At 41.7% G+C, this 121,896-nt stretch overlaps 7 protein-coding genes across 19 annotated transcripts; 3 read left to right on the top strand and 4 right to left on the bottom strand.

Annotated features, from left to right (window-relative positions):
- Positions 1-359: 359 nt before the first annotated feature.
- Positions 360-31,276, bottom strand: pdlim7 (PDZ and LIM domain 7). Of its 4 annotated transcripts, none has more exons than XM_040015388.1 (11): positions 31,091-31,276; positions 28,795-28,893; positions 20,576-20,727; positions 16,662-16,689; positions 13,506-13,522; positions 5,511-5,563; positions 5,081-5,324; positions 4,436-4,616; positions 4,224-4,344; positions 1,743-1,858; positions 360-1,400 (listed from the first exon to the last, which is right to left on the bottom strand). In XM_040015388.1, exons 1-11 carry the CDS (start codon positions 31,118-31,120, stop codon positions 1,314-1,316), a joined length of 1,128 nt encoding a protein of 375 aa, XP_039871322.1. In that variant the 5' UTR covers positions 31,121-31,276; the 3' UTR covers positions 360-1,313. The 4 variants fall into 4 exon arrangements, with proteins under 4 accessions (XP_039871322.1, XP_039871319.1, XP_039871320.1 ...); XM_040015385.1 differs by lacking the exon at positions 13,506-13,522 and adding an exon at positions 15,680-15,876 and having other exon boundaries at positions 31,091-31,275; XM_040015386.1 differs by lacking the exons at positions 13,506-13,522; positions 31,091-31,276 and adding exons at positions 15,680-15,876; positions 29,622-29,791.
- A 2,541-nt stretch (positions 31,277-33,817) lies between these two features.
- Positions 33,818-38,297, top strand: cltb (clathrin, light chain B). 2 transcript variants are annotated; one of them, XM_040015389.1, is made up of 6 exons: positions 33,818-34,252; positions 34,808-34,851; positions 35,016-35,133; positions 35,427-35,538; positions 36,409-36,462; positions 37,235-38,297. In XM_040015389.1, the coding sequence occupies exons 1-6, from the start codon at positions 34,099-34,101 to the stop codon at positions 37,404-37,406; spliced, it is 654 nt and encodes a 217-aa protein (XP_039871323.1). In that variant the 5' UTR covers positions 33,818-34,098; the 3' UTR covers positions 37,407-38,297. The 2 variants fall into 2 exon arrangements, with proteins under 2 accessions (XP_039871323.1, XP_039871324.1); XM_040015390.1 differs by lacking the exon at positions 36,409-36,462 and having other exon boundaries at positions 33,824-34,252.
- A 771-nt stretch (positions 38,298-39,068) lies between these two features.
- higd2a (HIG1 hypoxia inducible domain family, member 2A) lies at positions 39,069-40,766 on the bottom strand. Its single transcript, XM_040015391.1, has 2 exons — positions 40,542-40,766; positions 39,069-39,628 (listed from the first exon to the last, which is right to left on the bottom strand). The coding sequence occupies exons 1-2, from the start codon at positions 40,726-40,728 to the stop codon at positions 39,462-39,464; spliced, it is 354 nt and encodes a 117-aa protein (XP_039871325.1). The 5' UTR covers positions 40,729-40,766; the 3' UTR covers positions 39,069-39,461.
- A 1,188-nt stretch (positions 40,767-41,954) lies between these two features.
- ankhd1 (ankyrin repeat and KH domain containing 1) lies at positions 41,955-73,115 on the bottom strand. 6 transcript variants are annotated; one of them, XM_040015373.1, is made up of 39 exons: positions 72,657-73,115; positions 69,585-69,738; positions 57,334-57,490; positions 57,025-57,187; positions 56,750-56,897; positions 56,433-56,666; positions 55,958-56,052; positions 55,178-55,339; positions 54,775-54,856; positions 54,433-54,624; positions 54,224-54,333; positions 53,850-53,937; positions 53,330-53,457; positions 53,073-53,216; positions 52,841-52,943; positions 52,443-52,705; positions 52,000-52,281; positions 51,484-51,898; positions 51,224-51,363; positions 51,009-51,120; positions 50,745-50,890; positions 50,518-50,660; positions 50,222-50,435; positions 49,196-49,371; positions 48,786-48,948; positions 48,600-48,695; positions 48,395-48,511; positions 48,136-48,304; positions 47,818-48,017; positions 47,368-47,720; positions 47,080-47,232; positions 46,700-46,849; positions 44,370-45,927; positions 44,068-44,257; positions 43,743-43,865; positions 43,282-43,533; positions 42,987-43,171; positions 42,720-42,896; positions 41,955-42,605 (listed from the first exon to the last, which is right to left on the bottom strand). In XM_040015373.1, the coding sequence occupies exons 1-39, from the start codon at positions 72,933-72,935 to the stop codon at positions 42,546-42,548; spliced, it is 8,076 nt and encodes a 2,691-aa protein (XP_039871307.1). In that variant the 5' UTR covers positions 72,936-73,115; the 3' UTR covers positions 41,955-42,545. The 6 variants fall into 6 exon arrangements, with proteins under 6 accessions (XP_039871307.1, XP_039871309.1, XP_039871310.1 ...); XM_040015375.1 differs by having other exon boundaries at positions 55,178-55,333; XM_040015376.1 differs by having other exon boundaries at positions 57,025-57,172.
- A 2,258-nt stretch (positions 73,116-75,373) lies between these two features.
- On the top strand, positions 75,374-81,592 carry hnrnph1 (heterogeneous nuclear ribonucleoprotein H1). 3 transcript variants are annotated; one of them, XM_040015828.1, is made up of 11 exons: positions 75,374-75,502; positions 76,397-76,493; positions 76,578-76,733; positions 76,827-76,970; positions 78,104-78,242; positions 79,000-79,205; positions 79,359-79,471; positions 79,586-79,721; positions 79,808-79,891; positions 80,002-80,094; positions 80,801-81,592. In XM_040015828.1, the coding sequence occupies exons 2-11, from the start codon at positions 76,412-76,414 to the stop codon at positions 80,893-80,895; spliced, it is 1,248 nt and encodes a 415-aa protein (XP_039871762.1). In that variant the 5' UTR covers positions 75,374-75,502; positions 76,397-76,411; the 3' UTR covers positions 80,896-81,592. The 3 variants fall into 3 exon arrangements, with proteins under 3 accessions (XP_039871762.1, XP_039871765.1, XP_039871763.1); XM_040015831.1 differs by having other exon boundaries at positions 80,797-80,902; XM_040015829.1 differs by having other exon boundaries at positions 79,000-79,178; positions 80,801-80,895.
- A 350-nt stretch (positions 81,593-81,942) lies between these two features.
- rufy1 (RUN and FYVE domain containing 1) lies at positions 81,943-87,357 on the bottom strand. The gene is made up of 17 exons (XM_040015827.1): positions 86,991-87,357; positions 86,583-86,762; positions 86,377-86,494; positions 86,175-86,276; positions 85,973-86,096; positions 85,822-85,883; positions 85,527-85,662; positions 85,302-85,403; positions 85,092-85,208; positions 84,820-84,987; positions 84,579-84,676; positions 84,373-84,492; positions 84,036-84,165; positions 83,003-83,097; positions 82,864-82,912; positions 82,703-82,780; positions 81,943-82,597 (listed from the first exon to the last, which is right to left on the bottom strand). The coding sequence occupies exons 1-17, from the start codon at positions 87,322-87,324 to the stop codon at positions 82,454-82,456; spliced, it is 2,157 nt and encodes a 718-aa protein (XP_039871761.1). The 5' UTR covers positions 87,325-87,357; the 3' UTR covers positions 81,943-82,453.
- Positions 87,358-90,838: 3,481 nt separating this feature from the next.
- hbegfa (heparin-binding EGF-like growth factor a) lies at positions 90,839-94,243 on the top strand. 2 transcript variants are annotated; one of them, XM_040015832.1, is made up of 6 exons: positions 90,840-91,079; positions 91,802-92,044; positions 92,145-92,343; positions 92,435-92,587; positions 92,705-92,791; positions 92,903-94,243. In XM_040015832.1, exons 1-5 carry the CDS (start codon positions 91,037-91,039, stop codon positions 92,775-92,777), a joined length of 711 nt encoding a protein of 236 aa, XP_039871766.1. In that variant the 5' UTR covers positions 90,840-91,036; the 3' UTR covers positions 92,778-92,791; positions 92,903-94,243. The 2 variants fall into 2 exon arrangements, with proteins under 2 accessions (XP_039871767.1, XP_039871766.1); XM_040015833.1 differs by lacking the exon at positions 92,705-92,791 and having other exon boundaries at positions 90,839-91,079.
- Positions 94,244-121,896: the final 27,653 nt, after the last annotated feature.

The following is a 121,896-nucleotide window of genomic DNA, read 5'->3' as shown; positions in this document are numbered from 1 at the left end:
ACAAAACAAACAAAAACAAGAAACATCCATTTGTGAGCTTCAGTTTTTTGTTTTTTTAAACTCTGGACTGCAGGCTAGCTGCTGACTCACTGCTACCACTGCTGATGCTAAGCTTTTAAGAGGAGCTTCTCACCTAAACAAAAATGTAGCTATTCCAGCAAGAATGATGTTTTAAGCACCTGGCTACCTACCAGTTAAGATAAAATGCCACTTATTTCGGTATCACTTTGATTATATTTATAGGGAGCATACAAAGGCTTCAGCAGGGTTTTGGAAAAAAGAGCAAAGATGGCAATTGACAATTTTAAAAATGGTTACAGATGGGAGTGTTTCCAAGAGAAACGAAATGACCTGGCACATGGAATTACTAAATAATTTTATTTGAAACTTTCAGCTGCAATAAAAACAACACTTACAGGCCACTTTTGAAGCAATATAAATACAGATTCAGTGACTTGAAAGTACTCTAAGGAATAATATCACAGTGACATGGGGAACTTACTTTGTCTCACTTTAAAAAAAAAAAAGAAAAAGAAAAAAAGTCAAATCAAAGGAAAAGTTAAAAATCAATCTCCATCACCCGCGTGTATGACGATTAAAAATGGGTTAATTACTACATCATTCTAAATGACTCTTCAAGCTGGAGTATGCGCTCTGACTTGCCAGAGTCAAAGTAATAAGTAGTTAGTGATTCTGTGGAGGAGATCCAGTCAAGCAGAAATGGACACCTCCTTTTCTGCTTGACTGGCCCCCCATTACATTAAAGGGCGCTGCAGTGAGAGCCGATGAGTGGGCTGGGGTCCTGTATGGGGCCAGAACTTCACTACACTTAGTGCAAGAGAATTGCTTGATCATTACTGCAATATGAGAGATTATTAGAGGCTCAATGACTCCTTCAAGTTGGTGACTTGAATTAACAAGGACGAGGAGAACAGAGGCGGGAGATTACTCCGCTAACAACTACAAATCGACGTGACCTGCGGTGACATTTTTTTTCATGACCTAAAAACAACTTGGAAGTCAAAAAGTTACCGATGGCGTGACATAATTCCTCGACTCCTTCCAGTTATGCAACACAGCATTTGGCATTAGAGGCAGTGCCATCAGAAGTTTCCTAACAGCAGAGTAAAGTGACGGTACGTGCAGCCAGCATTAAGCCTTGAGAAAAAAAACAAAGTCTGCAGCACAGAGAGAAAGGACTTAGTTTAACAAGGTGTGTGGCAAGAAGGGATGTGGTGCGTCTACGGAAGTGTCAGGGGGTAAAGAGAAGGGAGAGAGCAGTGCTCCTTCTTCTGAAGATGCGCCTCGCTCTCTCACACTGGAGCAAAAGCATGGCCTTTGCACAGGGGCTTATCCTTCTTCGAGTAGAACGTCTTCCCCTCCAGGTTGATTTGGCAGAGCTTTAAAGATGAAAGGAGACACACAGAGTGAGAGAGACGGATTGGGAAACGAGGGCGGAGTAGATATCAGACTTCAACACTGCTGATGTGAATTTACACAGTTTCTAGTGGCCAGAGCAAGCTTTACTTGACTGCATTTGCTTTCAGTTTTCTTCACAGAATGAGAGAGATATATAGAGAGTGATAGACTGCAGGTGACAGGCTGAGAGAGAGAGAGGGAGAAAGCTTGAGGTCCAGACATGGAGGCAAATTTTTTTCTCCAGGTGCCATTGTACTGGGACAGCTGCGAGATACGGGGGCAAAGAGAGCCCACAAGGAGCTATATCCATCAAAATGACTTACAGCACAGACGAAGCACGTATCGTGCCAGCTGTAGCCCAAGGCCTCCAGAAACCGATCCCCGGCATCAATCTTGAAGTCACAGCCATGGCATTTGGTGCCAAACATCTTCTCATAGTCTGGAGAGGGGGTGGCGAGCAGAAGAAATGTAAGATAAAAATGTAATCTTATATTCACCTTAACTCAAAAGAGTTTTTATCGTTGCCCGCATCAGGCCAAGGAATCGCCCCGGCCTCCGCAATCGCCGTTTGTAAACATCGCTTAACCTTTACGGGATCCGCAGAGACTGAAATCCTTTTCCACATCTTTCATCTTTAAAAGAAGAAGTGGAGGCTGTTTGCCGCTCCGAGATGAGCAATCCTCACTACACGCTACACGCAACCACTTAAGGGACTGAACGGTGTAAAATAAAGACATATAGAGCTGCTTTGATGCCAAATGCCGGCTCCTCTTCTTATTGGCCATTTGATATCTATACAGTTTGTGTTATTATGTCCACCCACTGTACATTAGTGCCTTTCCAGAGAGTAGGGGTGGGATTAGGATGAGGTGGAAATTGCTCCAGATACTTGACTGGATTTGCCAGTCTCTTTCATCACAAGGACTCTGGGGGGGGGTGTCAGGTTATAATGCTGCTTCTCAAGAGTGAGTGGGTGAGAGCTGTACAATCCCTGAAAGATGCTGAGGCAGCAGAATGTTTATCAGAGCTTAAGGCATTATTCAGAATATGAGTACCCAGGTTCTGGCTTCGCCTCTGATAAAGCAGCAATCCACGTCAGATGCCCCGCTAAGTCATTTATATCATAATAGAAGAGCACGCACCATTCATAAAACCCAATAGAGGTATGTATGAAGTAAACTGGAGCTAAATAGATTACAGCAGATGAAAACATCACACTTTATGATTGACTGCGGCATGTGCCAGGAGACTCTCGATGTAGGTTTCTGCCAAACCCCACAGCAATACTACAATGTTTGACAAAACGTGTCAGAAATAGTTTGATTTTTACAAAGAAAATAATCACAATTATTTCAGATAGACTGGAGAGGATGCACTGTAGAGAGGAAACAATTTTATCACAAAATGCACGCTACACCTGATTCATGCACTGGCTGAATTTAAAGATTTTGTACCCCGACGTCTATGACGTGGGCCGAGCTGTAGCATCCATTTAAAACGTGCTTTGTGGGTGTCAGCTTGCTCTGTCTCATCTGTGGACTTGAGGTCAGTGCAGATTTATAATCGGGCTCGATCCATGTGTGAAGTCGCGGGGCGTCTTACATGAGTCGAGATGTTCTCAGTCGGCGCTGGAACTAATTGATCTGCACACTCGGATTTTCAGCACGCTCAGGCAAATGCTATCTGGCTTGGACTCGGGTTTAGAATTAAACTTTTTATTAGAGAACAGGTTTCTGTGGGTGCTTCCATCTGCTCAGCAGAACTGACTACTGTCATTGTTGCAGTTATTAGTAGTAGTTGTAGTAGTAGCAACTGTTCTTTAGAACGACATAAATGCGACTGCTTTTATTTCCAGCAGAGGATTTTTCACCATGGTGACACCTTTATGTTTTGTGAAGCCTTCAGTGTTGTATTGTTTGAATGAATGAACAGAGTCCTTGAGAGAAAACACAGTCGAACTACACATTTGGTCATGACTGAGGTCTTTAATATAAGTAAACTATCCTTTTCTCACCAGACACGCGAGTCTGGAACCAAACTGTCCTAAAGAGTGATGAAATCGTAAAAGAAAGGCGGACATTTACCATCTTTTGGAGCACAGTTGAAGCACAGACTGCATGTTATGGTTTTTGGATCAGACTCAAACTCAGGATACTGCACGCTCGTATGGTAGCGACTTGTTAATGGTGAAATAGTGATGCCCTAAAGCTTGCCCTGCTTTATCGTCTATTTTACTCTAAATGGAACCATAATTTACAAAGTGAACACTGAGCTGTATTAAATAAGACTTGAAACTAGCAATTCAGAAGAAAAACTCATTAGGAAAGTGGTTACAGAGTTCATTAATCAAGACAGAAGTACACTCATTTTTTTCCATGCACTTCTACAGAAACTGACTTCTTTGTCAAGCTGAGAGACGTCGCCCCCTGCTGGCCTATAGGGGAAATGGATGTGTAAAATCACACTAGCTTCAATTGGAATTCAGCTTTTTATACTAGGTGTGAGTTCATCCCATATTTTACACAACAGAGGACATCACAGCCATCACTACCAAGCAGAATAGTTGTATGTATCCTCCCCTGGCCCTTGGAAGACAATCAACTGTGTCACAGCATTGGTGTTGTTTCATGTAGGATGTGAAGCAGTAGCATCAGTTTGTGAATGTGGCTCCAAAAAGAGCCGTTTCGGTCTTTGTTTTTTGTACCTTTTCCAACTCTTACACAATAACCATTTGCATTTAGATTGCTCAGGTATGCAATATAGGAAGTATAGTACGTCTGGACTGCAATGGTTCAGTTACTCACCTCTCTCACAGTAGGGTTCACCCTCCTCCATGTAAAAGGCTTGATTCCTGATAGGATTCTTGCAGGCTGCACACTTGAAACACTGAACATGGTAAGTCATCTTCAGTGCATGCATGATTTCCTGATGGGGGGGGGGAAAGAAAAAGGTTAACTTTTTTTAAAAACTTTGAAACGGCTGTTTTGATTTTGCTGGATACGACAGAAGCTCGTACTCCTATGATCTTCTTTTTGCACTTGGCACAGTTCGGAGCGTATCGGTTATCGTGGCACTTGGTACAATAGACGGCTCCCCTTTCTTCAAAGAAGCCCCCCTCCTCCAGGACCGCCTTACACTGCGAGCATGTAAACTCTTCCGGGTGCCAAGACCGTCCCAGTGCCACCAGGTACCGTCCCCTGGAGAAAAGAAAAAGAAAAAAAAAAAAAAAAGACTTAGGGATTTTTTAAAAAAAAATATAAATTGGCTAAATAATCCAAAGCTTCAACAGAGGAGTGAAAAAAGATCCAAAGGCACTCAGCAAAAATACACTAGACTGTGTGAAATGTGAGCAAACGCTGAAGACAAATTTTAGGTTTTCCAGAATTTGAGTTTTCACTCAAAAATTAATGAATAAAAGCTCTTTGTTTGCAATGGTGACCAGAATATCAACCAGTTTCTTTGTTATTCTGAGTGATAACAAGATGTCTCCACACTCTGTGAAATATGCTGACTGGCTTAATTTGCTGCAGACAGGCAGTGTGTCGTGAATATTAAGAGTCTTAAATTGTCATCTCTAACAGGAGCCTCCAAGGAGCAAACACAGAGAGCCTCGCTCGAGTTAAAAAGAATCAGCCTGTGTGTAGCGGCGGTGCAGCCTCACCTGATGATTTTGTTGCAGGCACCACATATGGGGGTCCTCCCGCTGTCTTCCGGCGCCTGCTGTGCAGCCTGCAGGATGGAACTGCGGCTCTGCATAGGCGTGGGCTGGGCTGGCTTCTGGTGCTGGGTCACGACGGTGCTGACCTTGTCTGGGCGAAAGCGGTCGGCAAAATTGGGGTCCGCGACCCACGGCGGTCGGCAGGAAGGAGCAGAACTCTTTGGTGCGGCGGCGGCACTTGTCGATTCTGCACACCACAAAAAAAAAAAAAATCCCATAACAATCCACCCTTCAAACAGATGTCTGTGGTGACAGCTTTGAGTGTCGCGTTGTTGCTGCTGTATTGACACTTAAGACTTAGAATCTATTAGCGCAGCCTCTCCCGGAGGCTGCTGGGGCTCTTTTTAACGCATCAGCAGGAGAAGAAACTCACCATCTGGTTTATTTGCTGCTTGGGCCTTGGCAGGTGAGGGAGTTGGCTCAAGGCTGTGGGGAGAAAATGACTAATTAGAAAAGGTAGACACGCGCGCGCACACACACACACCTAGTAACTATAGTTACTTCTCAATGGATGCCATGTTTGGATATCTCCTGCCATGGCTGAGCTGTCACCATTATGCTGTGCCACGGATTACCTTGTGTGTGAATGATTCGAAGCACCATTATTAATATTAATTGGGATTAACAGGGTAGCGTGGTGCCCCCACCTGTTGTGATCACACATTCTGATTCAGTGTATTAGATTTAACTGAAAGCAGCACAATAATTGAAATTTCTCCAGTATCAAAGAGCAACAGTGAGCAGTTTCTATCATGACTCAAAAATCAATCAATCCGAACATGATTTCAGCGTCATCGCCCTGCTGTTCAAGAGCCGCAGCCTCTCATGAGAGCATAAGAAACACCAACATCTCCTCAGGCCGGCTGACGTCGCTCAAAGTTAGGCAAAAGTTAGACGACTGGAAACTCAGTCGCTTTCAGATTTGGGTGCGGAAGAGTTTCGCTTAGAGCTTGCATGTGCAGGAGTGTTGAAATAAAGCGTTTTCTACATTTCAAAGATCTGTTACCCGCAGCAAGCGTCACTATATTCAGAAAAAGCTTCAAATCTTGACGGAAGACAGAAAAACAACTTCTGAGCCAAGACGGTGAGCTCTGGAGACTTTTATCTTGAGAAAAAGAACCGGGCGGGGATTGTAACAGCACCTTAGGCATCTATCGTGTTTACATCATCAACTGTGCCATCTAAAACACACTAATGAAAGGAGATGAAATCCCCTTTCATTAGCGTAAAGAAAATGAAAGAGATTGTGAAATCAATTACCCTATACCAACCTCATCCCATAGTTGTGCCTTTATCAGGTTAAGTCTGTATATGAAAGAATGTTATTTATGTCGCAAAACATAAATACATGAGAAAAAAAAAAAAAAACTGTAGCTACAGAGGCAGAAGTTACAGCTGGGAGCAATCTAGCAAGAAAAAAAAAAAAAAAAGCATAAAAGCCGTCTGCTATTTCTGGAATAATAAAGAACATTAAATCCCTTTGCAATACCAAGAATCTGGCTTATAGGACTAGTGACAGTAAGGAAGCTAAATCTTTCTAAATTAAGGATCGCAAGACCTCCTACCGTGAGATTTTTGCAAAGAACCCGCAGAAAGAAAGAAAAATGCGTAAGAGGAAGTCAGAAGGCTGGATGAGCAGGATGTCTGCTGATGGAGTCAAACAAAGGACAGAGGCTGTTTCTGCCCGTGTGTGACTCACAGACCCTGGGTCAGCTGCCCTCCACCCCACAGACACACTGACAAGCCTCACATCTGGGACCTCACCTAACAACTGACAAAACAAACTCCTATTCAACACCGCTGCCCCGGCTACATTCCCTTGCCAGGCTGCCCGTACGTGTTGAAAGGCCGATGGCTCGGCTGTCTCGCAACCATGAGGTTTCTTTCTTCTCTCTGCTGCACCTCACTATGATGAATGTTGCAGGTGCAAATTGCACTACACCTCTATGTCGGCTTCTTCCCACCTGGAGCAGCCTAGATTGTGTTATCCTTGACATTTTCCCTGCTTTCAAACCCCCTCCTCCTCCTCCCTGCTCAGCAAGAGGCTTGATATGATGCAGGTGCACATTTTCTCTATCAGAGGCTGTGCAGACGGGATTTTTTATTTATTTATTTAGCTTTTGACTGGAGCATTTCCTTTCACTTTTCTTGTTCATCCTTTGCAGCTCTGATTTTAGATTCATCTGTACCGGTTTCTCTTTTTTCTCCCCCCTTTTTGGGTATCCACTCCTGTGGGATGCATCAACCTGAGCAACGAGGAAAGCAGAGAACTTTGCTGGCAGCTCAGCATCCAGCAAAGGAAATAGCAGGTTTTGATTTTTCATGGAGCAACAAGCCTCTGACATGTGTCACCCCTCCACCCAGTGAGGAGGTAAAGGTGACGCAGCTTTGCAAGAAGTCGAATGTGACTAAAAACCATGTGCGACAGTGGTGGCACATGCCTAGGAGGGCTGAATGAGAAACCTCATTCCTATTGGCTCTTCACATCTAAGCTTTGCACAAAGCTTTCTTCAGTATCTTCCTGCTTACTGTTATTTCTACAGATGTAAAGTAATATTTTTACACATTGATTTTTTTCCCCTCTGAAATCCTCTCTTACAGTTGAAATTTCTCTACAAGTTGATGCTTGACTCGATTAACTTGTCTAATTTAGCACATTGGTCTGGATACATTCCTACTCTAGCTAGTTTTCCACTAATTTTTCTTAATTAGTCACTTAGTAATACCTCCAACTTCACTATACATTAAAAACATTTGTCAGCCATTTCATTTGATACACCTGCTTCTCTTTAATCCAGATAACTAACCAGCCAATCACATGGAAGCACCGGAATGTATTTACCCTTGTAGACATGGTCAGGATGACCCGCTGAAGTTCAAACTGAGCATCGGAAAGAGAAAGAAAGGCAATTTAGATTTCTTTGAATTCATCATGGTCGTTTGTGCTAGACAGCACGGTCTGAGTATTTCAGATCTACCAGAATTTCCCACAAAACCATCTCTGAGGTTTACAGAAGATGGTCTGAAAGATAAAATATCCAGTAAGCAGCAGTTCTCTGCATCAAAAATGTTTTGTTGAAGGCAACAAGCAACTTAAACAGGCACTTTTACAAAAGTATGCATGTGTCACCAAAAATTGGAAACAAAAGACCGGTAAAATGTTGCCAGGACTGATCAGTCTCTGACTATGCTGCGACATGAAAACATGGATCCATCCAGTCTTGTATCAATGCTTCAGCCGGGTGCTGGCGTAACAGTGTGGAGGACATTTTCTTAGAGGCCTTTAGCACAGCCTACCTGATCATTGTTGCTGACCATGTCCTGTATGAACAAACTGTATTCATCTTCTGATGGTTCATATCCATCTCAAACTGCTTTCTCCTTGTACTCACACGGCCAGATCACCTGACCTCCAGATCTCAAACCAACAGAGCACCTTCGAGGTGCGATGAAACAGGAGATTCACGTCATAGATTTGCAGCCAAAAGAAAAATCTGCAGCAACTGTGTGATGCTGTCATGTCAGTATGGACCAAGATTTCCCAGGAATGTTTCCAGCACCTTGTTTAGTCTATAAGCACAAAGAAGTAAGGATCTGAAGGAAAACACTGGGTCCAATCAGGTACCAGGAAGGCATTTCCAGTGAGTGTGCTACAAGCTCATTACATAAATCTGCTCTCCTCACTACTGCTGCATTTGCTAAACGAATTATTTGCCAAATTATAAAAACTCTGTCAGTATGTGCTAATAATCTATCTTCGTCTTCCACCTGGGTCTGTGCGCCTCAGACCAATCAAGCTGAATTTCGATGTTTATCGACCAGCGTTGGTTAACCAACCATTTCCCCCTCATAAAGCAGCAGTTACAATGGTTCCCCTTACATGACATGAGATTTGTTTGGACAGCACGAGAAACAAAGTATAAGCATGAGTCAGATGTGTGAGAGTGAGCACAGCTAAAGGGTTTAAAGCTGTATCCTCAAGCTCTAAATCATCCCATCTGTGGACATTTTTAAATGGGATTTATAGACGTCCTTCACTATAGATGTTATGGATTTTATACATCCAGAAACATTACTACAAGAAATACTACTGATGAAAAGTCATTACCTACCAAACCTATTTGTTTTAGTCTGGTGTCAAAACCTATAGCGCTTCAGGATTAAACAATTTTTTCGCATTTCAGGAAAATGCAAATAACTCGAGACAGACTTTCCTCACCGTTCATCTCAGCACTTTATAAATGAGTATGCACATTTGTTGGGTTTTTTTATGCCCGAATGCACAACAATTTTCTCTCAGGGGCAATAAAAGTAAACCTTGAACCTGGCTCTTTAAGACATCCCATTAATTCCAACCTGCATAAATACTGAATAAAGCCTGGCTTCTATATAATCACTTTTTGTCCAGCACACTGTAAGTAAAGCAATTGTGACTTAGCAGCAGGGGAAAAAAGGAAAGAACTGTTAGAGAGATATGCCCTTGTAAGCTTAAAGTAAACAAGAAAAGAAACACAGAAGGACAGAGAACAAGAGTTGCTTTTTTTTTTTCCAGATGTTTTATATTTTATATATTTTTGATGACAGCAGGAAAAAAAAAAAAAAAAGTACAGTTTTTTTTTTCTTTAAATTGTGCGAGAAGCCTATTAGAAGAGGGGATCAAAACTGAGAACTCTAAAAGATGAAAACTCAATAAATGTAAACAGGCAGCAAAAGAGACAGACAGAGATCAAAAGGAGGGTCTGAACTTCACAATCAAAGAAGAAAGAACAGTGCTTCCCACCGCCGAGACCCCCTCCCCACCTTTCCACCAGTTTACTCCGGGTAACGCAGTGTGAAATGGAAAATAGGGCTACAGACACAATGGTCCACAGTGTTGTCAACAATCATCAAGTCAGAATTTCAGAGGGAGATCTTATGCTTAGGCTCAGTATGCAAGGTTCCACTTTAGGTTTTTGTCATCTAGGATACGTTTCTTATATTTTTGCTTTTCTTCGCTTCCCCAAATTTCTTTGTCAGTCCATCTGCATCTAAGGAGGTGAAATTGTTAACTGCCAGGAGACAGTCCACTATCTTCGTCGTCTTTATCACGTAGTCGTTGCAGTGTAGCTATCGCTAGCCGGCTCTGGCTGGGCTCTGCGTCCCAGGGCGTCTAGGATGTCGCTCAGGATTTAATATTGAGGGCGCGAGCAGACCTGTCGTGGTGCCAATCCCTCAGACGGGCATAGCGGGGACTCTGAATCTCAGTGAGGAACTTTTCCCTGACCGCAGGCAAAAACAGATATGAAAGAGAGATAGACAGGAAGGAAACAGATTGCAGGGGAGAGAATAAATGAGATGAGAGGGATGGAGCAGAAAAGGGAGTAAAGTGCACAAAGTGAAAAGTTGAAGAAGAAAAAAAGCAGAGGGATGTAGTAGTAACATTTATGACATTTAGTACTCTTAAATATAACGATTGGAAAAGTATGGAAACAGAAGGAACCTGCTAATCTACTAATTAAAATAAAAGGGGACTTTTGAGGAACATAGCATGCTGCTGCTGCATGCACCAAGGTAATTGGTCGATGGCTTCAGTTATGTAGAAATCAGAAATTAAAATACTATCAAATCTTCCCATCTGCATTTTAGCAACACAGCAAAAAAGCAAAAATGTTAATATGTTATGCTACTGAGCAGACTCAAAACAACAACAAAACCACACTATGAACAAAAACACACCAGGCATGCTGATGTTCAAAGCAGCAAAATTATGGTTGCTATATCTGTACAACACCACCATGGATCATACAGGATGTGCAGACTTTTAGCTTTAATTCAACGAGTTTAACAGACACTGATCAGAAACCTTTTTTCATTATTAATTATTGCTGTTGTGTTAATCTCGTTAAAATGACGTTAACGCCATAACCGCAGATCTCCGTTAGCAATTTAGCGGGAATCGCCCCGTGAGTGGGGCTGGACGGTGCTAACGAGCTAACCGCGCTAACGAGCTAACCGCGCTAACCCGTTGACACCTGGCTAACGGAGATTTGCGGCGTTAATGCGGTTGTGACGTTAACATCATTTTAACGAGATTAACGCTAAAATCACTAATATAAATATAATGCCTCAGTACCATCCCTTTACAGGCCCAATTTAGGTATGTGTACAAATTGGGAAGCATCATTTTTAAGGCAGGATCTGGAAACCATAAACATCCCCGAATGCCACGTTTCCGCCTTTGAGATGCTTTTCTGGGCCTTTACTACAACTGCCTTCAGTCGCTGCAGCTTTGTGGGGTTTTCTACTTTTAGTTTTGTCTATGTTTAGCTGAGGTCAGGTGACCTAACTTGGCCATTCATGAACAGTTATGCAGCATTTGACTGAATCTCAGCAGAAAACACAGCTCTGCGCACATAAATTGTATCCTGCTACTTTCTAATGAGTAAACTCACATTTATAATGATGATCCCATCTCACTGTAAACATTGCAAAAAGTCTAATTATTGAATGATCAGTGTAATAATTCTGTTAAACCAGTTTAAGTTGATCTTCAGGTCTACACTTAAATCAGATTGTGGTGGTACACAGAGGCAGAGCTGCACGATTTAAACTACACTGACAGGAGAGGTTTTTTTGTTCCTTTTCTTTTTTCAAAGTAACTGCCAAGCTGAGGCTTCCACATATGCAAGTGTACAAACACAAACACGTGACCGGTCACATTAATGACAATCCGTTTACCTGGACCTCTTCATGTTTTCATCATCTGGGTCCTGCACTGAGAGATCCAGGAGAGACACACATCAGAATGCCTCACTAATACAAATGTTGACACACACCTCAGAATAAGTAATGATATTCCTTATATTTAGCTATGCAGTTTCTTCCTTTGTCAGACTGGTTACAGTCAGGGTAGAAAAAAAACAAAAACAAAACAAAACAAAAAAAAAACAAAAACATGAAAACATGTCAGTGAAAACACCAGCCACCTCTCTTCAGCTGAAAAATGAAGAAACCCCTCATCCACCTTTTCTGTGTCACTCATTCTTGCTGTCACACTCAGTCCCAGAGATCAAATCACATCAACCGTTTAGTAACAGCCCCCCATCCTACACCTTATCTTGACTAACAGAGAGGCCCACCCCTCAAACCCATTACTCTCTGCTGTAACAGTCCATCACTTCTGTCTTAGGCCCTGACTTACTGAAGTCGGTGCCTGTGAGCTGAGCCAGGATGCGGAAGGAACGAGACTGGGTGGTGCCAGTGCGGGGCTGCCAGTCCTCAGTGTCCTCAATCAGCCTCTTCTTGCTGCGGTCGTTGGGAATAAAACAGGGGATGCTCTCCACCCTGAGGCCGTGCCTGCCGCGCACACACACCCAGCAGCAGGAGCAGGAGCACACAGCAGGTGTGGTTAACACAATCACATCCAGGGACTACCCACTCACACAAACGCATGGAGGAACGCTTAGTATCAGAGTCACGCAATAACAGCACTAATGGACACCCATTACTAAGATTTCTCATGGGGACACGGCAGAAGCTCATAAACGGAAGATACTCATAACTGTCATTAGAATCAGCGCAAGAAAAGCCACTTCACTTCAGTACCTGGCTTTATGTGAAGAGGAAAAAAAGAAAAGCTAAAAGGAGAGGCATTTATTTTTCATAAACAACTTAATCACTCAAATGAAATGCTTTTTAAGCTGCTCGTTTTAAGCACAGCTGTAGGTCAACTGCAGCATGCGTTCGTAAACAAGCGAGAGAAATATCAAAAGACACAGTCATTAATGAACTGCCATCCTCGCTCTGTAAACACAGTCACTCAGTCTAACAAAAGGGCATCAGCATTTTCTCTCTTTTACATAAACAGCCAGATTAGCCTACAAAGCCGACCGCACAGCCACCATGCAGCTGCCCCTTACTTGGACTGTTGGTAGATATCATCATAGTAAGTTGCTTCACCCCTGTGGATTAGACCAAAGAGCACGTAAACACTAGGCTCGTGAAGTTACCATAGGAACGAGAAGATGGAAAGCGATATTTGACAATATTTCTTATTTTGCACAGACTGCAATCTAATAAGAAATAGTTTAACTGAAGTAGGAGATAAACTGCAACTTCATTCTCCTTTTTGGGGTCTCTGACTTTAAGGCTAATTAAAAACGTGCACAATATTCGTCTCGCATTCTTCTTTTAAATTAAGTTATTCTAATGCAATAGTTTTGTGAAGTCACACCCAGTAAAGACATGCAACCGAACTACTATCAGGCTGTGCACAGCTTTGTCATGAGACTAAGTGTGAATGCCAATTTATAAAAGTGTATATATATACACACACACACACACACACACACACGACTGCAAATGAAAACAAGAAAAGAAACATACTAACTTGTAATGAGCTTCCATCTGTGGAGTTAAAAGAAGAAAAGAGTGGGAAAAAGGTTAGAGATAAGATTTCAGGGGGAGGAGAAACTGAGCACGTCTATACACGACAAAGGTTTCACACAACAGACGATCAAAAACATTGCAAAATGCAGAAACCATGCGAGAGGTGTGTAGAGATACGCTGCTATTGTCAGCAGGCTCTGTGAGAGGAGGAAGAAGGACGGCATTGTTTGACTGTCAAATCATCCATTGTCACCCTGACCCAAAAGGACTCAGCAGACTGGCACAAAACATTTGCTTTCCTGCTCCTCTCATCACCGTACACAAACGCCTCACAGAGGTACGTACACGGCTGTAGCCTTTTGAAAGGAAAATTAAACCTAATTTCTGTGCCATTGGGCTTCATTCACGGGCAACAGGAGCACAAGAGGGATCTGCTCATCATAAATGCTACAGCAGTGACGTATTACTGGTAACTCTGTCCAAACAACACAATGCTAAACCTGTTCTAACACGTCGGGCTTAGACAGCTTTTTGGATCCAACTATTAACTGTGGAGAATCAAAGAATGGATGACGTCCTCACCAGATTAACCTGGTGGTTTTGATTACGCTCAACTCTTTTCAAACATGACAAGAGGAATTAGTGTTGCAGAGTAACAAGAAAAGTTGATTTTACAAAGAAGAAGAAAAGCAGAGCAGGAAAAGCTTGGGAAACCAACAGAATGTATGAGGCTAAATACAGCAACAGACCACATCTCACCAGCGGCTGGAAACGGAGCGCTGCCATGACCCAAATTAAAAGGAACTGGACCGGCCTATCCTTACAGACCATTTCATGCCAAACTTCTACTTTCCGGATCATTTAAAACACATTTCTTGCAGGAATACTTGGAAAAAAAAATATATTAAAAACTCAGCGGGTTAAAGAAAGAAAAAAAAAAAAAAAAGAAGCAATGAACATTTCAAGGTCAAAGGCTCACTTTTACAGCAAACTACATCAAATTGTTTCTGGGAATCTGCGTCTCAGGCGGTACAGCAGATTATCCCGTAAATGCAGATGCCGGCGTTCATTCCCCGGCTATTCCACGTACCGAAGTGTCCTTGAGCAGGACTCGGTGACAGCTCGATCAGCATTAGCGTGTGAGATTTGTGCATCAGAATCATAATGTCAAGCGCCACACTGCATCTGTCAAACATTACTTATTTCATTCTGCTAACTGTAGATGCAAGAGACGAGTAATAATCACGCTCGATCAATAACCCATCTGCTGAAATGGAAAATCTGTTATAAGAAAAATGATTTTGCAAGAAATATTTCGCATCTTCTTTTCAGTTCCCACTATTAAAAACAACATCAATGCTTTTCTCTCCCACACATTACACCGACTTGCAATCATTTCCTAAAGACTCACCTCCACTGTCGCTTACTCATTCTAATCTATACTCGAATCCAGCCTTAAACAAAGTCTTTGTATAAATCTTAAAGATTTAAATCATGATGTTGGTTTTTTTCCACGTCCTAAGGTTAGAGAAGACGTAAAAAGGAAAGTGACTGAGTAAACAGATTAAGTTAAACACACAAAATGAGGACTGATGGGAACAAAGATTAAACAATGCAGAAAAAGAAAAAACCCGTGACAGCATCTACAGTGTCCAAAGAACACAGAGTTTAACATGGCTGTAAAACTGTGACTGATTGTTGGCACATATAACCAATCCCAATACTTCTCTGTCATCGTGATAGATTTCACTGCAGCTGTCTTTCATCCACAGCTGGAACTGCATATTTCAGCTAAACATTTCCTGCTATACAAACACCACCAGACTTAATCAGGACACAATCTACAACAGCAACTACTACTGCTGCTGTGTTTAGCATTAGCCTAGGTTTAGACAAATTATTGGCACAGTTAATAATTGGATTTCCACAGTGAGTCGGCTTGCATTTGCCCTCCTCTCTTTTCTCTAACGTGCCCTAAAAGAAAATGTAAAAAATGTGTGACTTCACTTTGGCACCACACCGCAGCACTGATTGGACTAAATTCTTTAAATTCCTAAAGGCATTATTTTCTTTTTAAGTTTAAAACAAGAATAATGAGACGTCAGAAAAATGCCATTAAAACCACATTAGTCACGTTGCGGTTCCAATGGTAATAGCGTTTATTCATCCACCTACCCATTCTGTGGCTGGGGTGTACTGGCATGCCCCTGTGAGCGCGGGGTGTTGAGTTTAGGAGAGTAGGCCACAGGTTTAATAGCAGGTCCTGAGTTGGCACTAGCACCACCTGCTGCAAATGGCCTCGCCATCTTGTTAATGGTCGTGCTCGGGGCAAAGGAGTACTTTGGCGGAACAGAAGCTGTAGCAAGCGAGTCCTGTGAGGGTGTGGGAGAAGGAGACAATGCAGCACAGTGCACGACATGCAGTTAGACGTTTGTGACACGCACAGAGAACTCCATCTGCCGTCGCACAAGCCCAAGCTTTTCCAGCGCAGTCCCAATATTTCATTATAGCAAAAAAGATTACTCTGTACTGCGACGGCGGCTCTGTCAAAAGCCTCCGGGCTTTTCTCTACACATGGAAAAAAAAATGCTTAAGAAGTGTGAACACAGATTTTATTTGTGTTGGCAGTCGGCCAATTGCTGGCCAATGTAATCTGCTACTGCTGCTAAAATGACAATGCTCAAACTGTCGTCTATAACTGACGTGTCTCACTAATGAGATTTCCTCTTTGAGTATTGTGCATGGACTGCAGCAAGAAAATAAACAACTATTAAAATAGAACAGTTTCATGTGCCGGCTGCTTTTCTAAAAACCGTTCAGTTTGATCAGCTGGCCGGGCGACTCCACAGACTTAAAGAGTCAGTATTTATCTGGTATCAGGGACTGTGCGGGAAATTCCAAATGCATCAGCGACAACTGCCCAGCAAACTGCTAATTTTGCAACCTGCTGATGCTTGGCTAATGCAGAGTGCATGGACTCTGTGAGAGCTTGACAAGGCAGGTGATTCAGATGAAATTGAAGAACACAAAGTGACACGAAAAACTGTGAGTAACAATTAAGTTTGAATTTAACTGTCACAGCACAGCACACCATGCCAAACCATCCAGAGTGTCCACGCTGAGGTGAGCTCGGCGAGTCAGATAAATGCAGGCTTACCTTCTGGTCTCCACCCGCTTTGGAGGGTCTAAAGAGAAAGAGGAAAAAATAAACACGTCAGGAAAAAAATGTGCTTATTGTTCATTATATTTCCACTAGTTTTACTTCACATTATCGTAAGAGGTAACTTGGAAAAATTTGTTTAATTTTTTACAGTTTGTGTGCTGTACTTTGTTTTAAGGTTCACAAAGAAAAAAAAGGATTTTCATTTTAATAAACTTATTAAGAGAGCTGAGAATACAGCGGGTCAATCAGTCCTGTTCAGGTCTTAAAGCTTCTCCCAGGATTAACATCCCTGCGGTGTCCCCCGCCCCCGACAGAGCACACGATTATTAGAATATATCTTTACGCATTAAACATGGAGGCGGCCAGCTTTACACTTCCGTTTCCTCCTGAAATAATTGAACATAAATCACCACCACCCTTTGACCAGCGCTTACACGCTGCACAAAGCTCAAATAGGGTTAAGCCAGAATGAATCCACCCTGCAGTTACTCATTGTTTGAGGCTATAATCACCAACAAAAACAATGGGCCGCGCTTCCTGTGACACAGAAAATAATAACCGCTCATGCTGTTGCCTGCTCAGCCGCTAATAGAGCAGTGTTTAAGACAGAATGACAACAGGGCTGAGCAGATAGACAGGGCAGCGAGGGGAAGGCATACTGACATGTCTGCTCATGTCACATTTCTGGAAGACAAATCGATGTGACACACCTTAGCTAGGCTGACAAGTTAATGAGACACATTTGAAATCTGGGACATGGGGAATTCGTGCCATGACCCTTTTGTTACCGCGTTTAATTTGGCACCATGGACTAAAATGAACAAATATGAAGATGATTTCATCTGTGTTTTTGGAAGAAATCAGTTTGCTTGTGCTGAAACCGAATACGCACGGTGTATGAGATCATTTCCCACCTCATTTCATGGGTCACTTATCTTAGCTGATGCACGTTTAGCTTTCAAGCTGATCTTAGATAAAGTTAGAAATAACAAAAACCTCCCATGATACTGTAATCAACTTTGCACACTTCACCAGCATTCTCCAAACACAAGCCTCCAGTCCAGCGGCCGGCTAAAATATGAGTCTAATGTGTCCCCGTGGATGCTGTGGGATGTTTTTCCTGTGAAGGTGAAACTCTACTGGACATATTTTTTGGAGGATTCCAGTCCCCATAAAAAGGCTCAGGATAAAGCTAAAACCTTTTCTATTAGACAAGATGATCATTGGTGTCGAACAAAATGAGACGCCAAACCAAACAATAGACCGTATCTCATCATCGCGCAGCTGTCCTCCTCTCTAGGCATGAAAAGAAACCGTGGATGGCAGCCAAGATACGAATAAATAAGACTGACAATAGCTCCTCTCTGAAAAGTGTTTCAGGAAAACAATATTTGCTTGTCTTACAATATAATAACAATCGGACGGGGTGAGATGAAGAGAGGAGACTGGGGAGTCATGGGAAGAAGAATGTGAAATGTTTACAAAAGCCGGACTCCACAAGGAGACGAGAAATGGAGGAGGAAAAAAACCACAGAGTGCAAGAAAAGTAAACACGCTGACCTGTTACTGTTCTGTCGAAATATTACACCATTTCCTGCGAAGCCCCATTTTTAATTAAACAGATATTTTTCAAATACAAAGCAACGTTATATTTTGACATCCATATCCAGAGTGCAATACTGCTTACATTCACCGGCCACTTTATTAGGTACACCTGTTCAACCGCACCATAATGCAAATATCTAATTAGCCAATCAGACGGCGACAACTTGGTACATTTGGGCATGTAGACACGGTCAAAACGACCTGTTGGAGTTAAAACCGAGCACCAAAAAGGTGATTTAAGTGACTTTGAAAGCAGAAAGAGAAAATATCCACTGAGCAGCAGTGTAGACATCGTGAATGTGCAGCCAACAAAAAAAAAAAAAAAAAAAAAAAAAAAAAAAGTATTCCAGAAACTGTGTGATGGCATCATGTCAATATGGAGCAAAATCTGAGGAATGTGTCCAGCACCTTGTTGAACCATGAACTATTGTTCAAGGCATATCTGGCCCAACCCAGTACGACCAAAGTATACCAAATAAAGTGCCAGGAGAATGTAATGTACACTATAATTTAATGAATGATAAGACTGATCTGATAACACATCAACAGGATGTAGCAAGTCTTTTTATTCCTGGACATTATACCCTGTTTTAATTGGTTGTCCAATTAAGGAAAGAGAGCTTAAAATGCTTAGAAATACAGGTTAATGTCCAGCAACACGCTGATCAACATTATAAAAAGGGAAACAAGAGCGGGAAAGCCAAGTACCCAAATCTATTATGTTGTACGAATGCAAGAAAACCTCGAATATTTGAAACAATATGCCGTAAACATATCTCCAAATCTCCCTTCTATTCATTCACGTAATGGCTCTGTCTTCTGAGCAGCCTGATAAATGACCTGTGGCTGCTCGGATTCAACTAAACGCACAAAGAAGATTTGTAAGAATTAAAGAGTCGAGTCTCTTGGTAGGAACAATAAAGTGAAGACGTTAACACAGCCATTTTCATATTACTTATGAGGATCACAAAATCAAAATGAGTCCCATGACAGCAGCCGGCCCATCTTTGTTACTTAACAAGTCAATACTTCTCATTTTCTGAAGGTTTTAGGTCCTTGAATGATTACGTTTGATCCTTCATTGGGAGGGATTTTTTTCCCCCCCCACCTTCCCCTCGCTCTCTTATAATTAAGCTCTTGATGAAACATTCTGGCTTCGACTCTACTGAGAGACTTTGTCAAGTATTTCTGGCAGGAAGTATGTGAGCAGGTATAAGTGCTGCCTATAGAAGGTTACGCAGTGCTAATTAAAAATTACTGAAGCAAAATAAAAAGATTTTCTTGGCGCGCATTTAACAGCAAAGTGTTGCATCTGAAAAAAATAAAAGTTTCTCTAATTTCATTATGGAACTGAGGCAAGTATGGTGCCCAAGGTTCCTCTGAAGATGGTGTATTTGAACAGAACAAAGGCCGGTACATCCACCCGACAGCAGTTGCGAGCATATCTGCTGCAAAGTGCGGCGCACTCATCGCTGCGTTTCCTTCTTTATGATGTGAAGGACAGAACATTACTGTTAGAAGTAAGCCAGGACTGATTCAGACAGGCTGTACCTCTGCCAAATCCACGACATTCTCTGCTTTAATAAGTGAGAATGGCGCACCTAGCATTACTATTAAAATACATGCAGTGAATAATTCATTTGTATCAAGTTTAATTTCAGACCGACAGGCACAAAGTTAGTCTTTTAAACTGCCTGCAAGCAAAAAGGCCATCATATTTTAATAGGGTGAAGTCAAGGCTGAAGTCTCTTATGAATGAGGCTGGTAATGAGGCCGTTTATTTCAAAAAAATAAAATAAAAAAAAGCTTCGAATTGAGCACCTGAATACTGCTTCCACAACCCCAATTCTGTGAATCCAAGGGCAGCAGAAATGTCATAGCATTTCAACTGAATGCACATGTGCAAAAAACAAAATGCCAGAATTCAATGTTGCTGAGAAGAAAGGAAGAAAAAAAAAAAAAAAAAAAAAAAAAAAGGATCAAATCCTTTATAAATGTGCCTGAAGGTTTTTTTTTGTTCGATGCTAATGAAATCTTCTGAATTATTCTCCAGATATCCTGTTAACTCCTCATTAATAACACCTTTCTGCCAATAAATATTTACTTTGCTTTATTTGAGCCGTGCCTGAATCTAAAAACCAATTTAAAATCCGTCACGTTGGATCAAGTTTCACTCAAAGTATGTCGTCCTATTTTGTCAAAGTAAGGATGAAATCGGGCATTTGTTTTGTGGGGATTTGTGCTTCTGTTTGAATGAGATAAGCGTATCATTTCGTTACATCGCGCGATGTCGGACGGCTAACCTGCTGAGGGTGAGGGTGAGGGAGCCTGACGCTTCTCTGATCTTGTTTTGTGCCTCCACATGGGTCATCTCCTCTGCGTTGGCGTCACTGATCGCCACCACCCAGTCTCCAACATCGATGGCAGCCTGAGCTGCCTTTCCGCCCGGCGTCAGCTGGAGGATAAGAAACAAATTCAGACAGGAGGTTAGACAGCTATGGTAATGTGAAGCGTACATGGTAACATCAAGGCAGAGAGGACTGTTTCTGTCCGTGTTCAGACAGCAGTACCTTGTGAATGCCTTGCGCTACCATGACACACCAAATATCCCTGTAAAGATCACCTTCTCTTTCTTCTGAAACCATTTGAGTTTCCCCATCTAGCACAAACGTTAATGGAGTTACAATCATTTAAAGGTGCTTGTAAAATGGGACCGCAAGTGGGCCCGTGGTAAACAAAGGGTTAATGTGAGAAACAGAAGTGCCGTTTAAAACCGTGTGTCTCAGTTTTTCTACATAACAAAGAAACACTGCTGTAATAAATGACAAAAATCTATCAGCATGACTCTCTGGGCTTAAACTGTAACAAATAAATGTGTAAAATTACTGAAGAAGGAAAAAACCTTTCATTTAAAACAGGGGAGCTTTTTCTCAGTAGGAAAAGCCCTCCTTCAGATTTTACAGGGACCATCTAGTGGGCCACATTGAAGTCTTTGCTGGGCCTATTCTGGCCCCTATGCCTTATGTTTGACACCCCTGCTTTAGAGAGCATTTTAAGTTTGCTTTTAGAGATAACGTCAAAGAAAGCTTAATAAATCCCCCTTTAAAGATCGAGCTGTGTGACTTCCATGTTCAGCTCAGCCCCCCTTCACACATGTCAAATAAAAATAACAAGCTAAACATAAAAAGTAATTAACAGGCTGCTTTAGTATGCCACTTTCTAGCCTTAACTCTGAACGCTTTACGTCGTGAGCCACATTCAGACACACACACACAGACTTAGACAGCGCTTTATGCATCTCACACATGCTGACGCATTGGGGGCAATTTGGTGTTCAGTATCTTGCCCCAGGACATCTCAACAAGCAGCTCAGAAAAACCCAGGAATCCAACCTTCAACTTGGTGATTAGTGACAACCCCCTACACCTCCTGAGCCAAAACTGATTTTGCTGTGTTGATCATTAAAACTCGATGATCCGCTCACAGAGTCTGCGCGTCTGGGTCCATTTCACCAGCAGAGACAGGCATTATGGGTCATCATGACGGTATCAGTCAGCAGCTTATGATTTACCGCAGACTGCCAGAGACATACTTGATAGCTGCAGACAAGGGCCGTGTGTTACCAATAGTCGCATCATTTACTGGAAAAAACCATCTACCTTTTCCCCACGCAGGCAGGTAAATCACTTACTGACAGGAGTATGACATCATCCTCTCGGGCTGTCACACAGAACGCGGGCTTATTGAGTCAGAGCTTGAGTCAAGGATATGGTCCTGTTACAACAGGAAAAACTTGACAGAGTTTAGAGAGGCAGTAATGGTATTCTACATGTGCACGGCGCGTCTGGCAACACCTCTACAGAAGAGAGATGACCCGCCGTGTTCAGTAAAGGCTTAGTCAGCTTTTCCAATGGACAGACGTGTCATATTCTAAATAAATGAAGAACCAAGTGTTCAGCGTTAGATAAGTGAGGGAGTGCCAAGATTTGTAACAAAGAGGCCCCACAAGGATTACTCTCTGATGTCATGGATCCCTGTAAATGTTAGCTCATCAAAAGCTCAGAGGAGTGGTGCAATCAATAGCTTTCTGGCATGTTCGGCTAAGCTGTTGCACTCGCCGCTTTGATTGCACGCTTTAAACATAAACAGCGATGTCGGTGGGGGTGGGGTGTAAATATGCATCATAAACAGATGACGGTTAAGGCTGAAAAATGACTGCGCCCCACAAAGACAACGCAAGTTAAAGCCAGTCTGGCATCAAAACACGGCAAAGCTAAAAATAGGAAGACATGCATTCCTAAGGGGCAATCCGAGTTACACTTATTTTACAGCCAAGTTCAAGCATCACGTTAATTGCCTTTGATTTTCACTCACTGGAAGCAATTAGAGGGGTTAAGAAAGATTTTTTCTTAGTTTAGAAAGAACTTCAAAAAGGCCTTTAACAGCTTACATTAGGGAAAAACAACTGTGACATGTGACGTGTTCGGGAAAAAAGGGCCACATCCTGGCATAATGCCATGGAGGTTCGCTACAGAGAGCTGCAGTCCTGCTTCCCTGCTACACTGCGTAGTAAAACTCCAGCATCTCGTCGCTGTGCCAGAGCAAAACAATTATTTGATTACTGTTAAACAGCATGTCCTTTTAGTTTTTGGCCACAGAAAAGCTGGCAAAGCCACTTGGGAGCTGTATCTTTAATCTCCCTTAAATCAAAAGGGGTTTTAAAATGTTAACCAACACAGTAAATACCCACGAACCATAGAATATGGACAGAAAACCCCAGGAATTTTGGAAGCTTTTAACAACGAAGCTCCTAACAAGGGGTACATTAAGAAATTAAAGAAGCCCATACAACGGAAAAGCCAGCAGCTTTCCCCAACCAACAACTACAAAGCAATAAATAGCCATCTTCTTTAACCCTAGAACTCTAAGGTTGGGGATTTTTACCCACGTGATTACACTCATGTGATTATCATGAAGCTCACTTAGTGGTAATTTCCAAGAGAATTCATATGATGGTCAGAGTTTAGGGTCATTTGGCCATTTCCCCTCTCAAATAAAAACAAAAATGAATCTATCTCCGACAATTGTCAGCGATGCAGGACGACTGTGCCTTGACTAGACGAGGCTCGCGTATCCCCAGGAATGGGTGGACCGACTTCCATTAAGTCCATAATTTGTCTCTAATTAGAGCCTTTTTATAGTGTCGCCACATAATACATTTTTTCCATTTTATAGGAGGAAATAAAACAAAAGTACTTCGATTCACCATGCTGATGTGAAAGATGTTTTATCGGGTAAAATATATTACTGACTTTAGTGATAGTGTTACAAAACTGCCTGCAGGTGTTCTAGGACAGCGGTCCCCAACCCCTGGGCCACGGACCGGAGTCGTTTGGTACTGGGCCGCAAGAGTTGAGGCTTTATGGTTTTCAGGGTTTTTATCGTTATTTTTTTAATGTTAACTCTGTTTCCCTGGGTCTTTTCCCATGTGTTATGAATAAATCTTCCTTTTTTTGGTACCTATACTGGTTTTATTTTGTTGTACTTATCCACGACACCTTAAAGGCCGGTCTGTGAAAATATGGTCGGACATAAACCGGTCCGTGGCGCAAAAAAGGTTGGGGACCGCTGTTCTAGGAGGAATAAAAGAACCAATGACATTGTTCGGGAGGGTCATGGTGCTCCTCCTGAACTGGTTTTGCTTTTAAAAAGATGATGTAGATAAAGTTCTAACGCTGTGGACTGCATTAGGTGAATATGTGTGTGTGAGAGAGAGTTGGTTATTGATGGACACGGACACCTGTGCTTCTGGCTCAGGTTCAGAGTGCAGCTGCTCCCTTACTTGAGAGGGCAGCAGTTAAAGTTGCTGTGCTCAGACCTTCGGTTGGTGGGGGGCAGACAGAAACCCTACACCCACCTCGTTCACTTTGCAGCAGTTTGTCAATACAGTTAACGTCAGTAGAAAACATGTTCTTGAAACGCACTCCACTGTTCCCCACAACAGCCCGGGCGCGGCACAAAGACGGCTGCGGGACAAGGCCAGCTCTTATCATATACGTTTATTTACGCTCTACGTGTTACACGTGATTTTGTGCAAATGCGATCATGCCAATGACACGACGTTTCTGCAGCTTCAAGTATTTGCAACTGCGAGGCTAGCCGAAGAGTTTGTAGCCAGTTTCAAGGCTTTTTGGCAGAGCAGCAAAGCTGTTTTGGAATGCTATTGAATTTCAAAGCATTCGCCAGCCTCTCAAAATGCAGCTTCTTAAATTCAACTTTGAAGTTCTTTCCTTGGGTAACCTCACAGGTGATCCAGGGCCCCCCACACTTGTTCTCAGCCTTTCTTTTTGGTTAAACTAATAATGCCCTCAAGTTTATCTGCAACTTCTGATATACTGACTGTGTAACTCTGCACCAGCTCACTTTTATTCTTTCCAGGGCTATTTGGAGGCCAAGAGACAGTCTGTCCTTACATCACTCACTCAAAAACACACACACACACAGAGCACAGCTGATGCCAAACCATAAATATCACTCTGAGAAATGGAAACTCAAACCTGTAAGTATGTGGTCACCCCCCCCCCTGCCCCCACCCAACATGACTGCAACTGAACACCTAGTACCAACTCACCTTAAAAACACTGCATCATAAGACATTTATTTATCCAACTAGGAGAAATGCCCCCTGCAGCCGATGTATCAGCAAGCTCTGAATTATTAAATCACCCCTCTAACAAGGCCTCTCTTCCCAGAGTTTGTGTGAGAAAGAAAGGAGTGTTTAAGAAGATACGAGAGATAAAGCAACAGATGGCCTACTAGTCAGCCTGGGACACAGAAACCGGAATATAAGAGCCGATGACTCATCCAGCTGTGGTGGTGGATGAGTGTTGGTGGTGGAGAGACGGTTACAAATCTCTCTACTTGCTTATTGACATGACATCATTAGTAATTTCCTATGAACATCTGATTTCAGTGGTATGGCATGTGTTTGTCAAAAGAAACCAGATGGCACTCAGAAGCCTCGGTTATGCTATCATAATGTTTCTGGAATCGCACTGACACGAGATCTGGGTCAGATATATGGACAAACTCCTCGGAAGAGTTGCGGGGCTGCACCAGAGCGCGTTGCAGTCGACATGGAAAGTGACAAAACTGCATTACCACAACATCTTGCTTCCTATATTTCATGCCTTTCCTGTTGAAACAGGATACTGGCGTCAATATGCGGAGCGAGATACAAGTTGAGTCAAGAAGACGGCCTACTTCAAGGTCATCACAATCTTACATTCAAAAAGCAAACAGAATTTTGCACACTACCACCATGGCCAAAGAATTATGCTAGTAAGTGAAGTTTGGCATTTTTCATCATAGACAAGCGTTTCCTTAAATACCAACATCCTCTGCAGCTTTAGGGGAATTCTTAGGAAACTTTAGTACGTCTGAGAAAATAATTCTGATGTTGTCACGGGGAGAGACTACATATTTATACAGGAAATTCTTCATTACAGTCTAGAGCTGTAAAGTATTAAAAAATGAACACACTACAAGGCAGGAAGGATGTAATAAAAGGAACCATCAAACAGATTTATGGAAAATTTAGGACTCAGTCTTTCTAGAGTTTGACTCATACTTGGGAGTAAAGGTGGAGGTCTCTGAGCCTTTGGTGCTTCAGCCGTCTCTTGTAAGTCCTTTAAGTTAATGGATATTAAACAAGAAATAGCTGTCCCTTTAAAACCCACTTAAACTCAAGTAACGCTCAGGTCTGAACCAAAAAAACCAAAGCCAAGCACCACTCAGATCCTAGTTGTTGAGAGGGCGAAGCAAAGTCCACTGGGCATGGCTGCGACTAGCATAATCTTGTCAGGTTTTATGGCTTATAATGACATGCTTTATAGATAATTCTTTAGCGGTATGGTGAAGAGTCACGCGAACTAATGATTTTACTAGCTAGAAATGCTTAAGCATCTATTACCACGAGGAAGAAAATTAGAACAGCTAGAAGAAAAATCAGCTGTGTCCCAAGAGCTGAACATTGATTGAGCAAAATAAAAGCCCTGCACATATTTCTTTCAGGATTAAATCAATGTGTACCTATTAATCCAAGGTGAAAAAGTTATTCTTCCTTTTCCCTTCACTGTGACTTAAAAGTAATGGCCATCATTCCTCTGATCTCACTGGGAAAGTATCCCTTTGAGACCGGAGGAGTCCATCACGTGAATGAGAAAAGTGAGTGTGCAAGACGTCTTAGACGCAGAAAGGAGACAACGGGATTGTCTGTTGGCAGCAACAGAGTGGATATGAGAAAAATCCCTGGAATGCTGAGAAAACATAGCCTTCCCCGCCTGCAGACAGAGGAAGGAAACAACCACATTTGTCTAGCATGGAAACCAATAAAACCGAGCGCCAAACACAGGGAGGTAGCAAGTCACAGAGCCGCACCTTTACAAATCGATAATTGGAATATCCACGTGCAGTACAAGAAACAATATCACTATCTGCCACAGCACGATCAAGCTCGAGTGACCTAAATAACCATCGGCTTCAACAAATCCACTCCCAAACAATGGCAACTGCCATCTGGTGTTTACCAAAAAAACAAAACAAAAACCACTTGGACACATGGATCCTTAGGGAGTTGCAATCTCATCACCTCACAGAGACTCTAAGAGCCTTTTGTTCCATCAATCTACACTCTTCATTTTGTAATCACTTAACCGTCCGTCTGGGTTCACATACTCATCAGCTACAAGCCAGCAAACACAGACCACCCACCACATCCATCTAATGCGAACCCAGTAAGTGTAGGTCTGACTTCTCTTCCTGTTACTAAGGGATACTGTAGATCATTGGGGTTTACGGCCCCTTGTTGGGCTGTTTTCAACTTCTGCGACTGTGGGACTCGCTGTCCCTACTTTTATGACAATGACGATGAGAGCAAACAGTCCCCGAGAGGTGAAAAGAAAGAAAAAAAGAGAGAAAACCTGTCACATCTTTATAACTTGTGAACCCCGAGGCCCAGTGCTGGAGCAAACAGAGATATTGGCCGCTGACCAGTCGTTACAGCTCCAAGCTTAGAGATACTAAGGGTTTTTTGTTCCTCGGCTAGGAGCGATTAGCTTAGACCAACCTGAGGGAAGGATATTGCTATACTATAAATCATAAACTATAAAATATCACACAAGTTTTTGTAGTAGGGAAAAATCACCAGCGTGTGATATGTACCTGGAATGCAGACAAACTGGGCTCTTGCGCCACTTCAGTAATCAGTCAACACATTTAGATGAGAACTCGTTTGATAGCCGTCTAGATCTACTGACTCACACATTGATATTCACCCTGCAGTACGCCCCGTCTGCCTGGACTGAAATTCCTCCAAGTTAACAGCTATGTCTCAGTTTGTTTGTGGCCGTACGTCAAAAGAGGTTTCTACATCTGTTCGGTCTTTTATGGGTACAAGTAAAATGCTTCTTGTCATAAATCCAAGGGGAACATTGTGTTTCTGACTGAAATGCCTGGCAGTAAGTAGAGCAAATACAAGACAAGTACTGACAGGGTTGGCGATAACGTTTGCCTTCGCCACAGGATTAGATGAGCTCTACATGCACCTCAGTGTGATGCTACTCACAATACCCTGCAGTTCATGGGAACCTGCATTTGTCTGTTTTAAGTATGCAATCTTTTTTTTTTTTTTGCACCTACAAAGACAAAGAAATGAAAGCTCAATTCAATAATTACACCAGGGTCCAAACCTATTAACTCCTAATCATCTCCGAAATAATAAACTGCAAATATTGAACATAACTACAGAATTAATACCTGTTAAGTCAGACTGACACTTACAGATCACCCGGTTTATTTGGATAGCAGTGCAATAATGCAATAAAACCAGCGAGCGCATAATAGAAAACTAGATCTGTGTGAGCAATAGCTGGCAGGAAAGCTGGAATGATTTTATGTGTGTGCAATGTGCAGGCGTCTGTGTGCGTAGCTGCAAGTGCGAGTCTGTATGTTTGTCAGGCAAAGCAGCTCTGCACTTATATGGGCTGGAAAGTGGTCGCCGCTCTCGTCAATAGCAACAGAAGTTTATAAAAGAGTATCTGAAAATTTGTCCAGGGAAGGAGGAGGGCAGCAAACACACAGAGTACAAAGCACACAGCAGGAGTGTCATGCAAAGAAACTGCATGTTAGAACAGATCGGGAAGGGTTACCAAAATGAGCCATAAAAACATTTGAATAGTATGGAAATGCTTCTGTAGACAAAACCCTTTACTATCTTACTATCCGTGCCTAATAAAAAAGAAAAAGAAAAAAAGTGATGTGACACATGCATATGCTGAGGCAGGGTAAGCCCTGATGACTGAGGTGGCCAAGCTGGTACTTAAAACCAACAGACTCTTGTTAACAGGCCGAGGCTTTCATAGAAGCTTAGAGGAAATCTCCGAGGAGAGTGCAAACACCTCAACTGCTGCTCTGCACAGATGCAAAAAAAGTACAAAAGCTGATTCCATGTGCACTTTCTTACCCTTGACACGGTGAGAGGCATGTTGAAGTCCTTGCCACCCTGCAGCCTGAAGCCCCAAGGCGGCGAGCCGCTGAGGGTTACAGAGTACGTATTCATACCCTTGAGGAAGGAAAAAAAAAAAGGGGAAAGGAAACATCTTAATTAGCCAGAAAGCCCGGAAAAGGTTCTCAAGGTCCTTTATTATTTTGCTTTATCTGAAACAGTCTATCTGCTGGCTCTCAGCACCACCAGCCCACAAGAGCACACACCATACAGAAAATAACACTCAAGTTGTTTTCTTTTACAGCAGATAATGTCACGTCTTAGTTTTAGGAATAACCACGTTACGGCACGTCAAAATTAGGCAATAAAGAGGGAGCGGTGCCGGTTGGATGTGCCATTTTTACACATTTCAAAACACACATAAATAGCCTGGTGTCATAATCTAAAGCTAAACTCTAAGGTGAAGTTAGAGTTTAATTCATTTCAGTCTACTGCAGCACCAATGTGCAGCATTTAGAAGATCTACTGCACAACAATAGCAGTAACAACTCCTCCTTCGGGGGGGATAGTGTGCCACTTGCTGTATTCAGCCAGGTAACAGGTATCGTGGCTTCACCGCAATTAATTACTGCCAGTCTGCGGCAAGGCACTAAATAACTAGGTAGTTTTAAGAACCAAAGGGCAACATGAGATGCAGCCCTGTGTTAGTGGCTTACACAGAGTTAGGGTTTGACCACTGACCTCTGTGCTCACACGGCTACTCTAGCCCTGCTCCTCCTCCACCTCCTCTTCCGCAAACCTACCAGGTGTCACAGGTCTCCGTGACACACAGCTATGCCACCTACCTTGTCCTCAAAGGTCAGCTGGTAGCCCAAACCTGGGAGAAAGCTAAAGAGTCAGTAAGCTGGAGCAAGCAGATTCCCTCTCTGTTGGCAAACCCTACCCCCTCGATCCTGACTGTGACACAGGCAAGCCGTAGCCTCTCCTCACTCCTCAGAGGCTATATAAGGAATGTAAAACTACACCAAACTATTTCAGCCCAACACCCACATGAGTCACAGGGAGAGAAGGAGGAGGAGGAGGGGGGCAGAGGAGGATGGAGAGAGGTAACGTCAACGACCCATGGATTCTGGCACGGGCCAGGAGATTTTTTTTTTTCTCCTCCTCTAAATTCATTGCACTTGGGAAACGGCAGACGGCCACAAATGAAGCAAAGCACACAACCCTCTACATTCTTTCTGTAGGGCATGAAACATAGTACAAGCAAGAAAAAAAAAAAAAAAAAAAAACCTCAGCAATTATACTTTAACATCAAGCTCTTAAAGCAACAGAGCCGCTCACACACACACACTGTAAAGGCTGGTGAGGCAGTGGTGTGCTCACAGATAAGGAAAATCTAGCCTTTACACACACAGCCTTTAATCCAGCCTAGCACCCCAAATAATCCCACTAAGAAAACCTGCAAATCTGCTAAAGTTAATGGAAATCCTTAAAATAAAAAAAGACTTGCATTCGCATTCATTTACTGTCAATGCAGCCTCTAGATCTGTACAAACCTGACTCTTTATTGGCAAAGCTTAAATTAGTTTTTCCTCAGAGCCAGGGAAATGAACTATGATACAGAGGAGCATAAGGCGACACAGAAAGACCTGCAGCAGGTAATGGAGGCTAGATTTCACTGGTGACAAACACCACACTGAAAGCTGATTACTCAAGACTGTATTAAAGCGGAGGAAGTTACAGCATTAATGTGACTGCACTCCACTTAATTAAACACCACCCTGTATGATAGGCAAGAGAATAAAAGCATCAATTTTAAGCCAATAAATGTGTGGCACTCATCCCCATGCTTATGGTGTTGCTATTTATAATCTTCTATATTATTGCTGCTGCATTAGTTCTATAGGAACTCGTGTTGCGTTTAATGAGAGCTCAAATACAGGGAATTTTTGGTTAACACGCTACGCAATTACGAGCTTACACGGGTTTCTTTTAAATAACTTCAATGCGTCTAGCACACTAATTTCCCAGCGGTAATTAAAGGCCACGCTGTGAACGCTGTACCCCGGTTAACACCGCCGCAGACAGCCAGGTTTCCACTCGCGACAACACGGGACACGAAAACCGGACAAAACTCTCGGCTCTGACAAAGTAGTTAGCACAGCTACAGAGCAGCAGGGGCTCGGGGAAGATGGCCAGAAGCATGAGCCTGCACAGTTTGGAGCACCAGCTTAACCCATACAAACCTCCTCTGTGGGGGGAAAAAAGTTGGTTTGAAGAAGTTACACAAACACACAAAGATGCATTAGCTTACCTCTTGTGTCTCTCTGTGCTCGCCGGACATCACGAGTGTACCGAATTAAAAAATATGATAATAAGTGGGTTGGCAAGCAGGCAACTTTTCAGACTTCCTTGAAGCAAACGTCAGGAAGCCGCCGTGGATCCCCCTGGTGAGCAGCAAACTCATTCCCTCAAATTCTTTTTAGCAGGACTCTGCTGAGACGTCAGAAGTCACATGGGCGGAGGCTTCATTTCACTCTGAGGCCGAGTTGCACTCATCAGCTGCTACTACTAAAGCCATTCATCATAGCCGCCCTGAAACCGCTTTTCTCAATCACTCCGTCGGTTTTAACTAAAGGAACATAAATAAATAAATAAGACTATGTCTCAGGGATAAACATGAACTAATCCAGGACACCGCCCCTGAAGAATAACTTTTTACACACGCTGTTTACTGTACTTACTATAGTAAGTACAGTAAATAATAATGGCTTAGCTATAGCTAAGCCATTATTATTTAATAGTAATAGGTAACTTAATTTGACATGACTTATCCTAGATGGAGAGAGAAACAGATATATACTTTACCAGCAAGTAAAACTAGTACCGTCTACAATAAACAACACAGTTAAAATGAAAGTTTCACTGGTGCCTGCATGGTAAGAGCCTTATACTATGAAATAGCGCAAGAGTCTGTAAAATAAAAAAGAAAAGTGAAGTTAGTTTTTTTTTTTTAAAAAAAAGCAGTATTTGCTTCTACTGCAAGTGCTACTATGTTTGGCTTTATATTTTCTTTGAAAATGCTTTTGTGAAACATTTTTGAGGGAAGCTCCTTGGTAGGAAAACAGATAAGTGGATAAACGTCTCACCAAAAAACAAAACGAAACAAAAAAAGTTAAGAAAGTGCGCAGATACGGTCAGCTGCAATCAACACTCTTTATTATCATGCGCATGTCATCAATCGCAGTCCCTGGAACAGAAGTGGAGCTCTCGCTCTTTTGTACCTTTGTACATTCCAAAGAAAGGGGAGGAAGTCACAAAACGATCATACACATCGCTCGCTGTGAAACCTAACGGAACTTCCACTACAATGGGTATGCTGTTTCGTGCCCTTGGCGCTATCAGCACCTGCAAATGGAGTTGTTTTCTTTTGCTTAACGTAACAGGCGTTACGTTAAAAAAAACAAAAAACAAAACGTAATTCTTTCTGTTCGCAAACAAAAACAGGTGTTAAAAAAGGATTCTTTTGAACAATTGAGGAGGGTAATATTTATTATTAACATTCATGTGACAGACACTATATCAGTTCTAGCCAGATTTATGCAATAATTAATGTGTATCTTCTTTTTTCAGCTGCTTCCTCTAGGGGTCGCTACAACTTTCGTCTCATCCTATCCCCAGCATCCTCCTCTGCCACACCAACCCTCTGCATGTTCTCCTTCACTACATCCATGAATCTCCTCTGTGGTCTTTTCCTCCTGTCTGGCAGCTCCATCTTCAATATCCTTTGTCCACTATATCTACAATCACTCCTCTGCATGTATCCAAACCATATCAGCCTCGTCTCTTTAACTTTGTCCCCAAACTGTTTATCCAGTGCTGTTTTTTCCAATTATGGATTTTTAAATGGTACAAAACTCCACTAACACTAACCACGTCAACCATTACTGAAAGGTCATTACTAATGATCATAAATGCAAAGCATAGGCCGTTAATAAGATCCGTAGCAGGAGTAAATAGCAAACAGGAGAAAATATAGAGTCAAGAGGGGTATATACAAAAATAAGAGAAAGGCTCACTTTAGAGAACAAGTTGCAAAGTGCTTGGAAGCAGTGCAAAGAAAATACATGGTCTGAATAGACAGTGTGTGAGTCACCTGAGTGATGAGGATTACTCAAACCATGGTGAGGTGAGTGGGCAGGTGTGGGGTGTGGGTGTTTGTTGAGTGTTTAACAGTCCGAATGGCCCAGGGGAAGAAGCTGTTTGTGAGTCTGGAGGTGTAGGACCTGACTGACCGGAGATCTTGACCTGGCCTCCAGGGTTGGCAGAGGACAGTCAATGTTTTTTTGGGCGATGTTAATTACATTTGCACAGCCTTCCTGCTCTCAGCTGTGGCCCCTGCGTACCCAACACCCAGGCAGTAGGAGAGCATGCTCCACTGTGGAGCAGTAGAAGGCCAGCGGAGGACAAGGTGAGCTCTTTTGTTTTAAGGACCTTCAGCTTTAGGTTATTTTCTGAGCACCAGTGTGACAAGTTTCTCTACCTCTGCCCTGTACGCCTCCATCAGAGATGAACCCAGTATGTCATCAGCATATTTGACGACTATGTTGGTTGGGTGGGTTGAGATCAGTGTAGAGGGCATACAATAGGGGGATCTGGTGCAGAGTGACAGCGAGTGGGGGGAGAGGTGGGGGCGGTTAGTGAGGAAATCTTTGATCCAGAAGCAGGTGGCAGGGAGGATCTGAAGGTGTTCCAGTTAAGTGGTGAGGATGTCTGCTGCGTCTCCCTTTTAATGATCCACTCATGTAGATTTTGCTGAGGATATTTATTTTCCTGCAGGGGGGGGTGGGGGGTGAATGCATAACCTTTATGCTTTTACGAACCATTTTCCATTTCTGTTTATAAATTGTGCTATATAAGGTTTGTATATATTTTTTATTACTGTCACTGCATTAGCACTACAACCCTTGGAGATGACAGTGCTGTGCTGCAGGTGGCCAGCAGATGACGACAAACTCCAACAAAATGTAAAGGTCCCCTCGGGGTGCTGCCCCTGCTCTATCATCATACACATACTGGTTGAACAAGTGAAGAAATAATGAATCATCAGTTACGGCCTTTAATCGACGCGTAGATTGTTTACTCCGTATGCTTTACTAGCTGACTCTATTTTTCCAAGCGATATTTAGAATAGATAACACTCTAATCGAATTTTTAAGTTGTTACTATTAACGTTGCAGAGCTCGGTGGCCTGATTTTTTGTGGCTTTAACGTTTAGCTAGCTAAGCAAGCTCAGTCAAACTTCTACACTTTTTGTGAAAGATGGCTGACAACGGAGCGCACCCGACTGAAGAGGACCCGGCCGCCGCTTTCCTGGCTCAACAGGAGAACGAGATAGCGGGGATAGAAAACGATGGCGACGCATTTGGGATCCTAGAAGGAGCCGGTGTTCAGCAGCCGCAGACCGACAACTATGGCAAGCTTGTCCCTGAGCTAACGAGCAAACAAAGCTAACTAGAGCTAGCTAATATTAATACAGGAACTTGCATCGGTAACTTGCTTAGTAGTTAGCCAACAAAGGCCCCACCGCCATATGTTAACAACACCGCTGTCCGATATAAGTGGTTAACACTCTTATTGCTTCCTATTTAGATTCAAACTAACAGTACGTTAGCCTTGTAGCTTAGCTAGCTGCGACAACGTAGGTTTTGTTTAACGCTATCCCACATAACATTAGCTATGTGACACTAGCACCTTAAAACTAAGCAAGCGAACAAGTGCTACTGGCCTTCTAACCGACAAAGCAGCCCAGACAATATTAAGCAGGTAACCAAACAGGTGTTGCTGCATTTCTGAAGTCTTATCCGTTTCGAGACCAAAAGTTACACCACGGTAGTAGTAGCAGCGAGCATAAGTCGCTCCAGATAGCAAGGAAGTATAAGCGGATAAACTCCAAGAAGTTCATCTTAACTTATATCTGTGTATTTTTTGTTTGTTTGTTTGTTTGTTTTTGTTTTTTTTAAAATGCTAGACGGGTTTGAAGAGCCTGCCACGTTGAATGGAGACCTGTTTCAGGTGAGCTTCAGTCTTGTCTGTCTCTTTACATAACCTATGTGTGGTTGAGTTTTATTCTGAACACCGTAATCATGTGATGAAGGAGTGGGTTTGCTGTGGCGTTCACGCATGAATGAACCGAATAGCTGCTTCTAATGGTGTACATGTTTTGCGTACCCCAACAGGAGTCCAATGGCCCAACAGACAGCTACGCAGCCATCGCCCAGGTGGATATTCAAAGGCAAGAACCTGAAAGTTTACGCAAATGGAGGGAGGAGCAGAAGGCACGCCTAGAAGCATTAGGTTGGTAACAATGTTTCCCTGCCGCTGACAGTGATTGTGTGTACTGCACTTAGTGCTGTGTAGCTCTTATGATTCTTCTTATTTTCCTTACAAGGTCCCTGGTTCATTTCACACCTATTTACTAACACTTCACTGTACTGCTTTTTGCCCTTCTGTTAGAGGCTAAACTGGCTTTCAACACACTGGTGATAAAGTTTAAACTAATCAGAAAAGATCTGTGTCACACATAGAAACAGAAGAAATTAAATGTAATACAACTGTGTGACATTTCTGCTTTCTTGCGTCCTAATAAGACTCGGCATCCAAGGCAGCGGAGGAAGAATGGAGAGTGAAAGCGAAGAAGGAGCTTGAAGACTGGCACGTACACCAAAATGAGCAGATGGAGAAGAATAAGACCAACAACAGGTTAGGATCTGACCTCCCCACCCCACCGCTAATGTGCAGAGAAGTAATCGATGATGGTGATGCTGTAATCACTCTACTACCTTTGTTTTGAATTTTGTATTGGTAGTTAGAGGTAGTTGTTCTTGGTAAAACAAACATTGTGGTTCAGTTAGCAAACATGCCTCGCTCTAAACTATAAACGTTCAGTGGAGGTCCTTATAGGTTCTTCCGAGGTGTGGGAAACTGTGCCTTTCTCTACAAGATTACATCCTAGACCTGTGTATGTTTTACAGCTGACTGATAAATTGTCACGGTTGTGGTATATGTGTTGAATTTACTGCACCAAGGTGATCACAACAGATTACAACACTATAATACTTAATACTTCATTTAGCCTGGTTCCCCTCAGTGTCATAAACTGTGCAGTCTCTCTTTTCTTGACCAAGCTAACCAGTTATTCTCTCACACTTCCCAACAGACTCTGTCCAAGTCTGGCACGGTATCGCTCTGCATCTGTAGCTCTTTTCTTTTTTTTTCTTCTATTTTTTCTAAAGGACTGAGAGGCAATACTCTGATGAGATATTAGTCTACAGCTGTGTGTCCAGTTCAAGTGCCCAGAAAGCAAAACAGGAAACTAGCTAGCTGAAAAGAATGCAGACAGCAGAAAGAAAATGCTGCAGTCGCTCCCTCCCCATGCTAGAGCAAAGACCATCCTAGATTGTTTATGACACTAGTGCAAGATGTTTAGTCACTGTTTCCACCTCATTAGAAATGTTTCTCAGTTGCTTACAATAACCCAGACTCTAACACTTTTATGCTTGTTGACTGACACTGAAACTGTTCTCCTCTCCTTCTTTTTTCCTGCTTTCTTGGCCTTGCCCTGCACGCTAGGATTGCTGATAAGGCTTTCTACAAACAGCCCAACTCTGATGTTATAGGCTTTGTGTACGTTTAGAATTCGTCTGCTTTCTAATATTGTATGATCTGCCCCCTGAATGACCTCTTTTGCCCACGATGCATGACCCAACACTGGAATTCTGTTTTTTTCTTTTTTGTCAAAGGCTTCATTTGGCATTATTTGTGTTCTTTTTGACTGATTTGTGCCCTGGATGTTTTTATATACCAAAAATAAATATTAAATATGTCAACAATGAAGTGTATGTTGGGTATAAAGTATAGACTGTATGAAAGATGGATGTAGCTACCCTTAAGTCCAATTATGCTTTTCCATGATTTGATATTGACATATTGTTAGCCAATGAGCTGCTTCAATCTGACCCTTAGAATAATCAGGGTGTTTTTTGGTTTGTTTATTTGTTTGTTTTTTAAATGGACCAAAAACTTCTGAGCCCATAAAGTCCTCGTGAAAAGTTCTACTGATGTCAAAGAGTGAGGCAGCCGAGGATCTTTTTCAGCCACGTCTATTTACTTTCAAGTCCTTTATTAGTCTGGGATGTCGCCCCCTGCTGGCCATTAAAACAAAAGCAGGATTAGGGTTTTAGATCTGGAAGCTACATCTATCTTCTACACCATCTGCGGCATAAAGACATGCATGAGGTATTTTTTGCTTTTACTATCTCGTGAACACGTGCTCTTGGTGTGATTGAACTTTGTGGTTGGGAACCGTGTTTGGCTCAGGCTGCGTTTGCTTTCGTGAAATCCCTCTGATAACCTCCAGCTCACCGACACCTTTCTGTGCTTCCCTTCACATCCACAGAGCATCTGAGGAGGCTTTCCTGGCAGAGACGGACAGCAACAGCCCCGGGTCTGAATGGGAGAGAGTAGCTCGTCTCTGTGACTTCAATCCAAAAACCAACAAGCAGGCGAAGGATGTTTCCCGAATGCGCTCTGTGCTGATCTCTCTCAAACAGACACCTCTAGTTCGCTAGAGCATGTCGCTGGGGGGAGCTAGAAACATTGCCTTTTAATCTCACTTTGCATCAGAAGGATTTGTATGCCCTTTTGTGTACGAAAAACACCCTGGTATGTTTATAACCTTTAAACACTTCCTGCCTTTAACGATGCCTGTTAGTCAAATAATATACTTAAACCTGTGAGAGGAGGAATTACTGTTACAACATCCTTTAGTTGGTCAGCTTCATCACTGCTATATTAAGAAAATATTGTTACTGTAAATTCAGTAATTTCCCTTTCTCCTTTAACTTATAAATTGTTACTAGGTCAACTTTATTGCATGCCTTCCTGATATTTTGGATGCACATTTTTAGTTGAATTTATAAATTAGCATTACGGTCAAACACTTAGCGATTAAGCACTGTTACAGATTAGATTGTAACCAGTTTTGCCTCTCATCAACTATAAACCATTAACCGAAGCACATTAATGTTCACTGTATTATATTATATCCCTAATTACTGTTTTTAAGTTAGCATATTTTTCACTATAACATACCCAAGCTCGTGGCCTTTTTTGATCGAACTCTTTCTACAATTTGAGCACTTAGCCGGATGAATTTCTCTTCAATTTGGCAAGATTTCAGCTAAATTAAGAAACATTGAACTACAACCAAAGATTTCATTGAAATTTTCAGAGTTCACACATTTGACGGCTTGTTTCTTATTTTGCTATATTATACCATTTTCTGTTACGCCAACAAATTTTAATTTTTTTTTTTTTTAAAGAAATGATGCACGGGGTCATTTACAACAGCGATGTCTTCACACTGTTTCACATGCTGCCTATTTGGACTTAAGGAATAGTGAAAAAGTGAATGTTAAAAGGGAACTGGAAAATAAAAACAGTGTAGTATGATCACTTCAGCCGATTTGTCTTCAATTCTTAGCTGTGACTGTTGACACCTTAATGCACTTGTGATAATTGCTTACTTATGCCCTTGTATTTTGACATACAAGCAACTTTGATAGGTGGTTCAAACAGAGCATCAGAATGGAGAAGAAAGGTGATTTAAGTGACTTTGAATGTGGCATGGTTGTTAGTGCTGGAGTGGCTGCTCTGGGTATTTCAGAAACTGCTGATCTACTGAGATTTCCCCACACAAACAACTCTGAGGTTTACAGAGAATGACCAGAGTAGTTCAAGCTGATTGGAAGGCAACAGTAACCTGAATAACTGTTTGGTACAACCAAGGTATGCAGAAGAGCATCTCTGAATGCAGATCAGAAGACCACACCTGCTCTAGTCTCTGAGGAATGTTTCCAGCACCATATGTGCAACAAATAATTAAGGTAGCTCTAAAGTCAGTGCTAATATTATGACCACGTTTGGGTTATTTACAGATATTTTAAATCTTTTAAGCATAATGTTTTATACATATCATGCTTAACTTGGCTAGCACAATTCTGAGCGGTGACTTTATAAAGTGTATAATTTACACTATTACACTACACATAACACCTGAAGGTCTTCTTAGGAGGATTTTATTCTGTTGAGTGTTTTAAGGTGGACTTGGGCCTAACTCAAGTCATTAACAAGGAATTTCCACACTGAGTTTGTCAATATAACCTTATAGGTTAGCACACCAGGAAACTCAAACACAAGATATGGTGCTTTATCTTAAATATGACACCAGGTTCAAATGTGACATTTTATTAGAATATAATAATAACAGTATGGGGGGTACATTTGAAGCCGAGCTCACCAAATGAGCAAGAAGCAAGAAAACAATTTACATTTATCAGCAATTTGCTTCAACACAATTTTAGTAGTGTTAAAGAAGTCCAGCCTGCTTACTGGTAACAAGCCGATTCAACTTTGCTGTTCCACACTGTCAGCAAGAAGCGAAAATATTCATTTTTTGTGAGTGATTCAGTTTTTAAACAGCAATAAATAATGCTGACATTCACATATGTGTCTGAAGAATGTTAAAGACCCAATACATTATCCAGTTCATTTAAAGAAGTCCGGAGTCTGCAGCGATTCCACACACTGAATGGACAATGGCAGAGATGTGGGATCGATCCATTTCACTGCTTGGGTTTCAGAGCCGTGGCAAAAACACCAACAATAATGGCAACTACAGTGAAGCCTTGAGCAAAGATGCGTCCCCTCATCAAGAGCTGGGACTGTCTGGTTTTCCCTTGATGGAAGGCACGGAGACCATAAATCAGCGCTCCCGCTGTTCCCAAACAACCTGGAAAATAAAGAAATTATAGCTTATAAACCCAGTTTATTAGGACAGTTAACTGGATCCACAGACAAGGAAAAACTCATGGCTGAATAGTGTAACTAATATCAAGTAGAATGGGGTGATGGAGATATAAAAGCTGCACTTTCCTTTGGCACAGACACTTTTTAGTTATCAGGGTGGCTGCAGTCAACGGTAAAATAACGGGAGAACTGCCACGAATTAGTTTTGTTCATTTCTAATGACAGCATTATTGCTACAGATGTCAACAACAGATGACCTCAGTGTAAACAGCTTCTAAATTAGAATCTTAAACGCTTCAGGGAACACAAAACAAGAATCAGCAATAATATCATAGGCATCAATGGACTATGTATGATTTTGGGAGTAACGATGAAAGAAAACAGCACAGGCTATTTTAATAAAGCACTCGTGAAGCAACAGTAAGTAGTATATCAGATACAGAATTACGTAAATAACTGTTGACAGATGAACAAGAATGTGAGATACAGTCCAATTATATCCCCAGCATGTTTGTCCGGTTTTACATTATCCACTTAAAACAGCTTTTAATACGCTTTGATGTATTGAAGGTTTTATTGTGCAGACCACGAGTTACAAAACATATGAAGAATGACCACAATGACCTCCGGGGGTTGAGAGGACGCTGCCGCACAGCTGGAGGAGCAGCTCCGGCAATATTTCCGGTACCGAAAGCAGATCGTTGGGAAATATGTCATAGGTTACGTTGATCTAGCCACACACCTCTGCTGTGTTATCAGCTGATGTCGTGCCCACCACTCACCCAAGCCTTTATGTTTTATATTTAAGCGCTAACATAGTTGTGTGAAGTAGAGGACATAGCAGACCGCAGTTGTGACTTTACGGTGCAGCGCTTTTCTCCGCTTGTGTAACTCACCTATCGGGACGAATGGGTTCTCCTTGGTTTTCCTCGCAAACTTTTCCTTGAAAGTCTCATCTTTGACTTTAGGCAAAGGGTTGAAGCCTTCGATGTTTGGAGCCTGGGATAAATCAAACGGCACAGCTCCCCGCGGAGCTGCTCCGGGTGTTTGCTCTGCAACTCCGGGTGTTGCTGCTGCCGCCATGCTTACCTTGGGTATGACAACCAGGAAATCCCAAGAACTACATTTCCGGTTAAAATTTTCCACGGCTTCACAATAAAGGTCCAAATATTTTAAATAAATAAATAAAAATGAAAAAAAGAATGTGAATGCTGGTTACCTGCTGGAAACCTTGGTTAGAGAGGAATGCCTTGGACAAATTCATCAATCTTTCACTTCAGAAATATAAAACTGAAATATAAATTAGACTAAACACTGACCACGGCCTCTTAGTGCAGATATTCAAGTATTTTAGTATACAAGTATTTAAAATCATACCCAGCTGCAGCAATGTTATGATATGTGTCTGCAATATTATGATCCAATATCTGATAGTGCGCAGTAAGTGCTTTTTCTTTAGATATAATTGCGCTTTTTCTTTTTACTTTAGAGTACACTTTATTGCAGCTTCTCAATGCACAACTTTCAACTCAAAGCTAAACTCTCCCCCCACCTATTTGCAGGTGTGTTAAATGTGCAGTTTTTAACTTGAACAGAAATTAAAAAGTCAGATTTGTTTTAGAATAAAGTTCAGCGGATGTTAAATTCAATTTAGGTCATTTACTGTCCAGTGATGTAACTGGATACTTACCACAAACAATCAAGATTGAGGTTCTGTATACACAGCAGGATGGTTCCATTTTAATAATAAAAATCTCATGACTTGTAATTACTTGAAATTGAATCCCATATTTAAAAAAAAAAAAAAAAGTGGCCTAATAAATATTTGTAGCAACTGCTGGACATTCTAATTTTCCTGAATGTGAGGTTTCACTTTCCAGTGGCACATTCCTTATGTGCTGTACAATGCATCAATGAAACAGCTACACATTAAATCTAAACGAATCTTCAGGTGCCACATTTTATTTTAAAATCACAAATTGTTTGCTATAGGGAGGAAAGCTACGCGGCATATTGGGAGTTTCACATAGCTCTCAATTTTTCACAAAATAAACCCCACTCTTACCACTGAGTGGCAGTATTGTACAACCTTCATTGATTCTCAAACATGAAATCACTTTCCCCCCCCCTCAGTGAAGCACTTAGAATGAAATACTTTAATATCTGCCTAAGAAATCATGCAGTCAGGAAGCTTGAGCCCAAAGAGGAATAAAAAATAAAAATCTAGTGGATAAAAACACCCCCCAAAACTTGACTGAAGACTCAGGAGTCATATACATCAAAGATAAACAAAAAAGCTTCAGCACAAATATTTTTCAATCTTTTTATTGAATATTAAGGTAAATATTTCACATTAATACAGGCTACATAAAGTAGAGCCACTATACGACATGAAATTTACTCTCATTTTAACCCTTTTTAGTATGTAAACAATTATACATGTATTTACCACTCTAAAAGGTTCTGATTTCGCTCTTCAGGTAATCATCATCTAGTTCTGGGCCAAGTTTAAATAGCTACTTCATGTTGAGCCCCCCACCCCCCCCACCCCGCAGCCCAAGAACGGTGTACGCGGGTTTAAAGTCAAAAATCGCTAAACTACGCAGAGAATGGATCCTGTTGAACAGGTGATCGCGCGTTTGTGTGTGTTTGCATCATTGGGACACTGATAACAGCTCTGGCCCAATTTCCTCTTTCCTCGTTAGATAGGCACATCAAAGAATGGCGTCAAAGAGAACTTCCAATTCTTCAACCTTTACTCTGCATTTCAGGTCTCTACTAAAGTTTAAAAGTTTACGCGTTAATTTTTTCGTCGTCTTATTCGGTCGTATCGGTCAGTTGGTATTACATGTTTGCACTGTGGGTCATGCTGTGTGTGTTTGATTGCTGTAGGATGCCGTCTAATTGACATGGTTCAGGTGCACATTGCCCACATGAGGTGCCCAGGTACCGGTCCACACCTGAAGGAGAGAGGAGAAAGGTCAGGGGGGTTATTAGTCAAATGCTGCTCCTTATAAAACTGCATAAATCTGCACAAGTGTCGCAAGTCTGATTTTAATAAAGGCCAACTTTACCTGCTGTTGTGGGTCAGAGTTATCTGCATTGTTTGGGACCACTTTAATGATGGGGCTCCATGCAGGGTCACCAGCGTGACCAGCGTGCAAACCATTGTACATCGGCCCCCCTGGGCCTTCTGCCATGGTAGGATGAGGGGGCAGCATGGTTCCTCCATACATAGACATTGGCATCCCCTGGACAAAATGGACACAGATAGCCGGTAAAACACAAGTAGACAGACAAATGGGCATTGAAAGTCCGTCAGAGCTGTTACTCCGAGTTACCTTTGGGAAATCCATGTAACTGTTGGGCAAATGCTGCGGCTGGTGGTAGTTGTTAGCAGGGTTTGCGATGCCCGTGTCGTCCTGCTCCATGGGCTGGTGCTGAGAGAAGGCCGATTGCTCCGCGTGCATCTGCGGGTGCATCATGTGGCTGTTCATCAAGGGCTGGGACCAACCAGACATGGCCTCTGTACAAAAACAACACAAGGCGGTTTTATCGCTGGACGCCAAAGTTACTGAGAACCCATTTCTGTATATGGCTGTGTTCAACTCTCACACGGGCCCAATTTGCTCTTACCTGAACCACTGCCAACCCCGAATGACCAAATGCCTCCCTGTCCAACTGATGCCGTGTAGCTGGTTGTGAGCAGAGGTGGGTTTACAGACCCCGTCTGTCTGATCCTGGCCAACCGCTCTGTGCCGATGGGTGGGGGAACCTTCCGGTCCTGTTGCGAGGAGCTGCCTGGCTTAGGCTGAGGAGGTGAAGCAACCGCTGAGGTGGAAAGGGCAGAGGAGGACACCGTGGAGGGAGGTGGGACAGGAGATTCACCTGGTGGGAAAAGACAAAGCCTAGGTTAGAGCACTTCCAAACAATTTTTAAGAGACTGATTTTTTATTTTTTTTTAAACAAGCATGGATAAATGCTATTAAACTCTCTAATATTAAATTAATGTTAAAGGGATTATAAAAGGGGTCAGGGGTACATTTAAGGCCTAAAATGTAAAATAATTAAAGAGAAGCAGTCTGTGAGCCTGGTACCTGATGTGGATGCACTCCATGGGTGGGGGGAAAAGTGCTGTCTGCTGAATGAGGGTGTGCCAGCTGTATGACCAGGTAGAAAAACAGCACTGCCAGAGATCCCGGTGGCAAAGTTAGGCAACGCTAAGGACACAGACAATAGAAGGAGACTGTCAGCTTTACAGTACTAAATATAAATAAGACCTTACATGTCAACATAGATTCACCACATCCGGTTGCATGTGTACTGTAATCACCACCTTCTTTATTTCTCCTGAAATTATTCTGATAATTATTTTGATTATTAAACCCAAAGAACAGGAATTAAATAAAAATGCAGCCATACCGATGGGGCTGTTGACCATCCTCTGGGTGGTGGAACGGTAGCCAGGGGCTTTTGAGCTGTCTGGAGGAGGTGGGGGCATCATATTCTCCATCTGGCCCATGCTCATGTACGCTTGCTGAGCCGAGAAAGACTGCTCTGGGGGTGATCGAGTAGGCAAATGGCATGCACCCCACACTGGATTGTTTCCCACCTGCAAAGGCAAGCACAACTGATTACTATCACAATCCAGCTGAATGGTGCCCTTACCAAAGTAAATGCACGGTCAAGTAAAGTTGTAGTTGTGAAGATTTATTTACGCGTACCTGGTTGCTGTTATCAAAGATGCTGCTGAAACTGAAGAGACCTGTATGACTGAGGTTGGCGTGCATCTGCTGAGGCTTGCCTGCACTGGCGACATGCTGCATTTGAGAACCGTTCATCATTCCAAGATTACCAGAGACCTGAAGGGAGCCTGGGATCTGGGCTTGAGCTTGGGTCTGAGCTTGTGGAGGCAAACTTGTTGGCTGGGAAGTTGGGTTTTGGGTTTGTTTTGGGACTTCTTGGTGAGTGCTGAAGGGTACAAACACAGACTGTTGTTGCTGCTGTGTTTGCTGCTGCTGCTCAGAAAGGGAATAATAAGGCCCTGGTGGCTGCATACGATGGGAGACTCTGGGCGCAGGTGCTGAGAAGTGGGGTACTGTGTTGTTGGGGTGCGCGACGTTGTGCGAGAAAACAGCAGCAGGTGCTGTGGGTAGGTGAGAACTGGGCTGTGGGTTGAGGTGAGGCTGTGGAACATCTGTGGATGGTACAGAGGAGGGAGGGGGAGGTAACTGCTGGCGGGGTTCTGGCTTTGGAGCTAAGGACATGGCAGGGGCCACGAAACTCACAGAGTTGCCGCTCTCGCTGACAGCAGCGGGCTGGCTCTCTACGGGCAGAGATGACTTGTCTTTTCCAGCAGGGGGAGCAGCACTGGGCTCTGTTTTAACTGGCTGGATGGGGGGCTGTGAAATGGGTCCCACTGGCTGCTGAGGAGCATTTGCCGTAGTTGTAGTGGAACTGTGATGTGCGGGAGAGCCGGTGCCTCGTACTGTACTACTGCCACTGGAAGGCAACGAAACAGAAACAGGTGTGACACCGGCAGGCTTGGGGTCTGGGGCAAAGAGCTGTTTTCTGACAGAGGAAGGCGTAGCGACACTCTGTTGGGGATTATATGGAGTAGGGTTAGGCGTAAGAGGTGTAGCTATAGCAGCGGATGTGTTGGGAGCACTGGTGGTGGCGGTATTGGTGGTCGTGACTGGGACTCCTGAGCTTGCGGTGCTGCTGTGTTCACTGTGATTCGAGTTGGGTCTGGCCTGTGGTCCTGTGTTACTGGATCCTCCGCTGTGTTTGGGGGAGCTGTTAGCACTGCCGGGACTCACAGGGCGCACGGGGAAGGGTCCCCAGGTGCTAGCAGCAGGAGAGAAGGTGCCACCAAACTGCGCCATGGGTAGACGAGGGTGCCTGATCTGGTGCATGGTCTGAGCAGCCAGGAGCGCCAGCTGAGGGTGGGTGTATGCCAGGGACAGGGACACTGGGAAAGGCTGCCTGACGTTTGACGACAGCCCTTTCCCGATCTTTCCCCCAGCCTGAGAAGAGGATGAAGACGAGGATGAGGGAGGCTGGAACGAGACGCCCGTTGACGTGGGCAATGAGCTTAGAGCCTTTGGCCCAGTGGTTGAACCACTGGTGGCCCCCGTGGTACTGGGGAAGGAAGCTGAGGTCGTTTTCGAGCCCGGTGCTCTGATGTGAATCCGGGGAATCAGATCCTCAAGCTCTTTGGCCGGGTCCTGGATCAGAGCATTGATCAGCTGGACTGCATGCCTTGTAGACTCCGTGCCTCCTCTGAAACCAAACACCAGAATATGCTTATTCAAAAATATGTCCTTAAAAAAAAAAAAAAAAAAAAAAAAAAAAAGGCAAAAAAGGTTCTAAAAATATGTCATTTATTATTTTGCCAAATAACTGCCCACCAACTGTAGCTCTAGGTTCTGCACCTCATACAAAACACCAAACCCAGAAAAGCTCAATACACAACATTAAGCTGCAAAACTACACCAAAGAGGAAGTAAAGTTTCTAGATGTGCTCATTTTCCCTCTACACACTGAATATAGTATAGCTCGCCGCAATTTCGTAAGTCATTTTAATCACTCATTTTCATTTCAGCCTTAAGCATCCATGATTTGAATAAAGAGCAGTAAATCTATTAAAGAGGCTGACCCATACTTTCAAAATAACATGGATGTTCATATGTAGCAATAGAGGCAAAGCTGTTTTGCAGGCTATGTAGAGGTATACAGGCAAGCTTTGCATACGTTCAATCCCAAAATATGCTTCTTGCCTTTATTCTGAAAAAACGCAATGTCTTGCAAAGACTCCTTATATGATATCTCACTCTTCCACCTCCGCTTTGTGAACTGGGAGTATTTTGAGGAAAATACTAGCAAAAGAAAATCTGCATATTTCGCACATTAAATGTCAGATCTGTATTTTGTCATCACCCCCCCCCCCGCCAAAATAAAAAGAAAAAAAAAAAAAGCAGGCTTCATATACCAGTCCATCTGATATAATTTAGCTGTAATGGCTTTGTAGTCCAGCAGAGAGTGCTGCTTTTACCTTATAGTGATCATCCTCTCTCCATTCTTGTCCTTCTGCTTGTCCACGTCAATGTGAGCTCCTGTCACATCCTGGATGGCTGTTATGTTGCAGCCTCCTCGACCCATGATCCGAGACACAACGGACGCTGGTACAGAAAGCTTCTTTGATCTTCAAAAGAACACGTGAAATGATGATATTAATGTTTGTACTATAGCTGTCTCTTAATTCAATCAAAAAACATGCAATCATTGGCTTTGTGTGCAAGCAATGCCTTGCCTTAAGATGTATACATAATAATATAATTTAAAAAAAAAAGTAAAATTTGACAGTGGGGAGAACAAAAAAGTAAGTATTGCTGTTGATAATTTGCACACGTCGAGTCAAACTCATAAACTGACCTTCTGACGACCTCCTTCCAACCTTCTTCTCTTTTCTGGCCTCTCTTTGGACTCGTGAGGCTGAGCTTACTGTTGGGTGAGGTGACAGGAAGAGCCATGGTCTTGAACGGGGAGGGCAGGGAGTTGGTGGTGGAGTCGCTTGCATCTGCAGCTCTGGAACCAGACAGACTGTTTGCTTACAGACATGATAGGACGCAACAAAGTAGTAGTTGTTATGTCTAAAGATCCAAAGTTACACACAAAAGTACATGTCAAACAACAAACGTGCCCGCTCGATCAGAGACTCACTTTTGCGTTGGTTTTGAGATGGAGACTGTGACTTTGTTTTCCACTTTGCCGTCACTCTGCGTCTGGGAACTGTGTCTCTTCTCTGGGCCGGACAGGAGGGCCTGGACTGCTCCTGAGGAGGGGGCAGAGGAAGAAGAGGACGACGAGGAAGAGGAGGAGGAGGTGCCGGAGGAGGTGAGGTCAGGGAGGTAGTTGAGCTCCTGACTCTTGCTCCCACTGCTGCTGCTCTCACTGGCACAGTCTGTGCTATCCAAGGGGTCAGAATCACTGTTGCCGCCTGTCACTCCCCCACCCCCACCCCGTGGCTCGCCGTGGATCTTGTTCTTGTCAGCTTTGTGCTGTGCTAGTGCAACCTGTTAAGAAATGCATACATTTTGTCATTTCCCCCTCTTCAATCTTTAGGATAAGCTGGAGATGAAAACAGGGCAGATTAAAAAGAGTAGTGCTCACCTGCGGATCTTGCAATATGATGGGTTCATTGGGCACCGAATCCTTGGTCTTGTTCTTTTTGTTCTTCCGATTGGTGCTTGGGGTAGTGGCCACACTCGCTCGCTTCTTACTAAAAGCTGTAGTGAAAGTGGTGGAGGTGGCAGATATACCAATGGTGGTGGTGGTAGTTGCACTTGGAGGTTCAATTGGAACCTCTGCTTCTGAGGAAGGCGAGGGGTAAAATTCAGGCATTAGGAAGAATCGGGCCACAAGATTCTAGTTAAAATGTATCCAAGTCATGAAAATACTTCTGAGTTAAAAGTTTCAATGAAACAATACCTTCAGCCGAATCCTCCTTCTGCTCCTGCATCTCAAATGTCTCCTCCTTGGTTTTCTGCCCCTCCTCTTCCTCCTGTTTCCTCTTCTGCTCCTCCTTCTTCTTCTTGCGTTTCTCCTTCCTCTTCTCACGCTTGGCAGCCAGAGCCTGCTTCTTGCTCTCCTCTCGAGACTGCAAGAGTCATAAAATCTCTTTTTATCTATGCCTTTTATTCAAAATGCTTTTACTTCCTAAAACACTATCACATGTGACTGAAATTACCTTCTCCAAGTCTAACTCCTTGAGGAGAATCGTAGCGTTCTTGTTGGCCTCGGCGGCCTGCTGGTCTTTAGCTTTGACAATGGTCTCCATGCACTGGTGACACTTCTTCAGCAGCTCCTGCAGGGTCACATTTGGAGTTTTAGCTCTGCATATTCCTCTAAAGGTTCTGTAGGTGACTACTGACTGAAATGCAAACAATACCTACCTTGTCAGCAATGGTGGCGATATATCTCATGCACTCAATATCTGACGGGAACTGGTTGACCTCCTTCACAAGATACTGCACCACCTTCACGTGACCCTGAAATTTTAAGTAAAGAATTAGTAACTGCAGTCGTCCTAAAGTTCAGCAGAACAAAGCAACGTTCTTAGGTCTTCTTCAACTGCGCACCTTACGAAAAGCAGCCATGAGCGGGGTGATCTTTCGGTTGTCAGCAGCATCTACATCAGCACTGGCGTGCACCAGGAGCTGGACCACGTCAAAATGACCACCGTTCGCTGCCAGCCAGAGGGGCGTGTTCCCTTTCTTGTTTCGTACGTCAATATGCGCACCTCTGAAATAAGACAGAATTGTTGCCTTCATCAGTTAATGAAAGCCACCTTGCTAATGAGGTTAGAAGACGGAACACAATTTATGGCAAGCATCTGGTTTTTAAAAGCAAAAAAAAAACAAAAAAAAAAAAAAACAACCCAGAAAGAGTGTGGCTTAAAACATCTGCTTCACTAAGAAATAAACTTGCATTCAACCCAATTCCCTTAAATGATGAATCACAGTGAGATTTAACTCAAAACAGTCCTCACCTGTTGATGAGCAGCTCACAGAACTTGTAGTGGCCCTTGTCGGCAGCAATGGTGAGAGCAGTGTCTCTGGATGAAGGAACAGGGGGAGCGTTGACGTCCGCGCCTTTGTCCAGCAGCACTCGGCCCACCTCTGCATAACCTCCTGATGCTGCCTCCATCAGCGGGGTAAGACCAGTCTGTTTAAACCGATCACTTAGTCATTAAGAAGGCCAAGAGGGTAACCCGAAAGGATAAAAATTGTGTTTGTATCGTCCAATAATTCATACATGACACAGAGTCAGTGGGAGAAGTTAGGGGGCTTAAGGTTGTATAATAAACAGGTTGTGTAGTCAGCACACACCATTATGTCAAGCTCTGTAAAAGGATGGATATAAGTGTAGTAAGTAAATCCTAGCTCAACCATGGTGAAGATAATTAGTGGGTCAACCAGTCCCAAAAAATTACTTCCCACCTTCTTTTGTAATTATTTTTTACTATTTTACAAACATCATAGAATAAGGAAAAGAAAAATTTAAGGATTTAGCAAAAGAAACGTGTAGTGGTGCCGGGACTGAGTCTGCTATGATGAAACTCAGGTCCTGAAATGGGACCAAAAAGTCATCCCAAATAGTTTAATCAGTCTATTCTTATTGGATTGTTTAATCCATTTTACATACAAAGAAAAATGTCACTTCATTGCTCAGATTTTAAACAAACAGGAACATAAATGGTGAAATGCTTGTGATGGTTGATTTTTGTTCCATCTACTCCTAGTTCCTCAACTCTGCCTTTAGATCATCTGTAAATGAAGTAAAATAGATGATTTCTTTTGTCTCATTTCCATTCTTAAACCATGTTCATTTTGCTAAAGAAGGCAATGAAGGAAGCACTAAATAACTTCCCTTATTATTAAGCTAATTCAACCAGCTCTTATTAAGGTGTCCCTGCAGATACGTCACAGTGCACTCGACTCAGAAACCTCCCTGAGATATTTGACTTTCTGAATGTGGCAGCAGAGTCCTGCTATATGTGATCACGAGTCTTCACCTTAGCACGATGCTCTACGTTGGCCTTGCGATCTAGCAGCAGACTGACGACCTCAGCCCGCCCCTGAAAGCAGGCTAGGGTCAGAGCTGTGTTTCTGTTGGTCTCAATCTGGGCATTGATGTCTGAACCCATATCCAGCAACAGCTTCACTGCTGGCACATGACCGTTCATAGCTGCCAGCATCAAAGGAGAGATTCCCAGCTTACTGCCAGTCCTGAAAAGAGTGAAATAGAGTCTTTAGAAAAGACGCGTAAAACAGAGAAAATGCTACATGTATGGTATCAGTTGTTGCTCACCTGGAGTTAATCTCGGCACCAGCATTGAGGAGTATTTTGATGATGTTGACATAACCCCCAGAGGCAGCCAGGCTGAGAGGCGTGTAGTCTGAGACATTGCGGTGTTCCTTATTGGCTCCCCGCAGCAGCAGCAACTCAACAACCTTACCAACATGGATGATAATGGTGTTAGCGGCAGGAGTATAGGAATGTCATGACTGTGAGAGTAAACTGAAACAGTTTTATACCTCCTGGCGTCCCCCAGAGCAGGCCAGGGAGAGGGGTGTGTCTTTGGTTCTCTCTGATTGAGCCTCAATATCACCCCCTTTGTCCAGGAGTACCTCAACCACGCCTACATGGCCAGCAGTGGCAGCCAGGATCAGCGGCGTAAAGCCTGTAGAGAACAGAAATAATGAGTCCTTTGTTAAATGAAACTATTTTGAATTAAAATTAAACTCTAACCCTCCAGACTGCCATACTATCAGAAGACTGTAATCATCTTTCTAAGATACCTTTTTTATCCCGGTGCTCAATGTTGGCTCCCCGTGAAATGAGGACAGACACAAGCTCCTCGTGTCCTCCTGCACACGCCAGCGTCAGGGCCGTATCATGATTACTCTCCGTCTGTGAAGAAAACACTCTCTCTTAACAGGGCATATTACTTTTTACATAAATGTATTAACTTGGATTATCAGAATATGTATACTGTCATGTCAAACTGGCTTACATGTGCGTCTATGTCAACAGAAGGGTAAAGGGGTAGGACTGAAGGGGGAGAGGCGATGTTTGCGGGCGTCTGTGTGGGCGGCTGGGAAAGGGGTGTGGGTGAAGATGTAGTGTTCAGCATGGGCACGCGGCTGCTCACAGCTGCAAGAAAGAAACAAAAACAAATGTAAGCACCACCCCCAAAAAAAGGAAAAAAAAAAAAAACTTTGTAGAGTACAGTCTCGCATCTCACACCCAACAGTTAAACTTCTGAGTACTTGCCTGCCATGATGTCGTCCAGTGTGTCTGTGAGCGTCTGTGCAGGTGTAGCTACCAAGAGCCCATCTGGAGCCTGTTGAGGTATCATTCCTGGGCTTAACCCAGCCAGCTGCTGACCCTGCTGCTGCCCCAACATCTGCTGCCCTACTAGTACCCTCTGCAGCTCTGGACTAGTACTTCCTGGGTAGTCTGCAGGGTTGTAGTCTGGCAGAGGTTGGATAGGAACGAAGGCTGCCTGAAGAGGGGGAGGAGGCGGCTGGGGCTGGGTCTGTGGCGAAGGGGGAAGAGGCGGCTGCTGTCGTGACTGCGACACATCCCTGTGACCCATGATTGTGTCCACCTGAGGAAGCTTGGGGTAATCATCCTCTTCTCCATCTGGTTCTTCCTCTGAGCCCTCTTCATCATCATCTTCCTCTTCCTGAAAGAATACAGAGAGCATATTAAGTCTCTCGGATCTGTTAGGACAGTGCTAGGGAACAAACATTATTCAAACAAAGAAAACAAGTACAAAAAATTCACCTCTTCGACGTCATCCTCCGGCTCTTCCTGTTCCCCATCTTTGCTTGTCTCCTCGTCCTTGTCAGAGCCACTGTGTACTTGTGCACCCGGTGTGGTGAGAAGAGGCACTGGAACAGACGATGCACATCCAGGCCCCGGGCCTGGACCCTGGCTCTGTCCAGCCTCCTGCTGCTCTAAGCCCTTTGCCTCCATGTACTCTTTGGTGAACTGTTGCTGTGTTTTCAGCTGCAGCTGACGCTCCACCTTCTGCAGCTCCTTCAAGATTTTCTTTTTCTTCTGAACCTAAGGAAGAGTCACATCCTTGTTTGACTAACTTGTGATATGTTGCTATGCATACGGGGGGGGGGGGGGAGAGCACTGAAGGGTCAATTAGCTTACAAGTTAAAGGCTACCTAACTTAAGATCAAAATGAGACCAGATCTTAAGTGGATGATGGATTATACCTGCTCCTCTCGGCTCTTCTTCAGCTCCTCAATCTTGTCTTTGGTGAGCGGCTCCCCCTGAATGAGTTCTAGCGACTCTAGCTGGGCTTTCTCAATAGCGCTAATTCTCTGGCCCAGTTCATTCAGCTTTCCCTCCGTCTCCTCCACAATGCACTCTAGGGGCTGGCACAAGTGGAAGGGTGGCAGAGGCTCTGCTTCAGGTCCCCGGCCAACAGAGCTGGGGACACCGGGCTGAAGGGCTGCTTGTCTCTGTTTGGACACGCCTGAATTTGAACAAAACACATCAAAGATGTTGAGATTTAAAGATGGCAAAATAAATATATCTACAGCTCAGTGAAGTGTGCACTTTGTAAGTAGAACCTTTTAAGTATACCGAGCGGGCCCCTAGCACAGTTTACCTTTACTAGAGACAGGAGGGGGCGTAGCGATGTTTGATGGGGTTCTGTCTGGCTCCTGAGGGGGCACTACCATGGCGAGAGCTTGGAATGGGACACGAGGAACCTGTTATGACAGAGGATATGTTGTGTTAAAGCAATGGAAAAAAGAAAGAAAACAGCCATGCTTGCAAGAATGTTAGTTAAAAAAGAAAAAAAAAAAGGGGGGGGGGGGTATCATGTTGCTGCAATATACCTGAGAGGCATCTTGCGATGGGGGAGTGAGTTGGGAGAGGTCCGGGGCTGGGACAGACAGGATGTTGTTGGGGTAATCCAACAGGTAGGAAACCACATTGGTGTGGCCACCCTTAGCAGCTTCTATCAACATGGTTGAGCCATCCTACAAAGACAAAACATGGCATGTTTTTCTCTATCAGCATTATCATTAAACACATGCAAATGAGCATAATCGTTATTAAAGCAGCTGGTGTTAATCCAGACTGGGTGCATTACTTTGAGTCTGTGAGTAGGATCCGCCCCATGCGCCAGCAGCAGCTCCACCACAGCCAAATGTCCTCCAGCACAGGCCAGAGAAACCACCGTGTGATCATTATTGGCAGTGGCTCTGTTCACATTAGCACCTAACACAGACAAAGACAAATGCATATATTATAAGAGTAATGATAATGCATATCTACAGCCAGATATTCAATAATGTGGTTCATCATTAACCTGGACACAATAACAAATGCTGGTCTTCCACTTTAAGCGTAATGGTGGAAAAAACAATTTTCAGGTGAAATTTCAAACTTCTCATCCCTTCATGCAATGAAATAATTTATTCACTTCAATTAATCATAGTTTAAGTGACAGATGTGCAGAAAAAAAAACAAACAAACAAAACAAAACCCTCCCATATAAACGATCTACTTCCCCTTTCAAGAGAGGCAATTCTCTGACTCTACAGGTTAGATATGCATTTTTTCCCCCTCAAATACCTGTATTTAAATCCAAGAGCTACTCAGTTACGCACCTTTGCTGATAAGAAACTGCACTGTACAGAGATGCCCTGCCCTCGCTGCCTTCATTAAGGGCGTCCGTCCCCCTTCAGACTCATGCTCCTAAAGGAAAAAGATGAAGTGGATTTGTTGAGTTCAACACAGAAGTTAAACAAAATGGCTATAATCTGTATTCATCTTGAAAACTGCTGCTGCAGGTGCAGGTTCTACAAGGTAAAGGTCTTGCTTCACACAATAGAAGATGCTCAGTTCAATCAATATACATTTACACACAAAAAACTTTTACACATCTTTTCTTGCCCCGCTGTCACTTGAACCAATGTAAATACATTTTTTTTAAAGCAGGGCAAATCATAAGTGACTAAGAGGATTTAAGAGTATGGCGTACCAAATTGGCTCCAGCCTGCAGTAGCACGTCTGCCACATCAGTGTGTCCGTTCTCACACGCATACGTCAGTGCTGTATCGCCAGTTGCCGTCGTGGCATGAACGTTTGCTCCTGAACGAGAAAAAGTTACAGGAGTGTGAGCTCAAGAGTCTAAGACATTTTTGATGTGTCTTTTCTTTCTACCATTGCTGCATCTTCTTCCTTGCCCACCTGCAGCCAGTAGGTACTTCACCAATTCCAGATGGCCTTCTTGTGCAGCTTCCATTAGCGGGGTAGAGCAGCCCAGCTCAATGTCTGCCCCTGCCTTAATGAGGAAGTCAGCCACTTCTAAAAAGCCTCCACAACATGCTAGGGTCAAAGCGGTCTCCTGGGTTTCCTCTGTCTGGGCATTGATGTTAGCACCTAGACGACAGAGCAAGAGCAGTTTTGTTATATTCAGCTACTAAAATGGGAAAACATAATGATAACGGACTGTGATCATGTCAAAATTGTTAGTTGTTTTTTTTTTTTTAATTTATGGTGTTTCAGAGATGCAAGAACAAATGCTGCTACCTTGAGCCAGCAGCAGTGCTACCATCTCCTCATGGCCTTCTCTGGCTGCCTCCATCAGGGGAGTGTAGCCCTCATCATTAACCTGGACACAAACAGAAGCATCATCAGATAAGAAAACATAAGGGTGAAAATGACTCGCAGGTTACACGGACACAACCCTGACTTGTGTTTATGTGGATAGAAATTGTCATCCAACTGCATTTAGCCAGTTACATCAATGTTGTCATTTACATTTTAAATAACAGTGAAAAATTAGCCGTTTTCCAATTTTGGAAGCAAACACTTTTGTTTAAAAGGACTGACACTTTTTGGTTTGGAGCATTTATAGTATATCTTCACAGCAAATGTATCTACAGCTATACAATTTTTTTCCATTTTGTTTTTAAAGTGTCTCTTTGCATACCTCCTCCAAGTTGGCTCCTCTCTCTATAAGCAAGGCTGCCAGCTCCACATGTCCTCCACAAGCTGCCAGGGTAAGGGGCGACTCAAAGGAATCAGCTGGCATGTTGACTTGCGCGCCGCTGTCCAACAGCAGCCGTGCCACCTCCACATGGCCATCCTGGGACAGCGAGACACACAGAGAATATAGAGATAAGCACCTGAATAAATACACGTATCAATTTCTAGTCAAGCTACATGAATTTAAACCATCAATTTGAAAAAGTGTTTAAAACGAGAAAGAAGTGACATTTTAGCAGACTGATGGAAGAGGCATCTAAAACATTGCTGTACATTTCCATCGACAATAGCACAATTAATGTTTACAGAAAACTGCACACCCCTTCCACAATTATTTAGCACGACTGATCTGCAAACAAGATAAAAACCAATTAGCACAGGGGAGATGGTGTAAATTATTACAATCTTCTTTCAGTCCACTTTTCTCCCACTTAACCATGCGAGTACCCAACCATTAGCAGAACTCTGTTGGGTTTGGACACTGAATAAGACCCGCTGTTATGTTTCTGATTTTTTTTTTTTTTTTTTTAATTTAATATTAAAGTTTATTTTGTTTGAGCTGTACTGAGACACAAAAGGGAGTCTAAGATATATAAAGCAATTCATTCTTGACCATGCCGATTACTTCAACGTATGCACTGTCTGCTTATAGTTACAAATACAAAGTCATAACAAGTGGTTTGGGGTGTGAAATGTGAAGTGAGGTTTTAGGTCAGATGCTTACCATGCAGGCCTCCATCAGTGCCGTGTGCATCTCATCCGTTTTGTGTTCCTGGTCTGCTCCGGCCTCCAAGAGAAAACGCACCATATCCAAGTGACCTGCAGAGGACAAACAAAATCAATGTAATTAATCTTTTACAGGCCTTTGGACAAGGTTATGGGAGTAGCCTGCCACTGGGGGAAAGTAACAAGTTAGATCAGTTCAGAGTCGACTGCAAGTACGCCAATTTTACTGATCTTAGGATGTAGACTTCTTTTAAAAAAAACATTTCATTAAAATGAAAAATAAAATAACCAGCTGAATTTATAGAGTAGCTTTATTTTACAACAGTATTAGCCCAAGTCTTTGTAAAGAGGGCGCTAAATTGCATAACAACTAAAAAAAAGTAAAAGGACAATGCGCATTTATTCCTTTCTAAAAATAAACCCTCAACATAAAAACTAACCTAGGGATACAAGTTCCATACTTAAGTACTGACCTTTGTAGCACGCAAGTGTGAGAGCACTCTCCTTGAACTCATTGGAGTGTGTGTTGATGCCAGCGCCATACTCCAATAGTACCCTGGCCACTTCTACGTGGCCAGCACTGGCTGCCTCCATGAGAGGTGTGTGTCCGTTCTCGTTGTGGTCCTCAATGTTAGCACCCTCTTTGAGCAGCACCTTCACCACATCCACGAAGCCACCGGCACATGCATACGTCAAAGCTGTGTTGCCTGAAAGACAGAAGTGAGATTATACCGTGTGTTTTGAAGTCACATTAAATGGTTTATAAATAGAGAAGTTAAAGTAGTCTTACCAGTAGAGGACTGGGCATTGACATCTGCCCCATGGACAAGTAGTAGTTTGACAATGTCCACATAACCTCCACTGGCAGCAGCCATGAGTGGTGTTATATCCCCCTTGATGCCCCTGTCCTCCACATTGGCATGCATAGCCAACAAAACCTAAGAATAGAAAACAGAAGAAGAAAAAAAAAACGTAAATATATATTCATAGGCTTGTCAAAGGAATACAGCCCCTTAAGTATTTAGCAGGAACTTAATCTGGACACCAATCTAACCTCTTCCATACCTGTGCAAGTTCATAATAGCCAGCCGAGCAGGCGAGACACAGCAAGCTCTCCCCTTCCTCCGTGTGCTCATTGACGCTCCGGCCCTCATCCAGCAATTTGCGCACGGCGTTGACATCCCCATCCGAACACGCCTCTGCTAAACTACGGCTGAAAATAACCAGACTGCTACAATTACTGCCACTGTGGCAGGTGAACACACGCACCCCTCACAACAACACAATTACTTCCAGGCAGCAAAGAGACACACACGCATGCTCATAGGTATTGTTTATGAAGCAGTGAGTTGATGGTGTGAGCGAGATACATACTTGTCTGCTTGGCCGGCATTGAGTGTGTTTTCAGCTCTCATCCGGGTGAGGGCGGCTGCGGCCTCGTCCAGGGCACAACTCACAGATGACGTCAGTCGCCGTAGCACCTCGGGGTCTGCAAAAGCTTTACCATCGGCAGTGGACAGTTTACCGATGCCTGCCGAACACCAAAAGGGCAGAGGTGCATAGGGCAATGCAAACCACAGGGGAGCACAACCACACCAGACCAGATGAAGAAGCAAGTCCAGTCCAGCAAATCCAATCCAGGGTTAGTAGCAGCAAACACAAAGAGGAAAAAAAATCAATAAAAAAATAAAATAAAATAAAAATTTAAAAATTAATAGAAAAAGAAAAAAAAAAAAAAAAAATCACACAGAAAACACAAGCATTTGTTAATGTGGCTTAATATATCTTTTTTCAATAAACCACCTAAGAGTCGCAATTTCTTTATCAAATAGTAAGGTACACAATAAAAGGGGAATAATGGGAGTATCTACTGTGCTGTGCAAAAGTCTCAAGTCAGTCTTCATTTCTTTATGTTGGGCTAGGAAAACGGGAAAAAGGTGCAGCGATTTATTGAGATGTACAAACATAACAAATAGTTTTGTACAAATCTAACTAGTTTTTAAGTCAGTATTTGCCATTTTTCCCCAAACACAGCCGGAACCCTTAGTCAGGCTTTCCGTAAGTAGTCTTCATTAATAGTTCTTGAAGGACATTCAAATCTCTTCTTTGGAGGAAAACAAATCCTCTGTAAAACAATCAGATACAAGTACTGGCCAATGTCAAACGGAGCCATTTAGAAAGCCTGGAGACCTATTGCTCAAGATTATTTAAAAATAAAATATATTTAAAAAAAAACAAAACAAAAATGACAAGACACTTTGGCTCATTGGAAACAAAATAAAAATAAATGAGTTGAGACGTTTGCACAGTACTTCAGTAGTTCAGAACAATAATACCAGTGAAATGAAGCTGTTGTATACACCAAGGCTCAAAGGTTTGGAGTCAAAATTTTGCAGTTTTCCTTAAGTCATTAAATGAACTGCAATGTGACACTGCTGAGAAATTCTGATATTTACTGAATATAATTTTGCCGTAAAGACAAGCTTCTTGAAAATGACTTCAAGTTAAATTAGTTTAATATTAATGTGCACTTCCTGTATGTTACAGTCTAGCGTCCTACAATAGGACTGACAATTAGCATTACTTTGGTGGTGATTTCATTATAACAATACCAGCAAACTGGTGTTTTATTAAAACAAGTAGTTTGGAAATAAAACTTTTCTTGTTCAAATCTCACACTTTCCTAGACACATTTCCTCTACCTTGACTGACAGATGGACCGATCTCACAATTGATGTGCTTCAATACTTCAAGGTTAAATAATGAACATGAAAATAAGATCCTTTCTCTTCCCTTCATGCTTATTTAAATATTTTAGCACGTTCAGATTCGTTCCAAACTTTTGATCAGTAGTGTATACGAACCAATGTAGATTCAAGCTGTTAATGTTCGAAGAGAAAACTGTCTCATCCTGTGTGAATTATAGATGGGTAAAAAGCAGTGACCATGAGAGAAAATGATGCGTTAGGAACAGTGGCCAGCAAGCAAGAGAAGAACTGAAGAAAACAATGCAATATGACAGGAAAAAAACAAAAACAAAAACAAACGTCTGTGTGTCTATTTTGTCATGAAAAAGAAGAAAAGTCAATGACCAGAGTGCAAGGCAAGCAGCAGCAAAATGAAAACAACTGCTTTTGCTAATGACCTACAGAGGAAGATCTCTCAAGGGAAAACAATGAACATTTCCAAACCAGCAAACCACTTGTGAGAGGAGTAACAGTGTGCACTTTACAGACGTGTGTAAAAATGAAGAAAAAAAAAAAAGAAAAAAGGGAAAAAATAAATAAAGTTGGCTTTAAACCTTTCGGCCTCAACTTCAACCCATCCATTAACCAGGCACAAGACAGCTTCAGTCCTTAAGGTTGTGTTTTCTCACCACTGACTCGGGCTAAACTTAGCACCGCTCTCAGGCAAAGATTTCACAACAGTCTCATATGCACAAGGAAAGAGGTCAAGGAAGTTGATCATTAATTTTTTACTTTATCGTGTTTTTCCTCAGAGAACACATGCACTTCATTCACTAAACAGGAATAAATAGGTTAGATATCAGCCGTCACCAAATCCCCTCTCCTGTGTATAATCCTCTACATATAACTACTAAACAGAGCAGGAAGTAGTGAATGAGTCAAGAATTTCAGTCACAACATCAATTTAAAGGACCTTCACTGTGTTTACACATAAGCACTTGTTCCTGCTCAGCTCCACCTACAACGCTGCCATGTTTACACGTACAACACCATCTATCTTTTATCGTGTTAAACTAAAATAAAATTTATCAGGACAAGTGTGTATACACCAAATGCCTACTGAAAACATAACTGGCACCGACACCAGTCTAACAGTAATCATTCTTGAAGCATTTACGTTCAATGAAATGAACAACTAGATCAAAATGTAAGCTATCCTAACAATACGTCAGACGAAACCATTAGTACCATTTCAGAGAAAATGAGTTGCCTTCTAGGTAAAACCAACCAATAATACTGCTGGTAAGCGCTGGCTAATAACTTAGTGTGATATTTTGTGGCCATTAATTACATCTGAGCAACCCGCCCTTCGCCTCATTTAAGAGGTCTTAATGTAGAATTAAACTAGCTAGAGAGAGCCAGAGATCTTAAAAGTCTCAGAATGGGATGAGCATGAGCTCATCTTAATGTTGTTAAACTAAGCAGACACTCTAGTTTAGACCACTTATTTCTTTGTGTGTTTAGGTACGTAAACTTTAAGTCAACTTACTTCAAATGAACATTTAATTGCATGTCATTCGTTATTTCATGAACTTTCATTTGCAGTACCAGTAAAGTCTCTGGTGTCTGGGTAATGTGGAATAAGAGCAGCCACTAATCTATTAAAACCAGTTTTTCAGTATAATGTTTGAGTGCAAAATCATGGTGGCTCTCGTGTAGGAGGGGGGAAAAAAAGGATCAAGTAACTGCCAAGACATGACAAAGGGGCAGGAACTGAATCTGAGGATGTAACTGTAATAAACTAGGCTTTGTATTTGCAACAGCATCATGAAAGCAAGCTCTTTTGATATAATTTTCCCCACACAGAGCAACAAGGAAACCCCAGACAGAAAATGAAAGGGTTTCAACTCTTAAAAAGTACACAACGGGATAATTGCTAGAAACAATTATGTTTTGATAAACTGGTGATCCCAAAAGTGCTGCTGCTGCAATCCTGAGACTTTCCAACAGGAGCGCTCTGGAAAAAAAAGGTCTACACACATTTCGTTCTAAGGAATAATTTAATTTAAAATCTAACTTGATTATAAAAGAATTTGATAAACAGTTTTAAATGATTCTTATGTGATATGTGTATCATGTATAATATTTATTGTAACCTTTTGCCCACTAGACAACTTTCACCATTCACCAACTGACCTTCCCCCCCTCTACAATGGATTAAAAAAAAAAGAAGAAAAAAAAAGAAAGAAAAAAAAAAGGTGCATTCCTACATGGTCACTTCACTTTCATTTGCTAAGCTCAACCACTGCCACCACTCATGAAATAGTAGGTGTGCAAGTCAATTTTTGATAAAAATACTGACACTTAGGACTAGGGCTGTTCGATATAACGATATATATCGGATGACGATATAAAAACGTCTATCGTTTCATTTTACGCTATGGTTTGTTTCGTGGTGTCGCAAAATAAACTGTTTACGGCAATATTTTTTCATCATTTTGATGGTCACTGTAGTGGCTATATTAATTTCTCTCTTTAAGTTCTCTTTCTCTTGTATTTAATATAACCACACTAAGGACAGACAAGGGCCTGTTTTTATGGGTTGTCATTAGCAACAACGACGGTAAAACCATTGCATGTCCGCTTGTTTATTTTCCCCATAAACCTTTCACAATAAAGCTCAAGATCCTGTTGACACTTTTCAAAATAAATGGAATCACGTGAAAAAGTATTGACGGATGAAAAGCCAAAAAAAGAGCCGTCAGGTGCTAAAAAACAAACCTTAGACTCAAACGTTAGAACAGGCTTTTCCCTGGAGCACACAGTTTAATAAATACTCAAAGAAAACGGGGACGTTACAACCTATGTCTAAAAATGTGTAGTTTCATGCATCGGTTAAAACACTCGACTCCAGGTACATGACGCCCAGCTGGAAACACTTCACCTACCCGAGATTCACAGAATTTACAGAAAATATAATATTTGTGATTTATATCGTTATCAGACGATAGAGGTTTTATATCTGGATATGAGATTTTGGTCATATCGCACAGCCCTACTTAGGACTTGCATAATTCACAATATACGTAGTTCGCATATTCATGGTCTGTGTTTGAGGGCACAGTGTGAGGTGGAGAAGATTTGAGGATTATGCACTTTTGCAGACAAAGACAACTGGAGAGCCAACATTCCTGTTATACTTCTTCAAAGTCTGCCGCCTGAGGTGCATGCGCAGTCGTTGCATTGTAATGTAAATTCAACAAGTTGCCGTAATCACAAAAACCTCAGGTAGGCACATAGATGTTTAGATAGACCCTCATGCAACTTACTCATGGCAAAGTTTATGACACTGGGACCTGGGTGGACCCCAGAGTATCAAAATAAAAGTATCATCTCTGCTTTAATCTATGTAGATCCAGAGTTCCATAACAACCTGGTCTTTTTAACAATCATCATCCGTCATTTTGTAGGAATGGGACAGTCACAGATGTTGATATATTCTATACATGTATACTGCATGTGAAAAGACAGACTGAGAATCCTGGCTGCCAACACAGCCAAAAACGCACCATTCCAATATTTCCAGTTTTTGTTGTCTCATCTGTCTGCAAATCTCAAAACTGTCTGAAAAATTGTGGCTTATTGAACAGTTTCGAATGCTTAAGTTGCCAATATTAACTGACAACATTGCCCCCAAACCCTCTCCCAGTAACCCTCTGTGCCACAACTGAAAACTAGAAAAACTAAACACAACTAAACTGTTCTGCACAGACACACAGCACCAGAGTACCCTCCACACTGCTGCAACATTCTATATTTCCTTTATTTATTTTTATTTATTTACACTTGCCAGAAAGCACAGGAAGCTGCTGCAGTATTCTCCTGAACAACAGGTGTCACCACCAGAACAGCACCAATGTAGGAGGAGAAGAGGTCAAAGCCAAAAGCAAAGACATTTTTTTTTTTTTTTTTTTTGGGGGGGGGGGGGGGGAATCTTGGCAGAGTCTGTCAACCGACAGAGATACAACATGCCAAGCTACAAAAATTGAGGGGTGCACGACCAGCTGACCTGATACAAAAACAGTGGCAGACACCAGAGGATATGACATCATTTTTCAATGACACCCCCATGCAACAGGGGTAAGCATAAAGTGGTATACATCTGGGCAGCCTGCTAGAATAAAAGTTTGCCCCTTTAGTGATGCTGGCTAAAGGGCAGAAATAGCACTGTGTAGACTGTGATGGTTAACAGTTTCTTGTAATCCTAATCAAGTTTTTAAATGATATTTTAAATCACTTATGTAGATGCTACAATGACTAAGTATCGTTACTAAATCATCACCTCAAGTTAAAAATTGAAAATAAACAAAAGAAATAAAATCAGCTTTTGTGGGCTAATCTAGAAGTTTTGAAAGTTTTAGGAAAATGGCAAAAAAATAAAAAATAAAATAAAAAATTGGACTTGTGTCCAAATACACTTAGCAGTCAAAGATCACATTAATCCCACAGCATATTAGCTATTATTCCAATACCTGGTGCGTGCATGCATGCATAGACGCAACCCTCTAGACCTGTGGCTACTAACTGTGATAGGCAGAACCTACCTCTGATTTTAGACCAAGTGTGCACTCAGCAAGGTAATTCATAATGTGCCTGAGCACATTTTACCCCTTGATTCCAGTTCATTTGTCTAGTGTGCCTGCTGTGTAGTGGGCTGACTCAAGGTGTACATGTAGTAACCAAGCCCAAACTTGGAGCACCAACACGCTCCTCAACAACAGCTGCCTCCATGTAAAATCAGTTCTATTAAATCTAAAAGTTCTATAAGAGAACAGCAGTCCAAAAGAAAATGCCCCACTTTAGCCCTGAAATACATTCCTTAGTTGCCATCTTTGTGCTTTGCAGCAGTGTTTCTTTTAGGCTGTGTGCATAAAAGAAGAAATGCAAGAGGTGGGAACTGAAATGCTGAGAAAAAGTGAAGTGTACTTGGGACCCAGATTGTTAAACACTGTGTGAGGGCAGGCCTGTAGGGGGGTTGGGAGGGGTTGACAATCTTGTCCTGGCACAGTACAAGAAAACCACAACTGGTGTAAGTAAACCCTGTTTAATCTAGCCTGACTCATAACTAGCAACTCCTATTTAAACTCTGGACCCAACTACAGTGATGACTTTACAGAGGCTGTGGCTTCATGCGGTTAAAGGTACTTCTGACACAGACATTTCCACATTAAGGGGCCACAAGGCCATCTTCTTAAAGGAAAAGGCTGAGCTGGTAGCATGAATCACTGTCACCACACACATTCAGAGGCCACAATTTCTACTGCACATCATGTTTGTTACTTTTACACCAAGCTTTGTTCAAGTTTTCAACATACAGTGTGTTACCTTGACTCACTGAAGGATACAGGAACAATTTTTCCTACCCATATAAGACAGCCAAAGTTACATTTTTGCAGCAGTACTGATGGTTATCAAAGCCCAGCACAGCCAGTGCATGCAAGCGTGCATGACTGCTGAATGCTTATTAGCGCACTTCAATCAAGGCTTGAGCATCCGTTTTCCCTCACTGGATCCAGCTTATGCTATACTGAATTCGCATCAAATTCAAAATAAAGGTATCCATCATTATTTCGTCATATATAACAGATAGGCCTTAGTCTAACAATGCGCCTCATTCAGTTTAATACACTGTAAAATTACAGTCAATAGATTTGCATCTTTAAAAAAAAAAAAAAAAAAAAAAACAAGAGACGACAAATAAAGCAGCTCATTATCTTGCTGCTTAAACAGAAGTCAGCCTAAGCACTTCAAACTTGGGCATCGCTGTAAACAAACTCAAGGTAACCTTCACACATTGCAGGCCGTCCCATGTTCCAAATGGTTTTCCACATAATCCACATGTTTTGCATAGCCTTTCCAGAGAACTCCGGATGTGACATAACTACAACGCCACAGGATGAACTGATCTTGATCCCATCCTGAGTCAAACAGCTGGATCAGGTATCTGTGTCAGCAGGTAAATAAATGTGGACGATTTATTAAGTTCAGCTATATGCTCTGTTTACTATGTCACGGGTCAGAAGCAGTGTATGGGGCGCTAGCAAGAGAGCTAACATAGCATAGAAGAAGCCAAGAACAAAGCTTTAGGATTTTGGAGGCATTTCACAACAGCTACCTCTACAGATTTCCTCTGTTTATTAGTAACAGACTTTGAATTAACCACAAACTGGAGTCAAGACCTACATCCAACAGTAACAATACGTTCCCTGCCACTCACCTGTTCTCACTCTTAGTGTCTAAATGTTCAGTTTAACATTTGCTAATAAGGTTTTATTGGCTATAATGCTGGGTGGCATGATAAATTTTTTTTTTTTTTTTTTTTTTTTTTTTTTAAAAAGGCACAATGGTTATTTAAGAGTCTGGCAGTTTCACAGTAACCTGGTATCATTGTTATTAAATATTTCTGCGCAAGTAGATATTAATAGTTTTTATATATAATAAGATATATAATAAACAAAATAACATTAAAAACTTTAATGCCATAACAGCCGAATTAAACAGAACAGGAATATCAAACCTTTTATTCCTGGCTTTAGAGTCAGTTATATGTACGGACACTTTTGTTGCCTCCGTTTCTAAACAAAGCCGACACATGCCTCCTTAGCATTCACTTCCACTGCAACACCAAAGTGTAGCTTTGAAACAATTACCATGTGAACTTATACTTCCAGATTTTGTTGCACAAACTATTCGATTGTTTGGGAAGAAAAAAAAAAAAAACACCCGTTAGGTTCATGTAATGTGTTATCTTTACCTCACCTAGTACCCTGTTGCTGTGACAGTGAGATCAAAAACGTAGCAAATTTTTTTTCTTTATTACTGAAAAAGTCTGAGTGTTGTGGGGGGTTTTTTTTTTTAAACTTCACTTGCAGTCCCTCTTCTTCATCTGCCGTTACTTTTCTAAAAAGAGCAAACCTTTAAACTGCTAGCAAACTGTGACGCTACCTAGCATGTTACTTGTGCAGTTCTTCAAATTATGTTACCAAATTGTTGTACTGGCTGCCCTGTTAAAGATTCTGCCACCCAGTAGTTATTATTTGAACAATTTCTTACATCATGTGACTCAAAGAGTGAGAAACAAGGGTGAATTTTAAATTTTATGCAGACAAGAAGAAAAGCTGGGGAAAGGTGAGTTGGGCTTCAAAAACACTTTTTTTCTTTTTTTACATCTAGTATTAAGATCAACTTGCAAAAGGTCAGTGAGCTGATTTGGTAGAAAACAAACAATAGCATGCCACTGAGACTTAACTTTGCAGGAATAAAAATTCTGGTTAGCTAAAAATTCAAAATAAAATAAAAAATAAATAAAATAAAGTATTTGAAATGACTCAACATTCACTGGAAACTAAAGAAATATCTTACTTTGACAATTTATCAGTTAGGTTTGTCATGTACAACTGCTATGAATTTAGGGGATTTTATGACATGTAGTACAGAAATGTTTCTTTGAGTTGTGCAAAGACTGAAAAAAACAAAAACAAACAAACAAAACTACTGAACATTACAAAACATGAAACAACATTGTTGTAGAAATCATTACTTGGGTTTAGGAAAACTTCAGAAAATGTGTCACTATGAACTCAGTTCAGTTCATTGCAAATTTGAATTAAAGCACTATTGTGCTTCTATTCATTTAAGATGGACTATATCAAGGAAGTGAATATCAAGGAATCTGCCCCACAGTCTGCAAAATCAAAGTGTGGAAATAGAGGACATATCACTTGGGCTGAAGACAAGAGGGTCTCTAAGGTTGCAGTAGTGCCCATCTGTAAACATCCTGCTTCCCTAACTACGACTCTGTTTTCTCAGGTTACAATTGTTTGGTTGTTGTTGTTTATTTTTTCACTACATCTACATTAAGAAGTAAAGAGAAAGGGAGATATTACGCAAGTACATACAAGTATGGCTACTGGTAACAGTAGCCTTCATTTATAATCCATGTGCGACTTGTCTTACACCATGCATTTCTTGTAATTAAGTCTGAGCATTTACAGTCTCTATAAAACATAACACAAAACAAGGAACATTTAATTAAAACTACAGAAACAATTGTTAATGTAGTTATTAAAATAATCTGAATTTGCCACTGGCATATTTAACCTGATCAAACACTTATTTCATGTTTGCATATGACATCCCTGCAGGACTCAACCATGTATGCTTAGTATAAATTATTACTATGTCACAACTAGTAAAGCTAGTTCAATTTACTTAGGAGGGGTGTAAAATTCTCCTGATCAACAGCTCGGTTCAACTCATTTTTAGGCTATGGTTTGGTTTACAGTTTGCTAAACGTTAGAAAAGTGGGTAATATTTTAACTGCTGAACGATAACAGAAGTCATATGTCCAGTTCACTCTTTAACTGTTTACATTTACTACAACGTTTTAACAGCTCCAAAAGGCCAACTTGCATACCATTATACTGTGGACACTTTTGAAGCCATTTCTCATATGCAATCACTAATTTACCAAACCACAAAAATCCTTTATTAAAAAAAAACAAAAACAAAAAAAAACCTGCTGTCATTAATTCAGCAGGTAGAAAACCGTGGGTCACGGATGGAATATTGAGCCTTGACAGAGCTAATTAAGGACACATGCAGAATTTGGGTTGCTGAATGTGCAGAGCATTTTTGCAGAGTGTGGAGAACTAATCTGAGCAAATAAAGAGCAGCTAAATTAGATGGGTTTCAATTCTGGAGCGCAGAGCTGAGGATGTAAGGAGATCCAGACTAACGCAGAGCAGTGTGAACAGTGAATGAGAGAAAGGCTGGAGGCAGATGTTTGACATAATGGGAAAAAATACAACAACAACTTGACCCACACACACCTCCTAAAATAGAATTAAAAATTGCAAAAAAAAAAAAAAAAAAAAAAAAAAAAAAAAAAAAAGACAGTATGATGACCGCCATATTTTTTGATGGCAAGGTAGACTGTCACTGTTTGTCTGCTTAAAACACTTTTCTTCGTCTCAATTTAAGCAAGCAGAACTGATAACATTTGCTGCCTAGCTCCAACACTGACATTATTGTTTTATAATTAACCATAGCCAGTCTTAATGACAACAGATGGCTAAGGTGACTATCAGAAAATACCTAACAGTTTAACGTTAAAGTGTGAGCTGACCAGGTTAACATTTATGGCAACTGTTTCATACGTCAATGTTAATGAAATGGGAGCTTTATTGACCTCTCAAAATTCCTCCAAAAGAATTGGGAACATCCACTATTTCCGCTACTTGTGATAAGAGGTCCTGTGTGCAGGTGTCAACAAGAGGTGGCAAAGATGGCACTGTAGACAGCGATGCTTTCGCAACTAAGTATCAATTCTGACAGCTTTGTTTAGTCTCCATCCAGATGGCTACAGCGATGAAACAAAGTTTGGCATTTTTTTTAAAATGTTATATCAATCCCTTTGTTAGTAACGTAATAAAACCTTGACAACGGCAGCAGTAGTTTTAGGCACAACACCAGGGCTATTTTTTTAGGTTTTGCTCTACATGGCATAATTTATATACCTGAAATCTTTGGTACCAGATTTGTTGAAAAAGTTATACCAGACTGTTTGGGCACATTACAAAAAAACAAGCTAAGGAAGATAAGGTCATATCTATTAAATAATTTAATTTGGTATCACAATCCACAGCAATGGACTGGAAAATAAGAAGATTAATTCCCATATATCAGACTTAGTTTCAAAGTGCATATATCTTTATCAAACACTGTGCAAACTGCTGCTCTTTTCTCCCCATTTAGGGCATTTCAGACTACATCCAAACAAATGTATTTTCAATTTAAAACTTAGCAGCTGTCAGTGAACACCGTTGTGTTTGCGGTATCCTATCTTGTTTACACTTGGAAGAGCTTTCCAAAAATTCCACTTCTAGTGAGCCGAGTTTCCGTGTGAATGACAGCAAAATGCATTGAAAATGCTACATATACCTTCCTATGTGTGGACAACGTGTAAAACAAATAGGAAAAAATCCAAATAAGCCCAAATAATAAATCCATACCAACATATTTAGATACATTTTGCAATAAACAACAGCCCAAGTCAATATTCCACCAATCTCACCAGACACTTGGCATCTTTGTGGATGGTCTTGACAGGTTTGGTATTAGGCTAGTTTGCTCATGCAGGGAATGAAAGGAGGCTGTACAGATCTTTATGCCACAATCATTTCACATAAACGCTACTCCTCTCAGCTAATTTTATATAAAAACAATACAAATAAGCTAACAAATCAATGAAAACATAAATAAACAACTTATTTTTCATTATTGTACATGGTTGTAGAGATCTCAAGTAAACCAGTAACGCGAGTTACTAGCTGTACTGTTTAGACCGGCCAGAGAGAAAGGGGAATAGAATGAGATTAGCCATTAGCCGTTCAACACAAGCTCTGTGCATGCTGTGGAGGCTCAAGCGTGTTCCAGCGTTAATCTGCATGGTAATGTTCACGTGCCCAAACGAGGCCAGGACACCCAGCCCTAATGGATTAATCTACACAGACCTTCTTACTCTGAGATTACAAGTTCTAATTGAACTAATTTATCCAAATCACTTTCAAACTATCTGCTGATATGACACTTACAGAACCGACAGTTTCTCCTTATTACAATTTCAGGCCTTAAAAAACAAACAAACAAACAAACAAAAAAACATTTAAAAAACATAAGGCCTCCACTTTTAAATGCCTGGGAATGGATTATGGAAAAAGACTGAGGTAGAAAGGTGTGGTTTGCTGGTTCTGTATGTTGAAGCACAAATTAAAACAGGCTGTATAAAAATGGGTGTGGTTAATGACATACTGATTGATTACATATTAATATTTGTCAAGAATTATGGCGAGCTGAGTTCAGACAATGCAGTCATACCTGCAGCTTCCAGTAAAGCTTCAAGTCTGGCCTGTGTCTCTGGATCAACTGTTCTCAAATCTACTCCATCTGTAGCGCTGGACAAAAGTAACTCTGACGCTGTCTTCATAATGGGGTTATCCAGGTCCTCCTGGTCCAGAATGAATGACTCCACCTGGGAGAGACAGGTAAGGGTCAGCAACAAAATATTTTCCCCACTGAGAGCTAGTTTATGATACCATTTGGATTGCAGGCCATTAATTAAAGAGTATCAAATCTATACTAGGTTAGTATTTATAAAAATACAAAAAGGCAAAAGGGAAATAAGAAATTACACTACTGAAAACAGTATTTGCATTACTCTGTATAAAAAGTGGCCGTACGCATACAAATGCACCACCTATAAAAAGACCAGGCATGTGGCTCTTGTTTATTTATGGTTTCTCTCAACAGAGGGAAAGCAAAAAGGAGCACAAGGATAAGAGTCAAAGCACAGGAAGTGCTACGGCCGGGAATTACAGCCCCTAAACACACACACGGATTCAGCTGAGAGTCAGCTGCCCAAGCAGAGCTCTACAACCTCATACCTGAGCTTTGGCTCTCAGATATCATAGTCTGTACTACAGAGTTTCTTTCACAAAATAAAAAAAGTTTTTGTTTTAAAAAAAGAAGGGGGTCAATGAAATATTTTTGTAAATGTGACTACAGCACAAGGCTAAATTGGATCTACAGTCACATATATTACTGAAAAAACAGAAATTAAAGGTCAAAATGAAAAAAGACTGTTTTTCATCTGCTCACATTTGAAAATGTATACTCCTCTATCCATAACCATTAATGAGTATGACAAATCACAGATAAACAAATAACCTATACAAATAACTAAGAAAAAATAATAAGGTGTCTTTTTTTAAGTCAGACTTTGACAGCTGGATGTTTAATTCTGTTTGCATCTTCAAAGTAACATCTTAACTGTATCCAGATAGCTGTGGAAATGATTTTGTTAAAAAGCAGGTGAAGTAAACAAAACTGTCTGAACACCAACATGGGATATATAAATAATCTGTGGAGGGCTTCATGCAAGGGGATTCATTGCATTTGATCAAGTATTTATGGTACAGTAGGTCTGGTATACAGATTACCTACTGACCAATATAAATACCACAAACATTACCTCAGACAGAGAGACTACCAGGAAAGGTATGATTCTAAATATGATCTTGAATAAATTACTGGTCATTTTCAAACAACCCCCAGCAAAACCTGAGAAAGAACCAATATCTCTATGTCCACACACACAAGCTGCAGCAGACTTTCGGGGTCTGGTCCAGAGAGAAACTGTTGTGAGGGAGTCAGCATTCAGCAATGTGGAGGAATTCAGCTATATGAAAGGAGTGCAGTGCACAACAGTCCATGGGGGATGTAGTTCTACAGAGGCCTTTATCATCAACAATGGGTATCACTCTTCAGTATTAATGAACTACAGTTCCCAGTGTTGGTATCCACAGAGCTGGAAAGGCCTAGAATGGCATCTACTTAATCCTGGGGCTCAGATTTTTGCTACTACCCAGTGCAGCGTGTTCTCCACAGGAGTGAAACACCACAACAAATGCTCCCTTTCAGCCTTATAAAGTAGACTGGGTGAGCAAGAAAACATGATTGCAATGACATGCCTTTGCAATTTGAGGCAAGTGACAAATTAGATATTTTCTTCTGCCGCTGGTACACAGCTGAGCTAATGCTCAGGCAAAAACAGCAGGATATATTGACAGCTGGATGAGCTAACACCCTCACTTGTCTATCAAAGGTGTAGCAGTGTGTCTTAGACAGAGAATCCACTGGTCACATACTAGCCATCCATAAACAAGACAGCTCCACGGGTCAGGTCCAGCGCTCCTTGGTGCAGGTTCATTGAACACCAAGAACTTTTCAATGGAAGCGTTTTTTTTAATAGTACAAACTACACTAACCCTCAAGTTGCCTTGAAAAAAGTCACATGGACATCTGACAAGTTTGTGCAAATCAAGCAGTCTAACAACTTCCATTTCAGTGTCTGCTGCTGTCATACGATATGGTAAACTCAATTATATGGGAACAGTAAAGCTGCAAAGTCTCATAACGTTCAAACGGACGCTGTAAAAAAAATATAAATAAAAATAGCGAGGCATTTGATGAGTGACTATAGCTCTGAAGATTTTGACAAAAATCCCCTAAGATGTGGCTCTGCCACACGTGCATTTGAAATGCATATATGACAGGGTGACTGAGGGTTTTTACACACAATTTAAACTATGTCATCCCAGATGACAAAACATGTCTAAAGTGCGTTTAGCTGACGGGATGCAGTCACACCTGTCCGCCGTGTGTGACATTGAAAGTTGGACACCTCTCAACGTGAACTCAAATCGCCCTCAAAATGTGACAACGCAAATAAAGCTGACAGTCACCGTGGCCATCTGAACGACCTAGGTGAACGGCTGGAAGACCAGTTAGCTAATTAGTCGACACCGACTGTGGAAATACGAGCAGAAAAATAATTATATTTTTAAAAATCCGAATCTAAACCTATCGAAAAGTTAGCCTAAGGGACAATCGGTGTTGATTTACATGGTGTGGTGGGAAAAGTGACGTAATTGCACCACAACTATGAAATGGTAGATATTTAGCTGGCCGTGTACGTCCGTGGGTTTGTGGGCATCATCCATTTGCCGTGGCTGGAAAGCTGCTGGATAGCTTGCAAACTTGTGATGGGTGTTGCGAGACGACAGCTCCAAACGAGGCCGTCGTCGCTTACACCCGAACTAGGCCGTGGCCACAGCCTGCGCTGCATAAATAAAACATTTCAGCCGGTTGGCGTGAACAACTGCTCCTGTCTCACCAAACATGATCGACAGTAAACTGTCCATAAGCGTCTCAACTGACGAGGGGTGTTATTCTGTTGACGGGTTGGTTAATTTTACGTAATTTTAGCGGCCTGGGAGGGGGTGGCTGCCAACTGCGAGCTAATGTGCTAGCTAGGAGCCAGCTCGCGCTAGGAGAGGAATGTTGCCTAGCTCTATGGTTAGGCTTAGCTAACTAGCTTAGCGTAGCTACCTCTGAAACCTCGTCTTCGTCGCTGCCGGATCCTGGACCCGAAGAGAGGACGGCTGCGGCCGCTAGTTTGAAATCCAGTCTTTCGGCAGCAGGCCCGCCTGGCTCGCCGTACAAACGTACTTTCTTTCCACCTACACCAATCCCAATGCCCCCTAGTCCGACTCCTCCTGGTGTCGCTCCTACCCCCATCCCTGCCACTGGGGAGCGAGGAGTCACCGAGTCAATCTCGTCCTCGAAGCCGTCCGTCAGCATTGCCGTCCCGGCTACTGCATCCTGCATACTTGTGTTCACGATACGTGCGTTAACGTGCTAGTTGTTGACTTAAATGTCTGTCCAGGCGCGTTCTTGTGGAATATTCGCGTGATTTTACTTCAGGGAATCCAGAAACTCTCCCGAAGCGAGGGTTGAGGAGGATCTCTTTCCCCCAGCCATTAACTTTCTAACAACCTAACCCGATACGCACAGTTTCTGAGAAACGCCGCCCTTGTGGAAAATCCTCTCGACCGTATTGGTTCATCAGGAGAGACGTGTCTCTTCTATTGGTTAAAGCTGATGTTTGTCAAAATGAGCCCGCGACGTCATGTTAGGTTTACCAATATCACGAGGCAGTAGAACGAACGTCAAGACATGACATGGTAGGCCAACTTAACTAGTTGCTAGTTTTACTAGTTGATGTAAACTCATGTTGGGATACCGTTTGCACATAAGGACTACTTCGAAAGTGTACTGACACTCTTTGTAAATTATAATGAATCATTTAGTGTGATTTTTTTTTAATGTAAAATAACGGCTGTCAAGTCATTATTGAGTGCTTCCAATTAAATATAATGCAATTAAATAATTTATTAGTAATCATACATAATAATTTAAAGAAATAAACAAATATTTTTTTTAGCAAAAATACACACACAAAAACAACAAAAATTAACAAACAATGCTGTATGATGAACAAACTTTTCATTCACAGATAAGTTAACAATTAAATTGATGCTCTGAAACTATAACCTCCAAAATGAGTGGTTCTCATTGTGGGATTTTATGGAGGGGGGGGACATTTTGCTGGTCCACTTATTTAATTTGGGTAAATTGTCTGCACAAATACATGTAAAGTAGTTCTGAGTGGTCATCTGACGGGAATGATGTCTTCCAGAGAAGAGATCTGAGAATCTGTTCTGTTTTCAGTGTGTCCCGATAAGTCCTGAAAGTGAAACACCACGCATGAAAACAGTACCTTCCCTCCCGTGAGAGAAATGCAGCCAACATTAATACACCTGTATACCACTATACCCTAACAAGTCCAAATGTCTACTGTGAAAGAAAGTCCATTTGTCACAAGATATCCTTGAGGCTTATTGAACTGTGCGTGCTTTGGCGACTTTTGTACAAGATACACAATACACAATGGTGACTTCAGTGATGAATAAATACTTCACTTGGACTGCCCTCTAGTCCAAAAGATCACTGTAATGTACTCGTAAAGTCAAAAGCCTACCTGGAGTCTTGTTTGTGTTTGATGTAATCTTACAGAACTACCAGTGAATTCAGGATTGTCACCACCATGAACCAAGACATCTGAACTACACAAAGGTCCTAGATTGTGTTTACACCTTACCTTATAGATCACATTTGATTCAGTAAGGACTGAGTGTGGTTAAAAACAGTGTATTTCATTCCCTTTGGTTAAACCCCATGTGACTGTGTTTGATTATTGTGTGACTATTCATACATTTTTTGAAAGCATTTATTTCCAGAATTGTGTGCTTTATATGTTTTAACTAGCAGTGTGCACCAATACTAGATGAGTGTAACCTTGAATAAGTAGCATTACTGAAATAATGATAATAAGTTAAAAAACAAAAAACAAAACACTCTTCATTTACTCCACATATTTTTTTAATGGTGTCACTGATTTGCAACCAACTCCCTGCTGCAGGTCTGGGTCACTTGTGGTCTATATCTGGATTACTTGGGGCTGCTGGCCCCGTGGCTAATTTCCCAGACTTGGATTAAGCCTAGTCCTATTTTAAAAGAAAACTCTGACAATGCTTATAATTGGGGAAAAAAAGTTTTTACTTCAGGGATAAACTCAATCCAAGTCTGGGAAACAGTCCCTATTGTATATAAACATGGTCTTTCAGGCATAGTAGTCACCAAAACCAGCAACTGAGACTTGTATTATCATTTAGTTCCAATAATCAAAATAAGCCTCATCGAACTAGGTTACTATTACAAACTACCCTAGCACGAAATTAATATCTGTTGAGGCTTGTAGCTAAATGGGTTGTTTTTAGTGATGTAGTGTGGTACTTTGAGCTGGCATTGATAAACATGAACTCTTTGGCCTTGCCATAAAAAGTAGCTCATTCATATACACTAACTCAAAAAAGAAAAGAAAAAAGCTGAAAAGGATTACTGACGAATGTAAACAGGGTTACTTGGATTTGTAGGCCAGGAGAAGTCGCCAGGACCTCAAGCAGGAACGTCATCGGTTTTGGGCGTGGACACAGGCCAGTTGGAGGCGTTTGGTTATTTCGTCAGGATTGCCAGGTGTGTTTAAAAATCCACCCTTTCTGTCACGTTATTTATTACACACCCTTTCACAAACTATACATTCTTTGGTTTTTATACAATTAAAAACACAAATAAATATTAAAATTTGTTATAAACGTATTTTATTTGCGTCATTGTTTGGCCTTTTGAAGCAGATGCCATTATGAGGCGCGCCGTTTTGGTGTTCCGGAAGGGGGGATGGTTGGAGAATTCTGGCAACCCAGTGGAGAGTTTCAGCCGCACCACGCAGGTCTGATTACACACACTCCGGCGTGTTGCATCTGCGTTTGTATCAGGTATATTGATAAATGTATCTCTCGTTTTACTTGGTTATATCATGGTTTGAACAACTTTTCTCATAATGTGCACAGGTACAGGTTTGTATGTGTGAATCAGCTTTAATACAGGTAGCTTAGTTAACGGTACTAGCTTAAGAGCTAACTGCCGATGCTAATAACATGGCGCAGGCCAAGAGGGCCGCTTTTGTTCTCTTGTGTGGGTGCGGTAGTTGATATGCTAAGGGCCGTGCACTGCGTCTAAAGTAAGTGAGATATTTCGTAACAAATCAACAACATGGCTCTTTTGAACTTTTAAGTAGTTGAAGAAAGCCAACAATCGCGGAAATATTGTCGAATGAAAGTGGCTGGCTACTGATTTTGTGCTGCTAGCGGGCACCGACTCGGAGCTCCCGCTTTTTGTTACGTGGATGCCGGTAGTTCGCTAGCGAGTACTGATAGATAAGGAAATTGTGACGACTGCTCTGGACTTACGTTTGGACAGCAACAACCTTTGTTCCGCGGAAGAGTATGAGCAGTAAAGCAATTTTTCTTAAATATCTGTCGAAACTGTCTCAAGATGGCGCTGCTACATAGGCCCCTTTTTCTTGAAATAACTCAGAGTAAATCAAGGGAAGCTTTTATGGCGTATTGTAGTCAATGTATATATATAAACCAGCCAGTCGGATTTTTTTTTAAATGCAGTTGTATTCAGAATTAGTCGTGTCCCCATTAGAGAGACAGTGTGTTTTTAAATCAATGTGCAGCACGGGGGAAAGAGTTCTTGTGAAGAGGGGATCAACGAAAATAAAAAGAGTAAACGAAGCACCAGGGTATTGACTAATGTATTATTGTATCTTTGTTAGTTTGTATTGGTTAATCACATTAAAAGAAGCGTTTATTCATAATCTTCAGGGATCGTGACCAGTCATGGCTGATGAGGGATATGTAGTGCGAATCCGGGGACTTCCTTGGTCCTGTTCAGTGGATGAAGTTCAGAGGTTTTTCTCAGGTATTTATGCATTATTGTTTTTCAAAAGAATACTTCAGCACGTAACACAGTTAGAAATGATCTGATAATGCATTTTGATTGCAGAGTGCAAAATCCTAAACAATGGAAGTGGCATCCATTTCACCTACACAAGAGAGGGGCGTCCCAGCGGAGAGGCATTCGTTGAATTTGAGACAGAAGAAGACCTGAAGATTGCAGTGAAAAAGGACAGAGAAACGATGGGTCACAGATATGTAGAAGGTGCGTATAACAGCATACAGCTGAGTTAATGTCTGATAAATGCTATATAAGTTACCAGTTTGAGCGAAGTAATTTCTCTCTTCTCTGATATAGTGTTTAAATCAAACAATGTGGAAATGGACTGGGTCATGAAGCACACTGGCCCAAACTGTCCAGAGACAGCTGGGGACGGGCTTGTGCGGCTTCGGGGCCTTCCCTTCGGGTGCAGCAAGGAGGAGATTGTGCAGTTTTTCTCAGGTAACAACAAACCTTGTTCGCTGGTTAAATATAAACCCCCTTAATGCTGGTAATTTAAACTTCTCCCCTCCGATCTTCCTTTTCTTGTTTCTGGTTACAGACACCAAAACTTGTTGCATCTAATTTACGAAGAAGTCAGTATGCCATTGTAAATGACAATCTAATGTTGTTACACTTAAAAACAATGAATGAAGGAAATGATGCTGGAAAAGGAAGCCAGTTGAAGTTTAAATAGAGAATTTATTTGAAGACCTGATGTTTTGTACAAGGGCAGGAATCTGTTATGCAAACACCCTTTCCTATCTTTGCCCCTCATTTTCATCTTCAGCCTTCATTCTTCACATTTTCCCCCCATTATGTGGAAACATTTTAAAATAGTCTCAGCCTCAGCCTAATGGTAATACACTAGTTATTGAGTGGGTCCCGCTCATCACTGATATAGCCTCTGTCTTCAGTTTTTTTTAATTTTCTTTTTTTTTTTTTCCCCCCCCCACCATGTATTAATAATTTTATCTTTAAAAGTTGTTTTTTAAAAACCCAGTATATCCTCCTGAGCACCAGCCTATTCACTCATGCCCTCTGGTCTATATCTTTGACTTATTTGAGCTATCATACTAAGTCCTGATGTACTTAATAGAGGACATTGTGGGCTTTCCATTGATATCCCATGTGTTTGGGTGGCCTCTTTCAGCTCCAAAGAGGAAGGAAATCACCAAAAAAGTTCAATGGGAAGATTCCTGTTTCCTCAGTTCTCAGGAGGATATGCCAATTCTTAGATTTAACGAAAGAGCAACCATGAATTTTACTCATGTCACCCACCTAGACCCTCCTCATCAGCACATTAATACTAGCCCGATATCCCCCACACAGTGCCCTTCTTCATAGTCTTCCTCTATCCTGCCATTTCTGTCTTATCCCCTAGAATACAGTAAATGTAACTAAATTAATTGGAAAGTCACTGGTTTAAAAAAAGAAAAAGAAAAAAGACAAAAAAAAGGAATGAATTGGTATGTGTGATGATGTATAGAGTTTTCCATAAGTCTAATATCTCTCTCTTTAGAGAAAGTTCTCTCTGTGATTGGGCATGTGATTTAATATGTCCCCTGCTGGGGTTATCTGTCCTTGGGTTGAAGGGTTGGAAATCGTGCCAAATGGGATAACATTGCCGGTGGACATCCAGGGGAGGAGTACGGGGGAGGCCTTCGTGCAGTTTGCTTCACAGGATATAGCTGAAAAGGCTCTAAAGAAACACAAGGAAAGAATAGGGCACAGGTGGGGATGGTTGGTTGGTTGGCTGGATAAGTTGCTTTTCTTATGGTGTGCACCTTCAACATCTGAACCAAATGCAAAACTGACACATTTATCTTGGCTACTTGAAGCATATTTGTCATATTTACCACGCACACACATACACACAAGTTGCTATCTTAGATCCACGTTTTTAAAAAATATATATATTCACAATGTTCAGGGGGAAGATTAGTGCTTGGTCACCATTCAAAAATATGAGGCGAATCCTGAAATGGAGTGCATTCCCGATTTGGAAAACAAATGGTGTCTCAGCACTAAAAATGAGTCCAGGTTGATAAATGGTAAGGAGTCTCCCTGCTAGTAAAAATCAGAGGGCCACTGTACACAAGGATCTGGAGCCCACTGTCACAGGTAATGCTTAGTGGGTTGCAGAAGGGCTGGAGCTCTCTCTGTGCCTCTAAAACCAGGACAAAAGCTGTCATGGCAACGACACATACCACTATTGAAACACTGAAACAGATCTGAGTCGCTTCAGGTAACCATAAGAAAAGTGTAAAACTCACTGAGGCCCTTATCAATTTGGACAACTTCCTTATTGATCAGTAAATAAGTTATTTTTAATCTTCTTTATTAACGACTAGCAATAAGTACTTAAATCTATTACTACCTATGGACTACACCATGACAGCATCTGCATAGCCCAGTTTCACCAGTATTAAGCAAATGCAGTTTCTCACCCATTCTCCATGCCCTCACTGTGGTATCTGTATGCTCTCAGGTACATTGAGATCTTCAAGAGTAGCCGTGCTGAGGTGCGGACCCATTACGAACCCCAGAGGAAGCCTATGGGCATGCAGAGACCCGGCCCCTATGACCGGCCCTCTGGTGGACGCGGCTACAACATGATGGGCCGAGGGGGGTCCTATGACAGAATGCGCAGAGGAGGCTACGGAGGAGGTGGGTCCAAGTGGGACTGGAGAGCAGGTGAAATCAGATTTACTGGTCTTTACCCATGAAGTTTCTTTTAAATAAACACCCCCTCATGTCTCTTCATGCTTAACAATTCATATAACAATTAATAAGATTAGGATAAAATCCTCATAAGACCTTGTGTTAATTCCGTTTATGTATGTTCAGGTGTATCGGATGGACGGTATGGCGATGGCGGCTCTTCCTTTCAGAGCACAACAGGCCACTGTGTACATATGAGGGGCCTGCCATACAGAGCCACAGAAACAGACATCTACAATGTAAGTTGTTGAGAGATCACTGACAATCCTTTGTTATCTTTTGTGTCGCCGCAGAGGCTTAAAAGCAGACAACACTTGTGATTTGTGCATTTATTTATTTTTCGTCTTTTTTAGTTCTTTTCACCTTTGAATCCGGTGCGGGTCCATATTGAGATCGGCCCAGATGGCAGAGTTACCGGGGAGGCAGATGTAGAGTTTGCAACACACGAAGATGCTGTAGCAGCCATGTCCAAAGATAAAGCTAACATGCGTGAGTTTGCTTTAAAAAATAACTTGAGCACCCCACCCTTTTAAAGCTGCGTGTTAATTCTTATGATTTTTGTTCCTGTTCTGCAGAGCACCGCTACGTGGAGCTGTTTTTGAACTCAACAGCAGGTGGCAGTAATGGAGCATACAGCAGCCAGATGATGGGGGGCATGGGTGAGTCAAAGTTTTAGAGATATTGAAAATAGGGCCCTGTGTTATTTCCCTTAAAATGCTTGTGTATCTGTTGGTTTACTCATACAGCCCAATGGGATTTGTTTCCACAGGGAGCCAGTCATCCTATAGTGGAGGCCAGCTGAGCTCAGGGTACTCTGGTGGATACAGCAGCCAAGGAAACATGGGTGGCTACAGTGACTATAGTGAGTGTCAGCTCTGTTGTATTTCCTAAAATATATTTCTTTACAGAACCTTTAAAGGTTTGAGCAAAGACTTATAGTCTAACCGTTTTCTCTGATAAGTGAAATTGAAGTTGTCCTAGGTGAAGGTGCCATAAAACCTTATTTGTGTATTGTGACTGTTTTGTTTATTTTTAAACTCGTGACAGCTGTAAGTATTTGCTGTCTGGCACCAAATGAGATGCTACTAAGTTGTTTTTTGTTTTGTTTTTTTTAAGTCATAAATATTCAGTAACACCTTAAACTGGCCTTGTAAAACACCTTTCTTTTATTAGCTGGCTAATTCTGAAGCACACTTTGAAATAAATAATAGTTATATTGTTACTTAACATACGGTAGTAACAGTAAAGAAAAATCTGCAGCTAAAAAGTGTCCTAAAGTTGGGTTGTTACAGTGTTGCAAAGGGTGAAAACAGTGGTTAATTACCAGAGGAGTGCTGTTATTCCCCATCATTTACAAAAAAAAAAAAAAAATTGAAGCAGCTGCTTCGAAAACTGCTGTGTAATGTATTTAATGACACTGGGTTCTAAGGAAGAAGGTGCTGTGTAGGTCTATCATCTTGGATCCAGGCTAATTGAGCCCTTTAAACTTGGAAAGCTTTTGTCGTTCTATGCGTGACTCCTTGATGAACTCCTCGGTCCTATAGTGTGTATTTTCTCTCTCTTGTTAGGTAACCAGGGCGGAATGGGAAGCAGTTACTATGGCGGCGGTGGAGGAGGAAGCAGAGGTTCAATGAATGGACTGGGTGGGGGATGGGGAATGTAGTTTTTTCTTTTCGCCTTTAGTTTTTTTTTTTTTTTCTTTTTTAATTCAGCATTTTGCTGAAAGGACTGGAAATGCAAGTCTCTCGTAATAATTCAGATAGGGTCTGGTGGGGTTGTTTTGGGGGAAAACAAAGGGTAGGGTTTGTATTATTATTGTTTTGTTTTTTTTAAGTGGGTGATCTTCAGAGAGCAGTGAGATCATATGTTCGTCACAATAAATGTGTCAAAGTGATGTTTGTCTTCCCCATTCCTCACAGATTTACAAATAACATAAACCGTGCTTTAAGTTTATCTTTCCCTGGAAGCGTGCCGTTTTGTGTTACCGTTCTTTAAGCACGGTTAACTGATCCTGTGCTGGTGGATTTAACAAAACGTTTTAGTGTCCGAGTGCATGAACAGAAACTGAAAATGTCCGGTATCTCCTAATGTTTGGACCTTCTTTCACCTTTTACATAGTGTTCAGCTTCATTTTAAATTCCTGTACAAAATGTTAATCTGGGTTTGGGACTTAACATGGTCAAAGCATGTTTTGTTTTCTTATGGTGTGACTGTTAGTGCTCTTTTTCTGTTCCTGGATGAGGGCTATACAGAGAGCAAGTTCATTTCAAATCTGCTACCATGAAGGTTTTTACTGCTTCAGATGCTGTTTGTATTTCTTGTGCACAAAGTGAATAAACTAGTCTGGAATATCTAATTGACACAAGTGGTGGAAAAACAGGAGGCTTTATTCATTTATCAAATATCTAAAGTTTAAAAAAAAAAAAAAAGTCAAATTAAGAAAATGGCGTTGTAGCAGTTGACGTGATCCATAAAACCCTGATAAATACATTCTAAAATAGTTTTGCTGTTGCCAACATTCTACAGTCATTTACACAATTCTGCTTGCATCCAGCAGTGGGGTTAGAGCTGATAATAAAAAGGGGGAGGGGGAAAAGTGCATAACAAGGCTGAATACCAAAGTCACTTCCAGAATTAAAAATGCACCCCTCTAATTCAGGATTTTCAAAGGTTTAAATATAATCTTTTAAGACAAAGCAAAATATTCAGGTTATTTCTGTTAAATTTATTTTGAAAACCATCCTAAATAAAGAAAGCAGTGTGCCTTTACATTCTGTGAGTACACAAACCTGCAAACAGCAGAGATTCTCAGCTCAAGCTGAAATCCCAACAGTACATCCACAGTTTGAATTAGAAAAACTGCACATATCAAAAGGCCAGTTTACCAAGAGATTACCAAATTTGTTAAACTCTGTTAATCCAACCCAGGGAAACACTGGTGGCAGATACTCAAGCCTTTCCATGTCTATGCAAAGTCTCGTTAGCATAAAGTCCGCATAAACTACTTTTTATTAAAATCCATCCTGTTAAAGGCGACCATTGTCAGTACAAATAAAATGCCTGAATTTCAGGTAACTGCATCAATGGAACACCAAATCACATTCCCACTTTTTTTTTTTTTTTTTTTTCCTTTTCATAACGCGAGTATTTAAATTCATATTAAATGAGTATATTCAGTGTTGGAGCGTGTGGAGAAAACATTAAAGCCTGTGGGTATGTCGTCAGGAACCTGTGGAGGAGCTTCTCTGCAGCAGCAGGGAGTGGCACACGTCGCACACTCGCACAGGCCGTGGATACGAAGGCAAGGCCAGCTCGTTACTGGAGCAGCTGTTGCAGTAGATGTCTCCGCAGTTTCTGCAGTGGTGCTGCGCATGCAAAACATACAGCGTGACGTGGCAACATTTATGTGACTGTGGACGTTAACAGAAGCGGCTCTCAAATGAAATGTAATGGGGGTGGGCGGAACGTACCTTTCTGCGTGAGATGGAGAACTCCTTCTGGCATTGTTTGCACTGAGTGGCTTCATCATCTTTCAGCCAAGCGTGGCCCTGAGAAGAGCAATGGTTTCTCATTCCAAGTCTTACAGCGTCAACAATAAAAGTAAACCACCTTCGACTCTTTCACATTTTACCTTCAGGGCCTTGTTGACCTCCTTGAAATCTTCCATCTTCAGTTTAGACCTTTGAGAAAGATGAAAGTGGCATAAATTCTCCTACGTGAAATGGCATTCCTTAGTAAGAAAAAGAAAGAAAAACATCGCAGTTACTGACTGGCTGAGATGCAGTCCCATTTCTTGTAGAGCCTGTTCCTGCTGCTCGCACTTCTGCTGCAGTTGCTGCTTCTCCTGCTTCAACTCCTGCAGCTCCTGCAAAGTCGATCCATAAGAAGAAAAAGAAAAAAGGTCACAACATCCCATTTATGTTCAAGAATTTGTAATATGCTGTTACACCGCTTACAAGAGGATGAAACAGGAGGGAGGCTTTGTTAAAGCTGTCATACAAATAATATTTTTGTAAAATAAACTATTTCTTTAAGGTAATGTCATCTGGCATAAATACATAATTCGCTGGTGATGAAGCTGAAAGGTACAGTTTCTAAATTCCTGTGTTTAAAATATGAAACGTTACCAGCAGAATTGAAGAAATAACCAACAACAAACCCCATAACTTTTAATCTAAAACATCTATGTACTGTGTTGATGACATTCAGTGAAGTTGGATTGGGGCTGCACAGTACTTTCTTGTAATACCACCTTGTACCACAAGATGGTACATCAAGCCAATTGAATTAATAACCAGGTAAGTCAGGATGAGCATGTTCTCTTTTACAAAAGGAAAAGCTTCTTAAGAACCTTGGACACAAAGGAGTATCTAAAGTTAAAAGAATAGCACCACACATTCAAAAACATCTCAACACACCCACTGGTAAAACACTGCTCCCTGGTGGTGAAAGACGTTGCTGCATTTTGAAGGCCATAATTACAAAAGGTACTTTTTAATGAACATAAGAATAAAAAAAAAAAGCTCTTATTCTGACTTGTAGCCAATTCAGCTTCATTGCTAGAGTCTGGCTTTGTAGAGACTGCTTCTAATCACACATTTTAAATGTTGGCATTGGATTACAGTATTTTATGCCTGTGTGTAGGAGTAATCTTAGCTGCAGCTGTAGGTTGCCTTTCACTTTTGACAAATGAAGTTTTATTTTCAGAGCGTACACATTTTTTTCCATCACTATAATTCGCCTATTTAGATCCGAGCAAGTGTAACCTGACACAGGTTGTGTGTGTGTTTGAGAGATGCTGACCGAGTGCAGGCCCTGGAGCTGCTGCAGCTGTGTGCGCAGTTCGGTGCTGTTGTCCTGCTCCCTCTGGAGAGCTTTTTGCAAGTTCTGTCTCTGTTCCCTCTCACTGCGCAGCTCGTTCTCCAACCCCAGCCTGTGCTCCGAAAACACAAAAACGTGACTCTCAAGTCATCAAACTGCAAACTACTGCATGGACTCGATCTACACAATGTTTGAAAAGTTTGAGAACAAACATTTTAGGTGAATCACATTTGCAACTTTGCCCTTTTATGAACCTTTTCTCTACATACTGCTTAATACCACACTCAACCCCCCGCCGCCCACAATTGTATTTCTTCACCTTAGCGTATCGAGATCTGTTAGCTGTTTCTGCAGAGCATCGACTTTTCCCTGCAGCTCCGCCTTCATGTCTTCGTCCGACTGGTCGTTCTGCTTGCGCTCCTGCTCCGATATCTGTAGTCTATGAGTCACAAAATATGAAGAGGAGCATCAATTTAAAGGAATGTAAACGCGAAACTGAATCTCAACCTAGGCAAGCACGCATACCTCTGCTCAAGTTCCTTCATGGTGTTCTCCATTTCATTCATCCTCTGCTCAAGCTGCACGGCCTCTGCCTGCTTTTTTTCTGCTTGGCGGTCCGAGTCCTGAGAAACCACACGATTTGGACAAATGCGCAATCTGTGTGTGTGTGTGTGTGTGTGTGTGTGTGTGTGTGTGTGTGTGTGTGTGTGTGTGTGTGTGTGTAAGTGCGAAAGACAAAGTTATAATCATGCTCATCTATTTATACCTGAGCTTTGTGGAACATCTGCACATTGAGAGTCTTGACTTGGTCAAGCTGGAGCCGTAGGGCTGCCAGCGTGTCCTGTTTCTCATGCGTATCCTTCTCCAGCAGTTTCATGGCCACCTCCATCTCCTGCTTCATCCCCACCTGCAGCTCCAGTTCACGCTCCAGCTCCTAATACACAAGGGAGTCAAATTCAGTTAGAGTTGAGTCAAAACCCAAAAACACCAGGTGTGGAGTGTTGGTTCAGTCTGTCCTGGAGGTCACTGATACTTGACCTGGCGAATGCGCTTTTCCTCCTTGTACTGCTTCCACACCACATTGTACATCTCATCCAGGCCTTGTCTAGTCTGTTTGTATGTCTCCAGCTCTGCCTGGCTGTCCTGAAGCACTGCCTGAAAAATAAAAACATGGCATTTTTCATTCCTTCTTAAAATCTGGAGGGGCTTCAGCTGCAGTTAGTCCTAGACACTTTTTCCCCCCCACACCTCCTCTTTTCTCTGGCTGGACTGCAAGATCGTCTCGTTCTCCTTTTTCAGCTGTTCCTGTTCTTCCCGTAGAGAGTTGATTCTGTCTGTGGCGGCTGTCAGCTGAAGAAGAGGAGAAAAAAAAACACACACACACACACACACACACACACACACACTGATGTTAAAGAGGATCAATCCAGTGCGAACACAGTCCCACAGCTGCACACACAAAGCACGCCTAACCTCCTCTACAAGCTTGCTATTAGTCTTCTCTAGAGAGTCCATCTTAGCCTGAAGGTCAGTGACGGTGCCGCTTAGGTGACGATTTAGCTCCTCAATGTAGTGCTTCTGATCCAATATGGCTGTCATCTTCGAATCACTAAGGAAGGGAGCGATACAATTACCATCTTATAGTTGTGAGACATATCTAACCAAAGTTTAGTAAGGATTTTTTAATATGGGGTCATGCTTTAAACAGTAATAACAATATAGAACAGTCCAGATTAAAAAAATAATGTAAAGCAGTGTAGATGCTTACTCTTTTGGAGTCTCATTGCTAGCAGAGTCTTTCAGATAAAGTGAGAAGTCGATGACTGCTACCTAAACGGGAAAGAAGAGCAGATCACTCTGTATCTCGATCCAACTCTTCCTCAGAGTGAAACTGATTCTTACAAAACAGCATCACTAACCTGTGAATCAAGATCCTCCCCTTTAATGCAAAGGTTAGCATCAATTACATTGAGGCCCACCAGCAGCCCCACCATTACCGACCCTTCGTCTTCCAACATCAGTGCTCCAGAGTCATAAAACTCACTAAGGGATTCAAAAGGTAAAGTGGATGCTAGGAAGAAACCCATGTTTATAATGCACTATAAAACAAGTGTAACTGACCTCAGGAGGTCTTTGTGGTCCAGCAGGGCCTTCATATAGTCGGCTACTTTCTTCTGCATAAGCGCCAAATGCAGCCAAGCCCTTCCTCTCCCCAAACCAGTCCTAAGAAAAACAAAAAACAAAAACAAGAATGACAGTATAAGTACAATTAAACTCAGTTGTGATGCAGTTTTATTATAGAAATATGTTTTTAATGGCATACTTAATGCCAGGCATGTCTCTGGCACTGGTGGCGATGTTGACAGACTCCGGGCATAACTTTTCTACCAGCTCCAGTGGTCCCCATATAGACTTGTTGTAACCAATGAAGGATTTCTTGGCTGAATCAGACAACATGCAGAATTAACTTCAGCATGCAGGCAGCTAAATATAGCACAACAGCAAAAGTCAGATTTATTTACGTCTAACCTTTAAGGCCGTGTTTGAGGCAGTGCTCCAGGACAACAAAAAACTGCTGCAGAGGAGGGTACTCCGAGTCAAGCGTCCTGCCCAGACTCATAGAAGACTGAATCAACACTCTGATGCTGAGCTTCAGCATGCTGAGCAGGTTGGATCTTTCTATTGCCATTGAGTCTTTGGGGGGAACAACTGTACAGAAAGCATGAAAAAAAAGGAGAAGCTCTGAGGTTAATTCTGTCAGATGACATAGCCAGAAAAGGAGCACTTCACTAACCAAAAAAAACCAAGAGTCTGATCTTGGAGTCATGTGATGTGACAGCTGACACTTATACAGTGTTTCAAGTGCCTGTGACAGCTGCAATGGTTCGATCTTAAAGTGCATTAACTAGCAGGCATAAAAAAAAAATCAAAGTCTACCTGGAAGCTTTTTCGCTGAGTTACTGAGTTCACTTTCGGCCTCATTCTCGGTCGGGGAGCTCGCCGCGGATCCCTGTGAGGGCTTTCTCTGGATAGCAGCGTAGCTGATCCCGCTGCTAATCGTCTCCGTGGCCTTACGAGCCAGAGACAGGAGAGGAGCCGACCAGCTGTTCTCCTCTGCGACCTGGGGAGCCTGCCTCTCGGTCCAGTCCTGCTCGCTGCCCCCATCCGGTTCGCCATTAGTCGTTGGTCGTAAAACTTTGGGCTCATCTTGTTCTTGGTTTTCGTCGCGCTCTGTAACAGCTGTGTTTACTTCCCCTGCTTCGTCAGCCATGTTTGCCCTCCCCCCGTGCCCCTTTCTCGCGTATAATTCACGTGATCGCCTTAAACCAATAAGCGACGCTTGTGAGGCCTGACGTTCTTTTACTTTTGATTCATTGGCGGTTAGCAAAACACACTGGAGTTAAATCACTGCCACCTGTTGGACTTGGCTGGAGAGTGGCGGACTGACAAATATCTAATAACTAAAGATCGCGTTTTTATTTATTCACAGTCAATGAAATTTTAGTTTTGCCTTTCAGGTTAGTGTGTTGGGTTCGTGTGGTTCACAGGACAGGAGCCAGAACTAAAGATAAAGATTTTCATTGGGAGTGACCAGTAGGGACAAACAATTACTTTCGAGGGACACCTTGAGTTGAGAGGTTTGAAGACAGAGTTAGAGAGGCAGGCTGAGATGGTTTGGAGAAGGGATAGTGGACATATGGGACAAAGGATGCTAAATGCAGCTGCCAGGCAGGAAAGAATAAAAGAGAAACGAGGAAGACCTTAGAGGAGGTTCGTGGATGTAGTGAAGGAGGAGATGCAGAGGAGGATGGTAAGGATGGAGTGAGATGGGTGCAGATCATTTGCTGTGGAAGCGGAAGGAAGCAGATGAGAGAAGAAGAGGGAGAAGAAGAAAAAGTCATGTTACTTAAGATTGAATGTTCATGTCACACAGTGGAAATTTGTATTTATCTTTTATATTGGTTTTATTCTGTTTTTTAGTCTTTATTTGTGAGTTTAGTTTTTATTTGCATGATTTTATTCTGTTTGTATTGCATGGTTTTTAGTGGCTTATTTGACATTGTTTTAATCCACTGTGGACTGGCTGGGCATGGGACAAATTAGCTGATAGTGATTACCTGAGACATGGGTGTGTCCAGAGGTGGCCTATCAGCTGTTTAAGGGACCCTTTAAAAGGAAGCTGACTGGGGCTTGGGATGACAGAGGCACAAGATATGAAAAGGAACGCTAGAAGGCCAGGTAATAAATAAATAAAGGGAATCACTGCCTGATCGCGGGGGTGCGACGCCTCATCTGGAGACGGACAGGTGAGCGTGACGTAGCGACGCAGTCCCGACAGCAGGAACGGCGACAATAGGAGACAACGCCTGTGATTGACAGCATTTGTGAGTAGCGTCTCCACTGTTGTTCACCGGGTGCAGCCGTGTTGGGAGAGGGTCGCCATGGCTATAAGCCAGGGCAGCTTCCAGGACGATGGTTGTGTCCCCCATTTGTTTACTTACAGGGCGATGACGCGAGGGGAGGCGATCGAGCAACGGACTCAGTGCAGAATGCGAGCTGAGCTGGGATGTGATGGGCCCAGTAAAGGGACGAGAAGGGGATAGCAGGCTCATCCTCGTCTGCCTGGGACGAGGCTGCCATGCACGCAGCTCCGCAAGAGGAATTTCTGGCCTGTGAACCCATAACGAACATTCGTCCTGGGTTGTGGGACTGGGTGGGATTTTTAGTGCATACAGAAAATTGCATTTTTACCAGTTTTAGAATTGTTTTTATCTAGGCTCGGTGGTAATTTTATTATGTTTTAAGAATTGTTTCTCATTCTTGCTCCCTGGCCCTGGAAATAAACTGTTTCTGATCAGACTTGCATCATCACTGTGCGTGTATTTAAAAGAATCTCATTAGTATGACATTCTGGCGCACCAGATTTATTGTCTACGGTCACATCAGAGTTAGTCTATGCCTAAGAGTACAAAGGGCAGACATATTCATTACCCCATACGTGGTGAGCAGCCGATATGTGACCTCAACACACACTACAACGTAGTTAAGCTTTAGCCAAAGAGGCTTTACTGTGACGGGAATCGTAAGAATATGCACTTAGTAGTAAAGCCCATAAATCTCTAGAAAACCAGCAGTAGTAATAACATCAAAAGCTGTGATACTAATGTATTGTGTATCTATTTTATCTTTATTTGATCCGTTTTGTGTTGCTTTAAATTGACTCCAACTTTAATTATTAATTCTAAGAATGTTGTTAACACAGCCATCCATGAAGTCAGACTATACTTTAATCCAGTTGAAGCACTTGTGCTATTAACCTATTGATGGTATTTTTTGCACTTGAGAGCTGAAGGGAGAATTTCACATTGCAATCAAAAGATAATTTTCTTGTGAATAATTGTTGTTACCTCAGAACTGCATGACACCAGTAGTAATAAGATCAACTGGCAGTGAATAAACGTATTAGGAGCTTGCCGTCCTTCCTTTTGCACTTAGAAAATCTACCATTACTCCTCTATGTAATGTAATGCACTTGCATTTATACAACACTTTTCTAGACTCACTGACCATTCAAAGCAATTTGAAACATACATTTATGCAGCACTATGCTATACACTTACATCCATGGTCGATTTAGAATCATCAATTAACCCTAAATTGCACATCTGTGGACTGCGGAAGAAGCTGGAGTACATGGAGAGAAGTAAGACAGACAAGAAGCCCTGGGAACCAAGAACCTTCACGTTGTGAGTTGACAGTTTTAACCACCTCATCACCTCGCTTCTCAAATTACCCAAGTCTGTGTGGAAAAACATTGTAGTTGATTGCAGTTACCTGAAATAAAAAAAACAAGAGGGGAAGGCAGGGAGATAACTGAAAAGAACGTGTGTTATCACAAAACTAAGTGAAAATAGAAACGCACAGGAAAGGCCTTAAGTTTTAGTAACCTTTGGCATCACAGTGGCCTGATGATGCTTTGTAGCCTTTCTTTATTTAGATTTGGGAGGTCTACATTAAACCAGCTGCCCTTCAAGAAGTGGTGTTTGTATTGAAATGTCTGTTGTGAATTTTTGAAAACATGACTAACTGTAAAGCTGATAAAAAAAAAAAAGTAAATCAAAGTTAAACATTTTTCAAATAAATAGTTAATTTCGCTTGTTTCTAACTCTGGAAACTACCTGAACCTAAACAGTAAAACAGTGTAGTGTAATTCTTGACCACGTGGTGGCGCTCACATTTCGTACCCGTTAAAGGCGCTTTTAATACTTGGAGGCAAAGTGAAGCCCATCATCTGATCTCCAGTTTTTACTGCAGAGTTGTATATTTTGTCATGTATTACTACGTTTCCTGTCCTCCTCTTCAACAGCTTCGCTGTTGAATTATCTTGCTTAAATGTAAGTATGGACTGTTAATGTATCTTACTTAATATTTGGACTTCTGATTCTGTGACACGCATACTTTAAATCTGTGACTGCTTTAACCACCGGATTTACCTGGATTAAACACAACCAAACCCTATGACGGCACTCAGACAGAAAGAATGAGTCAATATGTACAAAAGGAACCAAGGATTAGTTTGTTTGTTTTTTAAAATTAATTTCAGTTTCCTGTTTCTTTTAATTTCCCGACAGTTTTTGCATTTTATTTTCTATCTTTGGGAGTACCAAGTAACATGATGGATAATTTGAGTTAAAATACGAATTAATTGGCGCAACATGCTCTTGTGGTTATTGGTAACACCCAGGAGGCGGGGATATCTATCTAGGCTAAAAGGCTCGTGAGCTTCAGTCGCCAGTCTTTCTCGAGAGAAGACAGCGGCAGCAGGGGCGCGAGGAGAAGAGAGGAGTTCTATTAACAAAAAAGAAAAAGCATATAAAAAAAAGGGAAGGAATACTGAGAGGTGGACGGAATATAACTTTTAGATTTTTTGATATTTTTTTTGTTAATTTAAATAATTTTTCTACTTAAAGCTACTGGAAGCCATGAGGATTTTCGCTGTTGCGCTGTTGCTGGCTCACGCGTTGGGTACGTTTCATGTGCCTGTGCAACTTAACCAGTGTTTCTTCTGTGTTCATTAATGGATCACTTAGCGTGTGTGTGTGTGTGTGTGTGTGTGTGTGTGTGTCTCTCTCTTTCTTGGCTGTCAGTGTAATCCTCTCTATAATAACCGAGCTATAACATGTCGTGTAAACTTAATCTTTTAGGCAACAGTTTTCATGATGCCAGCCTATTCAGGAGCTAATGGGGTCATCTCTCTTATTTTAGAGCATGCTTTATGTAACTGGATACATTTATTTTTAACCCATATTCTTGCCTGACATTAGCTAACTGTCTGCCCATGCATTTTGTGCGTGTGTTATGAGAGACAGAGGGGGGAAGGCTGTGTGCCAGGCCGATATCTCAATGTCCACGAATTTGAGGACATGGTTTTGGCGTCCTTTTGAGTGCATCCTGTGCTGGGCATTGACTCAATCAATCCCTAAGGACAATGTCTGATCCGGTGTATTTCCTAAGAGAGAACAGCAGGGTAATTACTGCATCCCTAAAAAATCCTGCTTGAAGCTTCTTCCTGTACAACATGTTTCAACTTGCCCAAGAAGGCTCACCCAGCTTGGTGCACTAACCTGTCTGCTGGTTGTCCCCTAGAGGAAGAGTTTTCTGATTGTGATTTTTGTTGTTTGTTTTTGTGGTGTATATATGTTCAAAGCAGACCTCATTCATAACATTTGATTTTCCTGCTCCTTCAGTGATGTCCAGACTGGCCAGCGGTGCTGCAGTAGACAGTTACCAGAGCAACAAGCAGCGGCACACCTCTGTTATCAGCCTCCTGGACACAACCAGAGACAGGAGAGCAGAGGAGGAGGAGAACCGGGGCGTGAGGGCGACAACAGCAGATTACAGCAAGGATGGTGAGGCGGAGGAGTACGATGATGACTACTACTATTATGAAGATGGCACATCTGGAGACTATGAACTGCAACTGCCAAGAGGTAAGGCACTTAAAAAATGTCTTAAATTGGTGCTTTTAAGTGGCTTTTAACAAAGACAGTACATGTAATTGTTGGTCTTGTTTTTTTTTTCTCACTTTAGTTGCCATGTCAAGCAAACCCAAAGATCCTTCTACCATCCTGGAAGCTGAAAACACTGAGGGAAAAACAACGAGAGGAAAGGGAAAGAAGAGGGGAAAAGGAAAGGGAAGGAAGAGGAATCCTTGCCTGAAGAAGTACAAAGATTACTGCATTCACGGGACCTGCACTTACCTGAAAGACCTCCGTGAACCATCATGCGTGTGAGTATTTAGCTCTCTGTTTACCTGCACATCATGCGCACCTCAAGTCGATCAATTATTAACCGTTTTCCCTTCACCGTCCTCTTCGCAGGTGCCACCATAATTACTCCGGCGATAGGTGTCAGTTTATCCTGCTGCCATCGCAGTCCCGAGAGGGCTACGACCGCACCACAGCTCTGGCGGTGGTGGCGGTGGTGCTGTCGTCTCTGTGCCTCACCATCATCGGACTTTTGTTAATGCTCAGGTGAGCGAAACACACGCCCGGCACGCACTCGCAGCCATGCACAGGTTAGGATCTTAGCTAATAACGAGGCGATACGTAGAAGACTGAACGAGCTTCCTTTCCTTTCGTTTATTCCAGGTTTCACAAGCGGGGAGAGTATGATGTAGAGAATGAGGAGAAGGTGAAGCTAGGGTCAGCATCCAACCACTGAAGCAACAAAGAGAGGTGAGTGGTTAGGGAAAGGGCTAAAAACACGTACACCGACTGACATCAGCCGCTATCAAGTGCGACTAGATTTCACTCATTCTCCCCCCCCTTTTTTTTTTAAAATTTTAGGCAAAGATGTAGAAATTCTACCTCAGCTGAAAATGAAAAGTGAACAGCAACAGGAGGTCCCGGAGGAAAAGAAAAGGAAAATAAATTGAACGTACGCAAAGAAGAGAACAGAAGGACGTCTGCCCAATGTTCTGCTGGCCGTTCAAATAAAGAGTGGGCACGTGAATGTATTCCTGATGGCTTCAGAAGAAGAAACTCCCGATCTGGAACTGGAATATTAAACCGCTCAGAGGAGGTGTGTCGAGAATCAGGCGACGAGGAACGGGAAGAAGGAGGAATGCGTCTTGACTCTGTCTCTGAAATTATTTGAGATTTTTAACAACAATCAGAGCTCAATCTGGATTCTCTTTCTCTCAAAAGACAACATTTTGTATTTTCCTGCTCAATGCCGTCATGTGTTTTTTTTGTTTGTTTGTTTTTTTTTTGTTGTTTTGTTTTTTCCTTGTGTGTGTACAGTAAACGGTATATTTATAATTTTAATTTATTTATTTAAGCTAACTGTATTTATGGAGATTTTTAACCACCTTTTAGCAGTTTTTAAAATAAAACAAAAAAAAGTGTTTTTATATTTCTTATTCGAGGCTATTTATTTATGAAACAGAAGCAAACGAAGCAAAAGCTCAGTATTTCATGAAAAATATGGCATAAACTTTAATTCTGGCACTCACTAGATGATCAATAGCACTGTGGTTAATAAATTGATCATTGAATACGCGAGATTTTATTTTATTTGATATTATTTTTAATGATCCAATGGTTCAGATGATTTCCAACACTGACCACACTCACGATTACTCATAGTCACACCTGGAAACTGCCCCTGGGGCAACCAGTCTCTTCTGTCAGCCACTAAGTGGCTCCAATGTGGGTTCAGTGAATTGCTCAAAGGCACATCAGTATTGGTAATGAGGGAGGGCAAAGCCCTACTCTCTCCCATCCCCCCCACCCGGCTTTATCCTGCAGGTTCGGGGACCGTTACTTCACGTTAGGTTTCAGTTTCAGAGGTAACGCTGATCATTAGGCACACTGCTATGTACTAATTATAAGCACCACAAGAACTGTGCTCTCAACATCTGTATTTCTTTTTTTTTTTTTTTTTTTTTTTTTTTTTTAGAAGGGAGTCACATATGAAATGCACTGTAGAAAGAATTGGGTATAAATATGTTGTGTTTATGTCTTATCATTGTTAGAGGAGAAACTGTTAAGCTGTCAAGAAAAAAGGAAAAACAATGTGAATTCAAGTGCTTTATCCATTCAAATCCTGCAATTTTGAAGTGATTTATATTTGTGATTTTCTTTTCAGAGCAGAATAAAAAATAAATAAATAAACAAACATCTCAATATGTGAGTTCTGGAGTTTCTCTGTTATTTCTCAATCCATCCATCCATCCACCCGCTTTCTTATCCGATTCAGGATCATGGTGGGGCTGGAGCCAATCCCAGATGTCACAGGGCAAGAGGCGGGTACACCCTGGACAGATAGCTAGTCTATCGCAGGGTTAAATCTTTATTATTCCAAACTTATAGTCATTCATTTGCTTCCTGAGTTGGACCGTGCATTAATGCCTGTCTTAATAACGATAACACCGCTGTTGCTCTTCTAGCTCGTTCAGGATCTGCAATTAAAGCAAACATCATGTTTTTATTTCCTGTCTCTGGCGTGTGAGCAGTTGCTTTAAACTGAGACACCTGTATCCTGCACATTGGTGCTGTTATTATTTTTAGCCAGTGCTCATAGATCTTAAATCAAAAATCCTTCCTCAGTTATTATATGTAATTGGGGTTATCTGTGCGTGCCACTGTTTACAATTCAACAAATAACTGATGCCAGACTGTCTAAGCGAGCCGTGAGGAAAGTGAAGACGTTAGTCGTTTTTTTTATGTGATGACAACAGCATCGTCAGACTCACTGACAGATCAATCATGATACATACAGGACTCATTCCAGCTGTGGGGGGGAGGAGAAAGGCAACAGATCTGAGATGTGCAAGACGGCAAACACCTGATGTTTAGCCACTGCCTCACACACCATTACTCATGCAGCTGAAACAGATGTCGCACTCAAAGACACGCGATTGAGCACAACATCTGAGGCCTCGACCAGCCCCCGAATACCACAGTATTCAGAGAGACCACATACAGCAAATAGCAGGATGCAGCAATGCTGTCATGTATGCCGCACACAGGTTTAATGGAGGTAAGGACGGTCAAAAGACCCAGCTGGACTCAAAGGCAGGTTGAGGCCCCGCCAAATGTTAGTCACTCCCTTGAAGTCACCTCCTACACAGATGTTGTTACACTGGCAGTGTGTGTGTCTGTGTAAGTGGGAATGTGGTACAGTCATGCTTCAGAGCTGACTCTGAGTGGGTTGAAGGGTTAACCGAACCATTACCAAGAAAAGAATCCACAGCAAAACATGCATGTTTGTTATGTGATCTTTTTCAGCACTGTTTGTGGGTCTGATTCCCATACGTTCCATATAGACTGCATAAGCAGCATACTGTGGGGAGCTCATGTTCGCTCAAGGGGGTGGTGGGGAGGTGGTGGTGGTGGCTGACAGATGTTCAACTGAACCACCGAGGGCGTGGTACCCGATTCAGAATGCAACTTTCTTCATACCGCTTGTTGAGAAACTGAAAAACAGCACTTCAGCTTTCATCATCCTCACGTGGCGTTTACAGGAAGGTGAAAATGTGCAGAAAACTCCAGTTTCTCAGTCACATTTTTTTATGTTCAGGGGGATTCATATGTGTATTTACAAAGCACACACATGTGTTTGTGTGCGTGTGTGAGTGACGGGAGCTATTCATTTACAGTAGTGGGGGGCCACCTAATCCCGGCCTCTCAATGTCAAGTAGCAGAGCGCACAGAAATAGTGTCGTGCAGTCATGCTCACATAGCTGCTATTCCCGGGCCTGATCGCAGGCGGGAGAGCCAGAATGCTGAGAGAGAAGAAGAAGGGAGTTCACTGCGTTCTGTTTCTCGGTGGCCTCGTGGACCCCAGCCAGGAAATAATGGCCAGGATGGTGGCCCATCATCAGCCGTCAGCACTGCACTTCTCATGAATTTTCCTTGTTGGGCTTGAGAAACAGCTCCGCAGAGTCTACACTTTGAGCTTGTCCTGCCCTTAGAAGTTATTTTTTATTCCTAGAGAGTCAAAGAGATTATTTTTCCACAGAGCTTTAGGGCATTTCCTCGCAGGTTGGCCGAGATTCTTTAGAAGTGGCAAAATTTATTGCATGACAGACGCTTGTGGGAAATACCAGCAAGCCTATTGTGTTTGATATTGTTTTTGGGGGCTGTGATTTTCCTAGAGTAAGTTTGGTTCACACACATGTAAGACTTCCGCTTTATTCTGAGGTACACATGAAAAACAGTAGCATTAAAAAGTAGCCAAATCAAAGGCTGTGGAGCGGACTACTATGCTCATTAATGGAAACATTCAAACATTAAATATTAGTTATTTCTAACTTTTGCCAAAATGATCTAAAGCTAATAAGTAAACTGCTCCATTGCCTTCTTGTCATTGCCAAATAGACTGAAGTAATCAGATGCTACGGCAGCTGCACTGGATTTAATCGGTATAAGGAGGGTAGGTTTGTTGTGAAAGGTGTTTCCTGCTCTGCTGAGAGGCAACAATGGGTAGTTTCCACACTAATATGGAAGTGCGCACGCCAGCAGTTGGAAATGTAATCATTCTCTTGCCGGATATCATCAACAGGAACACATTATTACCTGAAATTGATTACTTTGTGCATGCCAGAGGTTGTTTTAGGTGTATATGCTTTTCACAGGCCCGTGAAGTCAACCTGAAATGCTGGCCCAAATGTCAGCGTGCCACTCCTGGTGGATGAAGCGATGACAGGGAGGGAGTGATTGTTGAGCAACAATAAAAAGCTGCAAAGGATCAGCGTGTTGCACGCAGTCTGTGTCGGCCCATTTGCACAGCACATAGGGCAAAAGAGGAGGAGGAGGAGGGAGGGGAGGATGACAGAAATGAAGAGAAGGAATGAGAGATTAGGGCAAAGGGGTAACGTGAGAAAGAGGGATGGACGGGAGGACAAAGAATGGGTCAAGGTGACAACTTCTGCTCTGGAGGGTGCTTTCGCCTACAAAAGATTAAGAGTCACTCTGTCACTACTTGTCATTAAGTGGATTAGTCTCTTTTTTGTTATTCCTTCCTGTCATGCAGCCTTGTCTTCTCCATTTCCTCATCCTTTTCCTGTCTTCTCTTTCTCTTCCTCCTTAAGCTTCTAAAATTGACACGTGCAGCCAAAGGCAGGACCTTTGGCGAAGGCAAACATGACTGTCTGTGTAAGCAGAGCGGCCCTCAAGAGGCTGAAATATTAAGTAATAAAATCTCATTTTTCATCAACTTTGATGGCGTTTACTTTTTGACCAACACCCCTCATTTGTTAGATGAAAAACGAGTCATTCTTGACTCATGCCTACTCTCTCCACTACTTCATCAGGCCCAGCTATTTTTCTTACAACTGCCCCCAAAAGCTGCAAAGATTGAGAGCAAACTGGGTTTTTTTTTAGGTCTCAGTCTTGCCAGTAAACTCAATGTTGTCCCAGTGTGGGGCAAGTAAATAAGGTGTTATTCACCTTCTCATCTAATCCAGCCATGGGGAGCCAGTATACTCCGAGTACCAATCCCAAGCCTGGATAAATGCCAAGGGTTGCATCAGAAAGGGCATCTAGCTCAAATCATTGCCAAATCAAACATACAGATCACAACTGAATAACACTTTCTTTATATGGGCTAGGCTGGGTGCAAGAACCTTGAGAGATTTGTCTGTTGATTCTATTTTGAGTTCTTTTTAACAGTAAATTAAATTTTCTCTCCTTAAAGGACATTTTTTCAGGCGTCTTCAAGCTCGATATTATGTTCCTAGATCATTTCCTGGCTCTTGCTATATTTGTATCAGTGTTGGGCAAGTTACTTTGAAAACTAGTTACTTCTAGTTACTAGTTACTTCTTCAAAAAAAATAACTGAGTTAGTAACTGAGTTACAATATTCTAAAACGAACTAATTACTAGGTAAAGTAACTTTAGGGTATAATTGGCTGTTTTTGACTACTTTTCATGTTTAAAAACTATCTTGCCTTGTTTGGTATCATTCTTTTCAGCACAACCTCACCTGTCTAAACGTAAAGTTATTTTTTCATCTTGACATACTGTATTAACACAATTGATCTAAAATCAGACAAAAAACATAAATTGAGAGTAGAAAAAAGTTGTATTTTTTACTGTAACAACCGCAAACATGTTTAACGAATCATTTTCATAACTTCAAATTCAATTAGAAATTGTAGATTTTAAAAACCTATGCACAAGTTTTGCAAACAACAAAGTTATATGTAGCCATTTACCTAAAATGCAGCCAAGGTGGTTTTTTTTTTTTTAAATAACCATTTCAAACTATTTACAGCACAATCAGGTGTTCTGCATCAAATAAGATCCCACACAAATTAGCCGTGCCACTCCAGAAAAATAATTTCAGTCCACTATCAGATAAAGGAGAACATCACAAGCCCAATACCCGCAGGCCTAACAACAGGAGGCATATCAACCCTCCTGTTTTCCCACCTGGAGACAGCGTTTACATTGCAATCTGCCTCTGGTGGCTTTTTGGGAGCATCTGTGACATTCAGCTGTCGCCTCATAGTTCTGACACACTAAAGAAAACTCTCCACTACACTAGACACTTACTACAAAAGACAACACACTACACTACGCATTCCAAACATGCTAAACGTTACAAATCTCTCACATCTCAAAACTTTCTCTTGCCGTCACTCCCAAAACTTACCCCTCTTGCTAAACATCCAAATGCCACGTTGCCATATCATTTTTTGATTGGTCGATATGGTACATTTTTCCACCAATATGAAAGGGGTGTTTTTTGTTTCGTTTTCTTTTGGTCGTCAGCAGAGAATGGGGGCTAGCGCTGTCCTTAGACAGTAAACGTGACGATAGTATTCAGGAAAAAACAACGTGTATATTTTTATTATCATGACTGTGGTTTTACGTGGCCTATCAACACAATTTAAAAACTGGTATATAGCATCTTGTTGCTATGTCATCTTAAATTGGTCATGTGATTGGTTTACCACAACTACTTCATTCTTCCTCAGCCAATCAGCAGGACTTGTGCGATTGTTTCGCCCCCCTAGCTCCGGTAAGAAGACGACGACAGCTGTCTGAGGTGAAAAATGGTAATGTGTCCGCACCACATTTTCTTGTTAGTAACGGTAACAGCGTTGCAACGATAGAAATAGTAATTAGTTAGATTACTCATTACTAAGAAAAAGTTAGTAGGTACCGCTGTTATTTGCATCACTGATTTCTATATATTGAATTTCTTTTTTAACTTCAGGCTTTTCTTCTGTTCTTGAAACTATGAGGGACGCGGATCTGGGAGTGCTGATTCAAGATGATAAGGATGGGAAGGTCTTAAAGAGGGTGCATAAGTCTTCGTATATCTTTGTTGTTGACTTAAAAAGAACCGACATTTGTAACAATTAGATGAATAAAGTAAGTATTGTTATTCCACAAGCAAACATTTGTGTTTTTCCTTCCCATTGTCGCCAAGTGCTTGCTCAAAGGAGGTTGTCTTAGGGTTTGGGTTTTCTCTCCATTACTGTAGGGTCTTTACTTTCCAGTGCCTTGAGACAATTGTTGTTGTTATTTGGTGCTATATAAATAAAACTGAATTAAATGGAAATGAATGGTCTCAGTTACTGGTTTTAAGTCTATTTAAATACAACATAATGATAATTTTGCAAATTATAGTCCTATTTTGAGTAAAGCAGATGATAAAACAGCGTATGATTTAGGACATGGCGACACTGTGATCCTGAAAACAGTGCCGAACACGAGGCTTCAGAACGGGAGCCAACAAACCAGTGGATGATGTCATGGTGGCTGTGTCCATCTCTTCTACTTTATGCTTATTTGGTAAAACACGCAGTCAAGTCGACTTCCCAGAACTCCTTTCAAAATCACCTTGGAAAAGACAGTTGACAATGAGTTTTAATGTTGACTCATCCCGCAATTGTTCACTGTAATTCGCCTGTGCAGGCGTGACAAATGCAAAAACTAATTGTTTTGCAGAAATCAAACACATTAGTTGCTGCTGACCAAAGGCATACCTTACCACAGAATCACAGCTTGGTGTGATTTTAACAGTTATTAATCAACATAGCCTGAACTCTCTTAGACAAGCTTTCAGTAATCTTCAGGAATAGTTCTCCAAGATTCATGAAGGACATTCAAATATCTTTTTTGGATGTTGGCTGCCTCCCTGATCTCCTCTGTACATAATGACGACTGATTTTCAATACAATTCAATACTGTGGCTATTTCTGATGAGGCTTCAGTGAAGAGTAATGGATCAACTGAAAAGCTAAATGGATCTCTCAGATCTTGTGTCAGGTCTTTGCCGCATTTTTTCCTGTTTCTTAAAGATCTGACTTTGAATAAATAAATGAAAACAAAAACGATCAGGTACAAGGCTGGTTCCTTGGTTGGTTTAAGACTTTTGTACAGATTTGGTGAAGTGGGATCTTCCACAGTATTCTACCATTACATCATTTGATATTGCTTCATTTGTCTTAGCAAATCAGTCAGTATCACTTCCACTTTACTTGAATCACAGATAACATAACAGTGAGTTCAGCTGCACAAAAAATGACCACCACAGCTGGAGTACTAACATCCAGAGGTGGGACCAAGTCATTGTTTTGCAAGTCTCAAGTAAGTCTCAAGTCTTTATCCTCAAGTCTCAAGTCAAGTCTCAAGTAATGTCAGGCAAGTCAGAGTCGAGTCTCAAGTCACTGGTGTAAAAGTCCAAGTAAAGTCACAAGTCTGAAATTTTGTATTTCAAGTCCTTTCGAGTCTTTAAAAAAAACCCGAAAAAAAGCATGTTGCAGTTATATGCTAAATGTAAATATTAGACCATGTAATTTTTAAATCTGTGTTTTTCTCAACACATGACAAAATAGTGAACTTGTGTGAAATTGCACCTCTTTAAAATGCAGCTCAATTAAACCTAGCTCCAAGAATAATTTTCACCGACAGTTCTGAGATAAGCTGCATGTTATTCTTGGATGCGCTTGTAGGACCGGCTTTAAAATCGCATGACAAAAATATCATACATATTAAAAAAAACTGCATCACCAACGTAGCCTGGACAACATTTGCTAGTTAGATGAAGTCAGATATCTCATTGTAGCATATTTATATGCATATTTATAATTATACGCTTCTTGGAGTGAGTGCATACACTCGTGAAGTTTAGAAACTTCCGGTCACTGCAACAAGCCCAGGTACAGTTTACCGACGGATGGGTGCAGGACCTTGAAATGCACCGTGTAGAAAGTAAAGACCATCGTACGTATCATAAGTTTACCAGTCTCACAAATCGTCGTCATAAATACACATTCTTTAACCGTTTATTAATAGGACCTTTGAGCTCAATGGTAATTAATTAGTAGTTGGAAATAATTTCTGGTAGCTCACAGAAATGTAGCAGTGCAAATAATACGTTATGCTGTAATCGCACTGGGCACTAGTGATACAAAACAACTGTTTTATCCTGTGACTAAAGTATATGTTTTTGTCAATGTACCTAATAACAGAAGCGAAACACAAATATGTGTCAGGACACTTCACTATTTATGCACAATAACAAAGGAGCATAGCGCGACAATTTCTGTTCAGCGCCAGACTGCTTGTAACCTATATCACCAATTATGTTAAGAAAAATGACGCATTAACTACAACAGCAGACTGACCTTTGTGGAAATGCTTGGAGCAGACTAACCTGTGAGCTGGAGTGTTCTGGGACGTTATATTTGATCTTTGAATGGCTGCAATCCAGGCCACCCGTCGCCTCTTTGTTACTTCGGAAACATGGCTCGAACAATTTCTCTTCCGACGTAATCCGATAACAACCGATCTCTTTACCCGTCGGCTTCCCGTGGCTGTCATGCGACCGGCTATTGCAGTTAATAATACAACAGCTTCTTGACATTTTTGTGTTTCTTTTTATCGCTGTGATTTCAATTGAAAGCCTGCGTGCGCTAGTACCGCTTGCCACGAGTTCCCAGAATCCTTTGCGGTTCTACCCGTGAATGACGTCACATTTTCAATCTCTATATAATATGCTTGTTAAATTTTATATTTGGGGTAAAATATCAAGTCTTTTCAAGTAAACCGGTTCAAGTCCAATTCAAGTCCCAAGTCATTGGTGTAAAAGTCCAAGTCAAGTCACAAGTCTTAGAACATTTTTTCAAGTCAAGTCTAAAGTCATAAAATTAATGACTCGAGTCTGACTCGAGTCCAAGTCATGTGACTCGAGTCCACACCTCTGCTAACATCTGACCACCCAAGTCAACAATTAAACATGCTTAGTCGGCCAAATTAAAGTGAAAACTACTGAACAGTGACAGACACACTACATAAGATATGGGTGATGTTCATACAGTTTATACATTGAGCTGACGATGAACTGTTAGGATATCAATCAACCATCAAAAATGACTCCAACTATTCCAGCTCACGGGAGGAGACCTAAAAAACATCTGCTCCCACATTGATGTGTCACATTCGGATGGTGGCCCCATTGTCGCCCTGACAAAGCTTTAGTGCTATGTCACATTCCCATAATCCACGCTGGAGTAAGGGGCTCAGGGAAGGTTATTATTTTTCACACACAGGCATAAAGCCACAGAGCGGCGGTCTCCCCTCATGACTCACACACAGGGAGAAAAAGGAGCTGACTAATCACAATAATAACCATCATCATCCTGCCGTCTCGACAGTTGCTTCTCCTCACTCAATCAGCGCAATAACACAATTCAGATCACTCCTCAAGATGAGACAGTATTGCTGTTGAATCAGCTGTGTCAGTGCATATGTCTGTGCTGAGCATGCTAATTGTAGCGTGTTACTGGTCACCTCTGTCTCTCAGCCAGTAATGGGGCACATTTTAGTAGGGCTTTTCACATGGCTAAACTCTCTAAAGTGGTCTTCTGGGGCTTGACTTTACTGCCTTATGCAAAGCCGGCTGTGTGGTGTGTTGATAAAGACAGAGCAATCTGGAAGATTAGCTGTGGTGTAATGGGGCGAGATGAAAACTAGATGTCATCTCTGCTTCCACGGGCTCAGCCCTTCTCAGCATGTGTGTTTGTGAGCGAGAACTGGCAGAGGGAGGTCAGGGGCGCGTCTGCCACGAGCTCAGCTCTGGCTCTGAAAGCGACATCACCCATGACCTCATCTAAGGAAAAATCCCCCTCTCCTGCCTTTCTCTCCTCCCTTTTCTCTCCTCAAGGAGCTGAGCTCTGCTTCTGCATTCCTGCTCTCCGAACAGCTCCCACACTGTCTCCAAACTGTGGCAGGAGAGAGGGAACACACAGGGGAACAGTGGGCTGATGGTTAGACTGAGAACAGCAGAGGGGAAAGTCTTGCTGAGGTCATGGACCCCACTAATAGTCTGTGGGCAGTTCAGATGGCCTCCAAAGGAATGGCAATTTGTTAGACAGTCAGACAGATGAAAGCACATAAATGAAGAAATTCAAAAGAGGCTAACTTATTCAGTCACTTGCTTTAATTCACTGGTCTTTGGTTCCATTATAAGGCAGCTTGACACCTTGCCCTTTGATCAAAGGAAATATCCCAACAGTTACTGAATGGACCTCCATGAATTTGGAGGTAGTGAACACTGCAACAACAGTTCACCTGGTGAGCAGTTTGGAGCTTCTTTATTAGGCATCAGAGTTTTGTGATTGTATCTGAACCACTTCATGGAAAATACCCTTCTTGTTTTTGTAGCAATTTGTCAGAGGGACAGTAACTGTCAACACTCCACCACATACGTATCTTAGGAATGAGCAGGTAGTTCTCCACAAGGAAAACCCCTTCCCTCGTTTCCTACAATCCATACAGGAATCTGTAACAATGATGATTGCTTAAAGTGTGTGTTTTCTTTGGGGAGGTGGGGGAGGTTGTAAGTTGTAGTGGAAGGGTGAGGTGTTCTTTCGGTTTCAACAGCAGCCAGCCACAAAGGGGAAACAGCCAATAAGAATCCCTGGAGCCCAATCCTTGCGGTAACCACAACGTGCTTCCAGCCTCTATGACAGCCATCCGCTCCTCCTTTGTCATACGCTGCGGCGTCAGCCAGCTCAGCTAGCCAGCACGTGTTGAGCTGATCCTCTAAAACCATCATTAGGTGCCTGCTTATCCACGCATACACACATGAATGCTGGGCGGATATGGGCGGAGAGATTTCTAGTTATTTTCTTTCAGAGAGCTTCAGGTCATACTGTAAGGGGTAGAGAAAACAGATGAGTCAAGCATGCAGTCATCCGGTCTTCCGGTCTATTTGCCCTTGTTTGTTCAAGTTATTTTTTTTGTGTGTGTGTTTGTGTGTGTATTAGACGACAATAGCAACTGAGTATGCTTTCTCCTCATGTCTTTTTCTATTCTCCTGTTCCTTCCTTTCGCCTGCCTCCCTTCCTTGTCCCCTCTTAACCCATCTCCTCTGGCTCTCTCTCCTCTCATTTTAACCAGTAGGTAATGTGATGCTGCCATCAGCCTCCTCTGGGCCTAAATAGACCACAGTGAGAATTTAATAGTGTGACCATGATACATAACAAGTGTCTGTCCAGCAGGGTGACATCAGCAGCGGGGAATCTGCTGGTATCCCTGCTGAGCTCCTGCTAGCTTTGGGGGCAAGAGGAGAGGGGCAGAAGTGAACCGAGCTGCTTTTTTCAACACGACTGACATAGAAAGCAGCAATATGAGTGGAAGCCAACTGTGAACATGGCATTTTTTTTTTTTTTTACCTTAATAAACGTGGCCATACTAAATAATAACTTTCAAGCTTATTAGAATTGTACAAATGTTAATTTTTTGCCTACGATTACATGTTTGTTTGCACATTTCCTAGCAAAATATAAAGACAGAAGTTTTGGACAGTATGGAGTCCTTGTAAATAATGCAGTTCCTCAAGTGGTCCTTTGAATCTGTCTCCTGAATGCAAGCCATCTTCATGCTAGCAATGCTAATTATTACAACTGTCCACTTTGAGTGACAAATTTAATATTTTTCAGTGTTGCACTAAAAGAATGAGTCAGTTGTTCACTAAGTAAATTATTTAAAGCCTGATTTTCACTAACCAAAATGACCATCCATTTATTTATAACAACAAATTAACAATACTGTCTCTAACTTAGCTAGCTAGCCAGTGCTGACTTTAGCTGATGACTCTCCAGCACTGGTCTTTTATCCAAAAATGGTCACGTCTGGGTTAAAACTCCCCAATGTTAAACAAGATGGCCATGGCCAAAAACTCTCTAGGTGACTTTACCGTGACATTGACCATTTTTCGAATAGAGTCAATTGAAAAGATAACCAGCAGCACATTTTGTGCTTCTACAGAGTCTTTTAAATTCTTCCTCCAAAAGATCACTTCCTGAAAACACCAGTTAAAATCTTTATCAGACATACTTCCTGTTGGTTTTCTGAGCATGAAGCACATCCTTTTAAACAAACTTGCAGTAGGATAATTACAGGGAAGAAACCTTGAATATTACATGCTCTTCTTTGTGGTGTAACTTAAACAGAAGACACAAGGTCAGCCTTTGTTGCGTTTTCTCTTTGTGTGTTATGGCTTTAGGCAGAAAATGCTGTCTGAGATCACTGAATTGGCCCGGACCTTGTTGGGTTGTCCTTGAAATCAAACAGGCTGAGCTGGTGTATGAGTGTGTGCGTGTGTGCGTGCCCGAGTGTGTGTTTTCATGCTATTTTTGTTTCTGATGATGGATTTCAATCACTGTCCTTCCCACCTGTTTTCATTTTCTCCTCTGTCCCGCTCTCACATACACACACAGTAACACGTGCACACAAACACATGTTGTCTTCTTGTAAAGCCTCGCTTCTCTTTTCTAAGACAGTGGTGTGATTGTTTGAGGCTGCAGGTGTGTTTTCAGCTATGGGAGTTCCCTGACACTAATTATAGGGTCTACACTGTCATCTTTATTGGCACTAAATTCTCTCACTGTCTCTCTTCAGACACTCCCTCCATATCTGTGTGTTGTTATATTACTTTCTGACCTAACGCTCAAGTCAGAGGCTGGTGAGCAATTATGTCTGGTTGCTGCGGAAGCCCCAGATTGAACTGACTTTGGTCAACCAAGCAGCTGCTATGACCAACCACAACATCCTCCTGCTTCTGTGCTCATTAGCTGCCCCGTTTCCTTTCTGGTTTCTTTCAGCTTACGTCCATCCCAGTGGGGTATCACCTCGCCCCCTCAAGCACCAACAAAGGCCCCACTTCAAACAGAGTTGCCAGGAAGTGACATTACCACATCACAAGTGTTTGCTCAAGAGGCTTGCTTTCAGCATGGACTCGCTTCAGTCCTACCAAGATCGAAGAGTGAGTAGGTCCTGGCTACCGTCCAGGATGACTATCAAATCCGTCTTGTGTGTAACTGAGTGTGTAAGTCCTCATTATGGCACATTATATAGTGAAAAACAGGGAGGGTGAATCAACAGTTGGGCCTTCAGTGAAGTCAGTAATGGTGCACCTATTTTTCACCCGGTGACCACCCAATTCTCTCAAGTCAGTGCCAGCCGTTGCTGTGCATCCCTATAGTTACCGAAAGCAATGCCAAGCAGGGAAAACAACATCATAAAAGAAAATTGCTGTTGTGCTTTAGTGTCATTATTGGATTCTATAGCTGGGTGGGTGGGAGTAATTGATTGCAGATGTTGCTCTGTGAGGCTGAAAGAAATGTTTTGTGCGCTTGTGAGTTACTGTAGGATTACAGTAGACAGTGAAGATTATACATATTTTTCCTCGCCAAGGTTAGTCAGTCATCTTCAGGGGATCCCACACCCAGTTTCCCAAAGACTGTCTCTTATCATTTGAGAAACTTCAAATATTTTCTTTGTCCTGCATTTTTTAAAAAATTTATTTATTTATTTTAAACTTTTGTCATGCATTGTATGTGAGTGAGTGTAGGAGTTTTTTGTTTTGCCTAGGTATGTCCAGTGTAGGATGGTTTTTCAATCAAATTCAATGTAAGTTTTCTCAGGTAATGTTAACCGAGATGGACCCTCCTGTTCTTTTTTAAATTAATCAAAGTTTTTTAATTTAAGTAATTCAATATAAATATTTGGTCTCCCTGTATTGAAATGCAAAATATCGCAATATTATGCTGTATCAGTACTATATTAATCAATCAGAACTAAAAGGACAAGGGTAATTAACTTACAGTTATAGCTAGTGGCCACTAACAAAGAAATGCCAGTGTGTCTCCATGTCTACAAAATGTGTAGGTAGTCAAGTATTTCTCAGCAATTTAAATGGTACTAAGGACGCACCACAGCAGGTAGATCTGCATCTTCTGATTTGGCAAATTTTTACATTGGATACTGGTCCTGATACAACCCCAGATGAATCTGTATCTCCTCCCAGGTCTGAGGACCAAGGATCTTCGGCTTAAGTGTAAACCACTACTATGAAGCCTCTATTTTAGCCTCCACACACACATACACACACGTACACGTGTGTGTGTGTGTGTGTGTGTGTGTGTGTGTGTGTGTGTGTGTGTGTGTGTGTGTCAGAATACTTTATTAATCCCGAAGGAATTGGGTTTAATTCCTTTGGGATATGGGTTTATTGTGAGGTTGTACCCCAAGAGGCACCCCTTTTGTCCCACAAAAAATTATTTCTGCAGCTGTAAATAGTTACCTGTGACTGACAGCACTGACAGTTATTTAACCTCCAAGGACCTGGCGTCCACATATGTGGACATCACATTTTGGGTTATTTAGACCAAAATACTCAATTTTGCTCTACAAGGGCCTGATATCCACTTACGAGGACATTATACTGCTAATGTTCCATCAAAATTTTAAATGAATATCCTCATATGTGGCTCTTATTTTTCTTAAAAACAAAAATAGGGTAAAAAAAAAAAAAAAAAAATCTGGTAATTCTTTGTTTTTACATTCATCAGGTCCCAATCAGCCTAAATATCAAAGAGAAATTAAAAATGCATGCCGTGGAAGAGTTCGGGTCTTAGGAGGTTAAAGCAACAGTTAAATACATTTCAGATAGGATTGCCAATAATGTCTGTAGATAACAGCTCCAAACTACTGAAAAACAGATAAAATGCAGATTATATCTTAATCACAAAAACATGCTTAAGCCTCTACAGTAAAAACCCTAGAAATGATTTAGGGCAACTCTTGGCCCTAAAGCAGAAGCAGGAATTATTTTAGTTCATGTTTTTCTGACATTTGTCTCACCCCTCCCAAGCCCTGCACAGTTCTCCATTCCGTTCTTCCTAACACAGTTTTCCACCCTCTTATCTTGATATGTCGTTAAAAATAGGCCTTCTGTCAATACAATTGTCTCTATTTATAGCATACAAACAGCACTGCACTGTTGTCTTTCTGTTGCCCATTCTGTTTTGTTAAAAGTTTTTTAATAGTGTTTTCCGGCTGTTTTTGTAACACTTTTGTAATCTAATTCCTCACGTTGTTGTCTACAGTCTGTCAAATGGTGCTACCCATGCACAAGTGTGTTTTTAGACTTGTGTGTTAATAGTATGTCAAAACGAGTGGATGCACGCAAAAGGGAGATACGCCGTCTGCACTTGGACAGGCTCTTCCCCTTGGCTGATTACTGCACTGTCATAAACGGAAATACAACCAGGCACAGGGGCACACAAGCACCAAAACACATACACATATAAAGACACACACTGATGACACACCGCTGACCCTACACGCCCAAGAAAAGGCCTGTCTTGCATAAACAGAAATTCTTCTTTATCTTTCCGTTTTTCCAGCAGGCTGTCCCTCACCAGGGTTTTCTTCCATCTGTCTGTCAGTAGTGCTATTTTCAGGAGCTTTCTTTAGAAACTGGTGTTACTTTAGCAGCAAACACACTAAAAATATGAATTTCTAAAGGACCTAAAAATACACAAAAGAAGGAACCAGTGGGAGAAGAGGATGTGGAGGAATAGAAACAAATGTCTGAACACTGAGTTTGTGTTTATGATTAGGGTCACAGCTTTCATCTGCCTTTCATATTCACAGAAACAAACACAGATATGCTTTGAATAAAAGCTGTACACAGGTTCTTTTGGTGGATTTACAACCTCAAATCCAAAACAGTTGGGAGGCTGTATAAAATTCAAATAGAAACAGAATGGAGTGATTTTACATTTGTCATAAACCCATATTTTATTCACAATAAAATACACAGAAATACCAAAAAAAAAAAGAGATATTACTAGTTCATTAAAAATATTAGTTTGTGTTGAATTTGATGGGAGCAATGTGTCAAAAACATTGGGATGGGGAAAAAAGCTAAAAAAGTAAGGGGGTACTAAAAATAAAACAGCTGTAGGAACATTTTTCAACTAATTACTTTTATTGACAACAGGCCAGTAGCATGAATGAGTATAGAAACAGCATTTAGAGAGGCTCAGTTTCTTAGAAGTAAAGATGGTCAGAAGTTCAACAATCTGCAAAAAAGCACATCTATAAATTGTGGAACAATTTCAGAATAGTGCTCCTCAATGCAAAATTATGAAGGCTTTGAATATCTTATTATCTACAGTACATAATATCATCAAAAGACTGAAAGAATCTGGAAGAACTCTGATTAATGTAAAAAATATGTGAGCTTTGGGCCCTTTAGGCTGTACTGTCTTAAAAAACAGGCATGATTTTGACATGGAATGACTGCATTGGCTCAGGAACACTCCCAGTAAATCCCAGTCTGTGATCCACAGACTGGGATCAGCCATCCACAAACGTAGGTTAAAGCTCTGTGATGCAAAGAGGAAGTCATATGGAAACATGATCCAGAAATGCTGTATAAAATCGATCTAACAGCAAATAATTCATGGTTATTCATGGTTTGATTTAAAACCCATAAAACTACAAAATAAAGTGTCATTGTCTAAACACCTATGGACCTACCTGTAGTCCAGCAGAGGTGTTGAAATGATCTTGTTTATTCCCCAGACAGCTACCTGCTCTGTTCTCACTTGGGTGCAATCAAACATCACAACGTTGTACTTGAAAGCTAGCAAACTAATATTTGTGATCTCACATTCAGCTCCACTACGATCTCTAAAAAAATAGTACAGGGGGAAAAGTAGATGTAGATAAAGGTTCAGTGCAGCTAGCGTCATTATGTCAGGTGTCTTCTACATGTACACATGTCTGTTTCCATCCGTGTCATGAGATCACAATGTGACCAAAATCCTCTTTGAAAATAGTGCGACGTGCACAAATTATACACCTCGGTGTGACTAGATGACAGCTTAAGCTACATGGTGACCACATGACACTCTTTATCCAACTTATATGGGACATTATTACTCCTAAACACAAGTGCAGTGCCAAGTAGAGACCACCAGGAGCAAAATATAAGCTTTTTCTCACCCAGAGAACAGTTTAGCTTTTCAGCAGCCCTCCTACGACGTGTGGGATTTTGACTGTGCGATACAAAAACACTGCAAAAACGGTCTCACGTTTCTTCCTGTAAGTGTAAAGACCATGAAAAACCTTCATATTTCACTGATTAAGTGTGGGACAATGTGAGTTCATGTTCCTCTGATAAATAACAACTGGAGTTGAAACCACACACACACTGACCACTTCCTTGCCTTATTTGAACCATTGTGGTCACATTAACGTCTTGACTTCCGAATACTGTAGTCTCACTGACTACAACACCTTTTTCTCACTCTTTCCCCTTCCTTCTTGTTCTAATTTGGTTTGTTTCTGTGTGGGAGCTCCGGCTGTGTCATGCCACTGTGCCACCACATTCTTCCCTGACCAGTTCCTGTCCTGTCTCATAACAGAGAATGAAAGAGAGGAGAACAGAGCCAAGGGCTGAGGCTGGCTGCAGTGACAAATGGAGAGACGTCAAGAGAGGGTGGCCCAGTGAGATCACTGCGCCTCTGTGATGCCATGGAAATGCCGGTGGCCTCCGCTGGCCCCTGCGTGATAATTTTCAGTGAAAAACCTAAATACATGTGACATGGCCAGTGTTCATACACTGATTGAGCTAATAGCAGAGCGCAGTTTTAAGAGGAAATGGCCTCACAAGCTCCCCATTAAACAGTAGAGCTTCAGTCTATCTTCCATAAACACAGGGAAGCTGAAATAACAGTGTTTGATGTGAGGAAGTTTAATTGTTGTGAGGATAAAAGAGCAGAAGTAGGCCCTTTTTTTTCTTTTCGAAATAGCTTTTTGTTTTGTATTCCTTATGGAAGAAATTTTTGTGTTTTGCTGTTAAAGTCTTGACCTTCAAGTGAATAAATGGGGAAAAAAATGCCCTGGCTGGACACAATTCACAGACAGGCAAAAACACAATACCACAATGGGGAGCCCTTTGCGGGGTGGTAGCACTTTCACATATTCCTCTCGGGTTTGGGCTATTTCAGTTTCATGTTAGTATTTTTACGCACACAGTCAAAAACCCACTTCCTGGTTGTTTTTGGCCTTCTTAGTATCTATTAAAAAAGGGTATTCATTTTTAAAAGGTTTAAAAGCTGAGCTTCCCGTTAAAGAGAACTGCCTTCATGAGCTTTTGTGTTGTTTCTATGGAATGTGTGTAAAATTATGCGAGACCCTTACTCATTTATAACTAAAGTAAGTGTCCACCTCAGCCAGCGGACAAGGCCGGCATGCCAAGCATTACTAAGCAGCATTACTCTTTAACATTGCTATGTTAGGAGACAGCCAGGCACCAGGCCTTTTAAACCTGGATATATTATGCAGCCATGTTCAAGCTGCTGTGCTATGATTAGATCATTTCAAACACTCACTGATGGAAAAAAGTGTAATGGAGTCTATTAAACATTGTCATAATGGAAGTTATATTGCAATTGTTCTTTCATGGCTTCAGTTTATGACTTTATTTTGATACCAAACTGCAGACAATCAAAAATATGCTTTACAAGCAGAGAATGATCAACAACCTCTGTTTAGATGTCAAAATGTATCCAATTCAATTCACCCATATGGTGCCAAATCACAACAACAATGACCTCAATGCAATTTTTATTGCAAGGTAAAGACCCTATAATAATAATAATAATGATGATAACAATAATAATAACAGTAGAGAGAAAACCCCAGCAATCAGACAACCTCCTGTGACAAGCAGTGGGCAACATGATGATAAGTTGAGTGTTTTACAAATGGTCTTTCAAGAATTTTTGGAGATTGGTCTGTGAGACAGCTGGGTGTGATGATGGCTTTTTAAAGTAATGCTTTAATTCCTACCATCTAAAAGTCCTGTGGTATGTAGCCCAATACAGATAGATTGATAATATTTAATACTAAATCACTGATCAGTGGAAGGACTTCTTTGAGTATTCTTGTAGGAATGGAGGCTGATAGACACACTGACAGTTTTACTAAAGATAACTGAGAAAGATCACTCTGAGAGAAAGAGTCAGAGCAACTATTAATAGTACTGAAAGTAGTGTCTTTGAGATGGTTATTAATAATTTCTCTCTCTTTGTTAAAGATTTGTTTATGAAAAGAATCATTAAGTCATTACTAGTTAAGGTTAAAGGAATGTTTGGCTGAACAGAGCTCTAACTCTTTGTCAGTCTGGCTACGGTGCTGAAAAGGTTTTTTTTAATATTCTTCAGTTAGCTATGAATAGTTTTACATAGGGCTTTTTTTAAATACAGAGGACAGAGTCAAATGCTCTTGGTGCAACCTAGGTCCCGGCTGAAAACCAGAGGTGATCGTGCCTTTGCCATTGCTGCACCCAACCTCTGGAACAGTCTTCCAGCTGATATTCGCGCGTCTGGATCTATTCAAACTTTTAAAACACGATTGAAAACGTATTTATTTGATCTTGCATTTTAGATTAGTTAGTGATTTATCGGATGTACATTTTGTACTTTTATTGCATTTGTATGTAATTTTAAGCTATTGTGTTGCTGGGGTTTTCTAGTTGATATTTCCGTGTTGATTTTACCTAACTTTTACACTAGGTGTGAAATATTTCTTTTAACATAGTACTCACGGGTTAATTAGTGCTTTGTTTAATCTGGGAATGTATTTGTACTTTATGTATCTGTATCCATATCTAATTAATTTTATTTCATATTTTATTATTGAGAAGCACTTTGGAGTACCTCTGGTCTTTTAAATGTGCTATATAAATAAAGTGTTGATTGATTGATTGAGAGGAACAAACTCTTTTTGTAGATATAATGAAGACCGTATTTGTAGTGAGGATGTAGGACTATTAACAAGGCAAGGGAGCTGTGCTTTGTGCTGTGTGGCATATGCCAAGATAACTTGAACTTAGTTACAGCACTTTCAGAGACATCTGCTAATGACGTTTATTCCCCACACGCGGTGCATTTCATAATTGTAAATTTAAATGTTATTAAGAAATGATCAGAGAATAGGAAATACTGTCAAGTGTTCAGTTTCTGTACCATATGTCAGAACAAAAATTCATGTCAGCAGTAATGACACCCTGTGACATCAATGGAGCTTGCTAAAATTAATTTTGAATGAGTGTGTAACTTTGCCAGAATGAGAAGTGTGGAAAGCACTGATGAAGAAGCCATGCTGCTAGTGATTTAGCTAAGAGTTAACTGAATTGCCACAGTAAGCTAGGAAATCTTCATAGATACACTGAGTGAATAATATGAATAAATAAAAAGGTTTACTCTGGAATTCCTTTGAAACCAACTACTACACTTTAAAGGTACAGAGACAAGAGACAAGGTACAATAGGCATCGCAGTGTGGTTAGCACTGCTGCCACACTGTCAGGTTTTGTGGAGATAAGTGCGATGAACCAAACGCAGGCATGTAGAGGCAGAGGGTAAAATGAAAGACAAGCCTTTATCCCAGCTAAAGACAGGGATGCAACAATGAGCAACACAAAATACAAAAGATAAACTAGAAACAAAGTGCCAGGAACATAAACAGAGAAGAGCACTTAGGCTTGAAAACACAAGGGGAGACTGACTTGACATTGCAACAAGAAACAAAGGAAGGCTGAGACATTATAAGCACAATAGGGTGATCAGGAAAGTGGAGACAGCTGGGAACGCAGCAGGGACAAATCAGAAGTAATGAGTGAAGAGGCAATGCCTAACATAATGTGCATAAGACAAGGACTATGAAAATAAGACAGGAAACATGACAAATACAGAGACTCATAATCATGACACAGAAACTGACGCAGAACGAGAGTAAGAAACACCTGATAGACAGAAAGAGAGTGAGACAGAGATTGAGGGGTGTGTTGGGTTGGGGAGACCAAAGATAAGCAAGCAGCGAGACATGACATGATAAACTTAACTTGATAAGAATAAGGGAACAGGATGTAAACTGGAGATCTCAAATATAGTAGCAAACTGACAGGGAATAGAAAAACTCAAACACAAGGAAATGAAACATAATAAATATAATCTAGAAACAATCGCACTTCTCAAAATCAAAACCATAATGAAACAATAAGTGTCAAAAAGACTAGAAAACCAAAAACAAGAATCATGACACTTACAGCAAGAAGGTTCTGCCTTCTCTGGGGCCTCTGAGCTCAGTCTGCATATTCTCGCTGGGCATGCAAAGACAAGCATTAGGTTCACTGCTGATTTTAAATTGACTGTAGGTGTGACCGTGAGAATGAATGGTTGCCTGCGTCTTTGTGCTGGCAATGTTAACTAGCGACTGGTCCCAGGGTGTACCATGTCTTCCATCCTATGGCAGATGCTCCAGCTCTACTATGACCCGAAATTGGACAAGAGGAAGTAAATATGTAAACATAAAAACATCATTTTTAGACAGAGACGATACGTACTATAATTCTCTGCATCAAGTTTTATTTCCAGACTATAAACTGCGAGATTTCCTGATTATGTCTATGATTGTCTTCATTGCCTCGTCACTCCTTTTTCTTCCCTCCCCTAAAATCAGTGTCCCCCCTGCTTTGAGATTTTGACTTGATTGTGGTGGGAAGTTCAATGTCCAGTGAGCATTCACAGAGTAACTGCTGTTTGATGTTCAAGATGTTGCATCACGGTTGAAAAATTGTTCAGCAACAGAGTGGAGTGGCTGTTTCGGCCATTTCACAAACCAATAAACTGTCACTCAAATGTTGCTACATTAAAAATGCCATGCATTCACTTTTATTAGGGCATTATGACTAATATCAGTCCATATCAGAAAGAGGGTGACACGGGCACTATTGGATTGGGAAACACTGTCTCCTCTGACCAACTACCTGACAACCACCTTGTATTTTTTGACCGCTGTCGGCCAGGTTTTATGAAGTCACTCTTTCAACAATGTTTCCCAACAGCAGACCGCGATAGCAACTGTACATGTGTTTGATCTCAAAATGTACTGGCAGGATTTCTGTGTGATATTGTCATATGGTGGCTCACTTGTGTGTGATACATAAAGCACACAGACAGTTCAAACGCAGGTTCTGCCAGGAAATAGGAAAGTAATATATAAGGTGTGCCAGCAAAGTAGTATAAGGAAGGCAAGGAGGGGCGGAAGTAATAAATGTAACCTGGGGCCAGCTTCTTCTTGTAACTCGACACAGGTAAGACCAGAACAGGACATGATTTACAGAAGGAGGTCATACTATGGGCTCAAAATGTGGTCATAAATATTTTGTACTTGTAAATCAGGATTTGTAGGTGTAGAAAAAATTTGTGTGTGCGTAAAAAAGATTTGTATGTATAAAAAAGATTTGTGCGTGCGTAAAAAAGATTACAAGTTACAAGTAGGAATTCTGACCCTATTTTTCTTCCTTTGATCTGATTGGTCAATGTCATGTCAATCACAAATGTAACAATCCAATCAGAGAACAGATGGGTTTGGCTGTCGGAGGGGTGCTTTTTTGAACTGCAGCCTGCAGTGTTGCTAACTTAGCGACTTTGTCGCTATATTTAGCGAGTTTTCAGACCCCCTTAGTGACTTTTTTTCTAAAAAGCGACTAGCGACAAATCTGGCGACTTTTTCTGGTATTATTGGAGACTTATTTATGACGACTTTTTGACATGAAACGCGTATTGCTCTTACTCTCAACAAGCAGCGGTGCTGCCGTGGGCACCTCACCAAAGCGCTCACAAGCGGAGGACAGTCCTCCCCCAGCAGCTATCGGGGCAGGAGACGTTCACACCTGTGCGTCCAAACGCCACTCCCACACTGACTGTAACGCAGTCAGTTCTTCCTTTACTGTTATGCTGTTTTGTGGATCACAAGGTTTAAAACTACTTATAAACACACACTCTCACACACAAAGTAACTCCACCAGAGTGCCAATTTCGGGTCACTTTTGCCGGTCCAGGCCTGGATAAAGGAGCAGGGTTGGAATTGTGACATTAAAAAACAATAATTGCTAAAAGAAATTTAATTTGTAGTTCTAAATAAATTCTAACTGCATTTAGGATGTTTTTTTACTCACTTTATGTCTCTTCCACGATGTTATTTCTCTCTCCAACAATGTAGGTTACAATTACATTAGCATGACAAATTATGCAAATTAGATGATGACGTCATTTGGCGACTTCTAGCGACTTTTAGTTTTCAGTTTTCAGTTTTATTTGTCATATGCAAGTTAGCACAGGGTCAACATTGCAATGAAATGTGTTTAGGACAGTTTTAGGACAGTTTTAGTGTTTTAGGACAGCCAATAGCGATTTTCCATACTAAGGAGTTGGCAACACTGACTGCAGGTCCTTGAAGGGTAGCAGCTAGGTCCCCTAACTTTCAGTAGCTGTTGAAAGGGTAAAGTTGTGGTATATCAGTGGTTAGAAATACCATTATTACTTTATAATTAGTTTAACACAAAGTCAGGGCTGACCCGGGACCATTGCTGTGAGTCACAGTGCGCAGCATAAAAGTCCTTTCACATCAGCAGGATGTGCTGCTAATGCTAACTGCTAACTAAAAGCAAAGGATCCAGAATTTGTTGAGCTGGCTGCTGGGCTCTGTGGGTTTTTGCAGCAGCTCTACCTGTACTAGATGCACCTGCTCCTTGTCTTTTCTATCTCTGACTTTATGTCCTCTACAAGAGTTTCTGTTTTTTTTGCTAGTTCTTCAAATGTTCAATAAAAACATCTATGCTAATTCATAACGAAGAAAGCTTTGTAATGAAGACTGTCATTTACAAAACACTGCCCGCCCCCACCCCGCGGTCCGCAGCGCTGTTGAAAAGGCTGTGGAAGTCCCTGTATTAAACACGTAGACCTGTGACACAAAAATCACCAAACTCGGACGACCACAGACTGTTTTCCTTCGTGGTGATGAAGGAAAACGCTGGGTTGGCATGTAAAAGGGCATTTATTCCCTTGAAAGACCTGCAGTTCAAAAAAAGCGTCCCTCCACAGCCAAACCCATCTGTTCTCTGATTGGATTGTTACATTTGTGATTGACATGACATTGACCAATCAGATGAAAGGAAGAAAAATAGGGTCAGAATTCGTACTTGTAACTTGCAGGGTTTTTTTTTGGCCAAGTCCACACACAAATCTTTTTTACGCACGCACAAATCTTTTTTACACATACAAATCTTTTTTACACATACAAATCCTGATTTACAAGTACAAAAATGATTTACAAGTACAAAATATTTATGACCACATTTTGAGCCCATAGGAGGTCTGACTCACAAAGATAACACTGTTTTACAACCATGTTCCTTGCTTGCTTAATCTCTCTCTCTTTAAAAGCAGAGCTCTAGGGCCAGCTGTTGTAACCCGAGTAAACGTATGACGACGCAGCAATGCTCAGGTAGCTTCAAAGCTCCTGCACAGTCAAACGTATCACATTGCTCCCATGGAATGTTCCACTGCCACAGAAATGGGCCTGTGTTTGATTGCTTTTATTGGAAAAGACAGAGAATCCCTTTGTTCGCCGCCGACCCATCTCAGTGGGTTCAGGCTTCAAGCCACGTGAAGAACTTGTTCGTATGCTGGGCTTTATTGAAGTTTCAGTTGCATAGTAGTACCTAGCCAGTGTATATGGAAACAAATGGTATGTTAGCTTTCCTTCAGGACAATGAGCAATATGTCTGAGGTTTCACAGCATTCCTCTAGCAGAGCAATCCAGGGATTATCTAAATTGTTTCCATACTTTGTTTACTCTAGGCCTTGTAAATGCATTTCAGTGACGGTTGAAATTTACATTCTTATCACTGAAACTCTGAAGGGACACGTAATGATCTTGGACCAGGGTTCCTGGTCGTGCTGGCAAACGCTCTCGTCATATTACATCAGCAACAGCAGCAGCAGAGGGGATGTTATGCAATGCAGTGACTACTGAGAAGTCACTGCATTGCAGTGCAAAATGAAATGAGCTTTTTTGTTGTTTTTTTTTTCTTTTTTTTCTCTTTTTTTAAAATTACACCATAAGGAAAATACTAGGCCGTATTGTATGCATGCGGGATCATGAATGTTCCTCAACACAGAAATTGAATGTGAAATAATATAAGACCTGTAACCTAGCCAGGAGTTTCACCGAAAAAGAATGTTAAACCTTTCATTGTTGCCACTGGGACCAGTGAGGTCATCCAACAGTGAGCTAGAAACTTCTAAATCTGTTCTTTTCCGTGTTATTAAACATGCACAAAACTGATCTTTAAGCCACTTAAAGGAAATTTTGGTGAATTAATGGCCAAATTCTCAGTACCCTAGTCAATGACACAACACGGTACATTCCTTGCATTTTTAAAGTAAAAAATTACTTGATAGCAAAAACACGATCCGGTTAATGTGCAGCCATATTAACTTCCGCTTGTCATATGCCGTGGGAGTGTCTGGTTGGGTGTGGTCCAGGTTCTGTTGCCCATCCCCTGGGGTGGAGTTGGCCAGCTGTGATGGCTGCCCTTACAGCCACACAGCGGTAATATCCACCATGTTAGTGTAGAGGCTTATACATAACATTGCATTCACATTTGTCTGTCTTTAAATGTAGGAATTAATTTACAGGACAATAAATAACTGGTTTTGGTTTAGAATTAATTCACATATTCATATAACACTGCATTCTAAAATAAGTGCGCACATTTTAGTTTACCCTGTTATGTATGATTAATCTTTTGTTTTCTGAGTTACCTTAGTTGCAGCTGTTCCAGTCCCTTGGTTAAGGAGCCAAGAGGTGGAAAAGGGGCGGAGTGAGCTTTAAAGGAAGACTGCAAATTGGTTCATGCCATAACTCGGGACCATGGTAAACTTGGCCTCCACTGTGTTTGGCATCCGTCTGCCTGGATCTTGGATTAATGTGTTCTCTGTCTCCAGTGTTCTCCAGATACATCACCTGTCGTGCTCATCAGCAGCGCTGGTTCTGTTTTCACTGCGTTCTCCAGTCTACCTAAAACCCTAGGACTACAGACGCACCATCTCCTCGGCCTGCCCTCCTGGCAGCTGTAATTGCAGCAAAAGGTCGTTCGACAAAGTATTGACTCAGGGGGCTGAATAATTACGCACACCCCACTTTTCAGTTATTTATTTGTAAAAAATGTTTGGAATCATGTATGATTTTCGTTCCACTTCTCACGTGTACACCACTTTGTGTTGGTCTTTCATGTGAAATTCCAATAAAATGGATTCATGTTTGTGGCTGTAATGGGACAAAGTTCAAGGGGGCCGAGTACTTTTGCAAGCCACTGTAGTTCGAGGAATTGAGTCTGCTCTTGAGTCCACAGTATTCTTGTTTGTGACACCGCTAAGTCCTAGATTATGTCACGTGACCTCCCAGAAAACTAGTCTCAAAACCTGCTCGAAAGGTTGGTGATAGAGCCATCTTCACTCTCTTTTCCTGCAGTTTTTTACTGTTTAGGGTTGGGCAACGCTGAGCAGGATGACCCAGTGATTCAGGTAGGGCTAAGTGGATTTAGACACACCTGCAGGAAGCTTTGCTGGCCATGCCTGTGTCACTGCCATTATTCCCAACTTGCAAAACTCCCGAATCTAGATGACTGCTGTTAGGTGTTTTATTTCATCATTTTCAAACAGTATGGCGATCCTGATAAGACGTGCAGGCCAGAAAAACAAGTTAGCTGCTGTCAGAAAAGAAGCATTCCAGCGATTAATTATTTGCTTGGTTGTAGATGGTTAAACCATTTTATAGAGAAATAGAAAGCATAACTCCGCCTCTGTGAGAGATCGATACTGTCAGCAGTCTCATATTCATACTTGGCAGGCTTCCTGCTGCTCAAGTCATTCCCGTAAATTAGTGTTGAGGCATTCTTCAGCGATGCTTTATAGTTTACGTGCGGCCAACAGAAGGAGCCATATGACGGTTTGGGTGGGAGACAAAAAGAGGAAGACGCAGAGGAAGTAAAAATTGCACTTCCTTTGTATTGCCTGCCTTGCCCTCCCTGTGGTTAATTTCTCAAGAAAGTTGAAGCAGTTCTTTTCTGTTCTGCTTGCAATCTAATGGCATCATCCGTATTACCTTGAGGTTTGATCAGGTGAAACTCCAGTTACAAATCACTGAAACTGAACCTCTTCCCCACTTTCATTTTAAATTCAACAGAACCAGTTGTGTGTGTTTGTTGAGCACGTGTACACAGCCTTTGTGAGAAAGAAATCAGAGATACACCTGCGTCTTACTCATTTGTCGAATAAAACGAGAATCCCTGTCTACCTTACATTCTGTGGCTCCAGCATTCACACACATGCACGGACACAGACACAGACACCAACACAGTATTAGGCCGCTTGCTTTTTATCCAGCTCTCCTCTGGTGCCTGTGTAACAGGATCCAACTGATCAGCCTTTCTCACTGAATGGAGAATGTCACAACGATAGATCTCCACTCCACAGACTCTCCTGACCTTCACACAATGCTGCTTTTGAAACTAAATGTCTCTACACACAATGTAAATGAATGTGTGTGTGTGCGCAGTAGGCTATGAGAGGGGGAATCCCTGAGAAAAACAGATTTTTTTTTTTCCTTTTTACAGGCGCAGCAATTATATGGTGCGTTTTGCCAGCATAAGCGTATGGAGCAGAAGTGTGTAAGTAAGACTGTCTGCCCTGGGTTTCCTTGACTAAGTGTTGCCTCCCGTGATGCCTTGTTTATTTTTCTGTCGTGGGCCACACTCACGTCCTTCGTCGAGGGAGTCTGCACACAGCCTCAGCTGCTCCCTGTGGATTATGTGAAATATGCAGAGGATGTGTGGGAGACAGACATATTCTGTTTGATACTGGAAATGAAACCAGTCTAAGCAGACAGACAGTCTGATGACTTGGCTGAAACACTGAGCTGACTGCGATGAAATGACATAGCTCACCCCGCGAAACAGATATCAACACTTGCACACGCCCAATTCCAACAAAGTTGGGAGATTGTGTAAAATATAAATAAGGACTCATATGGATTTATGAGAGGCTCATAAATCCATTTTGTATTCACGATAGAACATAGAAAAAAATTGAATGTTTGAAGTAAGAAAACCTTTTATTTTGTGAATGTCTGGGAATTGAGGAAACCAGCTGCTGGAGTTTTGGGAAACAAATGTTATCTGATACAGGATTCTAGCTTCTCCACAGTCCTGAATCTGGTTCGTCATATTTCTAATTTCAAAGGTCTGGACTGCGGGGAGGCCACTTCAGCACCACGACAGATGGAGTGTGCCATTTAGCACTGTCAGGATGAAAAATGCAAGATATCGATGGGAGCATATGTTGCTCCAAAATCTGTATAAACCTTTTATGATTGATAGAGCCTTTCCAGATGCTCGAGCTGCCAATTTCATAGGCGCTGATGCACTCCTGTACGATCAGAGATGCAGGCTTTTCAACTGAATTTGAATTTGTCTGACCACAGAACAGTTTTTACTTTGCCTCTGTCCATTTTAAATGAGCTTTGGTCCACTGAAGAGAGCAGCGGTTTGGACCGTGTTCACACATGGCTTATACTTTGCACGATGGAGCTTTAGGCAAGGCAAG

This window comes from Simochromis diagramma, unplaced genomic scaffold (genome assembly GCF_900408965.1).
Source record: "Simochromis diagramma unplaced genomic scaffold, fSimDia1.1 OVJJ01000685.1, whole genome shotgun sequence".
Lineage (NCBI taxonomy): Eukaryota > Metazoa > Chordata > Actinopteri > Cichliformes > Cichlidae > Simochromis > Simochromis diagramma.
Note: the sequence above shows the minus strand (reverse complement) of the source record. Positions and strands in the feature narration are given on the sequence as shown.

Bases quoted from the DNA above. Each gene is read 5' to 3' on its own strand.
- ankhd1 (XM_040015373.1), bottom strand. From the start codon at position 72,935: ATGCAGGATGCAGTAGCCGGGACGGCAATGCTGACGGACGGCTTCGAG. The intron at 48,305-48,394 runs GTAATTTCAGTC...TGACTCTTGCAG, and splicing joins AGGAGTTAGACTTGGAGAAG to TCTCGAGAGGAGAGCAAGAA. The intron at 45,928-46,699 runs GTAAAAGCAGCA...GTTTGGTTTCAG, and splicing joins GAGAGGATGATCACTATAAG to AGGAGGCACGGAGTCTACAA.
- pdlim7 (XM_040015385.1), bottom strand. From the start codon at position 31,120: ATGTCCGGCGAGCACAGAGAGACACAAGAG. The intron at 28,894-31,090 runs GTAAGCTAATGC...TCCTTCCTCAAG, and splicing joins AGCACAGAGAGACACAAGAG to GGTATGAATACGTACTCTGT. The intron at 5,564-15,679 runs GTAGGTGGATGA...TTCTCCCCACAG, and splicing joins ACACCCCAGCCACAGAATGG to CCTTGAGCCAACTCCCTCAC.
- higd2a (XM_040015391.1), bottom strand. From the start codon at position 40,728: ATGGCGGCAGCAGCAACACCCGGAGTTGCAGAGCAAACACCCGGAGCA. The intron at 39,629-40,541 runs GTGAGTTACACA...TTTATTTTCCAG, and splicing joins GAACCCATTCGTCCCGATAG to GTTGTTTGGGAACAGCGGGA.
- hbegfa (XM_040015832.1), top strand. From the start codon at position 91,037: ATGAGGATTTTCGCTGTTGCGCTGTTGCTGGCTCACGCGTTGG. The intron at 92,344-92,434 runs GTGAGTATTTAG...TCCTCTTCGCAG, and splicing joins CTCCGTGAACCATCATGCGT to GTGCCACCATAATTACTCCG. The intron at 92,588-92,704 runs GTGAGCGAAACA...CGTTTATTCCAG, and splicing joins GGACTTTTGTTAATGCTCAG to GTTTCACAAGCGGGGAGAGT.
- rufy1 (XM_040015827.1), bottom strand. From the start codon at position 87,324: ATGGCTGACGAAGCAGGGGAAGTAAACACAGCTGTTACAGAGCGCGAC. The intron at 85,663-85,821 runs GTAAGCATCTAC...TCCCTTCCTTAG, and splicing joins AGCAATGAGACTCCAAAAGA to TGATTCGAAGATGACAGCCA. The intron at 82,598-82,702 runs GTACGTTCCGCC...TTGCATGCGCAG, and splicing joins TCTCCATCTCACGCAGAAAG to CACCACTGCAGAAACTGCGG.
- cltb (XM_040015389.1), top strand. From the start codon at position 34,099: ATGGCTGACAACGGAGCGCACCCGACTGAAGAGGACCCGGCCGCCGCT. The intron at 34,253-34,807 runs GCAAGCTTGTCC...TTAAAATGCTAG, and splicing joins GCCGCAGACCGACAACTATG to ACGGGTTTGAAGAGCCTGCC. The intron at 36,463-37,234 runs GTACGTTTAGAA...TCACATCCACAG, and splicing joins TCTGATGTTATAGGCTTTGT to AGCATCTGAGGAGGCTTTCC.
- hnrnph1 (XM_040015828.1), top strand. From the start codon at position 76,412: ATGGCTGATGAGGGATATGTAGTGCGAATCCGGGGACTTCCTTGGTCC. The intron at 79,892-80,001 runs GTGAGTCAAAGT...TTGTTTCCACAG, and splicing joins CCAGATGATGGGGGGCATGG to GGAGCCAGTCATCCTATAGT. The intron at 80,095-80,800 runs GTGAGTGTCAGC...CTCTCTTGTTAG, and splicing joins GGGTGGCTACAGTGACTATA to GTAACCAGGGCGGAATGGGA.